Genomic DNA, 144,179 nt, shown 5'->3' on the forward strand with positions numbered 1-144,179 from the left:
TGGGGATTGCAATTGACCTTTCCTTAATGTAATTACTATGAACTATGGCTATAATTTCTGTTTCACAAGGAACATCACTGCTCTTCCACCACTTTGCTATGCTATTTCTAGCCGCTAATAGAATGTAGAGTTACTGTAAGATCTGTAATTGGCAAATCCTCCAATTCCAATCCTAGCAGCACCATCCCTGGGCCCCAGGGGGACTTTCTTTGGGTTATTGTGTGAATAAGATTATGAATTTGAGTCCAAAAGGGTTTTAGTCAGGGGCAGCACCACCATACTTATGTGCAATAAGTTACCAATATCTCCTTGGCACCTCCAACATATTGGCGATGTGTTGGGGAAGATTTTCGAGAGCCTGTAGGGAGTAAGATACCAGCAGTATAACCGTTTTCTGTAAGACTCCAAATGTGTAATGCACACAGTGTGAACATCAGCCATTGTTTCACATGGCCGTTTTTTTGGTGTGTCAAACAATAAGCGATGTCTCAGATGTTCACCCGGCAGATACTGCAGTTTCATCCGAGTGAACATTACTTCATTTTAATTGGATTGCGGGCACATTTGGGTGTGCCCGCACTCCAGTTGGCCATAGATCACAATGTAAAGCCGTGGGAGCCGTGCTTTACATTATGTGCACAGATTATTTTGTAAGGCCGCTGTTCACTGGATAGCGGACACACAAAATGGAAATGTCAGTTTGTCTCTGCTGCCGGTGTTCTATACACTACAATGTAATCGTACACTATCATTAAACAGCGGCTGTTATTGCAACTTGCAATAATGGCCGTTGTTTATTGTAAAAACACAGTGTGTGAACGTGGCCTAAGACTTATACACCTAGCTACTATGGGAAACACAGTTTTGTTTAGTAAACTGTTTCTGTAACTCCAGTTCCCATTTTGCTATTGATGGTATACTTGGATGATTCTCCTGCAGTGCTTTTTATGCACACAAATCAAGTGGCCAGGATTAGGCTGTTCTCAACACCAAGGATACATCTGTGGCAGAAAGCTAAGGATATGAAAAAAAATCATTTGAGCATGCCCTAGTAATGTTTTTTTTTTTTTTTTTTTTTTATATTTTACACCTTAATAATCTTAAAGGACAAGTGCCATGAAAAACTTTTTCCCAGTAATTGAAGCACATTACAAAGTTATATAACTCTGTAATATGCTTCAATCACCTATCTGCCTCCCTTCCCTGTCTTTTCCCCCCTCCACCCCCCACCAGGAAGTGTCCTGACTCACACAGACCTGATTACTGTCGTCACCGTCACCAGGCAGCTCCTTCTTGTGAGGATGAGTCATCAGCAGGAGGGCTGGGCTAGGTCCTGTTACACCAGCCTCCCCCTCCCCTCCTTGTCAGGTGACTCTGCTTCCTCAGCTTATCTTCTCTAGTGACATGACTCCTTCACTGAGTCCAGGGCAGCAGGAGAGAGGGTATGAGGGGAGGGGGGAGCTGCCTATGTGCCGGAGTCAGTCTGAGGGAAGATAAGCAAGTGAGATGTGACAAGTGATGGCTTGCAGTTGTTCAGCCAATGGGAGCTGAGCAAGCCTGTCACCTGACAAGGCAGGGGAGGGGAGGGGGGAGGCTAGTGTAACAGGAGAAGGAGCTGAGAGAAGAGCTTGGTGACGGTGACGACAGTAATCAGGTCTGTGTGAGTTAGGACACTTCCTGGTGGGGGGGTGGAGGGGGGAAAAGACAGGGAAGGGAGGCAGATAGGTGATTGAAGCATATTACAGAGTTATATAACTTTGTAATGTGCTTCAATTACTGGGAAAAAGTTTTTCATGGCACTTGTCCTTTAAGGGTACTTATTTAAAAGAAAAACCTGCAGGTTCATAGTCCATTCCTAAAGCAAGCAATGTGACAGACTATGCTTACAATTTAAGGCTTTGGCTTCCAGCAGTACCCCAGAGGTCACTTTTGTGACAGAGGTAACAGCAGAAAGCAATGTGTCAGACTGAAAATAATACACCACTTCCTGCAGGACATACAGCAGCTGATAAGTACTGACAGACTTGAGATTTTTAAAAAGAAGTAATTTACAAATCAGTATAACTTCCTAACACCAGGTGTTAATTTGTATAAAACAGAGCAACGTTATAACCATCTACGAGCTCCTTTTCTTCACAATATGGCTTTTGACTGTAAACCTGCTTCTGCTGTATATTGGTCCAGGACACAAGATGCCAAGACAACAATTTTATGATGAAAACCCAGATTGTTGTTCGGAAATAAAAAAAATAAAAATAAAAAACACATCAAGAAAATACTAATATATTTTTTTTTCTTTTATTGTGGAACCAAGTTTGTTTCCTTTACATCAAATATTCTCAGTGGAAGTGGGGTATTGCACACAAATATCATAAAAGCACTACATATTACTTCACTGTAAACTAATGTTCTACATTAGATATGAATCGGTAGAATAGAGGTGATGCGGGATTATAAGACAATACCATACACAGCTGCAGACTGACACAAACACCATTCAGAACGAGAGAGGAGTGAGGACCTTCCCAGCCAGCCACAAGACTGATCCTGTTCAAGAGTTGGAAGTTAGACCGCGGCATGCATATGTGTTAGCGTTAGCATAGTTCATTGCTGCCAATTATTCCTCCTTATTACAGCCCAGTCTTGAGGGAATGTTACTTGCGGCTCCTTAGCATCCGAAGCCTGAAGCTATAGTAGTGCAGAGAAGCTTGTGTAAATCCTTTATAGTCACTTGTTCGGGACTTCTCCAAAACTATGAACAAAGCCTGTCAGACATTTTATATTTTACTGAGAAATTAAAGTGTATACCGTATATAAGTTTGTTCTTAGGATTTTGTTCAATTGCTATAGGAAAAAAAAATTGTATAATGTAAGTCCTTAACGGGTGTACAAATAGTCCTATTCATCTTAGTGTATAGTATAGCTTCATCTGATGGTTATTGATAGTAAAGGGTAGTGTCACTGGCCTAGAACCAACTAAATGGTATGTTTATTGTAAAGTAAAATGATATATCTTATATCCAGAAATTCTAGTTGTTTACCGGCACTGAACCTGTCAAGCGCACAGCGAGACGCACTCTAGACCTTAAGCTGTATGTGCTGATGTGGGCAGCTCAAAATCAGACCTACATAGAAGATTGTCCCTGGGGTCGTTTTTATGCAGCATATTTTAGTGTCCATATTACGACTACATCACCCAGTCATCTGGACCGAGCATAGATCAGCATTAAAATATATGGTGGTCTAGGTATGGTACAGCTGACCAGTAGGAAGTCTGTGTGGTGTGGTCGTAATATGGCTGTGAAACCAACCTTATGGCACAATGGCTACAATCTCACTGCAGATGTGTCCCTGAAAGCCAGGAATATTTCTGGGTCCTCCTGCTAATCTATTCATAGTCCGGGGTTGTAATCCGGCAAGACCAGTAATCATATTCTCCCGATTTCGTTGTTCTGCTCCACAGCATATTGACACATACATCGTGGTCTATAACCATATTTTGTAGATACATCCCCCAAGGAGAAAGCCATATTCCCATTCTCTGGTTTATTCAATATTCTGTCCTGTCTTTCATCATCTCAATAATCGGTGGCGAATTCCATCCTTTAGATGAGAACCCGGAATGGCTCCCACCATAATCATCTATTTACCTCTGAGTAAAATCTGCACCATTTACATTCACTATTCTGTAACCCCTTCATAATACAATTACAAAGAATAAATTCTACTCTTATCATCTGGAATGTGATCTATACATAGTATACGTTATTGTCCTGCAATCACTCGGTTTTCCTACAAAACATAAAATACATTTGGTGGCATCAGAAAGAAAAGTCTATTTCTGTTCATAATTCTAATAGCGGTTTGTAGTTAGTACAGAGAATATTTACACTGACACCAGATTTAAGGATGCTAAGGATATTTTATGTGGCACAATAAAAGTCTACATAACATAATCGACCAGGAAAGGCAGAAGACAAATCCTTCCTGTGAATCATTTTATAAAGTGAATACATTGCCCCTTTAAATCAGCATGCTCAGGAAATAAGAATTCAGTATACACTGAGTAGAGAGGTGGTCACATGTCACGAGTTTCCATAGTGTGTAATGATATAGTGCTTGAATAGCTTCCCTGAAAATTTTATTGTGGCTCCGCTCTTGTTTGATTTGGCAGGCTTAGAATTCGGACTGAAAACAAATGTTTTAACAGGGTTTGCAGTTACCCGTCCTTCTTAGAGAAGACTTGGCAAAGCATCTTGGGACATAAAAGGTTGGATTATTTAATGCAACTTTTAACTTTCTGAAACATGGAAACACCTTAGACCATCTCACTATGTCATGTATGTAGTACTTGGGTAAAGAAACTCTTAAAGGGTTTGTATGTAATTACAATATATAGATGCTTTCTTCTAAAAACAGCCCCATTCTTGTCAATGGGGCCTCCCATCACTTTTATGGTGGCTGACCCACAAGTCATCAGGTTAGTACCTATTTGATTTTCCCTGTTCAACCGGCCTTGGTAGATCTGTGCATGTATTCAAACAGGGTCTATCAATCATGGCTGGTGATACAGGCAGAAGCCTCCAGGCAGCATGAATGGTTTCCCTTTAAGTAAATAGGTCTGAGCTACAATATATACAACCCTTCAACAATAGTGGCTCTGTTACTCAAAAGAAAGAGCCATCATTTTCTAATCTCATACAACCCCTTTAAGATCTGATGGTTCATACTGATAAGTGACTGTGCCAATAGAGATGCAGCTTGCTTAATATGGCATCCTGGTGGAAGAAATCATGAACCCATAGTATGAGCCTTGGTGAGGTCAATCTCCGTTCCACCAGAAGACCCTCACATGCAAGTTGCAGGTCCTTGCTTGAATGAGCCTTACATACAAGTCGATGAAATGGGTAGGCGAAAATCGATATGGACGTTGTGGGACAGGAAAGCGGATATTTACAATGACTTTTGTGTTTACCCCTCTAGAACCCTGTCTAACATAGAAACACATGGGCAGTGTAAACACACGGAAATGTACAGGGCAGCGTTACCTATGTTACATTCCAGTGCATTTATCCCTAATGAAACATACTGTCCACTATATAAAAAAAAGTTCATTCCTAATGACCAGAATCTGTTAAAAAACAGAGCAAAATATGATCATACATAAATAGCAAAGCAATAAATATCATTGCTTATAAAAAAAAATCCTAATTCACAGCATTAACTGGACTGAACATGTCCAAAAACAGTACCGTACATCAACAGTGCAAATAAAATAGTGTCACATCATAAAATAAATAGATGAAAAATTATAAGACAAACATACACATCAATTCAGTGGCATCACAAATCTCACAAGCCGAGGGTAGAACAGTGCATTAAAATGAATTAAAGCATTGCGTTATCTAATAAAAAATTTATAATCTGATCCCTTTACTCATAAAGCTTCCGTCATCGAGCTTGGCATATACATAAGGGATGCACCCATCATCCATGCACTGTAGAATCAACCATATAGCGCTTTGTGTGTCAATCTACATGGACAAGAAGCATATACACATCAGTGGTTACAAGCTGTAACCATCAAGCTGTTGCAAAACTACATCCCCCATAACCTGACAGCCTATAGAGGAGAGTTCTAATTTTGCAACAACACAGACTCTAGAAACTAAGCTAAGCATGAGACGTATTCTCGTGTCTTCCTTAGCGGACAAGATGTCTGCCTCCACTGTGATAACATGACAGGTACAGTTATACAAAGGGTCTGCTTGTTTTTCCAGGGACAGCAACACTTTACAGCTAGGGCTACAAAACAATTCTGGCCATGACAAAGGTTGAGTTTCCAAGAATCGCTGTGTTGCACTGCATGGATCAAGTAAATGGGTTTAAACTGTGACCCAAACGTGGCAGTGACTGTGACCAAACCGTAGCAAGAAATCCATCCTAGAGGGATTTCTTGCAACTGTCAGGTCGAGGTTATTGCCACTTTTGGGTCACAACATGGCCCCATTTACTAACCCCAGCTCTGACGGAGCACGAGCCACGCGGTGCAACACAGCGATCTTTGTGCAACCCCTGTTGTGGCCAAAATGGCTGTGTAGCCCTAGCCTTCACCATGGGCTCTGCCTGGTTACGCAGTTTAGCCATATTTAAGAGAACTGCAATCTATGGCACATATGGTTAAAAGTGGAACTGTATCTGAAAATAATTTTATTTATTAGTTTTTTTTAAAAAAAGAGATCTTTTGTTGTCTTAATTTTGTAGATAAAAATAATTCAGCGTCAATGATACTTGGAATAATTCTATGCAATTACTTTGCCATCAACTGATATTCAATACTGGGAATAATTTTTTTTACTAGTTATAATTATAAGAAATTATTAGGAATCGCTCTTAAACAAATAAATTTTCCTTTCCTTACTCCCCTAAAAAGGAACACTGATCATCACACAGCCTGCGAAACCAAAAGCTAAAATGAAGATAGGGTTTTTTTTTTTACATACAATAAAAAAGGGTCTGTACATCTTTCAGAAAACTTCTGTAAAAACAACAAACAAGTAACAGAGGAGGAGGTCGAGTTAACAAGGATCGAAAAAAAAAAAAAGAACACTCAGTCTTCAACCTGCCTGGCAAAGCAATCATCAGACACTCGTTGTTTATTAATGCGGTAGAATAGTTGTCATCCGGGTGTGTTCCGTCAGTTCAGCTCTTGCCGTCCTACAAGCATGCACACACTTCTGAATTTACGACCTTGCATACTTTTGTACACTTGCTGACTGAAGTTAAAAAATAAGTGCATTAAGTATCTTTGTACATTCAAGTCACTTCCTAAGGCAAATTATCTACCAAATGTACTCCCGAGTGCTTTGGTATTTTGCTTCTGTGTACCGACTGTGATTAACAATGTGCGAAATTGTAAGATTTGGTAAGATGAATTTAGCGGGAGTATGCCTCAGACACAATGCTTATTTGTTTTTTTTACCCTGTACAGGTTATGTTAATCATGGCATGACTATAGCAGGTGTACTATTAAATATAAAACACAATCTATATTAGGCCATGATTTTTTTCAAACTATTTTTACCAATTTCAGGATAAGGAAGGAGGGAACAAAATTCAGACCCTGTTACTGTAGAACAACAAATACTGATAGTAACCGACTGTCCACTTGGCTCCAGTTTGCAGATCCCATGTTGTGCACCTGCAAATGAATATTGTATAACAAAAAGTGATGTAAAAATTAGCCTGTTACTACTGACAGAGAGATGCCACAATCGTGAGCCGTCACACAGGTCCTTCTTCTCCTGGTCTCTCATTGTCTTTCAGTCTTTAAGAAAGTTCCCATCCTGGACTAAGGTGAATAAATGTGTACAAGAGCATGTCCTATAAACCTGTATAATAAACCTGGACAGCAGAGCTTGCAGTGACGTGAACTTTATAGTTTGCCATGGAGATAATATATTGCTAATATCTGTGCCGCTATGACACAGAATAGCAGTGGGCAATATACAGTTCTGAAGTTAGTTCTGTAGGTGACATTTCTGGTAATCACTGTGTAGGGTGACGGAGCGGGCAGTGATCTCCTCACAGTTCAATTTTGCATGCTGGGAAGGATTCATCTTGCATAACAACTGTGCTGCTACTCGCTAGTACCATAATGTTGAGGTCCTGCTGTTTTTCATGTGTCTCCTGGTACCATTCTCGCATCACTTCAGAATCGTGGGTTGGAATAAGTGTGACCTGCAATCACAAGAAATGTGTCAAATGTTAATACTGTAAAGCACAGTGTAAAATGATTAAGGGCCTGTTCACACTACAGGCGCCTCTGCTCTCCGCACCTCTCCACTCAAAGAATTGACATGACAATTCTTAAAGCGGAGAGGCACGGAGAGTGGAGGGGCGCGAGCCTTCCCATTTAAACAGATAGCAGGCAGGATTCGGCGCTGAGTCTGCTTGTGGGGGTTTTGCACGGAATTTCGGCACTGATTCTGTAGTGTGAATGGGCCCTTAATGTTTAAATTGGTATTACAGAACCTGAGATATCTGTCATTTAAAGGGGCTTATAAGGACTTTCCCACTTCACCCCCAAGGTCATATGTAGAGATGTATTAAAGAATAAAAGTGTTCTCTAAATGATGATTATTATGAAAAGTTTTCCCTGCCTGGTAAGCGCTCACATTGATTTTCCACCATACCTCTTTTTTGGACAGTAAGTGTACAGTAAGGCGTGGAAAGGCCAAAATGCCAAAATATGTAATGACATTGGATAAAAACCAATCTGCACATTTACAATGCTTCCAATAAAATTTTCTAGTACTTTGGTTCTTCATTACTTATTGATCTTGGCGACCACCCCTCAATAGCACCTCTACCTGCTTATTCCTGACATGTACACCATCGCCTCCCCATTGTATGTGGCATAAAGGTAGCCTGTGGGATTGCTATGGGCCCATTAAAGAGAGGGTGACCAGTTAATGCTTAGACCTATCCAATTTGCTATTAGATAGGTGGGTTTTGGCCCAAGGATCATCAAAAACATGTGGAGAACAGAAGAAATACCATTACTAGGGTAGCAAATTCCATCAAAATAAAAAATTCTACTATTTTGATCCCACCAACTGAACTCTTCTTCTACTATAGACTATTATTGGTGGATTGGAGGTTGGTCACCTATGTCAGGCATTTACTGTAGAAATATATATGTAGAATGTAGGTGGAATACTGCCTAATACCCTGTTAGTAATACTGATTTCAGAATTGTAAAATTCTGCGGAATTTGTTGCCGCTATATAATTAAAAAATATTATTATTATTTACCCCTCAGAAAAATAAATATATAATAATATCACCATGCCAGGTTATACATTATACATCTACCAGTGTTTGACTGTATGTGTTCCCTAAAGCTGCCAATAAACCTCAATTCCTCCTTCTGAGCAGTAATTTCTAGCATAATCACATGTCCCGTCAGGAGCTGAACGATATCCAGTCAATTAGGTGCATATAACAGAACTGTCTCGGGCTGTGTTCACACATTGTGGTGGTAATATCACACTTTTATTGCAGCAGTTTCTGAACTTGCAAAAACAAGTAAGAATGTGATGTGGAGCATAGCCAGATGATCTAATAATATCATACCTGCATGTTGCTTCCCCACTGAGCCTTCCCTTCCAGAAGAGCGTCCAGGACGGCCCGGCTAGGTTCTCCAGCTGCGGAATCATTTCCACTCACTACATAATATGAGGATCGCACTCGTTTGAAAAATTCCACATCAACATTTTTGTTGCTGCTGTGATTGGGGATATAGACCAGGTCCAGGTACACCGGGGGTCCCGGAGGCACTGCTGCTGACTTTGTTGTCTTAGTGGCTCCACCTCCTGAAAACACAATACAGGTAAAATTAAGTATACAGCATCTTTTCATTTGACTATATGTTAAGGAGTAAAACAGCATGTGATTCAAACTGCTTTTCCAATACATTTAATAATCTTCTATAATGTAAAAAAAAAAACATTGTATAAAAAGAATTGAATTGCTGTTGCTTTTCATTAATTCTACTTTCTAATTCTATGGCTAGACTATTATAATTTAATGCACTTATTTCTTGGATGACATATAGTGCTATACCTGATAGATGCCTAAAAGCTTGGTTGCAATATCTGTAATTTATATCAAAAATAATTTTTATAAATTCCAATTGTCCTTTTACATACTCTCACATGTGAATCGAAAAGTCATTTCGCCAAGTACCTGCCGAATAGCACTATAAATATTTCAAGCAATGATTTATTGTTATTAAATCTCCTATAATGAAATGGGGTATATGGGATTAGAACAATATGCTGTTTTCGTTTAGGAACAACTCTGTACTTGTCCATGAGTTGTGTCCAGTATTGCAGCTCAAAATAGCACAAAAAGGTGTCAAACAAAAAAAAAAAGGGGGGGGAAGGGGGGGGATACCAGATTATTTGATCAGAACAGCTAACAGGCACAAATGACCAAATAGCCCACCAAAGCCTGGATTTTACCCACACTGAAACTGTTAATACATAACTTTTAGTAAATAATATTTAAAATGTTTTTGAAAAACCTCTGCTACCAAAGTCTTTCACGTGGATAGTATCTGTACAGTAGAAACCCTATTAGGGTGATTCACCAGCCGGTAAACCTAGAGACTGTGCTCACTGTATGTCTTGGTAGCTGCAGACTACCTAACATATCCCCAACTAGGACCTATTGTACCTAGAGCCTGGGGAACCCAATAAACCCAGTGACTATGCTCGCTGTCTCTCTTATTAGCCGCAGACTACCTAATCATATATTATTTTCAGCCTAGGATTTGTGGTAGAGGATTATTAAAAAGCTTGAACATCACCCAACAACTAGTTTCACTCCATATGGAACTTCATCAGGTATTTGATTACCAGTGGTTGCGAAAGTTGGATGCAGCTCTAAGGCTGCCTGGAAAACAGAGATACAGCTATTGACTGTATCTATGTATCCATGTTTTTTTTCAGGATTCCATAGGGCTGCATTAAACTTCTGCAGCCACCTGTAATTAAATGCTGCACACTTGGGTTCGGATGAACTCAAGCATGTCTGAGGTTCGCTCATGGCTAGTTGCAATAAATATACAGTCTGTGGAGCAGTATTCTTTTTGGAAAAGACAACCAAGTTTTTCTTTAAATCTGGCAGATGCAATTCAGGTTCTGAACTGCTGACACTGTCAGTTAGCTGCCAGGTCAAGGAGAAACGGGATACCTTTCATATATCTAGCTGTGCTTATTTGCACCAGAGAATAAAAGCATTTTTATTTTTGTAATGTATGTGAGTTAAAAAGGCGTTCCCAAGCCCCTGAAATGCTGCAGGCTGTAAAACCTCCTTGCTCCCTCCCCTCCTATCCCTGCTTGATGGACAGCCCTAGCACCTGTGCACAATGCAGATGCACATCACTGGAATAAGAGGAACAATCAAGCAGGGGCAGGGATTGGAAGGGGAGCGAGGAGGTGTTGCCTCTATGCACCAGAGCATAAAAGCATTTTTCTATTTTCTGGAAGCACAGCTGGATATATGAAAAGTAAGGTGTCTCCTTACTCCAGCAAATATCTAACAGTGTCAGCAGTTTGGGACAGGAATTGCAGCTGACAGATTCCCTTTAATACCAGAGCTCAACTTTCATTTCCTAACCTAACCTGGAAGAACTGGTAGACATTATTGATAATTGGTGATATTGATGAAGCCCATTGTACGCAAATAAAAAAAATGACTGACTGACCTGTGGTTCCAGTTTTAGTTGATTTTGTTGCACTTGTATTAGTTGCGTTCTTGGTTTCTTTATCTTTCTCTTCCACCTTTGCTGCTTTGGGGTCAGTAATTGAGCCACTCTTAGGACCCTTCTCTACCGAATCCTTCTTTTTTGGAGCGACACTCTTGGTACTTTTCTCCAAAGTTTCTTTGATTGGTCCAGGTTTTGGTGAAGCAGCTGAAATCTTCGATTTGCTATCACTTTTTCTTGCTGGGGAAGATGATTTGGTTTTCCCTCCCGCTTTCTTGGTTTTTCCTTTTTCTTTGATATCTTTTTTCATAGGCTTGCCTAAGCTCTGCTCAACAGGCATCGTTTCTGGATCCATCATTGAGACGTCTGGGTGTCTGGGAGATGGGCTTGGGTCCTGCATGGGAATTGGAGGAGGATCCATATGTTTGTAAGTTACTGTTTTATCGGTAGGGATAGTCTCGGATTCATCTTCAGAGTCTATGTTTGCATCTGCTGTTATAGAAGGACATTCTTCAGTCTCTGGTGGGACATCCGAATCTGTCTGGGATGGGGCTGATTCACTAACTGAGGTTGGAGGTGTTTCATCACATTGACGCCCTTTTTGTTTTCCTCCTGAAGGTGGCTGACCACCTCCATGTTGAGTTAAAGGCTTATCTTGCTCCTGAGTTTGCTCTTCACTTGCAAACCATTCTAATGGATTTGGGTTAATAAAGGAAGGAGACAGCTCTGTTTTTGGGTGTTTATACTCACATGCGGAAACCAGACATAAGTCAACTTCTTGTCGGTTATCAGCAAAATGAGACTTCTCCGAGATAGAAAACCTATCATTCATATCACGGGAATAGCTATAAGCTGCACATACGTCATTACTGTCCTCTAGACCTGCCGAATAAGCAAAAGGGTTTGTGTTATGTAAAACTGATGCTTCTTTTCCTGCCCTTGCCTGGAAGCTATATGATTCGTCAGAGGAAATTGGTAGAGATGAGGCTACTGAACCATAATCCATTGATAGATCATTTTTTGCAGATGGAGGATCGGCTGTACCAGGTGACTGTCTCAATGAAGATGGTGTTGGAGTTAATGGAGAGGCATCTGTTTCAGGAGATAGCTTTCCCTGCATAAAATATTCCTGCTCTAGTATGGGTGGTGAGTAAAGTGGCATGTCTGAATTCTGAATTACATCTTTTAAAGAATCTTCGTCTTTTAAAGGGGATCCTGTTTGTGAAGGTGTGTGTGCGGAGGAGGTGGATGGTGATGCCTCTACCTGAGAGTCAGCCGCTGCTTGTTCTTGTTTTTTGGCTGCAGTGTAATATCCATTGTCAATTGAAATCTTGTTACCAAAATAGGAGTCCTGGTGGTCAGATGGGCTATATTCTACTTCAGTCGGTCCATTTTCTGATATATGTAACATGTTAGAGGCTACTGCTGGGTGTTCTGGTGATTGTCTACTAAAGTCCATTGCAAAAGACTGCTCTGGTGATTCCTGACTAAACTCCATTGTTGACTGCTCTGGCGATCTCTGTTCTTGAAGGGAGGATGTGGATTTTCCTGTCCTAGGTGAGAAATCAGGCGGAGATATAGACATCGGACGAGGACATTCCTCCCTGGATGGTGATATTTCTGTTTCATGAAATGTGGTGGGTGTCTGAACAACAGAGACTGACAGAGAGTCATCTACTTCTGTGGAGTGGGGGGAGCCAACCTCAGCGTGAAGGGAAGGAGAAACATCATCTGTTGTTGGTTCTGGGAATGAACTGGTTGCAACAGAAGCTGTTGAAACTGATGCAACACCTTCTATGTGAGAGTACGTGTCTTCTGCAACATTTTCATCTACTGGAGTGGCAGACTTATCAGATGCAGTGCCTTCAGAAATAGACATCTTGGTGTCCTCCTTAAACAGGATGAATGGGTTAGTGCTAATCTGAGTGGGAGAAAATTCTCCTGCAGTTTTTCCTCCATCATGTATGTTTGACGCCATACTCTTAATTTCAAAATGATCAGTTTCCGCACTGAACGCTTTACTTTGAATAGCATCAGACACAGGACTAACCTGAGAGGGAGAACGTCCTTCAGCACTAGCTTGTCCTGATGATGGCCTAGCATCAGAGGTTAAAAACATTTCATAGGGTGCCTCTGATCCAATCAATGGAGGGCTACGTAATGGGGATAAAACTTTTTCAATTGGAGATTCAGAATCTGGGACTGGCTCATCCATGGGACTAATTCTAGGGCTTTCACTCTTTTCTTTGTCATCATAAAACTCAAACACAACTGGGACAGATGGCTTCTCTGTATTCTCTGTTGAAAGGCTTGTACCCTTTTCCTCTGTTGGTGACTGGTAGTAAGGCGTGTGACCAGCACTTCCAGCAACAGATTGAGAGGGAGATGCTACTTCCAAAGTTTTATCATCAGGACTTGGACACTGTTCTGTCACTTCTTGTACTTCATCATGCAGAGGTGGCAAGACATCCAATTCAGTTTTAATTTCATTAGGAGTCAGGTCGAAATTAACACTTCGTTCACTTAGTGGAGTTTTAGAAATTGGTGATGGAGGTGCCGGACTCTTACTTGGGCTGAGCTTCTCTTCAAGTTCATAATCATCCTCTATTTCTAAATTAGCAGAACTTTTTATGTCAATTTTTCCATACCCATAAGCTTCACGTAGCGCTGATTTAGAGAATTTATCTTCTTCTAGTGATGAAGGTGGTGAGATTGTTGAAGCTGAAGCACTGTATTCCTTGCCATCAGTAGCATCAGTTTTGGAAACATCAGACAAACCATTGAGTGCATCAGGTAATGGAGAAACCTTTGTTTTGTCATATTCCTGGGAACACATAATTGCTTCATATTTTGTAATGTTAACATATTCTTGGGATGGGGATTCGCTTTCCTCATTGTTTGTCTCATCGCTCATAACATCTCTTGGTGTTGACATGTCATCCATCGGAGTTGGTTCACTAGATATTTCAATCGTGGAATGAGTAAAGCCTGAAGTGGCAGTAAATTCCTCAGGCTGATCTTCTCTGTTTTCTTCGTCAGATACAGTCGCTTCACTCTCAGAACCTCCAGGTAAAGTCTCATCATGAATAGAAGCTCCTGGCTCTACAACAGGTGACTGGGGCTCAGATGTCTTGGATGGTGTAGAAGACATGATATATTTATCTTCATTGTCACTAACAACTTCAGCTTTGTTCTTTGTTGCATTAATATAGTGGCCTTCAGCTTCCAGCCGTTCGGTTTCCTGGTCATCATCTTTTGCATCATCGGTTCTATCTTCATCTGCTTCTTCTTCTGTTTGGTCATCTGCTGCCTCGGAATCAGCAATGTCTTCATGACTGTCATGCTTGCCTTTCAGATGCTGGAATGCATCTGTGTCGGCTTCTTCCTCAGTTTCATCAGTTTCAGCCAACTCAGTTGCTGGGTGTTCATCCAGTGAGGTTCTCTCCTCAATATCTTCTACTTGTTCTTCCACCTCCTCGGTCTCTGCCTTTTCTTCATAGTCACCAGCTTCCGATGATTCCTCCAGCCCTGTACCTTCATCCTCATATTTGTCATTTTCATCTGCTCTGTGTTTATCAATTATTTCTAATTCCTCTGGAGTCCGTTCACATTCGCCTTCCGCTTCTGTAGTGGTTATTCCTTCATCTGGTGAATCTGCAGGTTCTTCACTGCTTGCATTATCTTTCTTGATTCCATATGAATCAGTCTGCACGATGACTGCTTCATCCTTAGGAGACAGTGATTGTAGATAAGGCTTTACTTCTTCAATGAATTTGCCTTCTTCATCTCGGAGGTCTTCAAAGTCTTTTGTTAAATCTTCTGGAGAAGACATAAGGGATCTCTGTGAAACTAGATCTACTATATTTGCAGCAGCTTCGGCATAGGCTGGAACAGATGCTGCCGCCGCTGCAGCTACAGCAGCGGTGGCTGCAACAACTCCTGCGGCTGCCAGTGGCTTCTTGTCAGCCACCCTCTTTATTACTTTTGTCTTGTCCTTTGTCTTGTTGGCAGGTGCTGCTTCCTTCTTAGCAGGTTCCTCTTTCTTTTGCACTTTTCCTTTAGCAGCAGGCTTTTTGGCATCAGGAGTTGCTGACACTTTCTTTATTTCTTTAGAGGGTTTCTTAGTTTCTTTTTTGGCATCCTTCTCCTCTTTCTTCTCTTTATCATCTTTCTTTACTTCTTTTTTCACATCTTTTTGAGGTGTTTCTTTTTTTACATCCTTCTTGACCTCCTTTTTCTCTTCCTTCTTTAGTTCCTTCTTTACTTCTTTTTTCACTTTATCTTCTTTTACTTCCTTTTTCAGCTTGTCTTCCTTAATATCTTTCTTAGGTTTTTCTTCCTTAACTTCTTTCCTAACCTCCTTCTTAAGTTTGTCTTCCTTAACCTCTTTCTTAACTTCTTTCTTAGGTTTGTCTTCCTTTTTAACTGGAGTTTTTTCTTCTTTCTTCGGGGCTTCTTTCTTTACTTCATCAGCTTTTGCTTTTACCTCCTTTTTCACAGTTTTTTCCTTTATGACTTTAGGTTTTACATCAGCTTTTTGTTTTTCAGCATTTTCTGGTTTAATTATTGGCTCATCTTTGCTTGGAATGGCTTTTTCTGCCTTTTCTGTTGAGGATTTGGCCTCATTTCTTACAACCTTTTTAACAGATGTTTTTTCCTTGTCTACCTTTTCGGCTTGTTCAGGTTGGCCTCCTTTTGCAGCTTCAGAATGCTCTTCTTTTGATTCTTTTTTCACTGGTTTGCTGGGGGTAGTTTTTGTGGACTTAAGACTCTCTTTGCTTTCCGCTCTTTGCTTCATCTTTGCCTGTTTTACTGCAGGGCTTGCAATGTTGTCACTTAGATCTTTCTGTGTTATGACAGGTTGCTTCAAAAAGTCCAGATGTTTGAGCTTTTCAAGGCCTTCGAGTATTTGGTATTGTGTTGTATTTCCTGGAAACAAGACTCTCACTATTTTCTCAGAAGGATTTGATGGATGCCATACAATAAGAGAGGAAATTGAAGTTAAGTAATTGACAGGGACATCAACTTCTTGACCATTAGGTAGGACCAAGCCGGCTTTTTCTTTGCTGCTGCCTGACCACTGCTGCATAAAATACTGAGTTTCTTTGCTTCCCTTTACTGGATTCAAAACGTACATCTCAAGTTTTCCAACACCCATCTTTTGAAACAAGATAATGGGTTCAATGGTGTTTCCTACATTTCTGAATAAAGGCTCTGGCTTCATGGATAATTTACTTAAGTACTGTAGTGTAAAATTAGCTTCTTCTATGCTTCTCCTGACTTTAAAATTAGGTTCTGGGTTTTTCATATTGTCTGGCACATTGAGGAATACAACTCCAAGGTCTGGAGAGATAAGGTTTTTCATCCAATCACTATTGGTTGTTGATCCTTGAGACTGCTCCTCTTCGAGCTCAGATATTTTCCTTTGAAGCATACTATTGAGACCGGGAAGATTGTCATCTCCAATGTGGGTAAGCAATATTGAATCCACTCTATCTAAATGTCTAATGAGTTTCCAGAAACAAGATTTTCTCTCAGATCCACCATTAATAAGCATGTTAAAGCCATTCACTGCAAACAATGCAGAGTCACCCCTGCCGCCTGGGAAAATATAGCAACATGGCTTTGAAAGTTTCAGAAAGCCGCCAGATGTGGGTGGCTCTAAAATGTCAAAAGGTGATGGTATTTCTACAGATTCTGACAAATATTCCGTAAATTCAGAAAGTCCTTCCATTTCAGGCAACACTGAAGATGAGTTGAGTTTGATATTGATGAAGTCTTGAAGGTTGTGTCTGTCTAGATTAGAATTCTTCCAATGCCCTTCTTCAGGACAAAAGAGTGTAAGGCTTGCTTTGTTTGCAGGGTGTGTATTGCTCAAAAGTTCACCGATCTAAATATAAAGAAAGGAAACAATTATATAAGTAAAAAGAAATGATACAGTATATGTGGGACAGATGATACCAAAATGTATGCAGATAAAAGAGGAGGAATTGCCTAGAGCAACAAGATTTCCTGCTGCACTGGGAAATAACACAATCAGGCTGGATGCTAAGGGCTGCTCATCAATGTTTTATCTGCACCATTTTTCCATCATGCCATATGGATTTATTATAACTATAATTACAATATGGTAAATGAATAGAAACTTCGTTATAAAAATTGAAATATTATTCTTGCAACAAATTATTCTCGCAACAGTTTATGATGATTCTTTTCCTTTTAAACAGGGATGGGGAACCCTCGGCCCTCCAGCTATAGCAAAACTACAACTTCCATCATGTCTGTGTCTGTGCCATCAGTGGCAGCTGCAAACTGCAATCTGAAAACTGCAAACTGTAATCTATAGCTAACATCAGGGCCGGACTGGAAATAAAATTCAGCATTGAAGAGCATAGAGGCCCACTTGCTGTCTGGTTTATGCTAAACATGTTTAAGGGTAAATTCACACGGGCGGATCCGCTGCGAGCTTCCCGCAGAAAATCGCATCTAATCCGCAATGACCAAACCAAACGTTACAAACGCGCTGGAAGTTGAGTTTGCCATTGACTTACATGACAAACATTCTCGCAGTGTTTTAATCTGCGGATTTATCCCAATCGTTAAACTCACAGCAGATCCGCCCGTGTGAATTTACCCTAAAGGGGTTTTCACATTCAGTCTCTAGATCGGCGCCCTGGCTCTTTTGTTTTGAATCTCTAGACTGGCGCCTTTGTTATAAATGGAGCTGTGGGTTAGCGCAACCTGCAGCTCTATTCATTCTTTATTGAGCCGCCAGAAAGAGTCGAGTGCTGTGCTTGGCCCTCTCCGGAGGCTCCATAGAGAATCAATGGGGCTGAGAGTCATGAGCCGGTGGCTGAAGAAGTTGAATGCTGTACGATATGCTGTACATTTTGACATAGATTTGTTGGGTCCATGGTGTTTTTTCAAAATGCAGCATGCTTTAGGTATGGTATATTGTGGGAGTTAATTTACTATTTATAAGTCTATGGCGAAGCATTTTCCATATGTTAGTAGCACATGCATGCTGCATTAAAAAAATAGTTTTAAAGGGGGGACTGATGAGCTGTGTACAGATAGTTCATCACTCTCTGCTTGGTACAGTAGGCCATGTTTTTCAGAACTCCCTAGGGTTGCATCCAACTTCTTCAGCTACTAGTATTGAAATGCTGAGCAATCTCTTTTAAGTGTGCTTCGAGCTGCGTTCCTCTCTAGTCGCTACCTCTACACAGGAACAAACTGCGTCCAGCCCTATTCACTGTGTAGTGCGGTTGGAGCTGATCAGCTGATGTGTGAGTATCCTGTGGACAGCCCATCAGTAGTTTAATACCACGTCTAGTAAGGCCATTAGGAGCATTGGGGGCTGAGCTATTGCCCAGAGCACTGTTTTGCCCGGCCCACCCTTCTAATACCTATCAGTTGAGCAGACAGGATCGATGTTTTGGGGGCAATAGCCCCGCCGCCCGTTGCTCCAAACGACCTTACTAGACTTAGTATTAAACAATAAACTGCATAGAAACAATGCAGAGGATCAAGGTAACAGACTTACCTTCATCCTCAGTGCCCTGTGTGCTGATAGTTTTTTCCTGGCAAAAAAAGACTAATGTGCTGTCCACAGTTTCTGATGGGTAGGACGCTCACACATCAGCTGTTCTGCCCCATCTACACTACACAGTAAATGGGTCTGGAAGCAGTTGTCCCTGTGTAGAGGCAGCGACTAGAGATGAGCATGCTCGATTGTGATCACTCTGCATTTGGTTACCGGTGGCTGATGAAGTTGGATGCAGCCCTAGGGGATACAGTCTATGGCCTAACCTACCGATCAGAGACTAATGATCTATCCTGTGGACGGCTCATCAGTCCATAGGCTTATACATAGTAATCACCCACAATATACCTACAGCATTTTTAAAAAACACCATGAACCCAACAAATCTATTACAAAATGATGTGACAGCCTATCACTGGGAAATATATATGCCTTTACAGAGGGCCAAAATACACAGCCCTTCCAATCCAGATGTTACTATGCTACTGTTAATTTTTTTTTTATTTGGCTGGTTAATGAAAAGAGGGGGAACCCCGCACAGTAAATATATAAATATAGGCATATATAAATATATCTATCTATCTATCTATCTATATATATATATATATATAAAATGATAACTGACAGTAAATTGCATTTTTAATCTCTTCATTATAACCTGTGATTGTACATGGTTCATTCTCTTGATGGATAGTGGGAAGGAGAAATTACTCCTGGCAATCTCATTATTACTGATATTTGATGGTAATGAATAATAAATGTCATTTTTCATTCAATAAAGATGGATAGACTCTGCAATGCAGTGCAGCAAAGAGCATACAGAGTCAGAAGATTGCCGTCTACATCTCTCGATGACTCATACCTCCTGATCTGTGAAAATCTCTATGAAATTTTGGAATGAGAAGGATCCAGACTGCAGAATAAGTTCCCCTGTATTTTCGAAGCATTGTCCAGTCAGTACTAAAAGTTTGTGTCTTGCAGCATCTGTGATCATCAAGCGTACCTAATGATTAAAGACAAAGTCAGTGACAGTATGTTCAAGATACCAAACCCTTCCTGAATTGGTAAAAAAATTTAGATAACATTGGAGCCCAGCAGAACTCATCATCATTGCAGAACGTGCCAAAAGTGCACAAACCCTAACAATAAGCATTCTAATCACCCTGCCTGAAGAAGGTGGGTGCAGCCCGAGGGCTGCCTGGAAACATGAATAAAGTCAAAGGCTGTAGCTATGTTTTCCAGGCAGTCATCAAGCTGCATCCAGCTTCTCCAGGCAGTGGGATTTGAATGCCAATCACTCAGGTTGTAATATATTTTTTTGTTGCTTCCCCCTTTTTAAAAAAAAAAAAAAAAAAATCAAAATATTTAGATACTGTCAATTTATGACTGACATGTTTAAAGGGGTAGTGTGGCGGTAAAAAATTATTCACAGAATAACACACATTACAAAGTTATACAACTTTGTAATGTATGTTATGTCTGTGAACGGCCCCCTTCCCCGTGTCCCACCACCCCCACCTGTGTACCCGGAAGTGTAGTGCATTATACATTACCTGATCGGTGTCGCGCCCGTCTGCCATCTTGTGCCAAACGTCATCTTCGGCCGGCTGGCCCGAACACCTCCGATCTTCCCTAGTGCCGGCCGCCCTCTGCCGCGTCATCAGCTGCTCAGCCGCGATTGGCTGAGCATAACTGTGCTCGGCCAATCGCGGCTCAGTGGCTGCGGACGCGTGTCGACAAGGATCAGGTATGTATAATGCACTACACTTCCGGGTACACGGGTGGGGGTGGTGGGACACGGGGAAGGGGGCCATTCACAGACATAACATACATTACAAAGTTGTATAACTTTGTAATGTGTGTTATTCTGTGAATAATTTTTCACCGCCGCACTACCCCTTTAACTAAGGAATTATTTATATTCCATTTATGGCTTTTATTATAAACCCCATCTAATGCATTTTATTAATACATGAGCATCCAAGCAGTCTGACCACCATATAAAAACACAATATTAAACCTTCAAATTATTCATAGCAGGACATCATCAATGTCAACACAAATAACAGGTATTAAATATTATGAAGACCATAGAACATCAAGTTACATGGTGCTGAATGTTTGGACAATGTGCAATACTGTACACCACAAGTGGTAATCTGCTGGTCCTGTATATAATCTCACAGAAGAAGCGGCACCACCGTTAGTCTAATGACATTAAAAAATAACTTTTATTATAAACCATCTAAAAGAGGGATTCGCCTCACAAAAAATACATCTATGTTCATAAGTGTTGAATAAACATAAAAAGTGCTGTACATATAAAGCAGGGTGGCAGTTTATTGATTGTAAATGCTGATATATAGGGGGGAGACACAGGTAAGGTGAGCCCTGCCTTCCTAGATACAGTCTTTCCCTACCTTTTGGGGGTGCCCACCTCCTTAACAGGGTGGCCCCAACCACGATGGCAGTCCCTGCTCTATTAAAGTGCCCAGGAAAACATAATAAACGGACAGACAAAAAACTGTGTATTGTGATATGTGATCAACAACACAAATATATACATATGTACAAAGACGTGTAAATTTTGGTAATCCTTTCCCGTCCATCTCTTTACACTTCATTATTCTAAGTTTTCGTGCATGCGCCAGTATTATGACGCGTCGGGCACGTGACTGGTGTGTTCACGTGACGACGCCGATAGCAACTGGTCATGCGCAGACGAGATTTGCACACGCTACCAGCGGCCATGTTGGCAACGGGTCGCACCACTTTCTAACCGCCAGGTAAATCATGGGGCCGCTTTAATCATGTAATCATGTATGTAATCATGCACTAATATATGAAGGTATATATAGGAACACTGGACTCTGATCCTTACTCCTGACGAAGTCACCGGAGGGTGACGATACGCGTGGAGTCTTCTGTCAGGGGTGATTATTCCATGACCGTTTGAGCTACCTTAGGCGTCAGTGGGGTCTATCTTGTTCCATTTGGGCGATAGGCCTTCTTGCTACTATTGTTTATGCCATTTATTATTGCTTTGCACTTAATATATGTTTTCAGGTAGTATTGTAGTATTTAATATCATGGTTCTTTCCTGTAATCTTTCCATCTATATATGTGCAGGCTTTTTACCATTCAATATTTGTCTATATGTTTGGTAGCTCCGGTCATGGTTGCATTATTCTGTGCATCCAATCCCCTGTAGGGTTTAGACCCGCTATTTATATTGTATGTGGGTCAACCTTGATCATTTTTGTGTTCCTTATGGGAACGTTTTAGATGTTTTTAATTAAGTGTTTGGTGTTTTTGCTTAAATAAAATTTGATATTTTTTCATACTTTATACCTGTGGTGTGCGCTTGTATAGTGTGTCCAGCTTTCTTCTTCCTTGGTCTATTACTGATTTATTCTGGACATATAGTGGCACCCCCCATAGAATTATATCCAGGTAGAGCCTCCATATTTGTTTGTTAGGTCATATGAGCTTACAGTTACTAAATAGGAGGTAACAGAATACTAAATAAAGAGGTAACAGAAGCAAAAGTAATGTTAAAAATCAAAGTAAAAAAATTAGCTGTATAGATGCAATGCAAATGTCTCCATATGTTTAAATTTAAGATACTGTAAACTAATATTAAGTAACTTTAATAGTCTCAAGCTATATTGTACTCACATTTTGTATTATACACTGGTTTAATAGCTTTAAGCAGAGTGCAGCTCTGAAGGTCAAGGGTTGCGCAGAAGGCATAATACAATATACAATGGATTTAGCAGATACCATACTTACTTCTGTGCTGACGGCTTCATCTGACGGGTTGATTAAGACAACTGTTTCTAAAACATCACTCCGATGGTGAAGGATTTTTTGACCTGCAGAAAATAAATGAAGAAAAAAAAACAACAGATGTTAACCAACATATTAATAGCCAAGGTCAGGAACAAATTCTATGCCTTACCATATGATATACCTATTAAGCTCCTACACATAGCACCCAAGGCACACAGGGCATCATATTTTACCTGTGGCTTGCATGTAAAAACTGAAGGCACATTGCTTACTTTTTACTCTATGGGTGCAATATCCAGACATATGTAATATGGCTGTGTGCATGAGGCCTAAAGCTTGCCGGAGAAATACCACATTTGTTTATACATATACAGTGGTAAATTGTGATTTCAAGTATTAAAAATGATAATGATAATGATAATGATAATAATAATAATAATAATAATGATATCATCATAAGATTACTCCTGGTGGCTCTCAGGCTCCCTTGACCTGTTCTGTATGTCTATTTATAGGATGCTTCTTCTATCACTATTGAACTAGGATTTATGGAAGTAGGAAAGTCCTTCCACTGAAAAGTTAGAGTTCTACACTTCACCTGATCCTATTTTGGCCTCTGCCATGTGCTGTCAGTAGATTCTGTAGTGTGCTGTGTGTTGCAAGACAGGTTGCAACTTTATCTTATACAGTATAAGGCTATGTTCACACTACCCAAGTTCCACAGAAATTCTGCGGTACTTACGTAGTGCTGCAGGCTGAGGGAATCCCGGCAGGAGTGCATACACATGGTATTCACTGCGGCTGGGATCCCTAGCGGCGCCACGAGAAACTGACATGTCAGCTTTCTGCGGCCGCTATTCACTAAATAGTGCCCGCAGAAAACCCTGTCAGTTGACACTATTGTGTGCATTGTGGAGTTCTGATGCAGGCGCGCACGAATGCGCCCGCATCAAAACTCAGCGGCGCTAAAGATCACCCGGCCGGTACTGCAGTACCAGCCGGGATGATCTTTTCTGAGACCAGCTGTTCTGTTACCCGGGCCGGTCACGGAACGGCTGGTCTCATACCAAATGTAAACATAGCCTAATACACTATAGTATAAAGCAGGGGTGTCCAACCTGCCGTCCCCACCAGCTGTTGACTCCCCAACTGCTCTGTCAGAGGCATCTGAGAAACATGAGGCATACACAAGATCCTTAACTATATATTAGAAAAATAAACTTTTTTCCTAGACTGCTTTTCTAACCTATAAGAATGTTTTGGCGTGTGGCAGGGAACTGAAGTATCTGTAGAAAACACACACAAGCATAGTAAGAGCATAAAAACCCCATGCAGACAATGTACTAGTTAGGATTTGAATTTATAAATGGACACATTGGAATTATGTTCCCAATAAAGATAGCCACCAGTAGTGGATTATAATAGGTCCCTTTCGGGCGATAGCCCGGGGCCCTGAGCTCCTGGGGGGCCCACAGCCACCCAAAAAGACTTATACTTTTAGTAGTGTATTGTCTCCTGGCTACAGTTCTGCCATGATTTGCAAAAAATCTCAGCTTTTTTACCACAATTTTGCACAGATCAAGGCATCATGATATTATCTATCCTGTTCTATGAACATCACGCTACTGCCGCCATTGTTATGGTGGGGTGGGGTGGGGGGAGCACAGGCTTGGTGAACAGCCCAGGGCCTATAATAAAGTTAATCTGCCCCTGATAGCCACTAATAATGAGCATAATCATTATTAGTGGCCATCTATATTACGAGACAGTCGCTTTTCCCTGCTATGCTCCCACAGAGCAGGAATCCCCGCTCTGTGTTCCCCGCAGCAGAAAGAGAGAGGCGGGAGCGGGTGACTGTTTAAACCGTGCTCCTGCTTCTCTCAGCTGAGGGGAACTCCCTTAGGACGGGCGTTCTGCATCTGACCCATGGAGTTTAAAAAACAAAGAAATTTCCATTGTCCCGTATGGGAACACACGGCTTGGTTTTCAAACCACTCGTTTCTGGAACAACCTTCCAGAACTGATTATGTTTGAGAACAGAGGTATTACTAAAGGAGTTGGCAAGGACTAGAAAAACTTTCTGTCCATGGGCTAAATCTAGCATTGCATCATCAGTCAAGTGATGAGACTGAGCTGTAAAAACAGACACAGCCTGTGGAAAAGAGAGGCGCTGTTTCTGGATATAGATGGTCTTTTCTAGGTAGTAAAAATATCACTAGAAATTGAAGTTTCCAAAGAAATGGGAAGAATCGAGCTCCAATGATGCAGCCTGGGAATGAAGTAGGACTGATCCTGGGGATTTATCTGTCCATCTACAGTCAGTTTACAGCTCAGACTTTTCAGAAAGAGCTGGCAAAAGTTTAATGAACTATGAAAGTAGATGACAGTAAGAGCGGGGAAATAAATCAATGTATTCTTTCAAGTTCTACTAGGGCTGAGGCTTGTAGCTTTATTTAACTGCTCCGTTATTGTTATTAACCATTCCTAGTATTAAGGTCAAATTCTTACTATGGGTGAATTTATAGCGTTACATCTTCTCCCCTTCAATTCTTTGTCTCAGGGACATTTTGTATTTTTATGTTAATATAAAAAAGGGAAAAAGAGCAATATTCACATCAGACTAACACAGTCATTGGGTGAAATATAGGTAATCTTTAATCACTTTCATGCTGCATAAATCAGGCACTGTTTCCTTATAATAGTGGAGTATGATTCACGCTTAAATTCGATAATGTTTCAGAGGAATCATAGTTGGCAAACCATGTGGGAATGGGGCATTGAGTCACTGAGGTGGTCCCTGGTGGCTTCTTCCCGCCCCATTGTCAAATAAGAAAAAAATCTATCAACTAGCAGGCCATCTTTATAATAAGGGGGACAGTCCTTGTTTCATGGTTCTAAATCACTATTCTAGTTGGGAGAAAACACTTGAACACTGGCAGAAAACTGATTGTGAATCTACAGAATCCAGGGACAATGGCCTTAGGTAGGCCATTTGGTAGTAAAGCCTGCCATACTTGTTAATCTCACCATACACACAAGACTTTGGCCGCAACATGGCCTCTTAAAGTCCTATGGGATCGCTCATACAAATGATCACAATCTAATATTCATGGGACAACTCATTGGAGGCCAGCCGGTCAGCTCCATGCATATGTTGGTAAGTTGAACATCATGTTTATGGGAGAGCTGAAGACTATAGCAGGTTAAAGTTATTTGATGTGTCTGGTCAGCGATAAAACACAATATCAGAGTTACAAGGCTAATTTTTCCCCTGTAGCCTCAAGGCATTTGAATACTTATATGTATTACAGGAGGCACATAGCTTTAATTTTACATTACCATCACCCACTGTCACTAAGATAGAATATCATACCCGGACTGTCTCTATTTAGACTATAACTTTTCCTGTTTCAACACTACTTCTGACATACAGTTATTACATCTTGTGAGTAGGCCCATTGACTTCAATGGGGTGAGCTATGCACAGAAAATGGAGCAAACATAGTCACAGATGTGAAGCCCATTGTTATCTAATGGGCCACTGATAACATATTTCTATTTTATTCATATTTACTGTATATTTTATTTTACATTTTGCTAATGTACAGCCTTATGGAAAAAGTGGGGCCTTACATGAAGAACTAAGAGGGAGCATTTATCAAACATAATGTAAAGTGAAACTGGCTCAGTTGCCCCTAGCAACCAATCAGATTCCACCTTTCATTCCTAACAGACTTTTTGGAAAATTAAAGGTGAAATCTGATTGGTTGCTAGGGGCAACTGAGCCAGTTTCAGCTTACACCATGTTTGATACCATGGTTGATCTCCCCCCATGTTTAACCCTTTCAGGACCAAGGCAAATTTTATGAATATGACCTGTGTCACTTTATTCATCAATAACTTGGGAATGCTTTTACTAATCCTTCTGATTCCAAGATTGTTTTTTGTTACATATTCTACTTTATGTGAGTGGTAAATTTGAGTTGATAGCTTTAGAATTTTTTTGTGAATAACTCCAAAATGTTGTTAAAAATGTAAAAAAAAAGCGCATTCTCTACATTTGAAAGTCTCTGCCAATAAGGAAAATAGTAATACTACACTCACCGGGCACTTTATTAGGTACACCTGTCCAACTGCACGTTACCACTTAATTTCTAATCAGCCAATCACATGGCGGCAACTCAGTGCATTTAGGCATGTAGACATGGTCAAGACAATCTCCTGCAGTTCAAACCGAGCATCAGTATGGGGAAGAAAGGTGATTTGAGAGCCTTTGAACGTGGCATGGTTATTGGTGCCAGAAGGGCTGGTCTGAGTATTTCAGAAACTGCTGATCTACTGGGATTTTCACGCACAACCATCTCTAGGGTTTACAGAGAATGGTCCGAAAAAGAAAAAACATCCAGTGAGCGGCAGTTCTGTGGGCGGAAATGCCTTGTTGATGCCAGAGGTCAGAGGAGAATGGGCAGACTGGTTTGAGCTGATAGAAAGGCAACAGTGACTCAAATAGCCAACCGTTACAACCAAGGTAGGCAGAAGAGCATCTCTGAACACACAGTACGTCGAACTTTGAGGCAGATGGGCTACAGCAGCAGAAGACCACACCGGGTGCCACTCCTTTCAGCTAAGAACAGGAAACTGAGGCTACAATTTGCACAAGCTCATCGAAATTGGACAGTAGAAGATTGGAAAAACGTTGCCTGGTCTGATGACTCTCGATTTCTGCTTGAACATGACAATGAGTTCACTGTACTCAAATGGCCTCCACAGTCACCAGATCTCAATCCAATAGAGCATCTTTGGGATGTGGTGGAACGGGAGATTCACATCATGGATGTGCAGCCGACAAATCTGCGGCAACTGTGTGATGCCATCATGTCAATATGGACCAAAATCTCTGAGGAATGCTTCCAGCACCTTGTTGTATCTATGCCACGAAGAATTGAGGCAGTTCTGAAGGCAAAAGGGGGTCCAACCCATTACTAGCATGGTGTACCTAATAAAGTGGCCGGTGAGTGTACATTCATTATTTATTAATTCATATCTATAACATGTCTACTTTATTTTAAAAGCATTTGGTGAACATGCTTTTACTTATTTGGGATGTTAGAGGCCGTAAATGTTTAGTAGCAATTTTCAAAATGTTCGTGAAAATTTCAAACTCAGAAATTCTTTAGGCACCAGTTCAGTTTTGGAGTATATTTTAGAGGCCTGTATACTAAAACCCCCCACAATTCAACCCATTTTGAAATCTTCACTCTTTCAAGTATTTAAATTTACATTCATTCAGTTATTTAACCCTTTCTGCATTTCACAGGAATAACTGCAAAGTAAGAGTGAAAAGTTAACATTTGCATTTTCTTTCCAGAGATTCCAATGTAATCCTATGTGTTTTTTACAAAACCAATTACCGTTACTGATCCACCAAAGCCAGCAATTGCTGATGCTGGACCCCCTTTGGGGGTCCAGTGGCAGTTACACTAAACTGTCAGCTATCAGCTGAAAGTTTAGTTGCAGCTTCCGGTCACTGTTTGTCTAAATAGTGAGCATCTGAAGCAGGTTAGTAAATTTACTGACTTTTGCTTGAAAGGGTTAATAAATCTCCCTCTACATGTTCATGCTTCCATTGCTGCCCTGTTCTATAATCTGAGCTCACCTAGCTGTACACCCAGCAGACCTTGCATGCACCATGTCCACATCTATTTACTTGAGCAACGCTTGGCTGAACACACAGCACATGAACAATAGAGTGCACTGTATAATTACATTTCCTGCAACTACTGTATTGACTCTGTGCTTTTTAATGTGATTACCACTATACTTTCTTCTTCCTCCCTTGAGACCGGAGTCCATTCAGCTCAGTCTGCCTTCCTCTTTACAATGGTCTAAGTAATATATTGATTTCTTGTGTAACATGCATTAAGTAAAACTAATAACATACAGTCTGTGTAAAGCAGATGGGGTGAATGAATCAGGGCCAGGTTCAATTACACTATGATGTAGAAGACCTGCTGGAGGTGGTAGACAGTGGAGCACTTTAGGATCTGGTTCTCTGGGCAGGATCACTGTAGCTTATAGGAGAACAAACTCACAAACACTGAATTTATAGATACCGCATCTCTTATACAGACTATAAAGTTTATTTGTATACCTTTTATGACACGACAGCTTTAATATTCTTTTTTCTCTACGGCTCTATTACAGTACAGTAAAAATTCATGGGAAAGCTTTTATTGAAATCCTATCCCATTAAAGAACATAGGCTCCATTAAAACTGTCAGCATGAACATACACCATAGAAAGTGTACAGTACCCTGGAGCTTCCGCCAGTCAGCAAGATTATTTATTTTTATGCCTATTGATGTTTCCCGGCATTTCATCACGGTCCCTAGAAATGTATAGAACCTTTAATTAATTCTCAAGGCCAGAGCTGAATGATTTATCCTTTAAAATATATTGATGAGAGAGCCAATAACGTCTATGTACATTATTCATGTCTATGGGGTCAATGTAGGATAATAAAAAATATGAATGGACACAGGGAACAGAAACAGTAATAATGTTTTAAAGCATGTGTGGGGTAACTTTGGCCCTCCAGTTGTTGCAAAACTACAAATACTATCATACATTGACTGCCAAAGTTTTGGCTTTGGCTCTTCAGGCATGATGGGAATTGACATTTTACAACAGCTGAAGGGCCAGAGGTTCTCCACCCTTGCTTTAAAGGGTATTAAAAAAAGGACATGTCACAGAAAGAATGAGCATGGAGCAAAGCCCAGTACCCATTTAAAGGGGTACTCTGGCAAAAAACATATATATTTTAAATCATCTGGTGTCAGAGAGTTATACAGATTTGGAAATGAATTCTATTGAAAAAGATCTAGTCTTCCAGAACTTATCAGCTGCTGTATGTCCTGCAGGAAGTGGGGTATTCTTTCCAGTGTGATTTGAAATAATAAGTACCCCTTTAAGACTTCAATAATGATAAATAATATTCCACATCAAGTTGCTTCCAAGATTCCCAGTTTGCCCAAAAGTTATGTTTTTGTAGAATTTCAGCTGAATTTATCTGGACTGTTTCCAGGCCATGTCATAAATATATACCTTCCCTTAAAAAAAGACTTCGACTCTGCAGCAAGATTACCTAGTAGGGTAATGTGACTAGTAGAGTTATGTGACATCATATCTTGTTTTCACCTTTTTAGATAATAATGCTGGCTTGCATTTAGCCTTTCTATGTATAAATCTCATTCACAAAATATCTTACAGATCTGTTACAAACACTGATTCCCGCTTCATTTGTTTTTCACTGTTTTGTCGAGCATTTTCTATAGTCAATGCATATTGGTTTGAGTTTCCTATGCTGACACTTTGACACCTTCCATTTTGTTTATACTTGCAACAAATTTTACGCCAGCTGCCACTCAGTGATATGTTTCCATCTTAAAGGGGTTTTAATTGTTTTTACTTACTAATTCTTTAGTTGATGCCATGTTTTCTTTAAAGGTTGTGTGGTAGGATACCCTTTCACAATCCTGGCAGGTTCATAGCCTGCTCCTAAAATGAGTGCTGTACAGAAGTGCCAGAAGCACCATAGACTTGAAATGTAATAGACTTACAATGCAAGGCTATGATGCCTCCACCAGTTCTATATACAAAATGTGAGGTACCCTTTAAGTAAGCTACGTAAGGTAAAGTCTTTAAGTTCCATCCTTCCAGCTTCAGACTAATTTGTATTTTAGGCTTGTACCGCTATTTGTTTTAGAAAAGCAAATAATGAGGTGACAATTTTTGTCTCTACTGGACATGGAAACGCCAGTATTAAGATCATTTTCTTTTCTCTGTTTGAGGTTAAAGCCACAATGTTAAGCTATTAGTCATTTAATATAGTGGGTAGTGTGAGATCTACTGCTAAGGTCACTAACGCCCAAGGTTACCCTTGGTTCCCTTATACCCAAAGGGATAGTGGAAGATGAAATGAAAAACTGTGTGTAAAAGGTCAAAGTTCAAAAGATAGAGAATAATATATATAATGTTAAGAGCATACAAAAGAATAATACATTCATTGATCAACCCCTAAAAATAAGTTATAAGATGTGCATCATGGAAATAAAAAATGAACAAAAAAAATAAAATGATAAAATAATAATTAAAAAAAGGAATAATATTAAAATGTTATAGACAAAATAGAGATATAAAGATGATATTGTATTTAAATAATTAAAGGGGTACTCCAGTGGGGGGGGCACTTTTTCGCTGGGACCGGGGAGGAGGTAGCTGAGGGAAAAGACGTCCACTCACCTCCCCGGTTCCAGCGGCGGGTCCTGCATCACGACGCTCCGGTGCCCGCTTCCCGACCGCTTCCAGGTGTCTGACGCGGGCCCAAAACGTAATATCTCAGGTCCGCTCAGCCACTCAGTGACAGAGGCAGGATCTGAGCGGACTTGAAATGGATCCTGCCTCCTTCACTGAGTGGCTGAGCGGACCTGAGACGTCACGTCTCGGGCCCGCGTCAGACACCTGGAAGCGGCCAGGCACCGGAGCGCCGCGATGCGGGACCTGCCGCTGGAACCGGGGAGGTGAGTGGACGTCTTTTCCCTCAGCCACCTCCTCCCAGGTCCCAGCAAAAAAGTGCCCCCCCCCGCTGGAGTACCCCTTTAATGTTGTACGAACATAGTGACAAAGCCCATAGTGGCATATGGCTAATTTTGTATATAAATGGCTGTCTATATTGGGAAAGACAATTAATGATCACTGCTGATATGCTTTTTCTATCAGATTGTATAGTCAGTGTTGGGGTCTCAGGACTTGCTGGTGTTCTTTGAGGTAATGGTAAAACTATTATTCTCAAGCTGCTAAAGAAGGGGCTAAGGGAAGCCCTGAAACACATCCAGCTACTCTATTTCACTACCGCTAATAAGCCCAAGGCATCTAAGACATTGCATAGATACCCATACCCTACAATCAGCACTGATACAGTTAATAGACAGGAAACCCAGGCCTGCTAAATCTAGCATGGAGATTCAAACTTGGCGCCAAAACCCCATAAGGTTAAGTGTCCATCTATCTCCACCGCGCATGTGCCTGCCAGAAAAGAACTAATCTGTCTTTAAGCAAAGTGACCTACTATGACTATTTCAAAGAACACTATATATATATATATATATATATATATATATATAGTAAACAGCACAAAACTCATCAATAAACATAGCCTTGCCTAAACTTCCATTTCTTTCCCAATACTGTCTCCACATTTAGATACCGGATGCAGTGGTTTAATGGTGTCAGCTCTTGGCCAGCCTTGTATTAGTCTGCTCTTCATCTACCTGCATTAAGTGCTATATCAGCACAGTCCATCAGTCAGGATGACAGGTGTAAGAACACTTACAGTAATGTTATAAAGTGCAGGAAGGGTCAAGGACACAATAACCTGCACCTACAACCCATCTAATGAATGGAAGTAAGGCCAAATCAATGAATGATGACTTCACTAACCGTCTGATGAATGTATCATAGGTTAGAATTCAGTAAAGCTGGCCATACCTATCACACAGTGGCTGCATATTATGGAATTACAGAATAGAGAATAAATCTCTCTTTTTTTAATACTTGAAATGCGCTGATGGTGAGCTCCCTTCTAGCCATCAGCTGTCAGATCTGTATATTGTCACTTGTCAGCAAGTGTGTGGAGTGACAAGCCTCAACATAACCCCAGACCAAAAACAGCTGATAAAAATATAACTAATGCCATCAAGGTGGAAAACACACATTCACACAAAGCCCGGGGGTTGCTGCCTTACATCTATATATTAGAGAGGTAGCTGACGATGAGCGGGCACATGCTTGGTTGTTTGGTCATTTATACAATGCACCAAAATTAGTAAATCCACCTAAGCGACGACGTAGGGTGCATTTACATCACAACTGGGGAACGTGTACATTGGCAACCTGTCAAAATAGGATGCCGATGTACACAAGCAGAGACACGGGTAGACATTAATGGCCGGAAAGTAGACAGCTAATAACTATGTTTGAGTTGTTTTTTTCACATACAAGTGTTTGGGGGTCAGACCCTAATGGGCTGCAAAGTGTGCCTTATGGTCCAAGCCCAAATGTAGTCACTAGCGGACTGCTGGGTTGCTGGTATATACATGCCATGGAGGACACAATCATGATGTGAACCCGACCTTATTTACAATGGTTCAGTTTTTCCATTGATTAGAGTAGGACCAGCCAGGTTCTGTGTCTTTAGGAGTTTTAGGTGTTATTCCATATATTTACAGCATCTATGTAGCACACATGGATGGCTATATATATCCAGGCCTTGTACAGAGCCTATAATGGGTGTAATTATATGTTATTATGAAGATTAGCATATCTTACAGCGTCTAAAAAAAGAAAAGTAATAAGAAGAGCTCATTTTTTGTAATTACTGCTTACTGATAGCACGTCACTGTATGATAAAAGGGAAAATGGGACAAAGTATAACACTTATACATTGTATATTGTGTAAGGCTATGTTCTCACAATGTAAAAATAAGGGCAAATAACGTCCGTTGTTGCAAAACGTCCTGATCATTAATAACGGCTATTGTTTTGGCCTTATTTTTACATTGTAGGAACATAAAAGGGATAACACAACTAACCATTGCATCGGTTGGTTCCACTAGAGTTCAGTTATATAAGCAGTTCTTGTAGGATGCATATCTATAATTTAGTCGCATAATATTATATAACAGCATTGTGCCCCGAGCAGGAATCGATCATTGCAGTATGTCGGCAGAGACTGCAGCCAATTATTACTTGTCCTGGCGGCACCGAAATGGTTAAGGAGAAACAACCCATAGGGCATAAGAAAGCTGTTCTAAATGCACAATGCCTGGAAGTCACTAGCTGAGTGCTAATAGTTTCCATCAGATTGTAATCCACAAGGATAAAATGTAAATCATCCTCCATAATTTGGATTTAGTGGGATCTAATTAAGCCGTACCCTTGAGTTAAACTGTCTTCAGGAATGTGTGTGGCAAGGAACAAAGGACGGGAAGAAAAGACACAATAACGCTGGTGATAGAGCGAGAGCTACGTATTATGTCAGGAAGATAGTGGTTTATACCCTAATGGTTGTTATTGTAAGCTCCACGCTGGACAGAGAATAGATAATGATAAGTTGATAAGGATCTGGCTATAAAGAACAACTTTACTTCATACTGAATTCTAAAGCCCCTATTACATGGGGCGATATCCGGGAGCAAGCGAGTGCCGACTTGTCGGGTCAGTGTTCGCTTGCTCCTCGTTCCCTGCTCGCTGTCGACACTATTATATGCACAGACAGCGAGCGGATAAGTGCAGAGGGGATCTTTAGATTGTACTGGGAGCCCATAGAAGATAGCAGCGGTCTGTACATGGATTGTGTAAGACCCCCATGGAACACCTATTGTCATATGCCTGATGTATGGCAATATGATTCCTGTGCTGTTTTGCGTGTAATAAAGAATGCCAGTGATAGCCAGCAATACTTGGTGCAAATGTAAAAATGTACTCCCTTGGTACAGTAGCTGACTGGCAGGAAATATATGCAGGGAAATTTTGGCAAGAAAGTTAACTCCTTTAGCCTTGTTTAGTTTAGGTCAGAGTAACAATCCATATAAGCCTCATTAAGAGAATCTTTACCGGTGGGTGACTTTAAAAGAGTTGACATACTCACAAATGATGGACTGCAGTGTCCAATGGAAGGAAGCAGGTCTAGTGGAGATGTGACTGGTCAGCCACAAAGCTCTGGTTTCAGCTGGAGGCTTATCCTAAGTATCAGATGAGCAAAGGGTCTCATGTGAAAGCTTTTCCACTTTTAATTGGAATTCACTTCTTCTCACAGGCAGACAGGAAAAGTAACTGGATATTCCTAAAGTGTGGACCATAGGGTTCCTCAGGAGATGTAGAGCCTTTGAAGAAGGAAATTCTCCTAATGTTCCATAGAAAGGTAGATAACACTGGTTCTCCGTAGTATGAGGAAGTTGCAGGAAGACTCTGGTCTACCGTGATATAGTGGATGCCAGTGTCGCTAGTCTACTCCCTTATAGAGTAGCAACAAGGAAGGCTGTAAACCTAACTAAAGTGGAAAGACCTTCTAAGTCCCATATTCTCACTCCATCTGCACAGTACGAGATGCTGGATAGCTCTGACCAAAATGGTCCGAACCAGAAGTCTACCCTCTACTAAAATGGAGGCTGGCCTAGGGAGACTCCACCCGCAGTTTCTAGTAAAATCTGCCATTAAGATTAATGGACTAATTGAAGCCCATGGGACCTGTCTCCCAAGCACTTTACAGCTTTGCCATTAGATGGTGGCAAAGTATAGAAAGTCATTGCATGATGTATAAAGATGTAAAAAGGTTTAGGAAGCATTAGGCATAGGCAACTTATAGTTCACAGATTATATGACATTGTAACATCTGACAATACACTTAAGTGGATTTTGTATTGGGATCCTGTGTTATTGTTGCCGATTGATATGGTGGAACCCTGACAGATCCCATTAAGATTCAAGGGGATCTCTTAAGACGGGCTGAGATCTATCTAAAATCGGATCCATCTAATCAGTCATGACTCCTTTAAGAATAGAACCAATGACAGTGCATGACTAATACTTTATATACTCCTTTCCTCCAATGTCTGGTTCCTATTGTGACTGTAAGATTTGAATATATTTCCAGCCTCCTATGCATGACATTACAAACTTCTGCAAGTGATAACACTTAATGCTTAATATAAAAATAGATGTACACTTTGATCAGTGACAGTCATTACTGAGGGAGACGCTCTGCCCCAGCACTTAGTGTACAGCTAAAGAAACATCAATAATGAAGGGGAATTTACTTTTTTAAAAGGTTATAAATAATTAACAAGTCTCCATAATTCACAGAGCAAATCTGTTGTGAGAACGCACATAAAGGAATGTATTCCCAGATGTGAGGGGGCACAGTATGCAATTACACTATTAAAAGATAGCCTAATGGATTTGCTGCATGCTCCATGTATTGTACTGTACGTTCTAGCACCAGTAACTATAGAGAAGCACAATAACTTGCATTGTTGTTCTTACTGCTAATTTCAGTATTTACAGGAAGCATCAATTTTTACAGCCAAACCAAAAACTGCCTAGTAGCGATGTGCAGAATTGGATGTACTTCTGCTACTGCCATGGCAGACCGGATAATAGTGGCAACAGAATTAAAGGCACACTACTAGAAAAATGACATTTCTATTGCAGGGCCTGAGAGGGCAGTACACGACTCCAGAATGTCTCTTCTGACCCTAAATGGTCATTGTCATTTCAACATATTTTGTACAAATCAATGGTACATGTGATTTAATACAATTTGTTATATATTTTGTCAAGATAAAAGTGCTTCTCCTTTAATCAGACTCCTTTCCTGCTCCCATCTTAATTCACTCTGAAACAGCTGTAGTCTATCTTGAGAGAGAAGATTGACTATCACTACCCTAATCAGGTTACATGCTGCCTACAGAAGACTATGTAGAAGGAACGGGAGAGAAAAAAATGGGGGAATGGCTGAGGTGAGGCAGAGAATAAGGGCCCTATTACACAGGACGATTATCATGCGAAGAATCGTTATATCATTCAAATTTAAACGATTATTGTTCTGTGTAATTGCAGACAACGTTCGAAAAATCGTTCGTATGTCATTGATCGTTTATTTAGATCTGTAAAATTATCATTAATCTTTTGCTGTAATTCCATGTTCGTTCGCTCAAGTTCCGCATTTTTTCACAAATCGTTCAGTGTAATTGTACATTGTTCATTGTTTTGCTGAGATCAGAAGGAATAAACAATCACAGTAATGTTCGCAATAACGATCGTAATAATGATCGTATCTAATGACCATCTTTCTGTGTAATATGGTGAACGATTTCAGGTTAACGATAAACAATCTTGTTTGCGATCATTTATCGTTAGTCGTTAATCATTAAAAATCGCTCTGTGTAATAGGACCCTAATAGAGACTGCAGAGAGACCACATAAGGTCAGGTATAAGATCTCAGCTTACACTGCTCAGCACTGCTCTAAAGTGCTCTTCATGCTGCTGCTTCTTTTATGCTGCAAAAATAAACAGGAGCAGAATGTTCTCTTCTGTGTGTGCAGTGTATTAGAGACATCATAGCTGCTAATCTACACCCAGTAACTCGGGAACAACTTTAAATTATAGAAGGAGAATGCAGAGGGGAAAACCGATAAAAAAATTTAATGTACAAGTTATATAATGAAAATAACTCAACTCCCCATGTACACACATAGGACACTTTATCCTGAAAAGTTTCCTAGAAGGACAGCTATTGGACCAGATGCAGAAGACAGTCTTTGCCCAAGATTTCACTATTAGGCTATGTTCCCACAACATAAAAATGATGCCTCTCTTTCCAAAAACTCAACCCACTGAAAAAGACATTTAACTTTCATTTTACTTTGTGCGACCTTTAATACTTACACTACTTACTACTTAAGCCACTTTTTTATGGGTCAGATTGTAGTTGGTTTTGAAACAATTTTGGGGTACATATATTTTTTACATGAGTTTTTTATAGATATTGGAAAAAAAATTCCATGATCACTTTATTTTCTTCATATCACGTTATACACAAGTATTTTGAATTAAGTTTTATATTTGTTCCATGTTGTTATATCTACTTTCGTTACCTATCTATCTATCTATCTATCTATCTAGTTATAGGAGCCCATTATTTCCATGGGATATCTGCTGTCCACAAGAGTTGGGCTAGTAGCTATATGGTCCTTCTTTATTATCTCTACACGCCTCTGTAGAGTATATAACATGCAGTTCTTGTGTAGCAGCCAACCCTTTCCAATACTGGAACGTAATCAACGCATTTAGCTCCTTCACATGAAATCAGAAATGTGTTTTAGCTGAATAAGGACTTGGCTTAAAGCCTAAATAAATAATTAGTACATTCCAAAAATTTGCTAAAACAATTTTCCTAGCTTCCTATTTCAGTAACAGTGCAACCAAAGAATAATGTAAATATATTAGTAAAACTAGGAGTATAATTTCATGCCCTGGCGCGTTATAATAAACAAGAGCAAAGAGAATCAAGTCTTAATCCTACCCTAAAATTATACTTTTACATAGTATTAGAGGAGCATGAAACGAACAAAGATCGCAATGTCAACAGTCACTGACATAGTAAACATCCCATTAGATACTGTAAATCTGGAGGGTAGCAGCTGTGGAGGTCTAGAAGATACTAGCTCTTATTTATGTTGTTCTATAAACATAGTATGATACAGCTGCTTAGCATTTTGCCTGCTAACAGTCCATTTACACAGAGAGATTGTAAAAAAGCAACATAGTTGTTGTTACGGTTGTTGTTTACTATTGTTTAAATTAAAGGGGTATTCCCCCCAAAATTATTTTTGCATTAATACGCTGCCCACCCGTAGCTTTCCATCTTTCCAATATAAAGTTATTATGGATTCTGCACAGTTTTGCTGTTATCTAGATGCATCCACCCCCACGGATAGCATAGAATCATCAGATCTCAGTCCACTCCGACACGCTCCCTGCTCCTGGCCCGCACCCTCTGAGACGGCATCACGTGTCCTCCTTCTCTTTAATGGGGTGGGCTAGCGCTTCTAACCCAGTCCACTGAAGTGAGGGAGGACACTGACAGCTGCTGTTCAGTGTCTTCCGTCTCCCTCCCCCCAGGTCAACTTTGTGCCCCCCGACCTCTGAGCTCACCTGCGGCCCCGACAAGCAGTCCCGGTGATCGAGCCCCCCCTGAACTCAGCGGCACCCAGCAGCCAGCAAACACCCCCCGATCCCCCCCACCCCCACTCACAAACAGCGGCAGCGGCGGCACCCGCTCACCCCCCAGCAATCCCCCCCCCCCCGGGACAACACTTGCGGCTCACCCTCCCAGCAGCGGCACCCGCCCCCCCCCCCCCCGCCGGCCTCAGCAGCAGCAGCAGCGGCGATACCCGCTCCCCTGCGCCCCCCCCCCCCGGACTCACCAGCGGGAGCAGCGCTGGCTGACATCCCCCCCCCCCTTGGCGTCAGCGGTGGCCATAGCACCCAGTGTACTCCATACAGTCTGGCCACACCAGAAAAACAACAAAGCGCTAACTTACCTGTTTACTGGTCCCAGCAGCTCCTCTTCCGGCACAGTGCACACTCCCATCATCCTCCGGCGCGGGCAGCGGGGTACAGTCACTGACTGTGCTGGATGTGTCCTGCAGCCTCTTTAGTTCATGATAGAGGCTGCAGGTCACTTCCGTCACAGTCAGTGTCTGTATACCCCGCTACCTGCCCCGGAGGATGACAGGAGTGCGCGCTGTGCCGGGAGAGGAGCGGCTGGGACCGGCGGACAGGTGAGTTAGCGCTTTGTTGTTTTTCTGGTGGGGCCACAGTGGCGGGCTGGGCAGGGGGGCTCACCTGTCCGTCGGTCCCAGCAGCTTCTCTCCCAGCAGAACGCGCACTCCCATCATCCTCCAGCAGGGTACAGAGACGCAGCCTGCGCCGGATGCGTCCTGTGGCGTCTATCATGTATTGTAGAGGCTGCAAGGACACATGGCGCAGGCTGCGTCTCTGTACCCCGCTGCCCGCTCCGGAGGATGATGGGAGTGCGTGTTCTGCCGGGAGAGGAGCTGCTGGGACCGGCGGACAGGTGAGTTGCTGGTTTGTTGTTTTTCAAGTCGGGCCACACTATATGGGGGCATTGGCTACTATGTGGGGCACTATATGGGGGCATTGGCTACTATGTGGGCACTATATAGGGGATTGGCTACTATGTGGGGCATATATGGGGGCATTGGCTACTATGTGGGGCACTATATGGGGGCATTGGCTACTATGTGGGGCACTATATGAGGGCATTGGCTACTATGTGGGGCACTATATGGGGGCATTGGCTACTATGTAGGGCACTATATGGGGGGATTGGATACTATGTGGCTATGGGCGTGGCTATGGAGGGTCGCCATGGGGACTGCGGCACGCACGTCCCTCTTCGCAAAAGTTGGGAGGTATGACGGCGGCGACATCCGCTCACCCTCCCAGGGCGACACCTGCTCCCCTCGAGGACTCACAAACGCGGCTGCGGCAGCACTCCCCCCCCCCCCCCCGGGAATCACCAGCAGAGGTAGTCCCCTGCCCCCCGGTACACTCCAGCAGCAGACTGACAGCACTGCAGCACTCGCTCCCCCCCCCCCCCCCCGGACTGACCAGCAGTGCCTGCGGCACCCGAATACCAGCCCCCCGGGAATCACCAGCAGTGGCGGCAGTCCCCTGCCCTTCATACTCGTCAGCAGCAGCATTCAACCACACTGTACCAATCTCCGTCTGTGCCATCTGCTTCCAGATATGAAGCTTTCTATTTGTTACTGTCACTCAATCGGCTCTGCTATATCACTCAATCGGCTCTGCTATATCACTCAATCGGCTCTGCTATATCACTCATTCGGCTCTGCTATATCACTCATCCGGCTCTGCTATATCATTCATTAGGCTCTGCTATATCGCTCAATCGGCTCTGCTATATCGCTCATTCGGCTCTGCTATATCACTCATCCGGCTCTGCTATATCATTCAATCGGCTCTGCTATATCATTCAATTGGCTCTGCTATGTCGCTCACTCAACTCTGCAATGCAACTCACTCAACTCTGCAATATCTTGCATTGCATTATGGGAGATGTATTATGTATGTAGTGTGTATTGGATATAGTTCAGCTTTTTAAAAAACTTGTAACTATGGATCGGACGCAGCTAGAAAGACGGGAGACGGCTCAAAATTCTCAGGGGGACTTGGTGAGTAAGACAAGCTAGGATTGGGAGCATTTCATTTTTTTAGCTCTTGGAGGGAATACCCGTTTAAGGATAGGGAACCTGCAGCTCTCCGGCTGTTGCAAAACTACGATTCCCATCATGTCTGGACAGCTAAAGCTTTGGCTGTCCAGGCATGATGGGAATGGTAGTTGTGCAACAGCTGGAGGATAGAAGGTTCCTCATCCCTGCTTTGAGAGAATATAAGTGACAGCTCCCACCCCCCAAATTTCCCATAATATAACAATTAGCATTGTTCTGTTCCTAGAAATATATACATGGACAACTAGGTGGATGTTCCTGCACACTGTCCTAACTGTGCTAACAGAATTGGACAATGGTGGGATACACCCTTTTGGCAAAGGGAAATGGTAACTCCCAGTTTTCAATGTATTCATACATTTCTAGGAGAAACAACAGAGTAGCATACAGCACAGTATTGTGAATAAAACAGAATCCAGCCTTGTTATTTCTTGGGGAATATATTTTCACATTAACAGTAAAGAGGTCCTCCTAAAAACACTTTGTTTTTTATGTTTTAGTTCTTAATCAAAAATTGGAAATCCAGAAAGTGATGGCGTACAGTCCCCTTCCCTGGAATACCAGGGAATTTGCAGGGAAGCTAAATGCAAAGCCTTATGTGTTTCTTATAGTTTTTCAGAGCTGAATGAGATGGCTCTGCTGATTCTGAACCAGTCTACACAGCAAACCTGAAGTGTCAGAATAAAAAAAAACTGGAAATGTCTGTATAATAAAAACCTGATTTATACAATACCATTTTTTAAATCTTACTTCCATTTAAAACTTATATAGGAACAAGCAATTTAGCAAACTGAACCTCTATCTCTTTGCTTATTTAAAGAAAGTGATTATCCTTCAGTGTGAACCTTACCGAATCGGCCTAAACATATTGACAAGTGCTATCTGATAAAAAGTCTTCTCATTTCCAATGTACATAATAATAAGGTCATTGTGCATTAGCATACTGCATGACTCTAATACTAGATGGTTTTATATGCAATGCATTATTCCCATCTAACAAAAGGCTTGTTGGATTAGTCCCATCCAACAATCCAATGAACAATGGATGACCTAATTACCATCAGACCTGATGATTCCGCACTAAATCTCACATATAATAAAAATCATTTGCAAGTCCTTGAAATGCCATCACCTTCCTAATCTTACAGCTGCCTTTTCTTGCCACCAAAGTTACAAGCAGAGGGCTACCAATGACATTTATATTCCATTCAACAGTCTACAGTAATGGCAAGTTTGCAAATTCACTTTTTTAATTGCAAGGAATACATCTGAAAAAGACGTCTCCATGTTTCCTTGATAGATGTCCTCTATTTATGTTTGTGGCTGTCTATTCAACAATTAAAAAAAAAAACTGAAAAGGTCCGAACACCTAAAAGGGGCAATTAGAGATCCTTGACAAGCCTTGCTCTTGGGGAATGGTCAGGGGCTGTAGGTAATAAATCTATGCCACAGCCCCAAGATCCAGGCCAGTGGACCATAATTTAATACAGAACATACCAGCTGTTTAGCCATCTGTAATGTCATTTTGCAAGAATCTGCACATTCTCCTGAAATTGCAGATAAGCAAGAAGGCTGTGTTCACATTAGTTATGGGCTGCGCTCTGTTGTGTCACCTTCTAGCAGCAAGAATAGAGTAATCTGCAATAATATAGGATTTGTATTCATTGTATTCAGTTGGCCCTGCCATACGTCTGGTAAGAATATAAGCCAAGAAGCTACTATGATTGGAGCCTGAAAGTGTCCCTACCCCTTAGATAGCTTGTGCGGCATATACACCTGCACTCATGGATTTTCATGAATTTCAGCTTCTCTCTATGAGAACAAAGAATCGGCCTTGAAATCTAGCATTCCCCATCCTCGTTGTCCCTGACACCTGCCACTTGGTGACAATAAGGACTTTCCCATACACATTAGTTGCAAGACTATTGTAAGAACACTGTGTGAATTATCCCTTACATTGCAGAAAAACACTTGAATTCACATCTATGTATCTAATGTCAAGAGCAGACACTCACCTCTAACTTCTGGAGAGAATCGCGCTGAGTGGCGAGATACAAACAGCTTAAGTTCTTGATCTAAGTTGCATTCAATGAGGTCTGTGTCCCATGATCGGATACCTGTAAAATAAATTACAAGACAATTTTAATAATTTTCAATAACATATTGTTAAGAAATATTTGCTTTATTAAAAGTATCCTTCATGTACAAAGGAAAAAAAACTGCATTAAGCAGCTTAGGCTCTGTTCACACGGAGAAAAATTGGCAGAATTCTGCAAAATCCTGCCAGCCTCTGTGTCATATTGACAGTCTATGGGAGGCTCGCATGCCTCCTCCCTCCGCGCTGAAGAATGGACATGTACATTCATCAGCGTGGAGAGAGGAGGCGCGCCAGCCTCCCATAGACTGTCAATATGACACGGAGGCTGACGGGATTATTCCGCCGCAGAATTCCACCAATTTTGCTCCGTGTGAACGGAGCCTTATTGTGATCAGTGCAAGTGCAGGCCCTCTATCTATTATAGGATGTATGTACAGATAAAGCAGAGCCAATGCAGTACAACAGATCTTGTCATTCAGCACTCAGTACAATGCAATTCATTGAATGCACTGGGATGTGCATCTAGCCTCAGGCTGGGTTCACACTATGTATATTTGAGGCTGTATTTGTGAGGCTGTATAGCAACCAAAACCAGGAGTGGATTGAAAACACAGAAAGGCTCTGTTCACATAATGTTGTAATTGAGTGGATGGCCATCATTTAATGGCAAATATTTGCTGTTATTTTAAAACAACGGCTGTGGTATTGAAATAATGGCCGTTATTTACTGTTATATGGCGGCCATCCACTCAATTTCAACATTGTGTGAACAGATCCTTTCTGTGTTTTCAATCCACTCCTGGTTTTGGTTGCTATGAGGACCTGACATGAGGACCAAATACTGCCTGAAATATACATAGTGTGAACCCAGCCTGAGATGGTGAGGCACAAGGGTGGGGCTATTTGACAGCATTTATGAAGCCCATCAGACATATATATGCCTTTCACTTTTTCTCATTGTTCATTCTGTTTTCAGTACCCCATAATCACAAAGTGAAAACAGAATGTTTTAAATTTTGCTCATTTATTGAAAAACTAAAATATTGCGTTGATATACTGTAAGTATTCAGACCCCCTTACTCAGTACTTGTTAAGGGTGCGTTCACACCTACAGGATCTGCAGCTGATTTTCTGCAGCAGATTTCAGTTAAATAACTGAACACAGCATCAAATCTGATGCTGTGTTGTTATTTAACTGAAATCTGCTGCAGAAAATCAGCTGCAGATCCTGTAGGTGTGAACGCACCATAAAGAAGAGTTCCAGGCTGGGGAAGCACTCTGCATAAAATTCCACCCAGTCCGGAATTCTCCTTTAGGGTGCGTTCACACCTACCGCATCCGCAGCTTATTTTTCTGCAGGTCTGGTAGTGCAGATTTCAACCTGCGAGAAATCCGCATATGTGTGCGTTTTGCGTTTTTTCTGCAGCAAGTTTATCGCAACTGAAATATCAGTTTAAAATGTCTCTCATTCTAAACGGACATTTCAGTTGCGATAAACTTGCTGCAGAAAAACCGCAAAACGCACACATATGCGGATTTCCCGCAGGTTGAAATCTGCACTACCAGACCTGCGGATTTCCGCGGAAAAATAAGCTGCGGATGCGGTAGGTGTGAACGCACCCTTAAAGATCCTTTGGCAGTGTTAACAGCCTCTGGTCTTCTTGGGTATGAAGCCATAAGGTTTACACATCTGGATTTGGGTCATTTCTGCCATTCTTCTTTGTACATCCTCACAGGATCTGTCAGGTTGGATGGGGACCGTTGGTGGATGCTGTTTTCATGTTTCTCCAGAGATGATAGTCATATAGTTATCCCTAACTTCCTCCTGTTTTGTTTTAGCTGTGTGCTTAGGGTCATAGCCTTGTTGTAAGGTGAACCGCCAGCCTAATCTGAGATCCAAAGCACTCGGGATCAGGTTTTCATTAAAGGGGTTATCTAGCGAAAGTCTTTTTTTTTTTTCAAATCAACTTGTGTAAGAAAGATTTGTACAGTAATTTACTACTATTTAAAAATTTCAAGTCTTCCCATACTTTCCAAACTTATCAAGATTTTCGCCAGGGTACAGCGTTTAAGAAAATCTCTGTACTTTGCTCGATTCAGCTTTCCCACAACCCTGACCAGTCCATTTGTCCCAGCTGCTGAAAAACACCCTCATAGCATGATGCTGCCCCCACCATGCTTCACTGTAGGAAGGTATTGGGCAGGTGATGAGCAGTCCCTGGTTTTGTTCAGACATGAATTTAGGATTGAGTCTAAAAACTTTAATCTTGCTTTAATCACAGAATCATGTTTTCCAGTCTAAATATTAGGTCAGTGTGTAATTTCTTTGACTTCTTTTTGATTAATTTGCACAAATTTCGAAAATTCAGTTTTCACATTTCACATTCACACGGCATATAAGGGAAAACTTGATTTTTTTAAAATTTTAGCACAAGGATGCAACATTACAAAAGTGAAAAAGGAGAAGGGGCTGAAGACTTTCATTGTATGTATGTATGTATATATTTATGGCATTATATGTGATCCCCGCTACATACAGTATACTAGAATCTATGTACTGCCAGTTATTAGAGACTCTACAGATTACATTTTGACCTCTAATAAATTGAAATTTATTGCAATTTTTTCTTACATATATTCAGTTCTGCATAACAATGAGCTATTATTATCATCCACATTCAGTCTACACAGCCATTACTTTTGTTTAGTCAGTAGCTGAAACCCCCATGGGACTGCCTTCAATGCAGTATTGTGTTACTAAGAAACCTGCATATTTCCCTGTGGGCTATATTCTGCTTCCAACACCGATATCTGCCAGTAATCATGTATCCACTCTAGTAGGAATCCAAAATCTCCTTATATGTAAGAACAATCATGTCTATGTTTAACAATGAGAAGTCTGAAACTAAAAACAAACGTATATACCAGTAATTCCAATTCCCACTCATCCCCAGATTTGTCTTCTTGGGTAGCCACAGGAATCATACTCTGATGTACCCTTTCCTCCCGGAAATTTTATATATATATATATATATATATATGTATAGGGGTAATTGTCTGACTAGCATTTGTCTGAATGCTTAGGCTAGGTTCACACTGCGTTTTCAGCATCCGTTTAACGCATCCGTTTTTTGAAAAAAACGCATGAAAAACGGATTGCAAAAAACGGATTCATTTGTGTGCATCCGTTTTTCCATTGACTTCCATTATAAAAAAAAACGGATCCGTTTTTTTTGGCGGACCAAAACGGACCAAAAAACGTTGCTGACCCTATTTTTCTGGACGTTAAAAAAAATGAAAACGCAGTGTGAACCTAGCCTAACTCTCTACATTTGACTACCGATGGCTGAAAAAGTTGGATGTATCTCTAAGGAGTCCTGGAAAACATGGATGCAGTTTAAAACTTGCTCTAGTAGGAAATTTAATTTTTAATGAAGACTACTTAGAAATGTGCTTTATTTTGCATACAGCAAATAATAAAAGAATAATCTGTACAAAGGTGTCAATATCCTTTATCTAATAAAGTCCCCAGTCCTTACCAAATTGAGAAAATGGCCCATGGGGTTGTTTTGGACCATCAACTGGTTTCTGTTTGAATGAAATATTCATTCTTCTTCATCTACGTGTATAATTCAAATAGATGAGGAAACCAAAATAATCCAGAACCTATAGTTTTTAATTGTCATTTTGCTACAGCCAGAACCACCAGCCCGGGAACACTGCCCTAGAAGGTTTCATACAGTACAATGTAATACATTTGAAGGAAGTCTATTGGCTGGCAACATGTGAGCACATTCTGGAACATTACCATTAAGCTTCTTTTCAGTGCTCAAACTGTCATTTATCATGAATCTCTCTCTTTCAGACATGATAGAGATCAATACAAATACAGGCAAGATTTAATATGTATTATATTGATAACCTAACCCTGTCTTGTAGTATCAGAGAATGTCAAGGATTCCTGTTATGTCCAAATTTACATTCTTCCCCTATTATATGGTTACACAGGCCTCAATGTCAACTGAGACATTGTCATGTGCAGCTTAGTATTACATTACAGTTCAGCATTAGGATATTCTAGAAGCTTCTATATACATATGACATCAGTTAGTATTTATAGTTTGGATGATTCTTCTTGAAAGAACTCACAGACCCAACTATGTAAGCAGGCCTCAGAGTTCAGAAAGATTACCTGTAAATTTAAGGGGTTGTCTTACGAAGACCACTAGATCAGTATTGCACTTAGGACCCCCGCTATAAGACATGGTAGAGAGGTGCAGCCAGTGGTGGATTACAGTGTGGGCAGTTTGGGTGACCGCCCAGGGCCTGAGGCTCCTGGGGCGGGTGTGATGCTGCAGGATGAGGGGGGTTATGCTTGATGTTGAGGGGAGTAATGTTGGTGGATAAGTTGGGGTGATGCTGGATGAGGAGGGAAGTGATGCTGGTGTAGTGTCCCAGTACAGGTGTGCAACTATTCACCTGTCAAAAGGTATCTCTGTCAGGTGTCACACTTTGGGATGATGGGTGCCATTTTGCGCTGTCACCTCTTGGTGTCTCACTCTCCACTATTCTTACTGCACAGCTGAAGGTCTAAAGGGTTAACTCTGTGTTATCCAAACACTGGCTTGGGTGCCTCACTCTTCTCTACCTACTGTATCTCACACTCACACCACTCTCTTTTTTTGGCACTTTTCCCCACCAATTGGAGGTTAGTCCCAGTCACCCCTATATAGGATAGTTAGTTCCTGGTGGGAAGGTCTCCTGGTCTTCTGTTAGTTGGAATTGGAGAGAGACAGAAGATAGTTTCTTGGAGTTGTGTGAGAGAAAGCTATGCAGTGAGGTGAGGTAACTGTTCCCTGAGAAAACCTTGTCTATGACTGGGATAACCTATTCTGCAGTTATGCAGGACAATCCATATATCAAGGATTTGTCTGCAGTTAAGCAAAGTGTCTAAGCTGACAAACCCCCCTGATTCCTGCTTAACCTACTCAGGGAACCATGAGGGGTTAGCTACACCCACTTGTTCAATCCTGGGACTCATACTACCAGACCTAACACTCTGTGGGCTCTTCTGGCATAGAACGGTCTTCGTCTTCTCAGTCCTAACCGTGACTACAAGCTTCTATAACTAAGTCACACACAGTACAAGTTGCCCTGGCAGATTTCTGTACTTATTAGGCAAGGCCCCAAGACAGTCTTTAACCTAACACTATTTAAGTAACACCTACTACCTACACCACAAGCACCTAAGTCAAGTCCTCTAGGTTGCCCATCGGGAGAAAGAACATTCTTCTACCTATTTTTTTGATTATCTGTTGAGCACGTTCACCCTTAAAGTCTACCACTGTATTCCTCTGAAGAGTTTTCAAGTAAAGTATTATTCTGGTTAAGTGCTGGACTCTCATTTTTCGTTCGCACCTGCACTCACACAACCTGGTTCTATCTTTTTAAAGCAAAGTGCTAGTATCCACCCAGGTTGGGCATACCACTCCTGGCCACCATGACAAGTGTCTAGTTGGTACCTTTATACCTACCCCACTGCTAACAACACCTAGCAACCCCGGATTACAACACTGGAGAATGAGGGGTGATGCTGGAGGATGAGGGGAGTGATACTGAAGGATGAGGGAGGTGATGCTGGAGGATGAGGGGGATGCTGGAGGATGAGGGGGCAATGCTGGAGGATTAGGGGAGTGATACTGAAGGATGAGGGGGATGCTGGAGGATAAGGGGGATGCTGGAGGATAAGAGGGATGCTGGAGGATGAGGGGTGTAATGCTGGAGGATTAGGGGAGTGATGCTTAAGGATGAGAGGTAATGCTTGAGAATAAGGGAGGTGATTGTGAAGAATGAGGCAGGTGATGCTAAAGGATGAGGGGAGTTATGCTGAAGGATGAAGGCGATGCTGGAGTATAAGGGGGATTCTGGGGAATGATGGAAGTGATGCTGAAGAATGAGGGAGGTGATGCTGGAGGATGAGGGAGGTGATGCTGGAGGACGAGGAAAGAGACGCAGCAGGATGAGAAAAGAGATGCAGCAGGATGAGGGGAGTGATGCTGGAAGATGAGGGGAGTGATGCTTGAGGATGAGAGGTAATGCTGGAGAATGAGGTTTGTGAGATGCTGGGGAATGATGGGAGTGATGCTGAAGAATGAGGGAGGCGATGCTGCAGGATGAGGAAAGAGATGCAGGAGAATGTTGGAGAATGAGGGGAGTGATGCTGGAGGGTTGGTGGGTAATGCTGATGGATGAGGGGAATCATGCTGGAGGAGGAAGGGGTGATGCTGGAGGATAGGGGAATGCTGGAAAATGAGGGGAGTAATGCTGGAGCATAAGGGGAGTGATGCTTGAGGATGAGAGGTAATGCTGGAGGATGGGAGGAGTGATGCTGGAGGATAAGGGGAGTGATGCTTGAGGATGAGAGATAATGCTGGAGGATGGGAGGAGTGATGCTGGAGGATTGGTGGGTAATGCTGATGGATGAGGGGAATCATGCTGGAGGAGAAAGGGGGTGACGCTGGAGGATAAGGGGGATGCTAGAAAATGAGGGGAGTAATGCTGGAGGATAAGGGGAGTGATGCTTGAGCTTGAGAGGTAATGCTGGAGGATGAGGGGAGTGATGCTGGAAGATGAAGGCTGTGATGCTGAAGAATAAGGGAGGTGATGCTGAAGGATGAGGGCAGTTATTCTGGAGGATGAAGGGAATGATCCTGGAGGGTGAGGGGAGTTATGCTGAAGGGCTGATGCTGGAGGATGAGGGGAGTGATGCTGGAGAATGAAGGGCTGATGCTGGAGAATGAAGGGCTGATGCTGGAGAATGAGGGGAGTGATGCTGGAGGATGAAGGGCTGATGCTGGAGGATGAGGGGAGTGATGCTGGAGGATGAAGGGCTGATGCTGGAGAATGAGGGGAGTGATGCTGGAGGATGAAGGGCTGATGCTGGAGGATGAGGGGAGTGATGCTGGAGGATGAAGGGCTGATGCTGGAGGATGAGGGGAGTGATGCTGGAGGAATGAAGGGCTGATGCTGGAGAATGAAGGGCTGATGCTGGAGAATGAAGGGCTGATGCTGGAGGATGAGGGGAGTGATGCTGGAGGAATGAAGGGCTGATGCTGGAGAATGAAGGGCTGATGCTGGAGAATGAAGGGCTGATGCTGGAGGATGAGGGGAGTGATGCTGGAGAATGAAGGGCTGATGCTGGAGAATGAAGGGCTGATGCTGGAGAATGAGGGGAGTGATGCTGGAGGATGAAGGGCTGATGCTGGAGGATGAGGGGAGTGATGCTGGAGGAATGATGCTGGAGGATGAATGGAGTAATGTTCTACAATTTGAGGGTGATGCAGGTGGAAGAGGAGGTAATGCTGGAGGATGTAGCTTGTTCATGTATAACATGGGGCTGCTTCATTACAATAAAATGGATGTATCTAAATAACTCCTAGTAGTGTAACAGTTTGGCACTAGAATTACAAACTGACATCAGAATATGATAGTGGGAGGGACGCTGAGTTCTGTGGTATATAGGTTTATATGATTTGGAGCCAAAATTTCTCCTTAAAAAGCAGTATAAATCATGACAAGACTCCTAAGAGAAATAGTAAGAGTCCTGATTACCCCACACCCACAAAGTAATTGACAGTTGTCCCTGTATCAATGTATTTACACAGATGGTTGTCAATGACTTGAGAGAAATGAAGCATTTTCTAGATCCCATTCATCGCATAAAGGAGTTATCCAGGATTAGAAAAGTAAAGCTACTTTCTTGCAAAAACAGCACCACCCCTGTCCTCAAGTTGTATGTGGTATTACAATTTAACTCAATGGAACTGAGCTGCAGAACCCCAACTGATGACAAGAGTGGTGCTGTTTCTGGAAGTTTGTCGACATCTTTTTGAAAACAATATCATATGTATTAGGATATATCATTTTATAAAGCTGATTTTTAACTTAGGTAATAAAAGATTAATCAGAGATGAGATTTAAATACAAGAAATTACAAGCAATTTTTGAATTCTCCATTAAATGAAGCTTAGTCTGATATCCTTTCATCACTCGTTTCTCTATCGGCCACTACCAAGCCTGCAATCTCTCATTTGTGATATCTCTGAATGGCTGCTAGGAATTAAACTAAATTAAAATAGGAATCAAACAGGACTGTGGAGTGCTAGATGGAGACACGAGGCACTGCATGTAATGAGGCCAGGCTGCACTTAGAAGTATAAGGGCACATTTTACTGTGAATATGGTCTACGGAACAGAGAAGTAGACCCAAGATACAGACCAACAAAAATACATGTTTTCACCTGTATTCTGACCTGGGTTTTGTTACTGGAATGCACAAAATCAATGGACATTTATGAAGACCAGCCTACAAGTACACTAGTCTTAAATAAAGCCCCGCCCCTCATTTCCCAGCCATATTTACTAAGAGCTGCATGTGTCTTAGTAAACCTGACCGGCCCAGCTTCCAGCAGGTGTAGATTTGTACCATGATTTACATGATAAATCAGGCGCAAGAGGAGGCCACTCCTCCTCCTCCCTGCCTTGCCGTAACCCCGCTGCCTGGTCATCAGGCGAGCGGGGGATAGGGCAGGCGTACACCAAGGAGAAAGAGTAAATCTGCGCCTTCTCCCTGGCATACGCCAGGGGCACAACAATAGTAAATGGCCCCCATTATTTAAAAGCTGAAACTTGGTGGGTTCAGCCTCCTATTTGCAACTAAGCTCCATTCACTTCAATGGAACTGAGCAGCAAAACCTTGCCCAAGCTGGAGACAAGAGTGGGGCTGTCTCTGGAAGAAAGTGGCCATGTTTTTGTAGTGCTGGATAACCCCTTTATCCGTGTCCCTAGTTGTGCCCTGAAAGAAAGCAAAAAGGATCAGGCAAGTTCAATGTCAACATGCCTGATCTTTTATATCCTGAGGAGATAGGACACTGCCTGATAGATATTGTAACAGCTTATTTTCTTCTCTTTATTGAAAAAACATGGACGCTCAGCCAAGCGTCCAGTCTACAATTATCTCGTATGGACAACCTTAGGTGTTTTGTCGCTAGATGTTTAAATCAATAATGTATGATCAATTATTAGAAGAATTACTATTATTCCAATGAGGGAAAACCAGCTGCAATTCATAAGTCAAATAAGCCAGTGAATTGCTTGACTACATAGGGCTTCAGAAAGACTGCAAGTGATACAACCAACAGTGATTTGTGAGCTATTTAAAGATACTGCCATCTACTTTTCTTAGATACTCTTCCTGGTTATTCAGTAATACAACCTTTACTTCATTAATATTTTCTAAATGAGCATATTTTCTTCTCAGGATTCTAGCAAAGCTGAGTACACGGTGTCCATATTGGTTTTATTTTTTATGTTTTGTTTATTCAAAATTTATTTATTTACAAAACATATCCGAAAAATAGCCGAGGTCAGTCTGAATGGAAACCATGCAACAATTACAACAAGTATAAGGGTGCCTTCACACCTACCGTATCGCAGCAGATTTAACTGAATGAATGAACACAGCATTAAATACGCACTGTCAAATCTGCTGCGGATCCGCAGCAGATTTGTGAGTGCGGATTTGATGCTGTGTTCATTCATTTAGTTAAATCTGCTGCGGATCTGCTGCGGATCCGCAGCGGATTTTCTGCTGTGATACGGTAGGTGTGAAGGCACCCTAAGGGTGCCTTCACACCTACAGGATCTTCAGCAGATCTGCAGCAGATTTGATGCTGTGTTCAGTTATTTAAATGAAATCTGCTGCAGAAAATCAGCTGCAGATCCTGTAGGTGTGAACGCACCATAAGGGTATAAACCCACACACCGTATATGCAGCAGATATGCAACAAATACGCAGCAGATTTGTTGGTACAGATTTGATGCTGTGTTCAGTTATTTAGATCTAATCTGCTGCGATTTTGCTGCGATTTTGCTGCGAGTTTGCTGCATATCGCAGCAGTAAATACGCTGCATATACGGTGTGTGGGTTTATACCCTAAAGGTGAATTGTTAAGGGTTGAATGGACAGTTAATATTTTTTAGGGTATGTTCACACAACATTTTTGAGGCAGAAATACGGCCATATTTTGATCATTACAGCCGTAAATAGTGGCCATGCTCTTAATTTATGGCCTTCATTATCTAAATACAGCCGTACTTTCCTCTAAAAAAAAAACTTGCCTAAAAGACCTAGTTTTTCTTATAGGAAGAAATATACAAATACAAAGTAAACTGCAAAGGTTCTAATCCATTCTGATAAACTATATAACAATGACATTTATGGAATGCAACCTGATTATCACATTAACTGCAAACTCCTGTCTCATGACAGTTTTTATTTATGGCCCACCTGCCACTTACAATGTATAAGCCCCCGAAATAATCAATTTAAGGAAATTGTCGCCCTGGGCCTGAGGCACTTTTCATTACTGCTACTGTATTATATTCAGAATTGGGTGACAGCTTTTTCTTGAAAAGACAGTAATTTATTACATTTACATATATTTTACATATACTATGGTTTAAAGTAATCAAGTCTAATACAAATGTATGAAAGATAAAAGTAGATATTACAGAATGACTGTGTCCACAGCAATGGAGGAGAGAGGCCTGAGAATGCCAGTCATGCCCTTCATAGGACTCAGGAGTTAAATATAGCAGCACTTGCTGCCTGATTGTTTCCCCAGAGTTGCAAAGCTGTGCACTTCTGAAGAATAGTGCATCCTCCTAACCAGTGCATAGATCCATAACTAGGTCACCTCCCATTTATACTGGCTAGATATGGCTTTAAAGGGATGAAATATGCATGGGCAACTACAAGCTTTCAAGATGGGTGGTAAAAAAAACCCAACATATAGAAGAGAATAGAAACCTTTTGGGATTCATACAAAAAGATGAAAGAAAGAATAAAATGATAGAGAATTATGTTGGTAGGTTTTACAGCGAACTTGCATTTTTCAGTCACCCTGGCTATAGAGATGCAAATATAAGAAACCCACATGTGTAATATGGCCTCCGTATATTGCTTGCCATTTTTCAATTTTAAACTCTGTACAATACATAAGATATCCAATATTACCTTTGGAAACAGTCAACAAACTGCTGTTGGCTGATCCAGAGTTTTTATTTTGCAACTCTATGTAGTCATTTTCATACTGGCCTGTTCTGTTAAGTGTGCCCCATTTCTCTCCAACTGCTCTAATGCATCGGGCCGCTTAATGCACACTATGCCCCAGATTATCAATCCCCTGTGGTCAATGATAAAGCATTGTCATTAATGCAATCGTGACTATGACTTTGGAGAATTGGGTGCAACCAGTTGAATGGGCATAAATGGATCAATTTTTGGCATGTATGTGGGCTTTTGTTTTAATAAAAATTATATTTTTAGAATACTGTACATTGGAGTGAAAGCTATTTATATTGCTCTTTTGCTTTTTCTTTGAGGTCTGTGCTTCAATAGGAGAGATAACTATAGACTCATTAGGAAACATTGAAATGTTGATTGTGTATTAGAGTTTGGACATTTTTCCCTATAAGCTTCTCTAAGGTTATGTTACAGGAGTAATTTTGCATAATACGGAAGTATTTTCGCCTCAAAAAGACGGACATCCAAAAAGTTTGCCGTAAAATGGCCGAAAAAAGATATTGCATGAACATGGCCCAAAAGATGGAAAACCACATATACCAAATAAATAAAATAGAAAAAAAAAAAAAAAAAAAGAAAACATTACTTATCACGCCTCAAACGGATGATAGAAGTAAGAAAACAACATTTTAGATACAGAGCGTAAAGCTTCCACCTGCCTAATATGTTTTCCCTTCTGCTGCTAAAGCAGGTCCATCTGCACATGGACATGGACAAACACCTTGTACTCTTCAACATTCGTCAAACCATTTCTGAATCATTTTTGCAGTTTCAGCAGGGCATTATTCTGCTGAAGGAAGCCACTGACATTACAGCATACAAAGTGCCATTAGGGACATACTTGTTATGCATCAGTTTTTAGGTAGGTGGTATGTGTCACATCACATGAACATCACATGTTTAGACACAAGGTGTCATGAATGTTTAGACACAAGGTTTCTAGCAAAATATTGCCCAAAGCATCATAGTGCCCTGGTTTGGGTAACTCTTCCCTAGAAAAATAATGGCCATCTACAAATGTGATTCATCTTATCAGGTCACCTTCTGGTATTAGACAAAGGTCAGCAGGGGCACTCTGACCGACTATCTATGCAGCCCCATATGCGATACGCACTGTGTAATCTGATACTGTTATTTCAAACCCAGTATTCATTTTTACAATATTTTTGATACATAACTCTTATGTGGGATCTTCTCTTTTTCACTCCCTTATGCACATCAAGGTATCATGGACCCTGTTGCTGGTTTACCATTTGTCCTTCCTTAGATCACTTTTGCTAGGTGCTGACCACTGCATACTGCATAGAAACACCTCACAAGAGATGCACCAAACCAGTTCTCTTCAGCTTATTGAGATCTAAAAAAATAATGCAGACATTTTATTCGATTTTCATACATCCCAACTACAGTATGATGAGAATAATGGGAACAAATGCTAAATAAAAGAGGATTCAGGCTTTATGCAAAAGTGTAGGCCTATCCACAGGTGTCGTCCATCAATATAAGATAGGGAAGGTGGCAGATTTTCATTATTCCCAATCACTGATTGTTTAGAAAGCATGAAAATATACTTTTAGTAGTGGAAGTGCCTGGTATTAACCCTCAATCCCTTGAATAGGACTAAAGGCCCTATTCTACCAACAGATCTGACGACAGATTATCTGCCAAAGATTTGAAGCCAAACCCAGGAACAGACTATAATCAGAGAACTGGTCATAAAGGAAAGACTGAGATTTCTCCTCTTTTCAAATCCACTCCTGGGTTTGGCTTCAAATCTTTGGCAGATAATCTGTCGTCAGATCTGTTGGTGGAATAGGACCTTAAGTGGCAGTGAACTGTAATACCAGGCACAGGCACTTCCAAAGCCCTGGAGGTTTGGTCAATAAACAATTAAGGGCAGTGCCCCATCTCTTTAGTCAGCTGATTGTTGGGGTACAGAGGTCAGACCACCAATGATGTTATATTGCCTATTCTAAGGACAGGCCATCATTTTTTGTGGATCCAAAGAATGTATTTAACTGTAAGTGTATTCCTCGAACTAATGTCTATTTCTCTTAAATTATACCATCACATAGAGGCATCACATAGATAAGGAAAGAGAAGCTTAGTAGGGTGATATTCGATCCTGAAGTGCATCCCATGATTTATTATAACACTGAAGCAATGACTAAACTCTTAAATATATCTACAAGACGACACAATGTGACTCAGCAAGAAAAGTCCTAAATCCTATTGAACTGATCTCATAGATCTGTAATTCACATGGGTGCATAGTGTCATTAAGTAGCCTAAAGCCCTCATAGAATTATAGCTGATCTGTTAGTAAAATTGAAAGTAAATCAGATTGTTTTCTATATTTCTGTAGCACATTCATCATTGAGGCTATGATACTATAATCTGGTCTCCTGATATCCTTATACAAATCACCTCTAAGTAACTTGTGTCTTCTTTATTCTGCACATTTCTACTGCAGTTTAAGGCTGGGTTCACACTATGTATATTTGAGGCTGTATTTGTGAGGCTGTATAGCAACCAAAACCAGGAGTGGATTGAAAACACAGAAAGGCTATGTTCACATAATGTTGTAATTGAGTGGATGGCCGTCATTTAATGGCAAATTTTTGCTGTTATTTTAAAACAACGGCTGTTATATTGAAATGATGGCAGTTATTTACCGTTATATGACGGCCATCCACTCAATTTCAACATTGTGTGAACAGAGCCTTTCTGTGTTTTCAATCCACTCCTGGTTTTGGTTGCTATGAGGACCTGACTTGAGGACCAAATACTGCCTGAAGTATACAGTGTGTGAACCCAGCCTTAAAGAACATTTAAAAGAAATCTCCACTTTCCTACTTGTTATCTATTGAGGTGAGGCTAGGGAAGAGCAGTCAACTGACGGCTTACTAAGTGCTAATCACAAGTTTCTCTGTTATAGGAACAGAAGTCAGTGCTGGATGCGTCACATGATGGACACCAAGGATGCTTAATGTACCCCACTGACTTAATGGGGGTCGTCAGAGCTCTATTATTTTGCGGGGAAAAAAATATGCAAAACTCTACTTTTTAGACATACCTGATGGAAGCTTTGACAGATGGTTCTAAGGGAGCTTCCAATGCAGATGTGAACAGACCCTAATACATCAAGAATAAATCTCATTGCAAAACAATAAGCAGCTTATGGCCGCCTGTTTCTGCCCAATGGGAAACTTGGGTATCATTTTTCCATACCGGGAACTGATGACATATCTACCAGGGAAACATATAGCATGTACTACCATGTAATATCCCTATCTGTGATATGTACCATAGGTAGCTTTTCAGATGACTGAGTGATTTACAGTGGGGACCTCTGAATTCCACAAACTGTTTTGTAATACAGTCCTTACTGGGCAAACCCTTTAAAGCAACTCTGTACCCACAATCTGCCCCCCCCCCCCCCTCCCCGCCAACAGCTTGTACCTTTGGATAGCTGCTTTTAATCCAAGATCTGTCCTGGGGTCCGTTTGGCAGGTGATGCAGTTATTGTCCTAAAAAGCAACTTTTAAATTTGCAGCCCTGTGTCAAATTGGCATGGCTTAGAGTACCCAGGCCCTAGGATTGCACTCCCTTTCCATCCCTCCTCCCCACCCTCTTCACCATTAGGAATGCCCCTGGGCAGCATTTCGCCTATTCATCACCTGTCTGAACACTGCACATGGGCCTTAATGATCCAACACTTGTGCAGTGTTCACACAGGTGATGAATAGAAGAAATCCTGCCTGGGACATTCCTTTGGGTGAAGAGGGCGGGGAGGAGGGGTGGAGGGGCGGTGCAGGCCTAGGGCATAGACACTCTTGACCAAGCCAATTTGACACAGGGCTGCAAGTTTAAAAGTAGTTTTTTAGAACAACAACTGCATCCCCTGACGAACGGACCCCAGGACAGATCTTGGATTAAAAGAAGCTATCCAAAGCTACAATTGGTTTGGGGTTGGGGTGGGGGGGCGGGCAGATTGTGGGTACAGAGTCACTTTAAGACGTCCAACATTTTATGATTTGCTTCTTTTAGTGTCTTTAGTGTCTTGCTATTGCCTTGCCCATGTAAGAATTCTGTAGATCAGGAATTCTATTCTTGAACTAATTAAAAGTATAGTTACTCAACAAATGGGGGGGGGGGGGGCTGCAGGAAAGGCAATTAATTTGGTCAGGAACACAGGAGAAAATTTTTCTGAGGACCAATGTTTCCACATGTACAGTAAATGTAAATGACAATTGTTTTTTGTCATCGTTTTTAATATCATTACAGACAACATTATTCAAACCATAAGCAAAGGACCCTAGTGACAAGTGAATGGCTCCAAAGTCAGCTCTGAATGGGGATTCCCATGACAGTCCCTATCCCTATTAGGGCTCACAGTCGACAAACTCCAGGCACATAATGTCCTTGGTGGCATTTGAATACAGGACTCCAGTGCTGCAAAGCATCGGCACTAAGCACTGAGCCACCATGCTGCCCAAAAAGTAAGACAAACTGTGGAAAACCTACTAATGGGACAAGTGGAAACAAATTACCCCTTTCGAGAACAAGTCCCCTCAGAGGAGATCTTTGTGTGAATAATGTCTAAGCTGTGTGATGTACTAGGCCCATTCCTCAACGCAGTTACTTTGAGATTTTGCTGAACTTGTTGCACAAAAGATATATACAGTTACATACCAGCAGATGCCTATGGTTATTATTAATGCTTTTTTGCACCATGAAAAAAATATGAAACCAGTTTCTGCTATACTTCATTGGTTCCTTCTGCCTTTTAAATTTTCCAAATTGTTATTATTCATGACATTGGCTACAAAGGTTTCAGCAATTGCAAAAAGACTTTAAGCCAGGAGACCCACAAGCCTCCTCACCACACTTCCCTTAAAGGGGTACTCCAGCGGGGGGGCACTTTTTTGCTGGGACCGGGGAGAAGGTGGCTGAGGGAAAAGATGTCCACTCACCTCCCCGGTTCCAGCGGTGGGTCCCGCATCGCGGCGCTCAGGTGCCCGGTTCCCGGCTGCTTCCGGATGTCTGACGCGGGCCCGAGACGTGACGTCTCGGGTCCGCTCAGCCGCTCAGTGACAGAGGCGGGATCTGAGCGGACTTAAACGGATCCCGCCTCCTTCACTGAGTGGCTGAGCAGACCTGAGACGTCATGTCTCAGGCCCGCGTCAGACACCCGGAAGCGGCCGAGCACCGGAGCGCCGCGATACGGGACCCGCCGCTGGAACCAGCAAAAAAGCGTCCCCCATCGCTGGAGTACCCCTTTAATGATTAGGCAGAGCACTCCTGAACTGATCTACTTGATCACAGATTTAACTGTTCAGCCCTTCAGTTACAGCTGCACAAACCTCTCTATCGCCTCCCTGCAATCATTGCTATTATCAGTGCATGGGGAAAAATGGGAAGCTGAATACATCTTTAACAATAGTGGAGTCCAAATAGATGAGTAACTACTGGACCCCAAGTATGAAGCATTGACCCTTCCACTGGCCTTCACAACAATAACCAAGTACACTGACATTGTATCCCTAATGGTTTAGGTCAGTGGGGTTAGTAATTAACTAACTGCCTTAATCCTCCATGGATGCAGATAATTCCCTTCACGTTAACAGACCTGCATGTTGTTTAATAATGCTCATTGGATTGCTATTATTATTGCCCATTAATATTGATATGATGCTGTCCTGTATTGTCCATCTCAGAAAGTACAGTGCCTGGTCTCTGTCCAACTCACTAGCTACAAAGGCTTAGAGGGAACATTGCCAGCGATGCAGCTGAAAGTTACAGACAGGCTGCGGCTGGCGGTCATGAAGAGAGGCTGCACCAGGGCCTATGAGCCTTTAGCTACGCCCCGGACTGTGGAGGTGGATTCCAACAGCAAGTGGAAAAACATTTTTATTATCCTATTTGCTGAACATCACTGTGCTAAGTCATATATGTACTAAGGTGGAAACCTAGTGAGTCCAAGTGAGCAAAGCTGGTCCTACTCTACCTCTATTATAAGTATGGCTCCAGAATCCCATCAACATAGAGTTTGTCTTAGTCTTCCCTCTGGACTACAGGGACCAAGGAACCTGCCATATGGGTAGGAAACAATAGTAAATTAAATTTTGGAATATATATAAGTATATATATATGGTGGTACAAAAGTAGATGGACAGTATGTGTAATAGGGTTATACACATAATCCTATAACACATACTGTCCACCTACATTTTGACCACCCTGTATATGTGTATATATATGGATCACCTATTATCAATACAATATACATATTTTATTACAAGCAAAACGACTTGGGAAATGACGGTCATTGTCTATAACAATGATGGTCATAATATTAGTCAAAGCTCTGCTTAGTCACTCCAGATGACAGATTAGGTCATTTATTCGTGCAGTCTTCTTCCTGCATTCTCATCACTTATTATAGATCTACTTTCTCACATCGTGTTCTCAAAAGTCATTGAACATTTTTTTAAAAAAATCAAAGCAATGGCTACATTACACTAACACATCCACTACGCATCCCATGACGTATGTCTAAGTAAGTCGCAGATGATGTTTCTGCTGGCCCCATTCAGTGTGGATGATGTGGCCTACTATGCTATCATCACTGTATAGAGAAGTAGTTCTAAAGGCCATGTATGTATACATGATACCAGTAATATAAGTTATGATTAAACTATATCAACTAGTGACAATATCGACCAATGGGGTCCCTGCTTTTATTAATGCCAGAAAAAATCCCAAAAGATTCTGAAGTATGGGATTATGGGTAATACAGTTCACTCTAGTTTCCATTGCTCACTCCCTCTTCCATTGTGTCTACATAAAAGCTTTGCTGGCCAATTGCCACACTGAGGGTACAACAAAGGTGTGGCCTGATGACTGAACTCAATGTTCCCTAACATCATACCCAGACTAAAATAAAGATGTACTTACTGTGATATCATAATACATAACTAGAACAATAAAGTCGAATTATCCCACCTATGTGAACATGAGTATATCGGACCTCTACTTAGCTCGTGCATTACAGAGGGGTCACATTTTATGTCATTTATTTCATTGCTTTGTGACTTCTACGTATTCTTTATACAATTCTAATCATTTCAATCATTCACATATATTCACTGTGTGTATATTATTTTGTGTTTTTTTTTTAAATTACAGATTTAGTTTATTTTGAAGGGATTGGTGAGGATGATGACGGTGTGACAGGTGAATGAGGCAGCAGTCTTCCTCCTTTGGAAGCAGTGAGTACACAGCAGATGTTCTCCACTATGCTGCCTGCACAAACCCTCTTTGTCCACTGTGTGCTGCCGTATGCTGCCGTAGGGACCGCAGTGCGGACTGCACCACGCCCACCACCCGGCATCTCTCTGCGTTCTGCAAGTGTCATTACTCCAGCCATAGAGCTCTGCTGCAAGGACAACAGACTGCTGTGCTATTGATTGATAGGAAAATCAATCAGAAATCGATTAGGAAATAGCAGGCCCTAACATCCAGTGGCATTGGTACCTGCTTGGGCTAAATGGATTAATGTGCTTTTAGACTCACTGATAAAAGAGCATATGCTATGTATGGATAGCATAATCTTATATCAGCAATAACCATTAACCCTATATATGCTCACATTATATATATGCATCTTCATAAGCCATATGCTAAATCAGTCGTCAAGAATAGTCCATCCGCCATTCTATATCATTATGACTGCAGTAGAACATTGTGACCTCTAATAAGCCAATGTGACGTCCCGATAAGCCATTAGCATGCACAGATAGCAGCGCTCCAGCTGCTTGCAATGGGTGGGGTACAACATGTGTCCTTGCTGTCTTAGAATTCCCCATGTGGCTTCAAGATTCAGTACAAGCAGTGCAGAGAGCTCTGGGATCTGGATGCATCCACCCACCACAATGTCTTCAATGTCTCACCAGTTCTTATTGTGCAGTCAGGCAGAAAGTTTCCTTTTCTAGAAATAAATGCAGCATCATCCTGTCTGTATCACATCACATCCAGCAACAATGCCTGCCGAAATGACTCAGTGTATAACAATAGAACACAACGTTACCCTACAGTACATACTACGATACATAGAGACTATATACAGATATACACTACTTAGGATGGAAATTCCTTCCAGACCCCTGTGCTTGCTCCCAATGAGACAGCAGAGGGAGGGGCTGCTTTCTTGCCAACTGTTAGATCTGCAGCCCACCACATTTTCTCTATAGAAGAATAGGGAGTGGCTGCATCCCATTGTCTTTGTTCCCTTATAAGATCAATATTTCTATATTCCTCCAACAATACAACAACATAAGATCTACAACATCAATATGCCAGGGGCAGGGGGATCTGCAGCAGGTGCATTATTTCCAGGCAGGGGTCAGTAAGTAGCTTGTACTGTGCCACCTGTGGTGTGGGTGGCATTGCCCAGGGAGTGCTTACCTCTCTCTATATTGCTGATGGCACACCTCAAGTGGTCCTCTGTCACTATTTCTCCAATCACCACCAGCAGGTAAAATTTATTGTCTAGGAATCTGTGAGACAGGCTAGGGGAGGTAGATGAAGGGTTCAGGATGCTGATTGATGGGTCAATGTCCGCTCCTGGCTCCACCAGTGTTGCCATCCTTGCCCAGTGCACCCCACTTGTGCCTGCCTCTCCCTGTGTGTGTGTGATCTTCCTCCCCTTCTCTGTTAGGTACAGCAGCTGAGAGCAGACAGGGAGTGAGCCTGGGAGGGGAGGCTGGCTGCCTTTTATATGGAGAGTCTGGGCTGGGACCCTGGGAGGAGAATCACATTAGCTGGCAGTCTATTTTCCAGCATCCACTCTGATGTCATCTGCAGCAAATCATAGCCTCCGGAAGGGGAAGAGGTGCTGAGACAATGCACACAGCAGGGCACAGGGATGATGGGCAAGTGCAACAACTTACAACCTACTGCACTTCAGCCTTGACATTGCTTTGACTTGTAATGAAGCTTTCACAGCATACACCAAAAATCATCATTAGTATATTGCCATACATTGTTACATCATTGTGATACACAGTCCGCTTTAATCCTTTTTAACATATTATCAAACTTATGGCGATTAATTGTCATTAATATCATGAAAATAAAATGATTATATATCACACCTGATACATTATCAGGAAAGGAGCTCTAGGATATATGGCCAGCTTAAAGGGGTTATGCAGATTTTATTAAAGAATTTTTTAGAAAGAAAAGAAACGTAGTACATACAACCATACCATTGTGCGACCATAAGCAAACAAAATCAACCACTGCATACAAGTGGGGATACACACAATAGCGAGAACATGGGTAAGCAGATTTTATAAACAAAGCTGCCTTGCTTCTAAAACAGCACCACACCTGTCCTCAGGTTGTCTGTGGTATTACAACTGACAGCAAAACATCTGAGATTTTCGCCAGAAAAGGACTACGAAGTCATCATGTCTGCCTTTCTTTATTGTTATCTTAAGATAGATACATGTTTATGCCAGACAGTTTACATGCACTTACTGTAGATTTACCAACCACATCTGCTGGAAGTGTGTTTTAAACATTTATCCACAGCATTGGCTTCTAGAAATACCTGGAAATAAGGTTTAAGAGAACTGATTGTGTTATCATTTATTGTTGCAGTAAATAGAAATGGCTTAAGCCCCCTTCATGCGTCTCTAAAATTTACCTGGATTTCTTATCAGGAAATCTGGGCAAATTTCCAGACCCATAAGGTTCTATGGGATATGGATGCCTTTTAGGATTTTTTCAAGATAGGACCCTATGGGGTCATCCAGAATTCCAGACAATGCTGGATATACATACAGAATTCCAGATGCATTGTTTGTTAGCCTGGGCCAGCGCCACCACTTGTGCATGTTCTGCTGGGTGCTGACACTGGCCCATTAACTGTACACGCCCCTTATCATAAGTGCATACAGTTAAATGTGGTGCTGTGATTGACCGGGCCAGGAGCCATTGGCTTCCGACCCTGTCTTTCACTTTTGTGACCGGAGGCAACATTATACCTTTAGCCACAAAAGGGTGCTACCTCCCACCTTGCACTGCGGCACCGAAGTGAGGTCACTCATAAGCACACACGCAGCACCATAAGACCGTAGGAGAAGCCAGCCTGGAACTCTGCTGCAGCAGGTGAGTATGGTTTTTTATTTACTAATCCCTTTTTACAACCAGGAAACATTGATGGTTTCCTAAAGCCTCCTGAAAGGTTTCAGGATCAGTGTTTTCTGACTGAATTTAAAATGGCTGAGGACTTGTGAAGGGGGCCTAAGGCTACTTAACCCCTAGACGACTAAGGACGTACCAGTACGCCCTAGAAGTCTGTGCCCAGACAACCCTGGGCATACGGGTACATCCTGACCTATGAAGTGCGCTCCAGAGCAGAGCGCGCTTCATAGGATGTGGGGGCCGGCTGCAGTGAGCAGCCCGGCCCTCACAGTTAATGATAGGCTGCAGCAATGGCGCTGCAGCGTGTCATTAACCCCTTAAACGCCACAGCATTTAAGTGTAAGTGCCCTGCCCTATAATGTAATAAATGAATGTAAAAGTCCCCCCAAAGGGACTTAAAACGTGCAAATAAAAAAATAAAAATCATTATTACACTACCCCAAAGCCCCTCCCCTAATAAAAGCTCAAATCACCCCCCTTTCCCATTATATAGATAAAACATATACAAAAAAATAAACATATTATATACCGTAGCGTGCGTAATTGTCCAATCTATTAAAATATAACAAGCGTCATCACTATCGGCGAGCGGCGTAGACGAAAAGAGGGAAAAAAGTGCGCGGATTACGGATTTTTTGTTACATTATATATAGAAAAAATTTATAGAGAGTGATCAAAACGTCCAATAATCACAAATATAGTATTAATAAAAATTATAGAGCATGGCGCAAAAAATGACACCCCAAACAGCCCTGTAGGTGAATTTTAATAATAATTAATTGCAAAAAAAAAGGATTTCATAAAAAAATATATATAACATTAGCAAATCTGTGTAAACCAGCATATGGTTGTGTTCGGGCTGACCTATAGAATAATGCTAGCATGTTGCTTTTACCATATAGTGCATTATGTAGACACAGGAACGCCCAAAAGTTACCATATTGCATTCTTTTTTACGATTTCACCAATTTATATCTTCATAAATAATATTTTTGGGATTCCATCATACATGTTATGGTAGAATGAAAGACACCATTACAAAGTACAACTACTCCTGTAAAAAACAAGCACTTACATGGCCCTATAAATAGAAAACTGAAAGTGCTTAGAAGGGGAGGAGGAAAAAATGAAAACGCAAAAATGAAAATTTGCGCGGTCAACTGGGTAATTTTGGCTGGATTCTCAAAGCGTTAAAGGGAATTTTTTTTTATTTATTGATAAGAGACAGATGAGATAGGAAAGAGAGGAGATGAGCTGTGACCATTGCATATTGTGCATACTGGTGTCACTGTAATTCTCCCTGCAATGATAGGGAGGAGACTGCTCAAAACTTCTTTCTCTATAAAATAGGAAGTTTCATCTTTTTCTTTACTTAGTGGCCTGAAGATTTTAGGATTATTTTAAAATATAGATATGGAAAAATTCTAAAATAAAAAACCCCACCAAAAAGTAAAAAAAAAAAATAGACTCTCTCTCTCTCTCTCTATTGGTACCAAGCTATATTGGACTGTGTGTCCTTTGAACATAGATGACCTTCTTCCCCTTAGGATCCAGTCTTTGTGACGACATTGGCCAGCACTTAATTTGCTATGGGGTCATTAAACGTTTTTCCAAACGCTGAACATTCAGCAGTCACATACAAAATAAATGGAGCACAGGCCAAGGTGGCCTTGCAGGCACGGTGAATGCTCCATTTACTGTGGGGACAATTGCATCGCCATTCTTGGTATTGGTGGGAGTCTATGTAGTTGTACCACCAGCAATCAGCTTGTTATCCTGTATCCTTAAGAAAATACCCTTTTAATGCAAAAAAAAAAATGGTTGCAATGGTAAATGTGACATTTAGCTGGGGATAGACCAAAACTTTTGGTAGTGCTATTCCTATCTCAACTAGAGTAGGGCACTTCAACTTAACTACTGTATATTGGCAGGTCTAGGTTACCAATCACCAAGACCACTGCTTTTAGAGCAGAGTGGTGGTCGGTAACCTTAACAATGAGCTGTCAACAAAAGGATGAAAAAGAGCATCCTATCAGGAGAAGGAGCTAAGTTTGTTAAATGAATGTATGTGCAAAAAAAGTTACCAAGATGTGACTTACAAGGTTAAAAGGTTTATCCAAGTTTAGAAAAATTGCAGCTACTTTTTCTGCAAAACAGCCCATACTCCTCACATTGTGTGTGATATTACAATTCAGCTCCATTCTCCAATGGCACTGAGCTGCAGAACGCACATCAAAACTGAGGACAAAGGTGGTGCTGTTTCTGGAAGACAGGGGCCATGTTTTTCAACTCCTGATGAGAATACCCCTTAAATGAATAAGTGACAGCTGCAGTCCATAGGATTACACACTACTCAATGGCTCAGATTTATCAATCTGCCTGGAACCTAAAAAGTTTTTTCCCACCGTAACCAATCACCACTTCTGGGTCCTTGGGCCGTGATGTTGCAGTTGTCCAGTCAATCAGCGACTGAGGGTGTGGATTAATATTTTAAAACAACTTATCCCTGGGCATATGTTTAAATACGTCCCTTGCCCAGAGCACCTTTGTAACTCTTTTCCTGGTTTTATGCTTCAGACCTCCACCATTTTTGCACCTGTCCACTAGAGCTCTATACAGCATTGGTATTGGCACCCTCTACATTTAAATAGTATTGAAACACACCCTGACTCATCTGTGTGAAATCACAAATGAGAATCACCTGTTAAATTGTTGGTGCCCATATGACACCAATTAGCTAATAAATATTGACTTTAGTGTAACTGGGCCATATGTTGGGCCCTGTTCCTTTGTCACAATGGTGAAGACAAAGGAGCTGCCTGAGGACATTACAACTGCTATTATTAGCAAACACAAGACTTTCAGAGAGTATAAGGCCATCTCCGAAGACCTTGGTATCCCAGTTTCAACAGTGTTGTATGCAATGTTATTAAGAAGTTTGACAAGCATGGAACCATCAAGAACATCCTGGATGTAGGGAAAAGAGGAAAATTGACAAGAGATGCCTTGGAAGGTTGGTGAGAAAGGTGAAAAACACTACATTAAACATCCAAAGACCTGAAGGCCAATTAGGAACAGTCTGGGGTCATGGTTTCATCAAATACCATATGCCGCACACTAAACCAAGCAGAGCTTTATAGGAGAAGGCCAAAGAAGAAACTATTGCTGAAGAAAAGCCATTAAAAAGAATGACTGATCTTTGCTAGAGTATCTTGACAAACCACAATCCTTCTGGGAAAATGTTCTGTGGACAGATGAGACAAAAAAAAAAACAGCTGTTTGGCAATGCAAATCAGCAGTTTCTTTACAGACAGCACAATGAAGCTTATAAGGAAAATAACACCCAACAGTCAAGCATGGTGGAGGATCCAAAATGCTGTGGGGTTGCATTGCTGCATCTGGTACTGAAAATTGGCTGTTTTAAAATGGCCAGCAAAGTGTCCTGACCTCTATCCCATTGAAAATGTATGGGGTAAGCTGAAATCTGCCATTGGGAAAAAGAATCCTGCAAACATTCAAGAGCTTGAACAAACTGCAAAGGAAGAGTGGGAGAAAATTCCAGATGAGAAGTGCAGGAATCTTATAGATGGCTACAAGAAATGTGTGGAGGCTGCCATTAATGCCGAAGGGTGTGCGGCCAAGTATTAACTAGGGGTGCCTATATTCTGTTTGTTCTTTAAAATGACAACATGGAAGATGAAAAGCAATATTTTATTGTTGTATTACAATGGATGACTAATTATAACTTTACTAATTTTCCATTTATTTGTAAAGATTTTGTACAGTCTATGAAAAAACTAAAGGGGTGTCAATAATGGTGAGCAGCACTGTACCAGCAACTCAGAGCAAAGAATAGGAACAGGGAACCTCAGGTTGGGTGCTGACAGATCTCTCAGCGCTGAAGTAGTCACGGCTGGCGGGAAACATCCCAAACAGCCCAGCTCTCAGGGCATGATTCTCACTGAGGGAGCTGGCAACATCACCGAGGGGCACCCCTAAGTGCAGACGCTCTTGACTACTTTGGTGCTGAGGCCTGTCCTGGTGCTTAGATAAGTATAATTTACATATGGCGCAGGATATTCACAAAATTTATTTGTGGGGGATACATATAATACTGATGGCTTATATGTTTGGAAACAGTTCTACAGGCAATATTAGGGTAAAAAATTGTTTCAGATACATAAGGCAGCAAAGTAGATAAATAAAGATAAAATACACACTAAACAAAGTATAAGAGTCACTGATGCATATAAGCTTTCAGTCTGTAGACTAAAATACAGGAATATTAAAGCGACTCTGTACCCACAATCTGCCCCCCCCCCCCCCCCCCAAACCACTTGTACCTTCGGATAGCTGCTTTTAATCCAAGATCTGTCCTGAGGTCCGTTCAGCAGGTGATGCAATTATTGTCCTAAAAAATACTTTTAAACTTGAAGCCCCGTGCCAAACGGGAGTATCTGTGCCCTAACTTTGCACCACCCCTCCGTCCCTCCTCCCCACCCTCCTCATCATTAGGAATGCCACTGAAACACTTTCTCCATGCTGAACATTGCACAGGTGCTTAACGATTCAGCCCATGTGCCGGGCTGACACAGGTGGGGAATAGCAGGCAATCTGCCTAGAGCATTCCTAATGATGAAGATGGTGGGGAGGACAGAGAGGTTGTGCAAAGTTAGGGCACAGATACTCCCGTTTGGCACGGGCTTCAAGTTTAAAAGTATTTTTTTAGGACAATAACTGCATCACCTGCCAAACAGACCCCAGGACAGATCGTGGATTAAAAGCAGCTATCCGAAGGTATAAGTGGTTTGGGGGGGGGGGGGTCAGATTGTGGGTACAGAGTCACTTTAACCATTCAGCCCATACATCACATGATCAGAATTTGCCTGGGCACTCTTATCCACAGTTTTGCATATATCCATAGGAAACCTCTCCTGCTCTGGGCAGTTCCTGTCAGGAACAGAGGTGGCAGCAGAGAACACTGTGTCAGACTAAAAAACAATACACCACTTACTGCAGGACATACAGCAGCCAATAAGTACTTGAAGGCTTGAGATTTTTTAGGAGAAGTAATTTACAAATTTTTACAAGCATCTGACACCAAATTAGCCCTTTAATAAGAAAACATTAGAAAATGAATGTGTGTGTGCGCATACATTATAACCTCTATTAGAAATTATCTTGCATTTTCAACATTTTGGGGGAGATTTATCAAAGGATGTAAAATTTAGACTGGCGCAAGCTACCCACAGCAACCAATCACAGCTCAGCTTTCCTTTCAGCACTACCTTAAGCTGAGCTGTGATTGGTTGCTGTGGGTAGTTTGCACCAGTCTAAATTTTACACCCTTTGATAAATCTCCCCCTTTATGTTAACCCTTTGAGGACCAATCCCAAAATGACCCAGTGAGTGGACTGCGGCAATCTTCATTTTTGTGCTTTCATTTTTTCCTCCCCTTCTAACAACTTTAGAACTTAAATTTTTCTATCTACAGGGCCATGTAAGGCCTTGTTTTTTCAGGAATAGTTGTACTTTGTAATTGCGTCTTTCATTCTACCATTACGTGTAAGATGGAACCCCAAAAATATTATTCATGAAAATAAAAATTGGTGAAATTGGAAAAAAGAATGCAATATGGTTACTTTTAGGGGGGATCCTGTGTCTATGTAATGCACTATACCGTAAAATCAACATGATACCATTATCATGACCATCTATAGGTCAGTCTGAACACAACGCAATAATATGTTTATGTATTTATTTTATATGTTTTATTTATCAAATGGGAAAGGGGTGATTTTAACTTTTATTGGGGGAGGGGCTTTGGGGTATTGTAAACATTTTTTTTTTTTTACACATTTTAAGTTCCCTTGGGGTACTTTTGCATGCAATCATTAGATTGCAGACACTGTACAATGCTATGCCATAGGCATAGCATTGATCAGTGTAATAGTCGCTCTGCTGAACATAGCCTATGAACATAGCCTATAATACTATAGCTCCTTGGTCCTTTATTTCCTTACCTGTTCTCCCTTTCTTCCTAAAAGAGAGAGGGTTCTGCACAGACCTTGAACACTTTCCTGCTGCAAATAGTAATTCACGTTCCTTGCGTACACATAAATCAGAAGCTAAATTTATCAGATATCTTTGTGTGAGTGCTACATTTTTTTGGTTGTACCAGAGCTGAGATCATGTTATTTCAATTGCATATATCTTAATTTGGGGATTTGGCTCTTCTGCTTGGGTACCTTAAATTAAGCAGCAGAATAAAACACATTCTATTCTGCTTCAGATGAAAGTTAAACTACCCCTTCTGCTTTTTTTTTCTATAGCACAAAATCAGGGAAGAAAGAATATTAGGAACAGAGAAAGCTTACCTGTGCTTCTATTTTAAGACACTACTGTAATGATAGAGGGGGGCAGCAGAGCAATGGGCATGGCATGGATGCCACCTGTCGTTGGATAACCATGAGAACAGACCAGGCTTTGAAACTTGGCATATCAGGATGATTAGGGTCCAGATGGCAGTCCTGCGAACCACACAATTCTGTCAAACTAGATGCAAATGAGGGATCACTGAAAGTGCAATGGAAAACCTCTAGCACTGTTTACAGTATGCGACTGAATGTTTAGCAAAATACTGTCAAGTGAGGCTGGTTTTACAGCACTGGGCAAGGATATAATAATATATACAAATATTTATACAACATCATATTATATATATATATATAAATATTTATAATATACATGGCATGACAGTGCAAATAGGACGTGCATCATAGAATTACAAAGGGGAAAGGGTTAATTAAAATAGATTTCACTTGTTTATTAAAGACAATCTTTTTCCAAACTAAAATTGACGTTATTCAATGATCTAATTAGTTCCCAGCAGCCGACAATAAAAATCCACCCAAATAAAGACAAAGCCAGCTGAAGAGAGAAAGCCAGAGCCATTGTTAAGGGTGCGGGTAATCACTGGAATAAGATAAGGATGCCAGCTGCCAGCCGGTGGCCAATGCTGATAAAATGCATTTGGTAGAAGTCGATTATTTGTATGACTTTCTGCTGGTAGATAGGCACGGAGCAATATCCCATACAATTGGCAATGATTGATGTACAGTAGGTTTACTGTGAATTAACTGCTTCCACTTACTATAAACCTCTGCTCTCATGGCAGCAATCAATGCCGTAACTATTGCCCTAGGTGTAATAAGCAATATTTCTCCTGCTTGAACAAAAGTAGATAGTAGAAGTATATATTATCACAGGTGGCTTGGTGTCTCTGTATTGTAATGTAGTTATTATTGGGATCCCATCATTCCTCCAGCCAAATAATTGAATATAATCAGTAAAAGACGAATCTACAAATTCTCCAAGAAGACAGTAAAAAGTAGTCTCCCCTAGAGCACCAATATCACGTAATTGTAAAAGAAGACTTTCATGTAGTATAATACTGCGCTTCAGAAGGACATAATGGACCAAACACAATCAATATGACATCTTAAAAGCAAAGGCATCTTGTTCTATAAATAAGGTCCAACATAGTCTTGCATATATATACACTAAGGTTAGGTTGTCATGTGTGTATTCCTTATATGTGTAATTACAGATCAGTACTATTGATGGGGCTGTCTTCTGGGGAGGAACATGAAGCACATAAACTATGGTTGCTATAGAGAAACAATTTAATGCATGCAAATGATAAACACTGTCTATAGATTTTCCATGAAATAGCTAAAAGTAGTGCACACTGCATTCAAACATGCAAATTTTATATGGTCAGATTAAAGGGAACCTGTCACCCCCCGTGCCGGGGTGACAGGCTCCCGACCCCCCGTTAGAGCCCCATATACTTACCTAATCCCGCCGGGTCCCGCTTCTGGATTCGGTCGGGTCCCGGAGATCTCAGCCGCTGCAGCCCGGCGCGCGCGCTGAGAGATGAGTCCAACGCTCATAGAGAATGACGGAGCGCTGGACTCTCCTGTCATTCTCTATGGGTGTTGGACTCATCTCTCAGCGCGCGCGCCGGGCTGCAGCGGCTGAGATCTCAGTCACCCGACCGAATCCAGAAGCGGGACCCGGCGGGATGAGGTAAGTATAGGGGTCTCTAACGGGGGGTCGGGAGCCTGTCACCCCGGTACGGGGGGTGACGGGTTCCCTTTAAAGCAGGGATGGGGAACCTTCGGCCCTCCAGCTGTTGCAAAACTACAATTCCCATCATGCCTGGACAGCCAAAGCTTTAGCCTGGACAGCCAAAGCAACAGCCGGAGGGCTGAAGGTTCCCCATCCATGGATTAAAGGAACATAGAATAATATTGTAACATGGACGCAATACAGATGAAAAGTTGAGAAAAACTGAGTGCATTAAGTGGGCGCTGTCATTTCCAACCACTTCATTTTCTAACCAATTTCTAACATTATTTCATTAACCAAAAATTACTCTTTATACCAGAAAAGCAGCACCAAAGTCTTGGCCACTAGGTTTCTCACTTCCCTGCAATCTGCTGCCCACTGTCTGTTGTCAGGGGAAATCTGAACAGCTAAATAAGGACAGAGCACAGTGTGACCTGCTTACATAGCACATTGCAAACCCAGTGCATCAGTAACCCCTTCTCCCCTATATTCCATCTATGGTAGTGTGCTGAATAAATCATCAACACAGTACAGCCTGTTCAATCTAGTGCATTTTCACCAGCACTATGTCATGGCATAGCAGAGAAGAATACATGCTTTGACTGGCCAGACAAGTAAGGTAAAGGAAGTCCATGTATGTGTCTTACTTACAAACAGTCCAACTGTGGTCTGGCTCCCTGAAATGTAGAGAATAGAGATGAGCGAACGTGCTCGTTCGAGCTTGGTACTCGATCAAGTATTAGGGTACTCAATGGTACTCGTTACTCGGACAAACATCTCGCGATACTCGAGGAAATCTCATCCGTTTCCTGTAAGTTTGCGCGCTTTTTCGCAGCCAATAAACATGCAGGAGACTCTTTGGTACATCCTGCGATGACGTGGGACCCATACATGTCGATAGAAGTGATTGGTTGGCCAGATCAGATGACCCTGCCATATAAAACTCGGCGCCGGCAGTGCTTGCTTCAGACGCATGCTGTGAGAGATCAGGGACAGAGCTGCTCCTTCTCAGGGAGAGTCAGGGCCGTCTTAACAGCATTATGGGCCCCTGGGCAGAGGTGTGAATTGCCCCCCCCCCCCAATCGCCGCCATCAAATCCCCCACATCTTTGTATATAGTGCCCCCCATAGTAGCCAATCTCCCCATATAGTGCCCCCCATAGTAGCCAATCCCCCCATATAGTGCCCCCATAGTAGCCAGTGCCCACATAGTAGCCAGTGCCCCCCATAGTAGCCAGTGCTCCCCATAGTCGCCAGTGCTCCCCATAGTAGCCAGTACCCCCATAGTAGCCAGTGCCCCATAGTAGCCAGTGCCCCCATAGTAGCCAGTGCCCCCCATAGTAGCCAGTGCCCCATAGTAGCCAGTGCCCCCATAGTAGCCAGTGCCCCCCATAGTAGCCAGTGCCCCCATAGTAGCCAGTGCCCCCCATAGTAGCCAGTGCCCCCATAGTAGCCAGTGCCCCCCATAGTAGCCAGTGCCCCATAGTAGCCAGTGCCCCCCATAGTAGCCAGTGCCCCCCATAGTAGCCAGTGCCCCCCATAGTAGCCAGTGCCCCCCATAGTAGCCAGTGCTCCCCATAGTCACCAGTGCTCCCCATAGTAGCCAGTACCCCCATAGTAGCCAGTGCCCCCCATAGTAGCCAGTGCCCCATAGTAGCCAGTGCCCCCATAGTAGCCAGTGCCCCCCATAGTAGCCAGTGCCCCCCATAGTAGCCAGTGCCCCCCATAGTAGCCAGTGCCCCCATAGTAGCCAGTGCCTCCCATAGTAGCCAGTGCCCCCCATAGTAGCCAGTGCCCCCCAAAACAACAAACTAGTTACTCACCTGTCCGGCGGCCCCAGCAGCTCCTCTCCCGGCAGAGCGTGCACTCCTGTCATCCTCCGGGCACATGCGGCGGGGTACAGAGAGACTGCCGGAAGTGTCCGGCTGCACGACACATCCAGGACACAGGCAGCGTCTCTGTACCCCGCTGCCTGTACCGGAGGATGACGGGAGTGCGCGCTGCCGGGAGACATCAGCTGCTGGGGCCGGCGGACGGGTGAGTTCCGGGACCGCCCGCCCCTTCTATCGCCGCTCAGCTGAGTCAATCAGAAGCCCAGGAAAGTGCTGCTCATTGCACTTTCCTGGGCTTCTGATCGGCTCAGCTGAGCGGCGATAGAAGGGGCGGGCTGAGCGGCGATAGAAGGGGCGGGCTGAGCGGGCTGGGCAGGCGGAGGGGGCAATACAGGGGGCGGGCGGGACGGCTTCCTTGCGGTGCTCAGCACTGCTTGGGAGCCGTATTCGCTTTATAGGATGCACTTAGTGCGTCTTATAAAGAGAAAAATACAGGTCACAGAGGGCAGGGGCCCCCTAGGACGCAAGGGCCCCCGGGCAGCCGCCTACTCTGCCCAATGGGTAAGACGGCCCTGAGGAGAGTGTCAGTGTAGGATTTAGCGTTCCAGTAGGCAGGGAATACTAGCAATACAAACAAACAGCCCTTTTCAGAGCTTAAAAGCTTTTATTAATACTATTACTACAGACTGCTGGCTGGGAGTTGCAGTGCTGCTACCGCGATTTAACCAGCACACTGTGGTGACCGGCTGCTGGCAGAAAGGGGGCATTACGTGTTGCATTCACACACCCCTAAGAAGTGCTCAGTGTGCTCCTTTTTGATTTTGGGGCTGGTGGTCCTGGTGTACTGCACTGTATAGCTGGGATTTGTAGTGCATCTCGCATAGAACTTACTTCACTACTCATATTGTATTGGGGTGACAAAACGTGTGTACAGTTGGTGCCCATACCAGATAACACCACCTAAACTATTGTGTATTGCACTGTATAGCTGGGAGTTGTAGTGCATCCCGCATAGAACTTACTTCACTGCTCATTGTATTGGGGTGACAAAGTGTGTACAGTTGTTGCCCATACCAGATAGCACCGTCAAGCCCCCCCCCCCTAAACTAGTGTGTATTGCACTGTATAGCTGGAAGTTGTAGTGCATAGAACTTACTTCACTGCTCATTGTATTGGGGTGACAGAGAGTGTGTACAGTTGTTGCCCATACCAGATTGCATCATCAAGCCCCCCCCTAAACTAGTGTGTACTGCACTGTATAGCTGGGAGTTTTAGTGCATCCAGCATAGAACTTACTTCACTGTTCATTGTATTGGGGTGACAAAGTGTGTACAGTTGTTGCCCATACCAGATAGCACCATCAAGCCCCCCCTAAACTAGTGTGTACTGCACTGTATAGCTGGGATATGTAGTGCATCCTGCATAGAACTTACTTCACTGCTCATTGTATTAGGGTGACAAAATGTGTAAAGTTGTTGCCCATACCAGATAGCACCGTCAAGCCCCCCCTAAACTAATGTGTACTGCACTGTATAGCTGGGAGTTGTAGTGCATCCTGCATAGAACTTACTTCACTGCTCATTGTATTGGGGTCACAAAGTGTGTACAGTTGTTGCCCTTACCAGATAGCACCATCAAGCCCCCCCTTAAACTAGTGTGTACTGCACTGTATAGCTGGAATATGTAGTGCATACTGCATAGAACTTACTTCACTGCTTATTGTATTGGGGTGACAAAATGTGTACAGTTGTTGCCCATACCAGATAGCACCATCAAGCCCCCCCCTAAACTAGTGGGCACTACACTGTATTGCTTCTGTATTACTTCTAATGGTTCTCTGTGTCCTCACTACCATGCTCTGACGTCACTACGTCTGCGCCAATCGCGCTCCCGCCAACCAGTCAGCTGTTTTATTTTTAATTTTTTGTCTAGCCGTGGCCGGGGCCTCACTACTCCTGGTCGAGAGGCATCAAGTGTACTCTTGATGGTGAGTGGTGAGTGAGAGCAGGCCTTGCCAGTTACCCATGTCCACTACATATCCCAGCCCCTGGACTCACTCCAATTTTTGGGTGGGCTCACTTGATTCCTCACTCACTTGTAATGGCTCTCTGGGTGCAGTGTCTGGCCTAATTTTTGGGAGGCTCACTAGCTTTCTCACTCACTTATAATGGTTCTCTGTGTGTTCAAGGCCCTGCACTGTCTGACCTAGTTTTTCGGGAGCCTCACTAGCTTCCTCACTCACTTGTAATGGCTCTCTGTGTGCTGAATGCCATGCTGTGTCTGGCCTAGTTTTGGGGAGCCTCAATAGCTTTCTCACTCACTTGTAATGGCTCTCTATGTGTTCAAGGCCCTGCAGTGTCTAGCCTAGTTTTGGGGAACCTCACTAGGTGTGCCTGCCCTTGCCTCCTTCTTGCTGGCCCTTAACTGGCATCCATGTTGACTACTGCTGGGCCTTTACTGGCATCCATAATGACTACTGCTGGGCCTTTACTGGCATCCATACTGGAAGGCTGACTGGCTACCGCTTCTACCTTGTTCACGCTGGGGTGGTTCATGATAAGCTACCTCTGTTTTAATGGTTCCCTGTGTTCTCAATGCCATGCTGTGTCAGGCTGAGTTTTTGGGTGGTCCCTATGCCTACCTCTGTTTTAACCAGGCTGTTGCACAGAATTAGGCATAATAGTGCCATTAGGCAGCCTCAGAGGCATGCATACATGCTGCCCCTGCTGTTACCTGTCCATTTTCTTTGTGTTTCCATCAATTTCTGAGGTTGACAGGTTTTCACACGACCTTCCCTCTACCGAACTTAGGTCCCCTCAAAAAATGCTCGAGTCTCCCATTGACTTCAATGGGGTTCGTTACTCGAAACGAGCACTCGAGTATCGGGAAATACTCGGCTCGAGTAACGAGCACCCGAGCATTTTAGTACTCGCTCATCACTAGAAGATAATAAGAAATAGCTGTGCACCATGGAAGGGACTCTCAGCAGCTTAATAACAGCAGTGAGAGCAAAAAAACCCACCTCTTGCCATCCTGAATGTAAAAAAAAACATAGTTTAAAAAAAAAAATCTTTTGAATCTAAAGATATGATTTAAAGGCATTTTTATTTGATAGTATTTTAGTCAGTGTAAAATGCTGCCTTCATTGTGTGAAGGTGGCCCTAACCAGCCCTCCAGACCACTAGCAAATTCCCAGTGATCTGCAACATCACAGAGAAAACTGAGCCCTGACTATTGGCGAGATTCCACCTGGGTGGTCTCCCTAGCTTTTCCCTGCACAGCTTGACTTGATTGACAGCTGCATACAAATTGTTTCTTGCATGCTATACTTCATTGGCGACATATGCCAGTGTATACCTATACAATGGGGGAGATTTATCAACAGGGGATTTTTCTAGGTGTGGTCTATTTTTGCTTTGGCAAGAATAGAGTGGTCTATTTAAAGTGCAATTTACTATCAGGGATAAGCCTGGTCTATTTTCTGTGGTGCTGTTTTGTTTGTCTCAGAATTGTCTCTAAATAGTCTCATTGGCCCTGGTTTGCCTCCTAGGTATTGAGCATTTTCTTCTTTCTTTCTTTTTCAGATATGTAGGTATTCAGAGGATTATGTCGAATTTGTTTGGACTACGTCGATGACCAGCGGACTTAAATCGGTCAACGAGGGGTGTGGGGGTGTTTTTTTTAAAAATAAATTTATTTTTTAGGTGTGTTGTGTTTTCTTTTATTAATTTACAGGCTTAGTAGTGGAAGCTGTCTGATAGATGGAATCCATTACTAAGTCGTGACTTAGTGTTAGCCAGTATAAATTGACTAACACTAACCCCCCCATTATTACCCCAGTACCCAAGGCCACCAGGGGTACTGGGAAGAGCCGGGTGCCAGTAGTCCCGGAGCGTCTAAATTGGTGCTCCTGGACTGGGCGGCAGCAGGCTAGTATTATTAGGCTGGGGAGGACCAAAATAAATGGCTCTTCCGACCCTGGTACTGCTAGGCTGCTGCTACTTGTTTTTTTAGCTGGCTGGTTATGGTTATGGTCCCATTAAAAAAAAAAGGCATAGGATCCTCCTCCTTTTCATAACCAGCCAGGTTAAAAACCAAACAGCAGCAGCCTAGTAGTGCCAGGGTGGGAAGGGCCATTTATTTTGGCCCTCCCAAGCCTAATAATACCAGCCTGCTACCGCCCAGTCCAGGAACGCCAATTTTTGACGGCACCCGCCTCGTCCCAGTACCCCTGGAGGCATTGGGTACTGGAGCAATAATGGTGGGGTTAGTGTTAGCCATTTTATACCAGGCTAACACTAAGTCCTGACTTAGTAATGGATTCCGTCAGACAGCTTCCACTACTAAGCCTGTAAAGTAATGAAAGAATACATAACACACCTAGAATTTTTTTTTATTCAAATAAAAACAACCCAACACCCCTCATTGGCCATTTTATTGTACATTATAGTCCGCTGGTCACCGGCGTAGACCAAACGAATCTGACATAATCCTCTGCATACCGGTATCTGAAAAACAAAATGAAAAAACACAAGAAAACAAACAGCAAGTAAGGGATTAAGTCCCTGGGAGCCAGATTGTAACTTCCATGCCCATGCTGGAGGTCACCCAGATTTTCCAGCATCCTTTAAGGTTAACCCTTTCAAGATCCTGGGAAAGCTGTATGACCTTCAGCATGGGCATGGGAGTTACAGTCTGGCTCCCAGAGACTTAACCCCCTGGGAACCAGACTGTTCTGGCACTGCGCCAGCAAGGAAGGGGGTTAAGTGCCCCCTTCCTTGCTGAGGCAGATGCAGTGAGCTCTTCATGGGGGGGAGGGGGTGATGGTAGGGGCTGGGAGTTACCTGCTGCTTTGTTCACAGTGGCTAGCAGTCCCGGTATGTCCTGGTAAGCCCCACACCCCCACAACACTAAGCTCCGCCCCCTGTACCAACTGTGGCCGATACAGGGGGCGGGGCTTACCGGGACTGCTACCAACTGTGGACAAAGCAGCCATCACCCCCCCCCCCATGGAGAGCTTACTGCATCTGCCCCAGCAAGGAAGGGGGCACTTAACCCCCTTCCTGCTGGTGCAGGTGAAGTGCCAGAACAGTATGTAACTTCTGTGCAGGGATTTTAACAGGCTGCGTTCTGCTTCTGGGTGGGAAATCCTGTAGGGCAGGGAATCCTGGCTTAATGAGGAGATTCCCTGCTCCTGTACTGTAAGGAGAGGGTTAGTAGTGATGCACCCGACCCATGGAGCATACTGGCTCCACATTAGGTGGTAAAATACACCACCTCTAGTGTGGAGTCAGTCTGCAACCCATGTGAGACTATTTTACATAGTCGCACATGATAAATCATGCCTGCTTTCAGCGTAAGTCGGGGAAAAGTGGCAACATTTTCAGCAGCTATGCAGCTTTCTACTACAAAAGTGGCATAAATTGTTTAAAAAATCTCCCCCAATATGTTTACCTGCTAAAGTACAGTGTGAGTACTGCCTAACTCCTAAAGACAGACATTAAAAAGAGTAAAAATCTATTATGTATCATCTGTATTTTAACAGCATTGACTCTGGAGATTTCTGCTCAAATAGGATAATAATGCTATGAAATGGTTTCAGTTTTCTTTTATACCACTCTCATAGCTTGCTGTAGACAATAACACTTTTACCTTTGTATCACTTTCCATAAGCATTGATTAATTGAGTCCTGGATTTAAACCTGGATTAAACCCTTTAAAGCGCTGGAAAATAAAATGGTTATTTTTTTTATTTTTTTTTTACTGTGCCCTCCCACTATCTGACTTGTACATTTATGGTAAATATAGACTAAGATGTCCGCCATGGCTGTGTTACACGACCATGGCAGACCTTAGAGATGAGCAAAGCGCTCATCTAAACAAAGCAAAGCGCTTCATTTGATCAGTGCTCCACTCATCAAGCTGAATGCCTTTCAGCGCTGCTCCGCTGGTTTCTTTAAGCCAAAGCCAGGAACAGACTATAAACAGGGAACAGGTCATAAAGGAAAGACTGAGGTTTCTCCCCTTTTCAAATCCATTCCTGGCTGATCTGTCAGGTAAATCTGTGGAAACAGAGCATTACTTGAGTTAAAGTGTACCCACAATGTGCCCCCCCCCCCCCCCCCCAACTGCCTGTACCTTCCGATAACTGCTTTTAATCCAAGATCTGTCCTGGGGTTTTTTTTTGTCCTAAAAAACAACTATTAAACTTGCAGCCCTGTGTCATATTGGCATGGCCTAAAGTGTTTATGCCCTAGGCTTGCACCACCTCTCCGTCCCTCCCCCCTTTTCCTCTTCACCATTAGGAATGCCCTCAGGCAGCATTTCTCCTAATCATCACCTGTCTGAACACTGCACATGTGCCGGATAGTTAAAGGAGAAGTCCGGCCAAAATATTTTTTTTTTATATGTTATTTCTTATGGAAAGTTATACAATTTTCTAATGTACATTAATTATGGGAAATGCTCATATACTGCTATTTCCCTTAATTTAGTGTATCAGGAAGTGTTAGAATTCTCTCAGAACCAGTGACGTCGCGACGAAGGGTGTAATTCCTAGTGTCCTTGCTCCCCAAAGTATCCCATAAATGTATTCAATGAATACATTTGCTGGGCACCTAGCAGGGAGGGAGAAAGGTGCTATCTACCTCCCCCCTCCCTCCCTACTCGGTGCTGGGCACATATACAAAGTACTACTCCCCCATTATCTGCAGATAATGGGGGAGTAGTACCTGTGCTATCCCTATTACCGCCCCCGCTGCCGCCGCTCACACAGGGGCTGCTTTTCATGCCCCCCGCCGCTCCCCCTCCTCCTCCCGACTTCAAACTTACTATCACGCCGCTGATTCCCCGCCACCCGCGCCGCTCCTCACTACCCGGCCGGACGCTGACTCCCTCCCGCCCGCCCGTTCGCACGCCCCGTTCCTCACACTATCTGGCCGTCACTCTCTGCTCTTGCATGCCGGCCGCGTCAGCCCGCCCCCACCCCGGTCAGGAGCACGGCGCTTCCTGGTGTCCCCGGCCGGGGTGGGGGCAGGCTGACGCGGCCGGCATGCAAGAGCAGAGAGCAGCGGCCAGATAGTGTGAGGAACGGGGCGTGCGAACGGGCGGGCAGTGAGGATCGGCGCGAGCGGTGGGGAATCAGCGGCGCAATAGTAAGTTTGAAGCCGGGAGGAGGAGGGGGAGCGGCGGGGGGCATGAAAAGCAGCCCCTGTGTGAGCGGCGGTGGCGGCGGAGCGGGCGGTGATAGGGATAGCACAGGTACTACTCCCCCATTATCTGCAGATAATGGGGGAGTAGTACTTTGTATATGTGCCCAGCACCGAGCAGGGAGGGAGGGGGGAGGTAGATAGAACCTCTCTCCCTCCCTGCTCGGTGCCCAGCAAATGTATTCATTGAATACATTTATGGGATACTTTGGGAAGCAAGGACACTTGCTCCCCAAAGTATTCCATAAATGTATTCATGAAGTCACAAAAGTACAGTGTATAACATTACATTACATACACTGTTATTCCTATGGAGTGTCCAGCAGGGGCGCACTATATATAGAAGTCAATGGTACTCATTGACTTCTATATAGAGAGCGCCCCCTGCTGGACACTCCATAGGAATTACACCCTTCGTCGTGACGTCACTGGTTCTGAGAGAATTCTAACACTTCCTGATACACTAAATTAAGAGAAATAGCAGTATATGAGCATTTCCTATAATTAATGTACATTAGAAAATTGTATAACTTTCCATAAGTAATAACATATAAAAAAAATAATTTTGGCCGGACTTCTCCTTTAAGGCACCTGTGCAGTGTTTAGAGGAGTGATGAATAGGTGAAATCCTGTCTGGGGCGTTGTAATGATGAGGAGGGCGGGGAGGAGGGATGGGGAGGCGGTGCAAACCTAGGGCATAAACACTTTAGGCCATGCCAATTTGACACAGGGCTGCAAGTTTAAAAGTAGATTTTTAGGACAATAAGTGCATCACCTGCAGAAAGGACTGCAGCACAGATCTTGGATTAAAAGCAGCTAGATTGTGGGTACAGAGTCACTTTAAGTCAGGTACTTGAGTTTGGCTATATAGGCAATACCTTGTGTTTCTTTATGCCTTTTATAAAGCCCCTCACTAAGAACTTCAGTGTATATTTGTTTATGTGCCTTTCCATTCATTTCAGCTAAATCATCTTTATGTTTAAGGCCCCGTTCCCACTGAGCAAAGCTAGCGGAATTCCTAAAATATTTGCTTGTAGCTATATACTGAACGGAGCCTAAGAAAAAAAACAACCTATGTAGCAATGTGGAATCCCCATCTACCCATCATCAGTAACAGTACGGATCCTTGTACAAGAACTGAGTTGAGGTACAATAAATCACCCAGATGACGCCTTATAGTGGAGATTCTGTGGTTGAGCTCAGAGACTGGCATACATACTAGCATCAAGAATATGTGCCATGTCTTTTCCTATCTGATGATGATTAGTCATTTCCATAGATGAGTCACATACTGTACTTTATGAAGCATCCTCCTCCTCCTCACATCCAGAATAACACTGTTGATGAAACTACTGGCATCTTTTTATGTTGTTGTAAAGCAAATAACACAAAGCTACAGAACCCATCAATCTTGTATATTTTCTTTGCAGACTGTCTAAATATTTGCTTGTAGCTATATACTGAAGCTGGATGCGGTTTACAATTTGGTTCCCAAATGCTGACTGCTGTGATTTGGCAATAGAGAGTTATAATAGGCCTAGGTCATATCTATGTATTCCATCCATAGAGGAGACTTCTCTGCATAACTGATCTGGAAATGAAAGCGATATAGTAGAATGCATTAAATATCAATGTAGTTGTATTTGTGCCATATGTGAAGTAGAACTATATGACTAGAATCATACACAGCACACATCATATAAATCGTTGCAGCAATTGATGCTTTACTTCTCCAAACTCTACCTACTGCCTGGATGTTCCCAAAAAACAAAATGTGTGGTGAAAGCTGCATGTTAAAGGGCTTCACTTCTTCTTTCCTTTCTTGTGATGATAGTGAGGAGACTGTTGTTCTCTACAGAACAGGAAGTATTAGCTTATTATGGGGTTTAGGATTATGTGTTAATATAAAAAGGGACTAGTAAAAAATTATGCTGGACATGAAAAAATATTTAAACCATAGGTAAATTTATTTCTCTTTAGTACATATGGATTGTGCTTTACTGAAAAATAATCATCATGTTATTTGCTGACGCATACAGAAAGACAACAAAGTAGCTGTCTTTAGTGTCTGGCTTATATTTCTTAAATCTTATACAGACTGACATTCTTTTTAACTCAAAACATTCTTTCTTTTGGAAAACATCTCCCCAATATTAGGTAAAGTACTTAAAGTGGTTGTTCAGCAATACCTAGACATGGCTGCTTTCTCAAAAAAACATTGCTGCTAAAGATGAGGGAAGCCTTTATTTATCTCTGTATGAAGTGGAACGACTGGATTTTAAATCTCACTATCTGCCCGCTCCATGGAGAAGGAGGAGTCAGCCTGAACACCTCCTGGTAAACATGGATAAAGCCTATGGCCATGTTCACACAACGTAAGTAAAGTATTAATCACGGCTGTTGTTGCCAATTTGCAACATGGCTGTTGATGAATACTTTACTTACATTGTGCTGCAGCTAGAGGGAATCCTGCTGGAGTGTATACACACAGTATACACTTCGGCCGGAATCGTTAGCGGCCTCACAAAAAACTGACATGTCAGTTCTCTGCGGTCATTGAATAGAGGCCGCAGAGAACCTGTCAGATGCCAGAATGGAGAGTGCGGCTGCAGCCACACGCTCCATTGTGTGCAGCAGGGAATTCGAATGCAGGTGCACCTGATGCGCCCACAGCCGAATTCAACTGAAGTGAAGATCATTCGGCCAGTACTGCAGGACTGGCCGGGATGATCTTTTCAGACACCGGACGTTCTGTGACATGGCTGGGTCACAGAACGGCCAGTGTCTTACGCCATGTGAACATGGCCTATGGCTGTATTTATGTTTTCCGGGTGGTCCTCAGGCTGTCTCCTCCTTCTCTATGGAATAGGCAAACAATGGGATTCAAAAGCTGATCATTTAGCTTTGTACGAAGCTAAATAATGGGCGCTGTGCTCATCTTTAATTGCCACAATTTGTTGTATGTGGTTTTGCAGCTCCGTCCCATTTGCGTTGAGTTGAAATTCATCATATAACCTATGAACAGGAGTAGTCCTGTCTTTGGAAGACACCAGACATGTTTTTCTGATCCAATATAGTCCATTTAAGAGAAAGAGTAAGAACTGACATCTGCATTTAGCACAAGAGAAGCATCTTCCAGGCAAATGTAAGATGTTTCATTCCCCACTTAGCCAATCATTGATATGTCATCCGAAGGAGCAAAAACAGGTGTGCAGCAGAGGAGTGGGGAAGGTAAGTATGTCAACTTAGTATTTTGTATTGCACAGGAAGGCATAGGGTTAAGTCTTACATTTGCCTGGAAAACCATTTTAATACCTGTTCTTTATGTTTGTTAGTCAGCTACATCAGCCAAGTATTTTTGTCTCCAGCGAATATAGGTAAATGATTGATTAACTTTTAATTCTTGTGGTCTTTTCTAAATGTCTGATAAGCAAAGAGCCATTGTGCCCCATCATGAATTCAGCCTCGTTCCATCGGACTCCCTGTGGCTGGCTGGCGGCCTAATAACATCACTTCTGGCTGTAATGGCTTTATTAGAAATGTACTAATCAGTAATGTGAAAAGGAACAACAAAGAAATACATTTTCTCTGTTCTTCCTTTGATTTTAAAATTTAGGTCATGTAAAAACTGTTTTCCTAAACAAGAACATTTTAAGTTTTAGGCCATGTTCACGCATTAAAAAACAATGGATGTTATTTTGCATACAAATATGTTGTGTGAACATAGTCTAAATGTGAGGCAAACTATTAGTAACCTAACATGATACATCATGTTTTGTTCATTTATTATTATATGTCCATATGGTCCCCTGTGGTTGCTGTTCAGGCTTTATTTACCCTCTGGTGGTATTGCAAGGAATTGCCCAGGACCATTTTTAACTGGGGCATCAGCACTCGATTACTTAGCCTAATACACGGCTTGACTATTGTGCAGCCCTTACCTTTAAGTGTCAAATAATAAATGTTATACATACCGGACCAAACTCCAAGCTTTGCCTGGTTCCACAGCTGCCACTAGAACTGCAGAGCCCGTCTCTGAAGTGTCAGGCCACTCAACCAATCACTGGCTGCAGTGTTGTCCTGTCTCGGCCAATGATTGGCTGTGTGGCCTGTCACTTCAGAGACTGGTTCAGGCGTTCCAGTGGTGGCTGTGGGCAGCGGGCAGAAGGTAGGAGAATATTGGGAGCGTGGACAGGTATGTATAATGTTCATTTTTTTTTTTTTGTATACAGCCATCAGCCGTCAGCTGAGCATCGCTATTAAACATAGCAATGAGACATCGGTGGTCAGTGATGATTTTTCAACATGTTGAAAGACAAGGATCATCCAATGATTGTTTTCATCAGCCGACCATTGTCTTTATTACACAGATCGATAATCTGCTGAATCAGCCTGATTGTACAGGTTATTGCCAGGGCTGTATTAACAGCTGCTGCTGCCTAGGCACTAAACCGAAAGGCACCCCAACCTTAGCCTTAGGCGTATGCATGTTTTCCAGGATTCATCCAACTTTGTCAGGCCCCGATTCTCAAATGCTGAGCGATTCGTTTTGAGCTTGTTCGAGACTCGCTCATCTCTAGTATAGAGCAACCTTCCTTCTAAGTTCCTTCAAAAGTAGGATAATATACTAAGAACTAAAGAGGTTACTAGACCATCAGAAACAATTCACTGTTCATATTTAACATAGCCCAATCCACTAAAAAATCCCAATCCACTAGAAAAAGTTGTTGACTTGCTATCTTTAATAAGCCGTGAAGGCAGTCATACTGCATAGAGATTCCCGACTTCCTGATGATGGGGAAATGGTAGAAGAGATTGCCCTGACCCAATTCATAGAAGAATTAATCACCCAAACGCCAGTAGATATTAATACTTACAACTCATGGTTCAATGGCTATCCTTTTTAGACTATGTCCACATTTTGCAAATTAATTGAATCTCTCCTACCATGGACAGGTCGCCAGGCAGAGGAGCTTTCTCCCCTTTCTTCTTGGTTATTGTGGTGTTCATTCAACATAATATATTAACTGTATACTGACATGGTCATGCACCTAGCAATGTAGGCTGGGCCACCCTGTAAATTCCCCCCTTCCTATTTCCATCCTTCCTTCCCCATGGTCCAATGTCTATTCCAAACAAAGGCTCATTTTGGGTCCAGCTTTTGTTAGATAGTTTTTCATATGTCACTATCACATTACTCACAGTAGGGTACCAGTCACAGATCAGTATCGGTGTAGAATACCACTGGAAAAAATAAGAATCAGTTACTGTTCCTCTGACATTCATTTCCGTATTAATATTGATTTTTTTTGTTCTGGCTTTGACTCAGGCTTTGACTCAGGCAGCCATAAACATCACTGTATCAGTAGGACACACTTTAACTATCTGAGTCCAGATTGCAGCTGAAAGAAATCAGCCAAAAACATGGACATTCCCCAACATAACAGTATCAGTAATGGTAATTTATTGCATATTACACCCACTTTTATCTATTTTTGCATGTTTGTGAGAGCATTAGCAAGAGAAGGTAGACACTAGAGATGAGCAAATATCAAGCATGTTTGAGTTCGTCCAAACCCGAGCGTTCAGCATTTGATTAGCGGAGGCTGCTGAAGTTACATTAAGCCCTAAGGCTATCCATGTTTTCCAGACAACCTTAGGGCTTTATCCAACTTCAGCAGCCACCACTAATCAAATGCTGAACACTCGGGTTTGGACGAACTTAAACATGCTCGATATTCGCTCATCTCTAGTGGACACCAGTACTGATGAAGTCAAACAAGACTCACCATTAAATAACCGAGAGTGCCCCAAAAAATAACAATTTCAGTAATTTGGTCCAGGACCACTGAAACACATTGGTTGACCCAGTGAATAAACGTCATAATGGCCTCCACTTTTAATACCCTTTAGGATCTCATGGAGGTGCCAGCTTGTACTTTATGTTATAAGCCATGTTATTAGTGTACCCCCAACAATACTAAAAAAGCTATATACTGTATTATTGTGTGTTTCCGAACTCCAAATCCCCTGCTACTTTTTACACGACCGTATTATTGCATGATACTATTCTGTCTGGCTAAAACTGCTACTAGGGAAACATTACTGAAGATAGGAGTATATTGTTTCTAAGTTCTCCATAGTGGAAGCCAACACGTGTGCACTCCGGAGATTTACATGCTATGCTGAAAAAGCTGACGGGCAATGGCGGAAAACCGCATATGCAGCCTGTGCAGCTTCCGAATTCTAGTCTAGGGTAAGCTATAGGTGCTCAAGGGCATACCTGCTATAGAGATAGACCGTGCAGCCAACTTATCTGACTGGTCGCAGGAGTTGTGGTCCATAGACTATAATAGATTCTGACTTCTGCAATTTGTTTGATTGGGTGGCTAGCCAAGATGTAAAGCACAGTGCCACATGCTTCGCCTAAATGTAACTCACCATCACAGAGCTACATAGAACTGAGACCCAGGGCAATGTAAACTTTAGACATGTCTGGGCAACATGTTAAAAAATTTATATAAATGACAGTACCGCCTTAAGGTAAAACTGAAATTACAATTCTTTGAGCAGAGAGTGGAGGCACACGAGACATCACATTGAGACAGCAAGGCAGACGGGATTTCGCGCAGAGTCTGCAGCATGAGTTCTGCTTGAAATTTCCACCAGTTTTGCTTAATGTGAATGGGCCCTTAGACTGGATGCGCTGATGGCTTTCTAAATTCAAACATTCTAGTCAAAGTTTATACATGAATCTCTGAATATAGTAATCTTCATCATCTAAGCACGGTACCTTTTGCAGTCTCGTTTGTGCAATACAAACGTAGGTCAAAGTGCACATTTATGGAACAGGCTGTCTCATATGGAATGTAAAATTTGTAACAGGGCTTCTCATCTACCATGTGCCATATAACGCTGGTTTCACACAAGGCAGCTTTTTGGAGAACTGCCACTGTAGTTTTTGTGCCAAAGCTAGAAGTGAATACAAATGGGATGGAAAATATAAAGGGAGGACTTCTACTCTTTCCTGTTGAATCCGCTTCCGGTTTTGGCAAAAAAACTGCAGTGACAGTTTTAAAAAAAAACTGCCATGTGTGAAACCAGCATTATACTGGTATCTTTTTAAAGAGGAACTATAAGCAGGTGAGGAGCACTGGGGCAGCCGTTAGGAGCACTGACCGTCCTCATAGCTCTGATCCAGCTGGCCCGCTCCATTGATTATCATTAGAAAGGGGCCGGCCAAGGGTGGATAAGCACCATTGGGGCTGGCAGTGCTCCTAACAATGTGTGCCTAGTGCTCCTTACGGTCTCACCGGACTGTGGAGCACCCAACTAACTATACCGGAATGGACATACCTTCTTCCTTGACCTCTCCTGGGTAATAGGGACATATCAGAAGGTCAGATTCGTCTAACCAGCTGATAGTTCCCCTTTAAATAGCAGAGGGATCTTTTGGCCCTTTCAGGCACCGGAGCCAATGTGACCCTGTGACCCTGGTATTCTGCTAATCCTAGGCCGCAATAGCCTTTTTTCTTTATGTATTGGACAATAGTCAGGTATGGGTGAAAAAATAATAAATTAGCAAAATCAGTGTGCGCTGCAACCTAAACATCAGCTTTAACCTTGAAAGAGCAACTGAAGCATAAAACACTATACAGCAATAGATAATGAGTTCCTGTCTAAGTGTATGCAGGACTCTTCCATCTGATCTGAAAATAGCACTGCAGAATGTTAAACCATTAAGTAGAGAACATGGTGTTTCTTGCATGGGCCATATATAGAAGCGCATTAAATCACACATGCAGTTGCTGTTGCAGTTTCTTTAAGTTAGAGCCAAAAGCATATTTAAAAGGAATCTGTAATATAAAGGAATAGCTTTTACTTCTTCCTGTTGGATCCATTGCCAAGTTTGGTTCAACACCCCCCCCCCCCCCCCCCTCCAAAAAAAAAAATCAAAACCCTCAAACTGCACCAAAAACTGCATGGGTGATTCCCAAAGGACAAGCACAAGAAAATCTCAAAGGGTTATCTAACTGTAAGAACAAAAATGACAGCAGAAAATTCCTGTTACATCCCACTGCTGATCTAGCTACAATGCTCTGTATGCAGACATTTTTTCTTGTAAAACATCCCTTTATCCCCTTATGACCATTGATGTTTATTTTAATCACAGCCAACAAGGCCTTGGTGCACCTTGCCTAAAATTATCATCATGCAGTTGTTAGTTATATGCTTCATAGAAGGCGAGTAATAACTGCTATCAATGATCGATATAAGCGATCTTGCCGATGTTGGTCACTTAAATTCTTAAATGCTGCAATAAACAGTGATTGTGGCATTTAAAAAGTAAATAGACAGGGGCATCGCCTCTCCAGTGCCTGATCAACACCTCAGCAACATATCAGTGGGGTGGTGATCAGTTACCATAGCAGCGGCAGGCATTTTGAAGGCCTCCATATCTGCCATGATAAGATCTGTTGATACAGTCTTCCTCAGGCACACTGTACCAGCAGAGCACTGATGTAATTGATCAAGCATTGAGCAGTAGAAACAAATGATTGCTTGTAAAAGTCCCTTTTGAGCACTTAAAAGGTTTGAAAATATAAATAAGCCTTCCCCTTTACAAAAATGTAAATCACCTTCCTTCCCAATTTTCAAATAAGAATATATTGTATTTATAGAATTTTTAAGCTACCTTAATATATTGTTATTTATCCCATAAGCTGAACGGCATAAATATTAACCCTTTGACCCAAAACGACCCAGTGGACAGCGCAAATTTTGATCTTAGTGTTTTCGTTTTTCCCTCCACCCCTTCTAAGAGCTCTAGCACTTTCAGTTTTCTATCTATGTAATGGCTTATTTTTTACAGGAATAGTTGTACTTTGTAATGGCGTCTTTCATTTTACCATAACATGTATGACGGAATTCCAAAATTATTATTTATGAAGCTATAAATAGGTGAAATCGTAAAAAAGAATGCAATATGGTAACGTTTGGGGGGTTCTTGTGTCTACGTAATGCACTATATGGTAAGTGACATGATACCATTATTCTATAGGTCAGTCCGAACACAAACAAATGCAGGTTTACACAGATTCTCTAATGTTATATATATTTTTTTAATGAAATACTTTTATTTTGGCAATTAATTATTAATAAAATGGGCCTATTGTGACGCTTATAACGGTTTTATTTTTTCACCTACGGGGCTGTATGGGGTGTCATTTTTTCCGCCATGATCTCTAGTTTTTATTAATACCATATGTGTGAAGATCGGACGTTTTGATCACTTTTTATTATTATTTTTTTTTAATATAATGTAACATCAAATTGCACTTTTTTTCCCCCTTTTCGTGTACGCCGTTCGCAATGACGCTCGTTATATTTTAATAAATCGTACAATTACAAACACTACAGTATATTATGTTTTTTTATTTATTTATTTTTATATGTTTTATTTATATAATGGGAAAGGGGGGTGATTTAAACTTTTATTGGGGGAGGGGTTTTGGGGTAGTGTATTAGTGATTTTAACTTTTTTTTTTTTTACACATTTGAAGTCCCTTTGGGGGACTTTTACATTCATTAGTTTGATTTCTTTACTGATCAATGCTATGCCATAGGCATAGCATTGATCAGTGTGATAGGCGATCTGCTCATTGACGCAGCTGCGTTTAAGGAGTTAATGACACGCTGCAGCGTGATCTCTGCAGCCTGTCATTAACGGTGAGGTGCCGCTGCTCACTGCAGCCGGCCCCCACCAGCTATAAAGCGCGCTCCGCTCCAGAGCGGACAGTTACGTCCAGGGTCGTCTGGTGACAGACTTCCATGGCGTAATTGTACATCCAGGGTCGTCTAGGGATAAAAAAAAATTCAGATCTTTGGTCACATCCATTATCAGAGGAAAAGAATTTTAAAAACTCCAATCTTAACCAACATGGTACTAATAAAAATTTCACGTCACGGCACAAAAAAACCAAGCCCTTATACAGCCCCTTAAAATAAAAAAGGTATAGGTCTAAGAATAGATCACTTTTAGGCATGTTTATTTTCTAAAAAGCTTTTTAAAAGTGGTAAAATAAAACAACATCTATACAAATTAAGTGTTTTTGTATTCGGATTGCCCATAGAATAAAGATGCAGTGCACATTCATTTTAGTGTAAAATGAACTGCATTTAAGTGAAAGCTCCCAAAAAGTGCACAATTTATTTTTGGTTTTGTTTTCACCCAACAAATAACATTTTTTCAGTTCTGCCACTAAACAGTACAATTTGTCTTGACAAAAAAATAAACCCTAAGGGTACAAACCCACACACCGTATACGCAGCAAATACGCAACAAATACGCAACAAATACGCAGCAGTTTGATGGTGAAGATTTAATGCTGAGTTCAGTTATTTAGATCTAATCTGCTGCGTTTTTGTTGCGTATTTGTTGCGTTTTTGCTGCGTATTCGCTGCGTATCGCAGCAGTAAATACGCTGTGTATACGGTGTGTGGGTTTATACCCTTAAAAGAGCTGTTGAGGCGGGGAGAAAAAAACAAAAAAAGCAAGAGTCATTAAGGGGTTAATTCTAGATGATTCATAATATATATTTTGTATATTGTATTTGAAAAATGTAATCTGCTTTCTGGTTGCTATGGGAAACAAAAACTATTTTTCTTTTCGACAGCTTCACCTCTGAACCGTGGATGTCAAATAAATCAAAGTGAATTGAATTTCTATACCAGACTCATGTTGCTCTGTTTGATATAGATGTAAATACAGATAATGTCATCTGCCAGCAAACACAGCTATAGAAAACAAAGAGGAGTCTAATAGAGAGAAGGACAGAATAAAGGAGGAAGAGGAGGGTCAAAAAGAAGAACAGTAAAAGAGTCTACTCTGCAGCACAAAAATAATAATAGAACTAATGGTAAATTTACACAGAGTGATAATTTTCCTAGTCAAACTATTAACGATTTCAAAGTAACGATGTGTTTTTTTTATAACGATCAGTGTTTTAACGGAACGATATATCTTTTGAAAAAATCGTTATTGCCATCATTTTAAGATCGCTTAAGCCTATCTCACACATAGGGTGAATCGGTGAAAAACTGTTTGGACGAAGCGATCTGCGAATTCTCAGCGAACGACCAACGACGATTTGAGAACATGTTGAAAGATTACGATGAACGATTTCTCACTCGTCGCTTGATTGTTCGCTGTGTTTACACAAGCCAATCATCGCTCAAATGCGATCGTTATTGCGAAAATTCGAACGATAATCGTTTCGTGTAAACACAGCATAATAGATGTAAATACCTCCATAGCACAGATTTAAAAATCGTGGCCCTCCAGCTGTTGCGCAACTACAATTACTATCATGCTGATGGGAATTGTAGTTTTGCAACAGCTGGCGGGCCGCAGGTTTGACACTCCCATCCGATAGAGTAACACTTTTTATATGCCCTTTATGCTATTAACCTCTTGATGATATCTGGTTTGCATACAATAGCATGCAACAAATGGTAATAATGTGGATGGATGGGAGAGCTGGAGAAGAGGATACTGGATCACAGCAGCAGTAAGTATGTACTGTTGTGTGATCTGGAAACTGACAGCATGGATATATGTATATCCATGCTGTCAGTTTCCATGGCTGCATGAACAATACATGCATCATTTGTGCAGTCTGGCTGTTTAATTTCTTGTGCCATGTAAAGGCACTGCAAACAATCTCTCTGATTGGCGCTCATTTTCGGCAGCCCGTGGCCAAGAAATCTGCTTATGTTAAAGGACGACAGTGACACTGTAAGTCTTGTTAGCACAAACCCCTCTTCACTGGCATATTTATTTATTTATTAAAGGTTATTTGGAAGCAAATAAGGCCCAGCCCTATACTGTAACCTGTGTCACAGTATACCTGACTGTCAGGACTGGCAGGCGTAGACAAGACAAAAGACAGTGGGCCCTAGATCTGAACCCACCCACTGTCACCTGCCTACTTGCCTCAGACGACCCTAAACGGTCGCGGACAACCACGGAGTCGGTCCCTACACTGCGTAGGTGGATACACAAAACGTAGACAGACAAACAAAACACAATGGAGGATAGTCAACTAGCAGGGTCAAAACCAAACAGACAACGCAGTACAAAATCAGAAGGAGAGCGGATAGTCAAAAGTCAAGCAAGAGGTCAGAACACGGGCAGAGCAAAAGCAAGGGGATTAGGACAGGGAACGCTGGGAAAGGAGCAGGGGAGCTGGGACTAGTAACAACTAATAACCAGCAGGGAACTGAGGATCTGACTGCTTTATATCCAGGAAAAAAGACCAGGTCCAGCAGCTGATTGGAGCAGCCCAGATCCCAGCATCAAGCTCAGCTGAACAAACCTAGCAGTGCAGTAACCCCTACACTGCCAGAAGTCTGACAGGCCAGGCAGGTGTGGCTGAGAAGTGAAACACAATTCAGACACAAAACCAGTGCAACAGCAGACATAAACTCAGCGCTTCCTTGGCCGCCCGACATGGACTGAGGAGCGCAAAGTCACATTCCTAACAGTACCCCCCCTCTTATGAGGGGCCTCAGGACCCTCACCCAAAGGACCCGGCCTGGAAGGGTTACGCATGTGGTATTGTCTAACCAGACGAGGTGCATGCATGTCTTTGCTCGCCACCCAAGTCCGTTCTTCCGGACCAAATCCCTTCCAGTGTACAAGATATTGTAGAGAACTCTGGACCCAACGAGAATCCAGAATTCTCTCCACCTCGTATTCCAGTTCACCTTGGACGACCAAGGGAGCAGGGGAAGTAGACGGCAACACAGGGTTAACATATTTCTTTAACAGTGATTTATGAAAGACATCATGTATTTTCCAACTCTTAGGTAATTGTAACTGATAAGACACAGGGTTAATGATTTTCATAATTACATAAGGACCAATGTATTTTGGAGAAAGTTTACCAGACGGGGCTTTTAACCTTAAGTTTCTAGTAGAGAGCCATACCTTATCCCCCACCATATATTCTGGGCCAGATATACGTTTTTTATCAGATTGTTTTTTAAAACTTTCTTGGGCTTTAACCAGGTTCTGAAGAGCCTGGGCCCAAACTGTGCACAGTTTATTGTAGATTTTTTCAGCAGAAGGGTTAACAGATTCGGCAGCATGTACTGAAGAACATCTAGGATTAAACCCAAAATTACAAAAGAATGGCGACATCTTGAGGGATTGACTTTCTCGGTTATTAAGTGCAAACTCAGCTAGAGGCAAGTACTCTTTCCACTTGTCTTGTGACCCTGCAACAAAACATCTTAAAAATTGTTCCAGTGATTGGTTGACCCTCTCGGTTTGACCATTGGATTGCGGATGAAAGGCGGAGGAAAAAGACAAAGTTATACCTAAGCGACCACAGAATTCCTTCCAGAATTTCGATACGAATTGTACGCCCCTATCGGATACAATATTTTCAGGGACCCCATGCAGACGCAAGATATGGTTAATAAACAGGGAAGCTAGGGTACGAGCGTTAGGGAGTTTACTAAGAGGAATGAGGTGACACATCTTGGAAAATCTGTCAATGACGACCCAAATCACCGTTTTCCCCCTGGAAGGGGGCAAATCGGTGATGAAATCCATAGAGACATGAGTCCAAGGTCTCGCAGGCAGTGGTAAGGGTTGAAGCAGACCCTCGGGGAGTCTGCGAGGTACCTTGGACCTGGCACAGGTCTCACAGGCTTCTACAAACAACTTAGTATCACGAGCCCACGAGGGCCACCAATAATGTCGTGATAACAGATACTGAGTGCCAGCTATGCCCGGATGACCTGCCAACACTGAGCAATGTGTCTCCTCCAGTACTCTTAAACGAAGGTTAGGAGGAACAAAGAGCTTATTCTCAGGGGTGTTCTTAGGGGCCAGGGACTGAGACTCTACCACTTGGGCAGCAAGATCGGGCTGTAGAATGGCTACCACAACCCCGGGAGCTAAAATAGTCTCTGATTCCCCACTAGGGACATTGCTGGTCTCAAAGCTACGGGACAAGGCGTCAGCTCTTACGTTTTTGGAACCAGGTCTGAAAGTTATTTCAAAATCAAAACGTGTGAAGAAGAGAGCCCATCTAGCCTGGCGAGGAGTAAGACGCTTAGCCTTGTCTAGATACACCAGATTTTTGTGATCAGTTAGGACCTTGATTTTGTGCTTAGCCCCCTCTAGAAAATGTCTCCATTCATCAAATGCCCATTTTATGGCAAGGAGCTCCCGGTTGCCTATGTCGTAGTTGCATTCAGTTTTGGAGAATTTCCTAGAGAAGTAAGCAATAGGTCTGAGATTGGTGAGTGTCTCTGGACCCTGTGAAAGAACAGCTCCCACCCCCACCTCCGAGGCATCCACTTCAATCACAAAAGGTTTTTCGAAGTCAGGTTGAGTCAAGACCGGAGCCACCGAAAAACATCCTTTAAGCTTGTCAAATGCCTGAACGGCTTCAGGAGTCCAGTGTACCAAATCAGCCCCTTTCCTAGTTAGATCAGTTAGGGGTTTAGCAATTACAGAAAAACCCTTGATAAATTTTCTATAATAGTTAGCGAACCCCAAGAATCTCTGTAATGCTTTAAGACAATTAGGGCGCTCCCATTTTTCAATAGCTGACACTTTTAGAGGGTCCATACAAAAAGAATTGGGTGTGATTCTGTACCCCAAAAATGAAACCTCCTGAACGCCGAACAGGCACTTTGACAATTTTGCAAATAAATGATTTTGTCTTAAAAGTTCCATAACCTTACGGACATGACAAATGTGTGAGGACCAGTCAGGAGAGAAAATCAATATGTCATCCAAATACACCACTACAAATCGTCCTAGGTATTCACGAAATACATCATTTACCAAGTGTTGAAAGACCGCAGGCGCATTGCATAATCCGAAGGGCATAACAAGGTACTCGAAGTGCCCCTCGGGAGTATTAAAAGCGGTCTTCCACTCATCACCCTCTCTTATCCTGATCAGATTGTAGGCCCCTCGCAGGTCAATTTTGGAGAACCACTTAGCCCCAACAATCTGATTAAACAAATCAGGAATAAGAGGAAGAGGGTGCTGGTTTTTCACTGTAATTTTATTTAGCTCGCGATAGTCAATACAGGGGCGCAGGCCCCCATCTTTTTTCCCCACAAAGAAAAATCCCGCACCCATAGGAGAAGAAGAAGGGCGAATGTGGCCTTTACGTAAACTATCTTTGATGTATTCACGCATTGCCTCTCTCTCAGGCCTAGACAAATTAAAAATTCTTCCCCTCGGATACCTGGACCCTGGAACCAAATCAACAGCACAATCATATGGGCGATGTGGCGGTAAGACATCTACTGCTTTTTCATCAAACACATCTGCAAAATCTGACAAAAACTCAGGGATCTCTCCTTCAACCGGAGAACAATCTGCAACATTCAGCGCAACACAATGCGAAGCACAGTTAGATCCCCATTTGACCAATTCCCTGGTGGACCAATCAAATGTTGGGTTGTGTTGTGCCAACCAAGGTAACCCCAGAATAATGTCTGAAGACAAATTATCCATAACTAAAAATTCCAATGACTCGAAGTGAATAGAACCCACCCTTACATCAAGAGAGGGAGTTATATATTTCACCTTACCCTGAGCCAATGGGGTAAAATCCGCTCCAGTAATACTCAGCGGGCACTTAAGCTGAAGCGGACATACCCCCAGAGAGGACCAGAACCCAGAATTAATAAAATTAGCAGATGCCCCAGAATCCACATGGGCAAACCCAGAAATACATTTTTCACCTAAAAATAGTGAAATGGGCACCATTAATTTATTTTTCATATCGAGCGGTACCTGTGCGCCTGAATGACCCCCTCGACAATCATTCAGGCGCTGGAGTTTTCCGGCGGTGATCCAGGTCTGGATGTACATTCCTGTACACGATGTCCGGCCTTGCCACAGTATAGGCACAGATTGTGCTGTAGTCGATAGGCCCGTCGCGTCTTAGCATCTGTCGCTCCAATTTGCATCGGTTCTTCTTGAGATAGTGACAGGGGAGAAGAAGACTTAGAGAAGGAAGCAACAGATGATGGGGCTTTGAACGAGTCAGAGGTTCCCTTTTCCCTGCGTCTGTCCCGCATACGTCTATCAACCCTTATAGCTAAGGTCATGGTTTCCTCCAAGGTCTCTGGAGGGGGGTAGGCCACTAGCAAGTCCTTCAACTGGTCCGCAAGACCCAGCCGAAACTGATACCGCAAGGCAGAATCATTCCAGGTGGACGGGATACACCACTGCCGGAACTCTGCGCAGTAGTCTTCTACTGGTCTCTTACCCTGACGTAAGGAGGTCAGTTGGCGTTCGGCCACCGCAGTCCGGTCAGGGTCATCATACAACAGCCCTAGGGCTGAAAAAAAATAATCAACTGAAGTCAACTCAATAGCATTGGGAGGTAAGGAGAATGCCCATTCCTGTGGTGGGCCTTGCAGAAGGGACATGATAATTCCCACTTTTTGGCTCTCATCCCCAGAAGAGCGAGGACGGAGCCGAAAAAATAGTCTACACCCCTCTCTGAAGGATCGGAAATCCTTCCTATCTCCCTTGAATTTTTCAGGGAGCTGAACAGGTGGTTCTGGAGGTGTGGGGGTTGTCATGGTCACCTGACGGGGTGTAGCCTCTTGTTCTTGAACCCGCTCAGCAAGTCCCTGAACCAAAGTGTTCAGGTTTTGCATCTGTTCCATCAGCGCTTTCATTGGATCCATGGGAAAAAAAAATAAAAAATCCCAAATGGTATGGCTGGTTATTCTGTCAGGACTGGCAGGCGTAGACAAGACAAAAGACAGTGGGCCCTAGATCTGAACCCACCCACTGTCACCTGCCTACTTGCCTCAGACGACCCTAAACGGTCGCGGACAACCACGGAGTCGGTCCCTACACTGCGTAGGTGGATACACAAAACGTAGACAGACAAACAAAACACAATGGAGGATAGTCAACTAGCAGGGTCAAAACCAAACAGACAACGCAGTACAAAATCAGAAGGAGAGCGGATAGTCAAAAGTCAAGCAAGAGGTCAGAACACGGGCAGAGCAAAAGCAAGGGGATTAGGACAGGGAACGCTGGGAAAGGAGCAGGGGAGCTGGGACTAGTAACAACTAATAACCAGCAGGGAACTGAGGATCTGACTGCTTTATATCCAGGAAAAAAGACCAGGTCCAGCAGCTGATTGGAGCAGCCCAGATCCCAGCATCAAGCTCAGCTGAACAAACCTAGCAGTGCAGTAACCCCTACACTGCCAGAAGTCTGACAGGCCAGGCAGGTGTGGCTGAGAAGTGAAACACAATTCAGACACAAAACCAGTGCAACAGCAGACATAAACTCAGCGCTTCCTTGGCCGCCCGACATGGACTGAGGAGCGCAAAGTCACATTCCTAACACTGACGATTCAGGAGATCTGGCTTGTATATGAGGACGTTTACCACAATGATTATATATAGATCTACAAGACTGGGTGTCTGTATTTGCAGGGCTGATGCTGTTTGCTTTTTAAAACTCATACATAAGTACCATCAGTGAATTCTCTCTCTTAGCCCTTTTATTCTCTACAGACGCTTATAGTGAACATTGCCTATGTTGTGAATATTATTTTTCAAATATTAACATCCCAACCATTATCTGTCACACAGATATGAATATTACCATTATTAGCTCAGGTTCTGATATGACTGTTGCTTTATAGGGCTCATTGCTATTTATACATGTAAGTAAGTGAGATTTATACATCCCAATGCTGTGTTGAAGATGGAATATGCCGTACTGTTGAGTCATTGTCTGACCTCTTGTCTTATAGCACTAAGCAATTTGGCTCCTAGACAGGAGAATTTATGACCCCGGCATGCTTTGCAGCTCCACTAGAGACACTTGCAGTAATTTCTACCTTCATTTTGCTGCAATCTGTTTTTAGAACAATAAATATAGCATGACAGTGTAAGCGACGTTTAGGGTGCTGCATTACCCTCCAGTTCCAACAAATGTTCAAATTACAGATCAATATGGATTTAAATTATTAGTGTGATTTAGAAATATATGCGTTCAGAAATGTGTCTATTGGTTATGAAGATTTTCTTTTTTTTCTTTTTTTTTTCAAGCATTACCTTATAATAACTTTAATGGGACAGTGGTATGGCTTTTTTTATTCTTTGCATAGTCTCCCAATGATAACTAATTTCTATATGTCAAGTTAGAGCATATGGACATCATACAGATAAATTCCCTTTGGACAGAGGAATTATGATAGGAAGCTTAATTTTTCATAATTCTGGGAGGCTTCAGGTGGCGCTAAACTGACCACAGGCCTTATAGCCTTCCCTATTCTTCAGCAATGGCTCACAGATAGGCCTCATAGCCTGCCTTATTGTTCAGCAGTGGGTGTCAGAGAAGCCTCACAGTCTACTGTATTGTTAAGCAGTGGGCCACCCTCTACTGCAGCCTGCGCCTCTATAGCATAGCACACAGGGTTGAACCGGTCACTTAGTTATGGTGTTGTGGTCAGAATGGCTGGACTTCTGTGATCACAGGAATCTACATCACAGTGTAAGTGTCACAGCCGCGGCGGCGTCCCGCGTTCCGGGCCGCCGCCGCGACCGCTTCCTGCCCCATGCAGCAGCCGGTGTCCATAGTCGGGGACCCGGCGCTGCTATCACCTCGGCCCCGGGGGGCGCCTCACCTCTCCACGCTCCTGTCTCCCGCTGTGCCGGCCGGCGCGCGCGTCCCCGCCTCCTAGGGCGCGCGCGCGCCGGCTGTCTCAGATTTAAAGGGGCAGTGCGCTCCTAATTGGTAGTTGCACCTAATCACTCCCCTATAAATCCCAGCATGCCCTGTCCCCTGGGTTGGAGCCTCTACATGCTTCCCATAGCGTTTGGCCCAGCTCCCTGTTGTTCCTGTGTCCTGTCCGTTACCTGGTCCCAAGTCCCTGTTCCTGAGTCCTGTCCGTTACCTGGTCCCAAGTCCCTGTTCCTGGTTCCTGTTCCCCTGTCACTCCACCTGTTCCCGTGTCCAGCCTATCACGTGCTCTCTCATCTGCAGACTATTGCCTGTGCCATCTCCTGCCACGCCTCGCCTGCCGACACCAGCAACCAAGCCAGGGGTAGCGACCTGGGGGTCGCCTGCCGCAGCAAGTCCATCCCGCCTTGCGGCGGGCTCTGGTGAAAACCAGCGGCCCCTTAGACTCCGCTCCCTGGTGAGGTTTGTGCCATCGCTGGTGCCGGTCCAGTGGATCCACTACTCCGGGCGTTACAGTAAGTCTACACTGGAGGATAAACTTACTGTTGTTAGAACAAATACCCTAATACATAGATGGTTTAAGGGTGTTATGAACAGCAGGAATCTTCTTGGTATTTCCCCTACTCACATCAGTTGTTAACTTCATAACCTGCTCCAGAGCAAAGGATCAGGCAATATTGATTGCTCAGGATGCTTTGGGTCGAGTTTCCTTTTAGCATTTGAAAGATACATGGCCTATGTGCTCTGAAGAGTATATCATATATTTAAAGAATGCCCTATTGTTTCTGATTTTGTGAGTTTGTGTAATCCTGATATTTGTATATGGAAGCTATAGGGTCTGATTTGGTTTGTTTCCTTCTAAATCTCTGTGTTTTGTTCAAGTCTATGTTTCTCATGGTCCTAGTGCCTCCTTGTTGTTTCTTTAGGGATAGTTTATAGTCCAGTACAATTGCAAGGCTATGGGCAGTAAGGTTAAAGTGAATGTACCAGCAGTACATTGCTTATGTGTTTTTAACATGAATAGACCGGTGGCGACCTTTTTGAACCGCAGCCTGGTTCCAGCTCACTGCACCACCACTTACTGAGCATCGGCCCAGCCTTAAGCACTGCAGACGGGCCAGCCTACCCCTAAGTAAGAGGAAACCCCTGCCCCTCTATGAGGCGGCTCCATTGATTCTAATGGAGCCACATCATAGGTGAGGCTGACACCTTACCTGCAACTACAGCCTGTTGCCCAGCTCTAACAAGCAGAAAAAGTGGGAAAAATGCAACTAGGCAAAAAGCATAGGACTGCACACAGATCAGTGAACTCACAAACACATCTTTACAAAGGAGCATCAAAAATAAATGGTGTCTTACTAACCCCTTTCAAAATTGTATGTCCCAGTATAAAGCCAACTATATTCTGTGCTACAGAATGTTTGAATTACAAAAATACTGGATAATAAATTAATTTATTACTAAATTCATATTCATTTCACAAATTCTATTTCAACCCCTAATCCCCAAATAGAAATGTTGATTTGCATTGAAAAGTAAATTGTATTCATTCATATGTTATTAAGAAGAATATAATCAGGATGAGTATTACAGAGATCTATATGAATTACAGTGGTTAGACTAATGCCGGCCACATACTGTGAGATCACAGCCTGTATTGGGCTATTAGCTTAATATAACACAACATACACTATTATCTGATGAGAATGGATTGAAGCAGTCTTGAGTATAAGAGTAAATATTCTCAGGATGATTGCAGACTCCAGGGTAATTTTTAATGAAGAGAATATGGGTTAAGTCAGCATCAATGCTGCAATGCTGAATAAGTGAATTATGGCCATCCATAATGATCATAAAGGATGGAAGCATCATCACCAATTGTATGCAATGACATGTGAATTTACTATGGATTTTATTTATAGTGTTTGTATGGTTGTGGGCCCCTATCTTAGCGAATACAGGAAGTACTAAGCCTTGCGTTATATTAAGATTCTACCCCTTCATTGTGATCAAGCTTGGCTGTGTCCGTATGAAGGGCAGAGCAATCTGCAGATGTCCGGTGTATGGAAATAGATATATGGTAGAGAGGCGCTGTGCCCAGAAAAATACAAAAAAAAAGACAAATTTGGTCAGCTCTCCTATATCGTGGTAAATACTTGGATCAAAGTATTTTAGGAGTGATACCTTTATTGGCCAACAAAAAATTGTTAAAGCTGCGAGCAAAAGATCCCTTTGTCAGGGAATGAATGACTTACAGAAACAGCACGACATTTTAGGGATGTTGCAAACAAGAAAGGAGAGACATCTGTGAATTGGGGTGAGGGGGGTGAGGGGTGAGGGGGTATATACATCACATAGATAAGCCAGGGCAATAAAGAGGACTTGTTGTAAATTAAAGCTTATTTAGAAGTCCAAGATTCTTGGTCAGTTCAGTCTTATCTGTGGAGTGTGTCCATGTAGTGGGCCATAAATTTAAGTGCTTAAGACATGAAAATAGTTAAAAGTAGCCCCCCCCCCCCCCCCAACGGCTAAAAAAAAATCCCATAAAAATACTGAGCCTCTTGGTTACCATTTGCAAACAGTGTAAACCACATCACCAGCTGCCCCAAGCAGGAGGCCACCTTATCATTGGTGGGGTGGTTTACACTGTTACACTGTAGCCTCAGTATTTTTGTGGGAATTTTTTTAGCAGTCGGGGGGCTGTTGTGGGGGCTGCTTTTAAAGGGGTTGTCCGGCAATAAAAAATTATTCACAGAATAACACACATTACAAAGTTATACAACTTTGTAATGTATGTTATGTCTGTGAATGGCCCCCTTCCCCGTGTCCCACCACCCCCACCCGTGTACCCGGAAGTGTGGTGCGCTATACATTACCTGTCACGTGCCGACCACGGTCTCCGATCCTCAGCAGTGACGTCTTCTTCGGGAGGCCGGCGGATCTTCCCGAGTGCCGGCCGCCCTCTGCAGTGTCATCCGAAGCTCAGCCGCGATTGGCTGAGCATAACTGTGCTCAGCCAATCGCGGCTGAGCGGCTGATGACGCGGCCACGTCATCAGCTGCTCAGCCGCGATTGGCTGAGCACAGTTATGCTCAGCCAATCGCGGCTGAGCTTCGGATGACGCTGCAGAGGGCGGCCGGCACTCGGGAAGATCCGCCGGCCTCCCGAAGAAGACGTCACTGCTGAGGATCGGAGACCGTGGACGACACGAGATGCGGTGAGTATAATGCACCACACTTCTGGGTCTAGCGTGGGTGGGGGGAAACACGGGGAAGGGGGCCATTCACAGACATAACATACATTACAAAGTTGTATAACTTTGTAATGTGTGTTATTCTGTGAATAATTTTTTATCGCCGGACAACCCCTTTAACTATTTTCATGCCTGTAATGGGTCTACATCTTGCCATTGCGGTGAGCTGTTGCATTTCTCTGTGTTTTTGTGTGTGTTGCAATTTCAGCCATAGCAACATGCTCCTGTCTTTTTTTTCTGTGTTCCAGATGGGGGGAGTGGCTGCCTCTACTTGGTCGAGCACTCCACCCATCCTACCTAGGTGGTTTAATTCCTTTTGCAGGTATAAGATGGATCTTGCATGCCCAGAGCATAGGCGTATTGTACACCATGGAGAGGCCATAGTACAGTGTAGGGTCTGCCCCGAGCATGAGGCCACCTTATCGTGGTGGGGTGGTTTACACTGTTTGCAAATGGTAACCAAGAGCCTGATTATTTTTGTGGGAATTTTTTTTAGCAGTTGGGGGGCTGCTTTTAACTATTTTTATGTCTGTAGTGCGTCTGTATCTTGCTATTGTGGTGAGCTGTTGCATTTTTCTGTACTTTTGTGTTCCCAGAAAAACACACCTGTCACCTGTCGGGCCCGCCCTTGTATCCTACTGGTATAACTGGACCTCCTTCTCTGCCTCTCAGATCTTGCTGCTGTCTGATGTTTTTTTTTAATCATTTTTATTTGGAAGAGGAGTAGTCTTTTATAGCAAGTATATCCCAAACTCTATATTTTAACTGGAAAAGTTGGGGCTTGTCTTAAACACCCAGTTTATCTGGTACTTTAGCTGCATTCACACATACCGCATTTGCAGCGAAATCTGCTGCGATATGCTGTATGGCTTTGCATTTTCGGATTTTCAATCTGCTGCGAGAACGTAGCCATATCCTCCTTAACTAATCATCTACCGGGCCTTTTAAGCTTTTAAGTAAGATAAAACATTACCTGCCTGCACTCCTGTCTGCTTCTTGTCTCCGGAGCCCCTGAAGTCCCACTCATCCAATTAGTCTGTTGTGGCGGGAAAGCGCACTGACTGACTGATCGTGACGTAAGGAACCAGGAGCCAAGAAGCAGACAGGAGCGCAGGCAGGTAATGTATCATCTTGTTTAAAGCCCCGGCAGATGATTAGTTAAGGAGGACGTGGCTACGTTCTTGCAGCAGATTAAAAATCCAAGAATGCAGAGCCATAGGGCATAACTGGACAGCATATCGCATCGGATTTCGCTGCACAACTCACAGTGTAAAATCCACTGCGAATGCGGTATGTATGAACGCAGCAAGATAATAAATGGAAAACACGGTTTACCATGGACTAGTCATAGTGCTGATCTACATGGGTTTTAATACTCCTGAGACCCTTGATGGTCAGATCCTGTCAGTATTACTTCTTTGGTGGGTCCTGTCAGAGGGAGGCTGGAAAAGTGTGCCATACTGGGCTGCCTTGTCTTTGTATATTATGAACCAGACGCTGATGTTGTATTATAAGGTCCCTGAAAACCCCTGTAAATATAAATTCTAAAATTACCAGGAATACAATGCTAGAATCTAGAATCTGGACCAGTTCTTAAGGACATAAAGGAAGCCATGCATTGCAGACTAAAACGCAGTCCATCTGGGCTGCTATCGTACAAATAATGATTACTCATGGTTACCCACAAGAAAATCATCCTGAATGACCATGAACTGGTGACTTGAGATTCCTCTCTCTGGGTAGAAGCTTTTAAATCTAGGAATCGTTCCAATTGGATGACGAGTAAATGGCTATAAAATAAAATGCTACATCAGCTTCACATGAGAAATAAGCACTTAAATACAGACAGAAAACCTCTCCCGTCTCAGTCCACAAACAATCTTTCTGCCTTCCGTCCTGTGCATTATTATTAGCTTCTAATCTACAAGGCCAAAGAAAATGACTGAGCACTTCTGCTCTGCAGGGAAGACATAGGGGCTGAAGGCAAATTACCCTGTGTATGCATTGTAAAGAGTATGGGAATCTTCTTGTCTCTATACAGAAGATAAATAAAGCTGGGTGGAATGATGGACACAGCAGGAAAACATGGACTTTATAGATAACAGATGTCTGTGTATATAGAAGATGAGTGTAGTAGCAGTTGTACAAGAAGAGTTGGGAGAGATAAATGACAAGACAAGTGTCTTCCCAGGGTCCAATATGAAAAAGAGGTACTTCATAGTAGGTAACCACAGTAGATGATTCACAGTTGGCAGATTGATCCGAGTTGAAGATATAGATATATAGATGGACAGAACAACTCCTTAACTTCATACTGAAGTTAGAGCAGGGCTGGTGCATGGCATAAGAACGGCGCAGAGCGCAGGAACCAGGTGGGGGTTAAAAAAAAAAAAAAAAAAAAAAGACTATGCCACCGGGATCCCCTGCTGATCGGCTAATGTAAGATTAAAAAAGCAATGTACCTGATGGTGCATTCGCTTTAAGGATATGGTCGCACTGGCACACCTTGAGGAGAGACTGTAGGAACTTGGAGAGGACTAGGGCTCCTGGGATACCAATTGTCATCACTGGAGTTTTGTGCCATGTGACCCAGAGTCTCACTCCCTCTACACTATTCTACACTTGACTACATGTCAGTTCAACTGCAACTCAACAAACTTCTCCTATTACAGTTTTGATATCCTCCTCGGCATGTCTGGAGGGGATTAGATTAAGCAGGGACCTTCCAGCTTCTAGGGATTTCCAACCCTGTGTGGGTGTCTGATTAGAGTATGTGTCTTGCTCTGACCATGTTACAGAACAGCCAATAGGTGGCAGCAGAATGCACAGTATATATATTATAGATATATAAAGAAAAGACTGCCAAATGCAAGTGAGAATTCCTTCAGACAATATACAGACTGCTCTAAGCATTGATTCAATTGGGAAACTTGTTTATGTTTTAAGCCGTTAAAAACCATGATAAACGCGATTCAGACACTGTTTCTACATGTAGAGAAATGCATGTGGCCGAAACCACACTCCAATTTCTTCCCCAGAAGTCATGTGCTGTTACCAGGATTATCAGCCATACGCCTATTGCTTACCGCATGAGGGTCTGGCATCTGCTGCATGTGGTGACATACAGTAAATGTGGGAACGCGGCCGAAGACTGATCAGATATCAATATGATGTTCAGAAACTAGAAAAACATGATGCTAATTGGTGAGTGAAGATCAGGCATCTTCAGGCGTTGTTCCTAGGGCAGCAGCAGCTGTTAGTACGGCCCTGGACAAGAGCAAGTCTTGGGAGGTCAGGGCACCTGTCATTGGGCTAAGAACTAATTTTAATAGGCTCTGAGGCAAGGTGACAGATTGTATAAGGTCAACACAAGAAGCCCTCAGCCTATCAACACCACCCCCTAGAAGATTCACCAATCTGATGCCTGAGGCAAGAGACTTATCTTGCCTCATGGCAGATATAGCTTTGACTGACATATTTTCAGAGGTGCAATAGTGAAAACACCAGGACTGGTTGAATAGCATAAGTAAATTACTGGAAGCAGATGAAATGCTATGGTAAGTTGCCAGAAACAAATTACAATAAAATTTCAGAAAAGGCTTTTAGATAAAACTTATGTGATCAGCTAAAAATTAAATAATAATCAAAAGTCATAAACTAGGAAAAAGTCTGAAAAACTATATTATAGTGACAATAATTAAGTTCAAAGTGTAATCTAATAGGTAACTGTGAGTTAGTAGAAGGGGGTCCACTATTCTGAATTCTCCATGGAGAGTGGTTACAAATAGAATTTTTCCCTCTCCTGTCCTGCTAACAACCTATTGATCTGAATGGGCACTGTGGGCACTGTGGAATGATTACTATATTTTTTGCTGGCACAGTAGGATTTCCCCACATATTAAAACCAATCATTTACAGACCCAGCCTTGGGAAACTTATGAGCCCTTCTAAAAAATCAGGATTGTCTAAAGCAGAAACCCCCTTTCAAGAAGCTTAAGAATCATCTGGTTTCCTGTTTATGTGCTTGTACGTACAGTATCTGCATAAAAATTAGTTAGTACGAGCAGATCTATCTGCTGTACCCAATATTTAAAGACTTTTTCTAGACTAGCCCACCATTGCCCTGCAAATTCTTCGTTTTAATAGCACCCTGAGGGGACTTGCACACATGCTGTTTTGGGAGGTGTAAGAAACTTGTGCAGATGCTGGTTTTGAAAAATTCATGTTTTTGGTGCATTTGTAAATCAGTGCTGCTTTTTAATCAGTTAAGTTCTTAAAAATTGTGATGTTCTGTGTCTTAATTATCTGTTGTAAAGTCAAAGTTATACTTGGTTCACCCCAGCAGGTCTATAGACAATCAATGGAGCAACAGAGCAAGGCACGGCTCTGGGTGTATCTGTAACCCCCTACTGCATGAGGAGCTGTGTCTGTATGATCAGCATCATGTATCAGCTATAAGGGCAGTGCATTTCACAGTGGTTAGACAGTGACAGCAGTTGTAGTAAGCTCTCATGGTCACCCCTGTCATAGCATCATTATACAGTGATAGGTAAATATATATATATATATATATATATAATGTTTTCCTTCTTTAAAAACTAACTCATACAGATATACAGTATGATCATCTGACACATTTCACCCCTTTCCCATGTAGGTTCTTACTCATGGATACAAACAGATCCTGGAAATAGGGACCAAATATACTTTTCATGCCTCTGGTAGGTGCAAGCTTAAAGGGAATGTGTCACCTAGATTTTCTTTTATTTATTTGAGTCAAATACTAAAATTTGTTTTTGTATTCTAATCTGTTTCTATTTTCTGACTATATATATTTTTTTTAATTTCACTTTTGTACATTGTTATGGGGGCTGCCATCTTTCCTGAGATGTTTTTAACAGCATTAAAGCTGTGACCTTTGAAGAGGTCATTCCACAGGGAGCTACTATTGTCTCCTCTATCTACTGGTGTCACATGTCGCTGAAATGTTGTACAGATCACTTTACAGCAGCTATCACTACAGACACAACAGGAAGTTTCAGCTTAGTTTTAGCCCCAGTGGTGAGAATGAAGGCTGAAAGATATCAGGATTCTTTTATAAAATAGGTAGAAAAATGGAAAATAAGAAAAAACATCACCAAAAAGTCTTTAAAAATATGTTTAACATAAAAATAATACTAAATACTAAATACTCAAGGAGATCACTGGAAAAAAAAATCACTGAAAATTTTTTTCACTGATCTTCTTGAGTTCAGTGATTACTGTGTTTTGTTGGTTGATTTTTCATTGCCCCAACTAGCCAGAATCCTACTCCACACTGACGAGGAGCATATACCCCGAAACGGCTGTCTGTGGATGGATGCCTGCCTTTGCAAGCCCTTGTCATGTCGCAATACTCACACCTTGAGTTAGACTTTGACACAAAAGGGGCCACCCTGTTGTTTCCCTATGTATGTTCCAATACTTGCAACCGAGTGGGACTTAAAGGGGAACTCCAGGTAGAGGTTAAAAAAATGAAACTTCTGCAGAAGCATATAGCATTACCTGTCTATCCCAGTTTTGAAACTACTAAAAATCCATTTGTTTGGGGGAAGGGGGGTTGTTCTGTATTGTGTTTCTGTCCTTCCTGGTTGAGCAGTTCCCAGAATGCAATGCTTTCCCTCAGCTGATCATCACATTCCCCCACCCATCACAATCAGTAAAATTAGTGCTTCTGGCCATTCAGAGATGGTGGATCAATCAGGGGATTCAGCCAAGCCTCCTGTGAGATCACGCCCTGCCCCCTGTCTGCATCATCAGCCTGATCTCAGCAAACACACACAATGTGAGACAGAGGCATGGAAGATTTGTCTCCTAAGAGGAGATAGCAGAAGGAGCAGGAGACAATGTGGATTGGCACAGAGGCCATTTTTTTTTCACTTCCTGGATCTCTATCAGCTACCAGTGTGGCAGAACCACACAGATATGGTAATACATTGTATAGACACATCTATATAACTTTTAATGTACTTTTAATAGAAAACAAGTTTTTCTTATCTGGAGTTCCCCGTTAAGGGGCTACCTATCAGGTGTGGTGCTCCTTCCATCATGGAGGCACCCCGTGGCAACAGGATAGGGATATCTGGATATTCCCGTTGTAGGGATCTTCCCGGGGGATGGTGTGTTAGGACACAGTTCAGGCAGCAAACTTGGACTTAAAAACAGCTTTGGTGTTTATTTGTAGCATAAACGGTCCAGCAACGTAAATACAGCAACACCGTGCAGTGAGAATAAACAAAACAAAAAGTCCTGCCCGTCTGGGCTCTTACTAATACAACAGGTTACCTCTCTGTCACTTCACTTGGCAGGTAATATTGCAGGGTGTGCATAAGCCCCAGCTCCCAGCGAACACACCATACAGGCTGTTCACTCCTGTCTGAGAGACTCCCCTGCACACTGAGCTCACCTTTTGCCTTCTCAGGCTGATTGGGATCAGAGCTCACCTGATCCCAAAACCCATACTGGATCGAGGGGGAGGGAATGGCAGATCCCACTACCAACCTATCCACCATTCCAGTAAATCCAGGCCCGGTAAAAATAAATAATAACTCAGCAGCATAGCACTGCTGAGCAACAGATCCCTCCTGGACTTACCACCTCACACTACGCATCAGCCTAGGTGAGATGTACACCCCCTCGAACACATCTCCAGTGACATGTCCACATATCCCCCCCCTCTTCTTCAGACCGGAGGGCTGAGCGTTTTGTCCCCACAGGCAGTGTACCCTTGATAGGGCGTCAGCATTCGCCTGTAATTTCCCTGGCCGGTGTTCTACAGTGAAATTGAAGTTTTGTAGGGACAGAAACCATCTAGTCACCCTTGCGTTTTTTTCTTTGTTAAGCTTCATCCATGTTAGGGGGGCATGGTCTGTCACTAACTTGAATCTCCTGCCTAGCAAGTAGTACTTCAGGGATTCGAGGGCCCACTTCACTGCCAGACATTCTCGCTCAACTATGGCATAGTTTTTCTCGGCCGGGGATAGCTTCCTACTTAAGTACATCACCGGGTGCTCCTCGCCATTCACGACCTGCGAGAGGACGGCACCTAACCCTGTGTTAGAGGCATCTGTCTGTACTAGAAACTCTCTCCTAAAGTCAGGGGTAACTAGCACAGGTTGTTGGCACAGGGCAGACTTAAGGCTTTGAAAAGCCTTCTCGGCCTCTGGAGTCCATGTCACCATTGCGGACTTCGCACCCTTTGTCAGGTCAGTTAGTGGGGCTGCAACTGAAGCAAAATTCGGCACAAACCTTCGGTAATAGCCCGTAATACCCAGGAAAGCTCTGACCTGTTTCTTTGTGAGGGGTTGAGGCCAATTCTGTATTGCCTCAATTTTATTTAGTTGTGGTTTCACTAACCCCCTCCCAATAATGTAGCCCAAGTATTTGGCCTCCTCTAAGGCTAGTGCACACTTCTCTGCATTGATGGTTAACCCCGCATCACTTATGGCATCTAACACCGCCTGGACCTTACAGAGGTGACTTTCCCAATCCGGGCTAAAAATGACCACATCATCGAGGTAGGCAGCGGAGTAATCACAATGTGGTCGCAGAATCAAGTCCATCAACCTCTGAAAAGTGGCAGGGGCTCCATGTAACCCGAATGGCATTACTACGTATTGGAAGAGCCCATCAGGGGTGGAGAATGCAGTCTTCTCTCTAGCCTTAGGAGTGAGTGGGATCTGCCAGTAGCCCTTAGTGAGATCGAGGGTAGTTATGTACCTGGCATTACCCATCCTTTCTATCAACTCATCTACCCTGGGCATGGGGTAGGCATCGAACTTGGAGATCTCATTTAACTTTCTAAAATCATTACAGAACCTCCAAGTTCCATTGGGCTTTGGGATTAACACAATCGGGCTGGACCACTCGCTCTGGGACACCTCAATGACTCCTTGGTCAAGCATACGTTTTACCTCGGATGATACCGCCTCCCTCCGTGCTTCTGGTATCCTATAGGGCTTAAGGTTTACTCTGCTTCTAGGCTCAGTTTCAATATGATGACTAATGAGATGCGTACGCCCTGGGAGGTCAGAAAACTTGTCTTTATTTCTCTGCAGGAACTCCTTAGCTTCCTGCTTCTGGGACACTGATAGAGTATCACCAATCCTGACCGGAGGGATTGGTGGTGACAGATGACCAACAGGATTTGTCGCCACCAAGGATTCCCTGTCTTTCCAGGGCTTGATCAAGTTTATGTGATAAACTTGAAAAGGCTTCCTTCTACCTGGTTGGTGTACCTTGTAGTTGACCTCACTGATCTTCTCTACAATTTCATAGGGACCCTGCCACTTTGCTAAGAATTTGCTTTCTACCGTGGGAACAAGTATGAGTACCCGGTCACCTGGGCTAAATGTCCTGATTCTTGCAGAACGATTGTAAATTCTGCTTTGGCCCTCTTGCGCCCTCTGGAGGTGTTCCCTTACTAGGGGCATTACAGTGGCTATACGGTCCTGCATTTGTGCTACATGCTCTATAACACTCTTGTATGGGGTGGACTCACTTTCCCATGTCTCTTTCGCTATATCCAACAAACCCCTAGGGTGACGACCATAGACTAATTCGAAGGGAGAGAACCCTGTGGACGCTTGGGGTACTTCCCTAATAGAAAACATCAGGTAAGGTAGTAAGTGATCCCAATCCCGACCATCTTTTTCCACTACTTTCTTTAACATATGTTTCAGGGTTTTATTAAACCTCTCCACTAACCCGTCTGTCTGTGGGTGATATACAGAGGTTCGTAGGTGTGAGATTTTAAACAGTTTGCATAGCTCTTTCATTACCTTTGACACAAATGGGGTACCTTGGTCGGTCAAGATTTCCTTGGGGATCCCCACCCTGGAAAACATATAAAACAATTCCCGTGCAATTGTTTTAGAGGCAGTGTTTCTTAGGGGTACAGCCTCAGGATAGCGGGTCGCGTAGTCCAACACAACTAGAATGTACTGGTGTCCCCTAGCCGACTTTACAATGGGGCCCACCAAGTCCATTGCGATCCGGTCAAAAGGTACCTCTATGATGGGGAGTGGGACCAAAGGACTGCGAAAATGCGACACTGGAGCGCTAAGCTGACATGTGGGGCACGACTCACAGTATTTTTTTATGTCAGCATAAATCGCAGGCCAATAAAACCTCTGGAGGACTCTCTCCTGTGTTTTATCTGTCCCCAAGTGGCCCCCAAGGACATGATTATGGGCCATGTCGAGTACCTGACGCCGGTACGACTTAGGCACCAGAAGCTGTTCCACCACCTCATCATTAATCCTAGTGACTCTATAGTAGAGATCATTAGTCATAGAAAAATGTGGAAATTTTTTCTCAGCTTCTGGCTCCTGAGGTACCCCATTCATAACAGTGACCTGCTCTCTAGCATTTTTGAGAGTGGGGTCCTGTAATTGTGCAGTACCAAAATTATCCCTAGACACCTCTAAGTCTGGAACATTCTGCGCAGTGGGAGGAGCCTCTTCCTCACCAGCCAGGACCTGCAAAGGAAAAGCATCATTTTCATCCTGTACATTTTTATCATTTACCGTGGGTAATGCAATAGACTTAGGGGTCTCCTCACTCCTTTCAGGGGATTGTTGTTTTCCCCATAGAGCCCAGAACAAAGGAAAATCACGCCCCAATATCACATTATGCATAAGGTTTTTAACCACACCCACTTCATATTGTACAGCGCCTAGTTCAGTCCCGACATTAGCCAGTACTATAGGGTAAACCTTTGTATCACCATGTATGCACACGACGCTCATATGTCTTTTTGGCACAAAGTCCCCAGTCACCAGGCTGGCATGCACCAGGGTGACAAGGCTTCCTGAGTCCAACAACGCCTTAACAGGGAAGTCATTTACAGTAATGTTGCAGACTTGTGGTTCAGTCTCTAGTCCAGGAACTGCAACACATGACGGCTCCGCAAATAGCGACTGACGCCGGCTAGCGTCACACTCCATGGGCTCAGTGGTAAGAGGGCAATGGGCAGACATATGTCCCGTCTCATGGCATCTCCAGCACTGGATAGGGCCTGGTCTCCTTGGCAGGGAGTCCTTTTTAGGGCCACTTAGCCACCGGGGACCACCACCAGTCTTTTGCCCCTGAGACACCTCCTGAGCGCTCTTCCCTCTATCAGCACCCCTCCACACTCCCCCAATAGATGGAAGTCTCTTACCAGCTGAAGGCACAGGTCTGGCACTCCGGGGAGGTGACGGTGCTGCAGGAACATCACAGAGGTAGTCCTCGGTCGCCTGGAACCTCTCCACAAGGCTGACGAGTTCGTCGGCACTCCTAGGGTCGCCTTGTCCCACCCAGCGTTGTAGATCAGCAGGAAGGGCATGGAGGTAGCGATCCATCACGACCTTCTCTAGGATCTGGGCAGGAGTAGAGGTGTCTGGCTCCAACCACTTTCTTGCCAAATGGATCAGGTCGTACATCTGGGACCTCGCTGACTTGTCCAGACTGTAGCTCCAGTTGCGGACCCTCCGGGCACGGACAGCAGCAGTAACTCCTAGTCGGGCGAGTACCTCTGCTTTTAGCCGAGGATAGTCCTTGACCTCTTGCTCACTGAGGTCATAATAGGCCTTTTGAGGTTCGCCTGTTAAATAAGGCGCAATCACTTCTGCCCACTCAGTGGAGGGTAGCTTTTCTCGCTCAGCCACACGCTCAAAGACAGTTAAATAGGCCTCAACATCGTCATCAGCAGTCATCTTTTGCAGCGCACGCTGCACGGCTCTTCTCACAGACAAAGTCTCTGGCGCGGCTGCTGCGACCAGCTGGGGATTAGCACCTGCAGACGCCTCTTGCTTTGCTATCAGGTGCTCAATAAGTCTCTGTTGTTGGGCCATCGCTTGTTCGTGGCGCATATTAGCATCTGTCAGAGCCTGTTCGTGGCGCAGGTTAGCGTCTGTTAGAGCCTGTTGTTGCAGCCTATTAGCCTGCTGGTGTGCAGCCAATGCCTGTTCATGGCGCAGGTTAGCGGCCTCCTGATCCTGTTTAGCGGCTGCCTGAGCCTGTTGTTGTTGCAGACTCACTTGCATTAACTGCTTCATCATCTCCTCCATGTTGCTTGTCTGTTTTTGGAGTGAAGCCGCAGCCTTCACCCAGGACATAAGCAGCTGTAGCCAAGTTGATGCACACCGTTGCCCCTAGCAACCGTTTTGCCCGCTCCGCAGCACCAATTGTAGGGATCTTCCCGGGGGATGGTGTGTTAGGACACAGTTCAGGCAGCAAACTTGGACTTAAAAACAGCTTTGGTGTTTATTTGTAGCATAAACGGTCCAGCAACGTAAATACAGCAACACCGTGCAGTGAGAATAAACAAAACAAAAAGTCCTGCCCGTCTGGGCTCTTACTAATACAACAGGTTACCTCTCTGTCACTTCACTTGGCAGGTAATATTGCAGGGTGTGCATAAGCCCCAGCTCCCAGCGAACACACCATACAGGCTGTTCACTCCTGTCTGAGAGACTCCCCTGCACACTGAGCTCACCTTTTGCCTTCTCAGGCTGATTGGGATCAGAGCTCACCTGATCCCAAAACCCATACTGGATCGAGGGGGAGGGAATGGCAGATCCCACTACCAACCTATCCACCATTCCAGTAAATCCAGGCCCGGTAAAAATAAATAATAACTCAGCAGCATAGCACTGCTGAGCAACAGATCCCTCCTGGACTTACCACCTCACACTACGCATCAGCCTAGGTGAGATGTACACCCCCTCGAACACATCTCCAGTGACATGTCCACACCGTGTTTTGAGACTCGGGAGACTCGTAACCGAGGCTCCACAAACTCTTGTTTTGCATAATGTGCATTGGTGCAGTTAAGTGCAGATCGCTATCCAGTAAATCAAAGTATAAGATTTCATTAGGGACAAAGGATCAATGTGTGCTCCATCCATCAGACAGAACAGGGAGTTACCGAGTAAATCTGCCTATACTAAGATTAGTGCGAAGGATTGGCTGGCTGAGAATGCAATTTAATGGCAGAGACTCATAATGCACAAGTCTACCCTAAAGAGTGTGTGGTGTCCCACTATTAAGTGCCTTAGGCACCTGTTGTAAAGTTCTCACTCCAGGTTAAGTGGTGATGAAGCAGTTTATAGTTTCACCACAAGGTGTCAATGTTCTTTCTAAGTCTTGTTATTTCATGCACAGCTGAAGCTAGGAATGAGTTACTGTTATTGTTATACCATGTGCTTTTAGAAAACTATAGGAGGTGCTCTTTACTTCTAGCCAATCTCTGTTCTTCTTTCTTACGTACCAATTCATCCCCACCACTCACAGGGTAGATTACTTAGCCCCTGTAGGAAGTTGTTACTTGATGGAGGAAGTGTAGTGGTAGTCTTGTCCAGATTCTTGTGGGAGAAGGACACACAGAGTAAATGTCCCTGCTGTAGCCAAGCCAGGGCCTGGCTTATGCCAGGACCTTTGTCCGGGATCGAAGTGTAGTTTAGTCTAAGACATGAGTGTACTATGCAGTGCTAAACACTAGAAAGGGAGAAGAGTCTAGGAACATCCAGACCCACACCTTGAACCAGTCTAAAAAGTGCAGGGCAGTATCTTGAGAACCAGAGGAACTAGCCTGGATAGGACAAAGCTACCAAGGAAGGTCTACGTATTATATTTCGCAGTGCAGGTAACTGGGACACCCAGTTATCTGGGAAGCTTCACCCAGATAACCATGACTGGGGCTTGTATCACCCTATTAGGACAGGTCACTCAACACTGTAGGGCACAAGGTAGTCAGATACAATCTAAGCACGGGTACAAGTAAACGAGTCACTACAGTATATTTCTTCCAAGTTCTGGCAGAGTACATCGCTACATTGGGTTGGGACTCCATCAACAAACGCTTCTCCTCTACTCTCAACTTAAGATACTGCACAGTAAAGCTGTTCTATTTTTCACTTTTTTCATCACTGGGACTCTGTCATCCTTTGTACGCATTGACACCCATACACACTAGCCGCACACCTTGGGTTATTTTTCCCCTTTCTGTGGGTGGCGGTACCGATAGTCCGGATGGGTCGATTGCCACTCAGGACTACCGTGACAAGAGCCAACCATTTGGGGATTACAGCCACAAAACGAAGCAGGTACCAACATCACATCTGTGTGCGGGACAAGCACTGGCGTCACAACACTAACACCTTTGGCTGAGCTGGCACAACCACCTGTCATAACATCACTCAGTGGATCACCACAAGTGCCTATAACATGCCACACTCTTTGTATACTATAATCTATCTGAGAAGGGCCCAAAACACACCAGAGACTCTTAGGTGCCACATCTACACTGAAGAGTGCCAATAATATTCCACATTTATTACATACCACAATCTAACCTAAGAAGTACCAATAACTTATGTACAAAAATACATTATAGAGTGCTAAAACAAAAACATGCCTCAAGGACTCATTATACACCATATTCCTGGCCATGTCAGATGAAACATATGCAGGAATCCCACCTACATGTGTCACCTTTAGTAAATAATAAACTCACACAGCTGTACCTTATACAGCAAAGCTACATTACCCCTGTTTGACTTCATTGTATGGGTGGGGTTCCGGACCCTTTCTGTCCTAAATGTCTGGAAGAACCAATTGACTTTGGGAACATGATATAGGCCTCTCCTCCGTATAAATGCTTTTGGAATGAGGAGGTGCAGACTTTAATAGAAATGTGTCCAATGCCAGTACTCATGGACCTTATTGTATGCCTATTTGGCTCCTTAAAGGGGTACTCCGGCCTTTTACTTTTTATTCTTAATTAACACACATTACAAAGTTATATAACTTTGTAATGTATGTTAATAAGCTAACTGGAAGTGAAAGAAAACATAAATACCTAATAGTTGTCGACCATGTCCGACTCCTCTTCTCCCGGGTACTATCCTGTGTCGATGTCATCAGAGTGGTGGGCATGCCTGGTCTTCTTCCTCCTCTTTGGCGTCTTCCTGCAGAACTGAATGGGAGAGAAAAAGGCTACAGATGCAGCCTTTTCATTGGCTGGAGCGCATCGCATGGCTTCTAGCTTGCTCAGCACTGATTGGCTGAGGAGGGGTTTAAAATTCCCGGCTCATCTCTTCAGCCAATCAATGCGCTGAAGAGGGGAGCCGGGGATTTTAAGACCTACTACGCGGAGCAGGTAACGTATGCTCGTGGCCGGGGCGATCGGAGCGGCGGGAATCGGAGTGGCGGCGGGGGGGGAGGTGGCGATCGGAGCGGCGGGGGTGGTGATCGGGGCGGCGCAGGGGGCAAAACGGTCGCAAAACGATTTTTCCGTACAATATATCGTACAGTCTAAACGCTGATCCTTATAAAAAAAAGTCGTTACTTCGAAATCGTTAATCGTGCCAATAATCGCCTTGTGTAAACTTAGCATAAGTCTCTGATCCTAGATAAAAAGCAGCAAGTTTCTTTCTTCCCTGCTGACTATTAGAGTTCACTCGCCTGCTCAGCTCCCTGTTTAGTTACTCTGATCTCTGTATTCTGACCTTCTGCATCTGACCTAGACTATTCTCCTGTTTACTGTTTTTGTACTTTGCCGCTCGACTGTTGCTGACCTGGTTTGTCTGACACCTCTTATTGTGTTTTGTTTGTCTGTCCGTGCTCTGTGTGTCGCACCTATTCAGTGTAGGGACCGACTCTGTGGTTGTCCGGGCCGTTTAGGGCCGTCTGTGGCAATTAGGCAGGGTCAGTGGGTGGCGTCAGCTCAGGGCTCACTGTCCGTGTCTTGTCAGACTGCCTTTGCCATACTGACCATAACAGAAACCCTATTTTTTGCACAAAAAGCCATTGCACTTAGATCAGGGGTGGGGAACCTTTTCCATGTCGAGGGCCGGTCGGGCATTAATAAAATCATTCGAGGGCCGCATACCGTGCGCGGCAGTTAGTAGCGTGGGTTTGCAGCACATGGGGCAAGGCAAAGTATTGTTCCCCCAGTGCCCCTGCTATTGTAGTTAACCCCCAGTGATGCCCCTTGTAGTCTAGTTAACCCCCAAATCATGTCCCTGGTGGCCTAGTTAACCCCCCCAGTGATGCCTCTGGTAGCCTAGTTATCACTCCCATCAGGCATGTCCCTTGTAGCCTAGTTATCACTCCCATCAGTCTTGTCCCTGGTAGCCTAGTTATCACCCCCATCAGGCATGTCTCTGGTAGCCTAGTTATCCCCCCCATCAGGCATGTCCCTGGTGGCCTAGTTATCCCCCCCATCAGGCATGTCCCTGGTGGCCTAGTTATCCCCCCCATCAGGCATGTCCCTGGTGGCCTAGTTATCCCCCCCATCAGGCATGTCCCTGGTAGCCTAGTTATCACCCCCATCAGGCATGTCTCTGGTAGCCTAGTTATCCCCCCATCAGGCATGTTCCTGGTGGCCTAGTTATCCCCCCCATCAGGCATGTCTCTGGTGGCCTAGTTATCCCCCCCATCAGGCATGTCCCTGGTGGCCTAGTTATCCCCCCCATCAGGCATGTCCCTGGTGGCCTAGTTATCCCCCCCATCAGGCATGTCCCTGGTGGCCTAGTTATCCCCCCCATCAGGCATGTCCCTGGTGGCCTAGTTATCCCCCCCATCAGGCATGTCCCTGGTGGCCTAGTTATCCCCCCCATCAGGCATGTCCCTGGTGGCCTAGTTATCCCCCCCATCAGGCATGTCCCTGGTGGCCTAGTTATCCCCCCCATCAGGCATGTCCCTGGTGGCCTAGTTATCCCCCCCATCAGGCATGTCCCTGGTGGCCTAGTTATCCCCCCCATCAGGCATGTCCCTGGTGGCCTAGTTATCCCCCCATCAGGCATGTCCCTGGTGGCCTAGTTATCCCCCCCATCAGGCATGTCCCTGGTAGCCTAGTTATCCCCCCCATCAGGCATGTCCCTGGTAGCCTAGTTATCACCCCCATCAGTCTTGTCCCTGGCAGCCTAGTTATCACCCCCAACAGTCTTGTCCCTGGCAGCCTAGTTAACCCCCAAATAAAAAAAAAATAAACATCCCTCTCACCTTACCTCCGCTCCCACGCTGTCCAGGTCCTCTTCTGTCCCAGGTCCTCTGTGCCGATCTTCTCCTGCAGGCGGCGCGCGATGAAATGACGTCATCGCACGCGGCCCGCAGGAGACTGAAGACACGCGCCGCTCTGCTGTGGAAGAAGCCGGCACAGACAGCATCCTCCTGTGTCCGGCAGCTGTCACAGACACCGGAGGATGCTGTGTATGCCGGCTTCTTCCTCCTCCAGAGCTGCGCGCATCACAGGGGAGCTGCGGGCCGCATCGGGAGGTCTCAGGGGCCGGATGCGGCCCGCGGGCCGGAGGTTCCCCACCCCTGACTTAGATGGATAGACAGGCGGCCTCCCAACAAATCTATGTATATATACACAGACAATGTCCCTCTAAATCTGGGATTTCTTCTGCCACTTCCCCTGACAACAATCTCTGAATTGGTGATACCTAGCTCTGGATAATCTCTGCATGATGGAGAAGCACCTCACTTCATATATACTGTTTGCTGACCTACTTTCCCAGTTCTATGATTTTGTTCAGGTCTATATAATGTTATGTTAATGCTGTTACAATTATCACATACACTTTTGATATGTACAACACTTTGCTTGACAAATATTGTTTGTGCCGAAATTTAAAAAAAATTATATGGCTTAGTCTACACCGAGGAGTGCCCATAATGTACCAGATACCCACTATACACCACAGTCTAAACCGAGGAGTGCCCATAATGTACCAGATACCCACTATACACCACAGTCTACACCGAGGAGTGCCCATAATGTACCAGATACCCACTATACACCACAGTCTACACCGAGGAGGGACCATAATGTACCAAATACCCACTATACACCACAGTCTCCACCGAGGTGTGCCCATAATGTACCAGATATCCACTATACACCACAGTCTACACTGAGGAGTGCCCATAATGTACCAGATACCCACTATACACCACAGTCTAAACCGAGGAGTGCCCATAATGTACTAGATACCCACTATACACCACAGTCTCCACCGAGGAGTGCCCATAATGTGCCAGATACCCACTATACACCACAGTCTCCACCGAGGAGTGCCCATAATGTGCCAGATACCCACTATACACCACAGTCTACACTGAGGAGTGCCCATTATATGCCTGTGTAAATCCTAGGATGGAAGGTTCAGCTTCGGGGAATATCCTAATTGTTTCCTGGGATATGAAACAAGACAAATACTGTAAATAATGATGGGAGCAGAACCTGTAGTAATGTGATAAGAGAATAATACATTGTAAAGAACATACAAGAAACAGTGGGGATGAAATGCAGCTTAGAAGGATTAGTTTGTCCCTTCAATTAGATGTTAATAAAATTACAGTGAAAAAATGAGGTGGACCTCTCAAAGAAGTGGGGCAGTGTGCAGGTTTATATCAAGGGAGGTCTTCTAAAGAAGTGGTTTTCTGGATTGGATTACCTGTAACTATTCATCAAAAATATTCTCAATTTAAAGTGGTATTGCTGAGAATTTTTTTTTTATTTCTTTTTTTTACTTTGTGATATAACTTTATTAAGCCCTTCTCGCATCAGGTTGTAACTGTACGTCCTGATGCGGGAGCGCTATAAGCCTGGGAATAGAGCGATTTTAAGGGACATTTATTTGTTAACAATGGTTTGAATTTTTTAAAAGCCATCACATAATATAAAAGTTATACATGTTACATATCGTTGTAATCGTAACGACTTGAGGAACATATATAACAAGACAGTTTTACCCCAGGGCGAATGGCGTAAAAACAAAACCCTCCAAATAAAAAAAATGCATTTTTTTTTCAATTTCATCACACATTTAATTTTTTTATGATTTCGCAGCATATTTTATGAAAAAATTGCAAAGCACAATTAGTGGCGCAAAAAATAAGGGCTCATGTGGGTCTGTAGGTAAAAAAAATGCAAGCACTATGGCCTTTTAAACACGAGGGGGAAAAATTAAAATTAAATTAAATTAAAATTTGCCCGGTCCTGAAGGAGTTAAAGAAGATATCATTTTTTTTTTAAGTTTAACGTTTTCATTTACCCTCTGCTGCCACCAGTGGCTGTGTTGGGAACTGCAGGACTTCAGAATCTTCAGCTTATGACAAACATGTGGATACCTGGGTAGATTTCATGTAGATTTCTATATAGAATAAGTGGATTATATGCATCCTGGATGTGCATTTGGCATAGTGATTTGGTCACTAACTTTCCCACCGGGCTAACTAACTGGGGCAACTAACAGCAACTGAGTCAGGTGTCTAAATGGAAAGGTTGGAAATTTTGCCTGGAGACATGTCAGAATATTTATGGGAGAATTAAGTAATTAGAAGTTTACCTCACTCAGCTTATGCACAACCAAAACAAGACCTTGATAGCTGAAGTAAAAGCAAAGGGTCAACACGTCCAGTAAAAACTTTGGGGGAGTAAAACATGGTGTAAAGTGAAACTGGCTCAGTTGCCCCTAGCAACCAATCAGATTCCACCTTTTATTTTCCAAAGAGTCTGTGATGAATGAAAGGTGGAATCTGATTGGTTGCTAGGGGCAACTGAGCCAGCTTCACTTTACACCATGTTTGATAAATTTCCCCCTTTGTCTTTATGTTCAATCCATTTAAAAATAGTATAAGGAAGATACAAAAAGTAGCATTTATGCGACCCATGTGTGAATATACTTAGGTTGTGGGGCCTATCACCTGATAAAATAACTTTAAAAAGGGTGTACAGTTTAAGGCCATGTTCACACAACATATGTTTGCATAAATCACGGCCGTTGTTGCAATTTGCAACAACGGCCGTGATTAATACAAAACATATATGGTATTTGAATGAATGGAATCCCGGCCAAAGTGTATACACATAGTATACACTCTGGCCAGGATTCCATCCGTCTGCCCGAAAAACTGACATGTCAGTTTTCTGTGGCCGCTAGTCATTGAATAGCAGCCGTACAAGACATGTCACAAGACGAGATAAGACATGTCAGAAGACATGTCACATGCAGTGTAGAAATGGGATGTGGGCGCACATGGATTTACCCTCATCTGAATTTTACCAGAAGTGCAGTACCAGCCGGGATGATCTTCAGTAACACCGGCTGTTCTGTGACCCGGCCGAGTCACAGAACGGCCAGTGTTATACGTAGTGTGAACCCGGCCCAAGGCTGCGTTCACATGTACTTCATTCGCAGCAGATTTCACAATGTGAGTTCTGCAGCAAAATCCACAGTGATATGCAGTACAATTATGCCCTACGGGCTCTGCATTCTCGCTGTGGATAATCAACTGCTGGACCTTTAAAGAAGCTTATACCTCCCTGCTCTCCAGCTTGCTTCTCTGGCTAGCGGGTCACTGACGGAGAGCCAGAGAAACAAGCCAGAGAGCAGGGAGGTAATGTATAAGCTTCTTTAAAAGGGAACCAATCAGCCTAATTGGGCTGATTTGGTTCCCTGCATCACCGTATAAGGGCCAGTTCACACGGAGCAAAAGCGGCGGAATCCCCTCCTGCTTCAGTGTGACAGAGCCGTGCGAGCCCTCCCATAAAGTAACAGTGGCACACTGAAGCAGGTGGGATTCCGTCACCTTTGCTCCGTGTGAACTGGCCTTTATACAGTGATGCAGAGAGCCAAATCAGGACAGTGCACTGACAGTGCGCCGGCAGTGATCAGCTAGCCAGAGAGAGGTGACTAGAAACGGGCAGGGAGCTACCTGCCCACATCTTCCTGCCGTGTGTCCTGGGAATAAAAATTCATTTTCTCCCGTATAAAGCGCTGCACCGCAGTACGTGCCGCAAGCTGCACAGCGGCTTTGTACAGTGATGCACAGAGCCAAATCAGCCGAATTGGGCTGATTAGTTCCCTTTAAAGGTCCGGCAGCTGATTAGTTTATAAGACAGAGGGGCTACATTTTCGCAGTGGAGAATGCAGAGGGCATAGGGCCTAACTGTACCGCATATTGCTGCAGATCTTGCTGTGGAACTCCACTGTGAATGCGGTAAAATGTGAACGCAGCCTAAGGCTGGGTTCACACTACGTATATTTCAGTCAGTATATGTATATTTCAGTCAGTATTGCAACCAAAACCAGGAGTGGATTAAAAACACAGAAAGGATCTGTTCACACAATGTTGAAATTGAGTGGATGGCCGCCATTTAATGGCAAATATTTGCTGTTATTTTAGAACAACGTCTGTTATATTGAAATAATGGCCGTTATTTACTGTTATATGGCGGCCATCCACTCAATTTCAACAGCCTAAGGCTAGGTTTACACTACGTATATGTCCGGCCGCATATTTTTCGCGGCCGGACATATACGTATAAAACTCCAGCCAGGACTTTACGCAAGTTGCGGCCGGATACGTACGGACCGCGAACTTACGCCCGTAGCGTACTTACGCTTCCCGAGCGCTCTTCGTAGCGATCTAACAGCGGTCTTTTACTTGGAAATCTTCACCTAGCCCCGGACACCCCACAGAACCTTTTGGATTGGAACAAAAAGCTGGCAAAATGAAGAAATCACCACTACGTACGGGACCACTTGTTACGCTACGGGCGTAAGTTACGGCATTTCCGTCCGGAAATAATGGTTTGGTTCATTTTTTACGGCGCCGCATACGATCCGGGCGTAAGTTCGTACGTAATGTGAACTGTGCGCCCGTAGATCGTATACTTTCCATTGTACGCAAACTACGTAAGTTTCCGGCCGCTTATTCACGGAACGCGCTACGGCCGGAAACTTACGTAGTGTGAACGTAGCCGAAGGGTACAAACCCACTTGCAGGATCTGCAGCGAGTCTCCTTGCTGCGTTTTTGCAGCGAGACTCGCTGCAAATCCCAGCCCTATACTTTCATTAGCAGAGAAACTCGCAGCAGGGATGTACATCCCTGCTGCGATTTTGTCTGCAGCCCTCCCCATTAACCCCCTAGCCGCCGGACATTATACATTACCGGGTCCCCGTTCCTGCTTGCTTCGGGGCTCCCGGTGTCTTCACGGCCCGCCCGGCCAATCAGTGCGCTGCGGCGGGGCAGTGCACTGATTGGCCGGGCGGAACGTGCCGGGAGCTGCCGAAGCAAGCAGGAGCGGGGACCTGGTAATGTATATCCTGCCCGCCCCCCCTGCAGCCCCGATCGCCCCTGGCCGCATGATCGCCCCCCGCACCCCCCGGCCGCACGATCGCCCCCCGCACCCCCCCGGTCGCACGATCGCCCCCCGCAGCCCCCAGCCGGGGCGATCGGGGCTGCGGGGGGCGATCATACGGCCGGGGGGTGCGGGGGGCGATCATGCGGCCGGGGGTGATCGGGGCTGCAGGGGGGCGGACAGGATATACATTACCAGGTCCCTGCTCCTGCTTGCTTCGGCGGCTCCCAGCACGTTCTGCCCGGCCAATCAGTGCGCTGCCCCGCCGCAGCACACTGATTGGCCGGGCGAGCCGTGAAGACACTGGGAGCCCCGAAGCAAGCAGGAACGGGGACCCGGTAATGTATAATGTCCGGCGGTTAGGGGGTTAATGGGGAGGGCTGCAGACAAAATCGCAGCAGGGATGTACATCCCTGCTGCGAGTTTCTCTGCTAATGAAAGTATAGGGCTGGGATCTGCAGCGAGTCTAGCTGCAAAAACGCAGCAAGGAGACTCGCTGCAGATCCGGCAAGTGGGTTTGTACCCAAAAGGGGTATTTTTATATATACTTACCTCCTGTGCTTCTGCCGCCATCGCAGTTGTCCCAGTGTACAGCGCCTGTTACCAATTATCAGCAGCTGAGGCTTGACACCGCAAACTGTGAGTGTGGTAAGTATAGACTTTTTATATTATCATTAATATTATTATATATTATTACAACATTGGTTTCTAATAAAAATGAATAGTTATAATGTTCTTCAACAAACCTGGCCAATTTACCTCCTGTCCAAATGTTTGCCCTTGTGTAAAACTCTTACACCCCTATGAAGGACACAACTAGTCATGAATAGAGATGAGCGAACCGGGTTCGGGTTCGAGTCGATCCGAACACGAACGTTCGGCATTTGATTAGCTGGGGCTGCAGAACTTGAATAAAGCTCTAAGGTTTTCTGGAAAACATGGATACAGCCAATGACTATATCCATGTTTTCCACATAGCCTTAGGGCTTTATCCAAGTTCAGCAGCCACCGCTAATCAAATGCCGAAAGTTCGGGTTCGGATCGACTCGAGCATGCTCGAGGTTTGCTCATCTCTAGTCATGAACTTACCGAATGCTTGGATTAGTCTGAATGCGAATGCTCAGCGTTTGACTCCCAGTGTCTGGAGAAGTTGGATGCAGCCCCAGAAAGTCCAGGAAGACATGCATACAGCCATAGGCCGTAGGCGGTATCCATGTTTTGCTGGCAGTCCTAGGGCTACATCCAACTTCTCCAGCCACCCATACCTAAGCAAATAAAGAGAATCTTTCAGAGTTCATCATGCTGGTCCACCGGTCCAGAGGTTGGGTAACCATGAGGTAATTCATGGTACACTTACGTTGTGTCCTACTTTACAGAACCAACACTAAACGGCAGACAGTCAGCATCCCCAACACATAGTTTTTATATTACTTGAACAGTTGTGATGAATAAAAAGTGATTAGGACATAACATTAACATTCAATGGCCATCAAGGTCTCCTGTAACATTATTATGGAAGACATTTTAGATACATTATAAAAGCCATTGACTTTGTCCCATGAGTATTATAGTAATATGGCTAATTCTCCCAGCTGGGTTATTCATTAGAACCTGGTACGCCACTCCTCCTTCATTAGGACCAGTCATATACTGTACATGCTGCATTGTCTTCACCAGACTATAGCATTCAATTATTCAGCCTGCTCATTTATTACAGAGAATTGCAGGACGGAGCCACAAGGAATACTGATTCACCATGTGCACTTCCTAGCTCTTAGGTCTATCACCCTCCAGCCCCCTAAATTTTATTTATGCATCAATACATTGATTGGATGAGTCATAAAGCTTTCACTTGCATATGATTAGCTGAAGGGGAATCAATCAGACTGGGCTGGTTTTATGGGACTATATGGCCGTCATTTCAGGAGTGAAATATTCAGCAGCTGCTGGTGCACATGGACGTCTATGGATTGTATACCAGTAATGCAGCATGTCTGAAAGCACAGGGTAGCCCTAGAGGAAACCACAACAATAAACTATTTATATAGGCTACCCAGATGTTTCCATAATCATTTCTATAGGTTACAAGGAGTGTGGGAATATTTCATTGAAATGAACCCCCTACGATTGTAGTATTTATAACAACGCTGTCATGGAATGATATTAACAAAGTAATTAGGAACATTATGTTGTCACTTGTATCATGAAGACAACCCTGTCTATAGGACATATTAACGGAAAAGGAAGGATTTCTCTGTAAACTCTGTGTAAATGGCTCCCCTTTTGTTTTGGGGGGGGGGGGGCTAAAGCCTTCCTAGTATTACTTGGAGAGCTATTTGTCTGACTGCCTTGTTATACTACATGTACCTTCTCCAGGAAAAGCAATTGTTTTCTGGGGTGCTGGATCCTAATCACTCTGGGTCGGCATTCAAGGAGGAACTGCCTCTAATGAGACCACCCCTTTACTTGGTATAGAGGTTATTCCAGGAACTACAGCCCTCCAACTGCTAAAAGTTCCCTTAAAAATAATGAGGCTCCTGATTACCATTTACAAATAGTTTGAACCATCCCACCATGCTAAGATGACCTCAGGCAGTTATACAATGTACTATAGCCTCTCCCTGGCACATAATAAGCCTATGCTCTTGGCATGCAGGATCCAACTAATGGTACTTTTACACGGAACGATTTATCGTTCGAATTTGCACGATAACAATCGAATTTGAACGATAATCGTAGGTGTAAACACAGCGAACGATCAAACGACGAGCGAGAAATCGTTCATTTTGATCTTTCAACAGGTTCTCAAATTATCGTTGGTCGTTCGCAATAAATTCGCAGATCGTTCAGTGTAAACAGTCTTTCAACGATTTCACCTATGTGTGAGATAGGCTTAAACGATTGCATAGCGATTTTTCCGTACGATGTATCGTTCAGTCTAAACGCTGATCGTTATAAAAAAAACATTGTTCATTCAAAATCGTTAATCGTGCGATCAGGCGAATTATCGCTCCGTGTAAAAGTACCATTATACTGGCAAAACTAATTACACACCTGGGTAGGTTAGGGGGAGTGCACGACCAAGTAGAGGAAGCCACTCCCCCCATCTGGAACACAGAAAAAAAAAAATACAAATCTGGCCAGCTCTCCTAGAACACCATTCACACTAGGCAGGAGCATGTTGCTATGGCTGAAATTGCAGACACACAAAAAATGCAACAGCTTACCACAAATGGCAAGATACACCCCAATTTCATGTCTGTATTGGGTCTGTGTCTTGCCATTATCGGTGAGCTGTTGCATTTTTTGTCTGCCTAATGTGAATGGTGTTGTAGGAGAGCTGATCAAATTAGTCTTTTTGCCTATATTTCAGGCGTGATGGCAGTTGGATAGAGTTGGGACACCACCTGAGCCTGCACTGTAATAGTAAGGTGTGGTACAGAACCTACCTGATCCCAACACCATACTATTATGGCGCTGTATTGTAAAGTCTGTAGAATGATTTGCTGCATGTAAACATTTTTATCAGAATTATCATTAAAACCACGGTATCTGCTGGAGGATTCATTCTGTTTAATATTAATAATCTTGATGTGTAAATATTTATAACACATTAATAAAATATTACAAATATAAACTGAGTGTGAACAAGGCCTTGAGTGTTTGTATTACCCCTTGTATTCATATCATGCTGGATGCATCTTATTGTAAATTTTATTACTTGCAGATCCGTTCCTCTCATCCCATGTTTCTGAATATTAGTTCTCATATTTTCTTTCATTATTCTGACAAACAAGTGGTAATACCCAGATAGCATTTCATAGTCTTCCCCATTAACTGTAGTTAATTATAACTTCTTGTCCCGAAAGAGCAAACTCATTGTAAATACAATTCTGTGTAATTTGTATTGCATTTCATTTGCATAACTAATGCACTTTATTTAACAACATCACAGTCATGTTTGATATGCAGTCGTACATTGACATGATTACCATATGCTAAAACAGTGTTAGCAATGGAAATGGCACAACCTTGACATTTGTAGGTCACACATACGACTGATTTTATATATCAACGTAGCAGTTTTATTACAAATTGACTGCAGTCTTAAATAATTTAATAATGTACCTGTATATCATATCAGAGATTTACTTTTACCATACAAGGATATACATATGACTCCCTGTAGCATGACAAAGGAACTTAAGCATACACAATGAACTAAAAAAAATTTAAAATACAGTATGCACCCTCTAGTGGTGGTTTCAAGCAACCAGGTTGTCATCTTTTCAATGTATGACTATGCAAGGCATTTGTAGCTTTGTAAGATATATTCAGAATCAATGATATGAGGTAGTGCTGTATGTCTGTTACAGCTAACACCAAGCTGTTTCAGCAGTTTTATCTCCTAGATACCGCAGTGAATAGCAACTACAATACGTAAGTGTCACAAACTGGGGTGGTAACCTCTGTTTTAATGCCCCTCCTTCCTGTAAAGCAATCAGTTAAGATGATACATATGATAACTTATACCATGACATTTTTGGATGTGCACCCATTGTATTAGTATAGATTGAATGCAGTCTACTAGTGATTGCTTTTGGTCTGTTTTTCTTCAGGACAACATAGTAGACTATAATCAGTCCATTACATTAAAGGAGAAGTCTGGCGAAAATTTTTATTAAGTATTGTATTGCCCCCCAAAAGTTATACACATCCCCAATATACACTTATTATGGAAAATGCTTTTAAAGTGCTTTTTTCCCTGCACTTACTACTGCATCAAGGCTTCACTTCCTGGATAAAATGGTGATGTCACGACCCGACTCCCAGAGCTGTGCAGGCTGTGGCTGCTGGAGAGGATGATGGCAGGGGGATGCTCAAGTGTTCCTCCAGTGCCGTGTCCCTCAGTGTCCCCCTGCCATCATCCTCTCCAGCAGCCACAGCCCGCACAGCTCTGGGAGTCGGGTCGTGACATCACCATTTTATCCAGGAAGGGAAGCCTTGATGCAGTAGTAAGTGCAGGGAAAAAAGCTCTTAATGTGCAGTTCCTGTAATATGTATAAGTGTATAGTGGTGATTTGTATAACTTTTGGGGGGCAATACAATATATTAATAAAAATTTTCTTAGGACTTCTCCTTTAAATGTATCATATTGACTAGAGGCAGATACTGGTAAAAAAAATGTTGCAGTTTCTATTTTCTTATTGTGTTTCTTTTATATTTATGTTTAGTTTATTATTTTGGTGGTGGTTATCTTGCCCAAGCTGTTTAGCAGCATTTATTGATATGCATTACATCAATTCTCATGGGCATAGATGAATGAATGAACAAAAATCTCCTGACCTATTTTTTTGTATGAGATAATTTTCCAGGCATGCTCTGTGGCCTCTGTTACCTGTGAAGAGGTCATTCTACAGGGGAGGAGAGGCTGATCTCCTAGTGTTTCCTCTATCTACTGGTGTCACCCTTCAGTGTAATGCTATACAGATCATATTCCAGCAGACTCCTCTATATCACATGCAGAACAGGAAATCTCATCTCTGTTATAGGGTTAGTGGTCAGAATGAAAACTGTAAGATTTCAGCCTTATTTTAGACAATAGATTGTAAAATGGCAGATTTCAAAAATATCACCAAAAATTATTTAGAAAAATATGTTAACATCAAAACTTGATTTAAACAGTGATATTCTGATGAAACTTTCCCATTAAAGTCTTTGGGCACATCACAGGTACACTGGTCCATACACATTTGCTGATATCCCAATGTACACATTTGCTGATATCCCAATGTATAGTGACAATGAGCTCTGAAAAAGTGATGTAAATGGGGCCTTAAAATAACTGATGCATAAATCTAGTTATGGAAAGAAGGAAAAGGGCTGTACACGTCAACTGATATATCTGACCACAGAGAAACCCAGGAGCGTAAACAGACAGTAGAGGACTACTGTGCAAGAACAGTATGTGGACCCCTTGCTGTCTTATAAAGAATACTCCATTATGTCCCTCTAGCAATCCACCAGTAATTGGGAGTTAAATCGTAATCGCTCATATGCAATATAATAGACAGTAGGAAGCTGCTGGCAGTTTTTAAGGTGACAAAGTTGCCTATTCTCCCCTGGATTGGCCTCATGTTCCATTACAGCATGTGCTTAGGTTATCATATGGCGCTGGTAATATAGTAGAAGAATATTTTGCATTTAATGTGCAGAAAAGAGAAGGTAACAAAATAAATATAAAGTAAAATCTATACATTTTATATGTGGAGAAAGTAAAATCTCTGATATAAATAGAAAATGAACCAACATTTCTAAACTACTCTTTTTAATCATAATTCACAACAGAACGAACGTCTATCAAACTCAGGAGTCAAACAAAATGTTAACAATGTCTTGAAATTGCTCAATTAGATCATGTGGTTGGTCTGAAATATGTATTGTAAGTGCCAGGATATCCACAGGATTAATCTTAGTCTGTTCTGTGGGAGAAGAAAATCTGCAGAGAGTAATTGAAAAAATATCCGTCCTTGTGTAATTTATTATGAGCAATAACAAATAAAATGTCTGTGAAAACGAAAATGGGATCATTTATGGGAACATTCGCCATGGTATTATGTGTCCTGTGCAGATCCCTGGGAAACTTATTGGCCTTATGCAAACACAACCCCATGAAAAATACCATACTGGCCCTCGGCCCCTTTCCATCTCTCTCAAATGATGATCCTTAGTTTAATGGGTAGGTAGGCTTTGTGGGGGAGATTTATCAAAGGGTGTAAAATTTAGACTGGTGCAAACTGCCTACAGCAACCAATCACAGCTCCTCTTTCCTTTCACCAGAGCTTGAAGCTGAGCTGTGATTGGTTGCTGTGGGCAGTTTGCACCAGTTTAAATTTTACACCCTTTGATAAATCTCCCCCTATATATTTAAAGAACTTTGATCGGAGTAATTTATTACTTTTGTCTTCTTCATCCAGACAACCATATCACCCACCACCACCGCCACATTAGGTAGCCAGGTCCTCTCCCAGTAGCTAGTTTCCTCCAATGGGTATTCAGCCCTCCCCCAGTAGACAGCCAGGTGCCCCCCTCCCCCCATTCCCACTCAGTAGCTAGTTTCCTCCAGTAGGTAGACAGTCCCACACAGTAGTAAAGTGCTTCTAAGTATATAGCAACATGCCCCACCCCCCTCCATAGCTAGTTTCCTCCAGTAGTTGGCCAGGCCACCCATTTAGGTAGCCAGGTGCTCCCCAGTAACCCCAGTAGTAATTGTACTTGCCTGCTATAGAAGCATGCATCACTACCATCAAAGAGCACGGTTGCTTATTCACTGAGATCCCATGGTCATGACTCCAACCACAGCCCTTACTGCATGACGTTAAAATTGAAAATCAATAATGCAGACCAAACGCCTGTAGAGATGTTCTCAATGGTATTGCTATTATTGGAAATCCAGCCAAAAATATTGATTTCATGGGACTAGACTACATTGGTGGAGACTATGAGCTTTCACGACCATTGTTTTTCCAAATTAAAATTATGTGAAGCAATATATCACCTGAACCCTATTGGCTCCAGTAACATTTTTTTCTTACGTTAAGATACTGTAACTGAGGAAATAATAAGGTTTAGAACAACTTAGCCCAGCACTTATATAGCTTTATGGTCAGTGTGTTTTGTCTTTCTTAGGTCAGCAATACACATCAGTTAAGTGTAGCTATTCTTCAGACTGCAAACATGTATGATCGGGTAGACCATGGGGATACTAAGGATAATGTGTCCTTACTCTAGGGAGTCCATTTGGCTATGCAACGTTCCCTGGGAAATAAAGTATGCAAGGTAACTTTCCTCCAGAAGGAAAACAGACAGCTCTCTAGTGCCACCTATTGGAGTCAGAAACATAGAAGATTGTGGGCAAAAGCGATCATCCCATCCCTCTAGTCTGCCCTTATATTATTTCTGTATTTTCTTAGGATAGAAACATGTTTCTATGAACAAAACTGCTTACATTCACTTACTGTGCAATTGACAACTGGATGGAAGTTTGTTCCAAGCATCTACTACTCTTTCAGTAAAATTAATTTTTCTAACATTGCTTCTGATCAATCTGACATTGTGACCCCTTGTTCTCATGTTTAGTTTGATGATAATAACACTCCGCTCTTTAACCTTATTTAAGCCTTTAACATAGTTATATAGTCACTGTTATCCAAAAAACATCCCTACATGTGATAACCACCCAAATGTTAGATCCAGTATCAGGTCACCAGCATTTTATAGGCCCCAGTTTCATACCCCCACTATATGATAAGACTCCAGTATATTACACACCCCACTATAAGGCCTCCAACATATTTCAGATCACAGTATCAGGCCGCCAGCAAATTACACACCTCAGTATCAGGCACCCAGCATATTAGAAAAACACCATAATCAGGCATCTAGCATATTATAGACCCCAGTATATTACACACCCCACTATAAGGCCCCCAACATACTACAGATCACAGTATCAGGCCCCCAGCAAATTACACACCACAGTATCAGGCACCCAGCATATTCGAAAAACACCATTATCAGGCATCTAGCATATTATAGACCCCAGTATCAGACCCCCAGTATATTACACACCCCTCTATAAGGCCTCCAACATACTACAGATCACAGTATCAGGCCCCCAGCAAATTACACACCACAGTATCAGGTACCCAGCATATTAGAAAAACACCATTATCAGGCATCTAGCATATTATAGTCCCCAGTATCAGGACCACAGTATATTACAGACTCCAGTATCAGACTCCCAGCACATGATAGACCCCAGTATCAGGCCTCTAGCATATTATAAACATCAGTATCAGGGACCCAGCATATTACAGACACCATTATCAGACATTCAGCTTATTACAGACTCCAGTATCAGTCCGTCTGCATATTAAACACCCCAGTATCAAATCTCTAGCATTTGAAAGACTTCAGTATTGGGTCCCCTGTATATTACAGACTCCAGTATTAAACCCCAGCATATTACGCACCCCAGTATCAGGCACCCAGCATATTATAGATACCATTATCTGGCATCCAGCATTTTCCAGACCCCAGTAACGGGCCCACAGCATATTAAAGGCTCCTTTGTCAGGCCCCCAGCATATGATAGACCCGAGTATCAGGCACCCAGAATATTATAGTCCCCAGTATCAGATCCCAGCATAGTATAGACACCAGTACCAGACCCCAGCGTATTACACACCCCAGTATCAGATCCCAGGATAGTATAGACATGATTATCAAATCACAGCATATTAAACGCCATATTATAGACCCCAGTATCAGGTCTCAGGTCTTTCTTGAAATGTTTTATGCTTAAGGTATCTTGATGTAATGTCCCTGTAAGTCACTAGTCAATCCCTTAAAGGACAGTAAAGTAACATAACTATGGACTATCAGCCAAAGTAGGGTACTCTTGTTTTTCCATGCAAGCAAACAATGTAATAAGAGGATAAGTCCCTATCTTTAAAGAGAACCAATCACCTTCCTGGGGAAGTTAGACCCGGTCCCAGTGTCTTAGTTACCTGGGATCCAGGACTGAGCATTAAACATGGATTATTTTTTAAATTACAGCTCTGCCAGAGACTGCTGGGCACAGTGTCGGAAAGCTGTGCCCGGCAGCTATAAGGCACTGGGGCCAGGTCACAATTTAATCTGATTCTTGTTACTCTTGACAGCAGACACTTGTGCATCCCCTGTATTGTTGGTGCATCCACCAAAACCAATGGGATCTGAGGACTTGTTGACTCCAATCTGGCCATAGATATTAGTCCTTTGTCCTAGATGTTAGGTCAACCATGTCGGGGGGCTGGACGCAAACCCCATGTCAATCATCAGTATTCCCAAGGGCTACTACAGTTTGCTGTGCAATGAGGTACTCTGTGCGTGTTGGTATTCTATGGGTATCTTAGAATCTTGCTATGTCATGACCAGGCCATTTTAGATTACTTAGAATGTGATATTTTGTTACAGCTTTTCTAAAAAAAATAGGAAGGTATATGAGGTGCAGATGGTAACAATCTTCAAAGTGTCTTCTGCAATGGATGTTGCAGGCTGTCTGGTGGTGAATTGATGTGCATGTCATGATAATGCCCACTGAGTAGATCATCCATTATTCATGACTCTTATGCTTCTATTCGTCTTTCCACTGACTCTTTGCAAGTGATTGTTATCCAGCAGCTCCGACTCACCACAGTTCCATGTAATCTGTCAGTCACCTGTCACCTCACACAGCGGGGGTTATTTGTGCCTGTTAGTCAAGTGACTTTGGTTTTTGTCCGTCCACATAGTCCCTTGGCTAATACATCACCCTATTCACAATGATGACTTGAAAATGATGTGTCATAAATTATCATTCAGACAGGATTATATGTAGCATTAAAATTAAGGAGGCATTCCTGGACTTGTCAGAAAACCATTCTTGGCTGGATTTTTACTTAAAGGGGATATCCAGCGCTACAAAAACATGGCCACTTTTCCCCCTACTGTTGTCTCCAGTTCAGGTGCAGTTTGCAATTAAGCTCCATTTACTTCAATGGAACTGAGTTTCAAAACCCCACCCAATCTGGAGACAACAGTAGGGGGAAAGTGGCCACGTTTTTGTAGCGCTGGATAACCCCTTTAAAAGGCTATGGACATATGAAAAAACCTTGTTCTAATCTAAACTCCTAGCCTACTGTGGCCCATTAATAGTAAATTCTGCAAGACTGACTTATTCTGACTTAGTCTCCAGTCCCTCTTTCTCGTTTTCCACATGATCATCTAAGCTGTTTATAACCGAATTGGGAAGTCTATGCAGAATGTGTCCATCAAATTTACCAAGTTTCAAGGGGACACTGATGCGCACAGGATTTATGTAGAGGCATTACGACTCTAAATCCATGGAGCCATGGCACTGCAGGGACATTTGTAAGCCAGGCACTGAAAATGCTAATACATGTTCCCCTATGCATATATACACATATATTGACAAAACATAGGCAGGGGTAGGCAATGAACCAGGGCGCCATCTAGTGGTCTAATCCAGGGGGTGCAGTTTGCATTACAGAAAACATAATTGTTTCTCAGACTATGAGCCAGGGACGTTTTTAACACTGTGCGAGACAAGTGACACCCTTTCCCTCTGCCCTAGTTGTCAGAATATACATACAACATAACTCCCCGAAATTCATTATACAGTGTATCCCTTAACATTCATTATATTAAATACAATGATTCCCTGAAATTCTGTATAATATACACTGTGTCCCTTAAAACTAATAATATATATATCACCACATGTAAAATGATGCCCTCAATACAGTCATCCCAGTCTGACATTGATCGATAACTCCACCCACTCCACCTCCCTATATTAATAACAAATTTAAATTTATGATCACCTTGTATTAAATGTGTTTAAAAAGTGTATATACATGTTTTTTAATGGATATACAGTATATATTTGTGTGTGTTTGAGTGTTTTTTTTGGGGGGGGGGGCATTTGCTTTCTCAATGAAAGGTTTTTTACTCATCCCAAATGAAAAGTCCACAAAGAATAGGCCTAGTAGTTTTAGAACAATTTCATTCATACAGTTCTCGACAGTGGCGGTCTTTGGCACCAAGCACACCAAGCGATCGCTTGGGGCCCCCACGCCCCGCTCCTGTGCTCAAGACCACTGGACAGGGCTGCTGCCATTTGAACTGTAACTATGAGCAGCATATACTACTGGGGACAACACACAGCGGTCTATTGTTTTAGAATGCGTGTCGAGGGGGGGGCCCCAGACATAACTTCGCTTGGGGCCCCAGAAATGCCAAGACCGCCCCTGGTTCTCGACATTAGAGGCTAATAGAATGACAGTGAGGGGAGAGAGTCTGATTATTCCATTACTTTGTGCACTTTCTGCAATATTGTTCCTGTTACTATTGGAGGATACCATTTATGGAAATATCTTGTTAGCTGAGTGTAATGTGTTCTTTTCATGAATAAACATGGCCATATTCATATCTGCTCTGTTAATGGCAAACACTGCAGCATCTACTGACAACTACTTAAGTGTTGGGAAAGACACATTGGCTTGTCGTGCTAGTTGCAGCTGAACAAAATTATATTCTGACAGCAGTGAATGCAATGTTTAGATGCGATATATACTATACTATATTGGTTTTGTTCATTGCTGAATTGTCCTTTGTTTGCAGCAAATCTGAGATTATATATATATATATATATATATATATATATATATATATATATATATATACACACACACACACACACACACCATCGGAGCTGAGATACAGTTATATTTGCCACTCTCACTGCCACTCCTCAATAGCCAGTCAGTAAAGAACTCACCATTCATCCTACATTAGTACAATACAGCCATGGGGTTGTAAGGGAATGGCAGAAACCACAATACTTTTTGGGTCTCTTATTAGTGGACTCTATGTATTGTAACAGTTTGGGGTGTGAGCTCATGTAAAGAGACACTCTAAACGCAGGTTTCTTGTCACCCAGACGTGTCAGCAGCTTTATTTCCAAGCATAGAGGCTCCACAAACAAAATACAGCTTTCTTCAGCAGAAATAAGTCTTTCAAATGGCATAAATGAAAATCCACAGAAATAATACAGTCCTGTACAATATCCTGGAGTACAGTCACAGCAGATACAGGGTTATCTCTCACCCATCTGTAACTCAGCAGTCTCTCCTGGTATACAGCGCAAGTATTAGCAGCAGCAGAGCAGGGTCCACACCATGCTGCTTTCAAGTCCAACTCCCATCAGACTAGCTAGGGTTTTAATCCACCTGCACCTGTGTGGAGATCAGCCACCAGGTTAACCTCTTAGTAGCCAGTGAGGAATATACCTACCTTGCCAGATTAACCCATTCAACCTGCTACAGTATATATACCGATATCCCCTCGGGGAGGGGCTATCAGTATACTGGGGGTGCTAGGCTCACCTCCAGTGCATAGAGCACTGTGCACAGATGGTGGGAATCGGGCGGTGATTTGAAAACTGGACCACACTAAAGTGATCTTCACTGACCAGTTGATGTAAAAAAATATATTTTAATGTAGTGAAGTGGTACATTTCCTATGAAGCACGTTCTTTATTAGTAGGCTATGGAAGTCACCAGTTCTTAAAGCGACTCTGTACCCACAATCTGACCCCCCAAACCCCTTCTACCTTTGGATAGCTGCTTTTAATCGTAGATCTGTCCTGGGGTCCGTTCGGCAGGTGATGCAGTTATTGTCCTTAAAAAAAAAACTTTTAGGGTACAAACACAAACACTGTATACGCAGTGTATTTACTGCTGCGATACGCAGCAAATACTCAAAAGATATGCAGCAGATACGCAGCAGATTAGATCTAAATAACTGAACACTGCATCAAATCTGCTGCAGATCTCGTTTGTATTTGCTGCGCATACGGTGTGTGTGTTTGTACCCTTAGGGTACAAATACACACGGCATATACGCTGCGTATTTACTGCTGCGATACGCAGCAGATACGCAGCAGATTAGATCTAAATAACTGAACACAGTATCAAATCTGCTGCGTATCTACTGCGTATCTGCTGTGTGTGTTTGTACCCTTAAACTTGAAGCCCCATGCCAAACGGGAGTATCTGTGCCCTAACTTTGCACCACCCCTCATTCCCTCCTCCCCACCCTCCTCATCATTAGGAATGCTCCGGGCAGATTGCCTCCTATTCCCCACCTGTTTAGCCCGGCACATGGGCTGGATCGTTAAAGGGGTAGTGCGGCGGTAAACAATTATTCACAGAATTACACACATTACAAAGTTATACAACTTTGTAATGTATGTTATGTCTGTGAATCGCCCCCTTCACCGTGTCCCCGGAAGTGTGGTGCATTATACATACCTGATCCTTGTTGCGCCCGTCCGCAGTCTTGTGCCAGGACGTCAACTTCGGCCGAACAGCTCCGACCGTCCCTAGTGCCGGCCGCCCTCTGCAGCGTCACCAGATGCTCAGCCGCGATTGGCTGAGCACAGTTATGCTCAGCCAATCGCGGCTGAGCAGCTGATGATGCTGCAGAGGGCGACCGGCACTAGGGACAGTAGGAGCTGTTGGCCGGCCGAAGATGACGTCATTGACAGAAGATCGGAGACGGGGGTTGGCACGTGACAGGTATGTATAATGCACCACACTTCCGGGTACACGGGCGGGGGTGGTGGGACACGGAGAAGGGGGCGATTCACAGACATTACATACATTACAAAGTTGTATAACTTTGGAATGTGTGTTATTCTGTGAATAATTTCTTAGCGTCGCACTACCCCTTTAAGGACATGTGCAATGTTCAGCATGGAGAAAATGTTCCAGTTGCATTCCTAAAGATGAAGGGTGGGGAGGAGGGACGGAAGGGTGGTGCAAAGTTAGGGCACAGATACTCCTGTTTGGCACGAGCTTCAAATTTAAAAGTATTTTTTTATGACAATAACTGCATCATCTGCCAAAGGGACCCAGGACAGATCTTGGATTAAAAGCAACTATCCAAAGGTACAAGTGGTTTGGGGGGGTCAGATTGTGGTTACAGAGTCTCTTTAAGACTAAGGACTGGAGTCTCTGAATGGGTTAAACTATATACAAATCCAAGCTCACACCTCCTAAGGCAGTAGCAATTACACCAGAAGTGATGGCTGAGAGATATAGCTAACAAGGTAACCTGACCAGGGGACTCTCATTGGGGGGGGGGGGGTGCACTCAAAGTTGTAAAAGGGAAGTAGACAGAAGGAAGTTGGGAGAGGGTGAGACACTGCATGCATGACTAGGGAATATTCAAGATACGCTATGACCTTACCAAACCTTTTCCCTAATAATGACACCGACACTAGGCTTGGTGCAAAGGCCACAGCAGCTCAATTTTATTACACTTTACAACTTTTCATATAAAACTTTATTGTATAAATAACATAAAACAAATATGTATAGTAGCTTGTAAACATTCTTTAACAGTTGCAGCAAAATCCTGAGAATAACCAGTCACAGGAAGAGGACTTAAAGGCAACTCCCTGCAATGTATTATTGACCCCCCAATCTCCAATTACCCCCAGCCGTGGGCACTAGACTCAGAGGTACCATATTTTGGAGACCTAACACCCTTCCTGGGTCTTAGCCACAGGATATGTATATACTTAGAGCTGGGTAGCACCCCAGCCCCCCATGATCAATACCACAAGATCACCAATGATATTTAAACCAATGCCTCCAAATCCCCCTCCTGCTTCTGTCACTGTGACATCAACGGCAAACCTTGCGCCAAATAAAGGGCGAGCGGGCACTTCTCACTGAGCAGCTCCACGCGTGTGTGATCCCTGGTGATGTTGTGTCTGAGGATCGGCCAGTCACTTGCTAGATGGTAGTGTGTGACGCCACTCCAGTGGTGGTTGGCCAAGATACAGCCGGACCTAAAGATGTTACTTCAAGACGCCAGTGCCAGGGAGGCACAAAGATGTGCTGGCAGGCCTGCTTTTAGTTTAGGAGGCCGGCTGTACCTTTTTCCCCTGTGGACAGTGTCCTGCCAGGCTGCTACGGGGTCCCTTGGGATAGTGTAATCACGGATGACCCTCCCGGACTATCAGAACTGCCACCCACAGAAATGGGAAATGTCCCAAGGCTGGAGTGTATGCTGTGTTGGTGTGGGGTGAAGAATCGCGGAGGCTCTTTATCATAAATAAGCTTGGTTTTACTTGAAAGGTACTTGTGTGCAGCAAGACATAAATCTGTGCATTGACAAGATAAGTTACACTTGACAGTTCCCTTGATAAAGCACTTGATAAGACACTTGATAATACGATAACCAGTTCTATGACAGGAATAGAGAGAGGAGTACAGTCGTACTGACTGAGTAGCGTGTTGAAGAATAAAAAGAAGCAGAGTAGCAGAGAGGAGGATGTCGTGAGAGTCCCAACCCAAATAGTACTGTGCTCTGCCGGGATGTTTGAGGATGAGGTTGAAGAATACTTAGAAGGAGAAGAGAATACTTGTGCCTGTGTATTGACTTTTAAATCCTCACACCACCTTATGCCCACTAGATTTGGGGGACCCGTCTTAGAGGGTCCCCAGAACTTGTTACCTGAGATGAGTGGAATGTTGAGGGTTCCCTGCTGACAACCGCGCTGCGAGATAGAATTCCTAGGCTTACTGCAACTTTGCTCTATCCGGATCAGTTCCTAGCTTACTGTTGTCTGTGGATACTCTCCTGCTCTGTGATTCTACTAGTCCACGGTGTGGGTTGAGGTTGTCTCTGACTTGTCCTCTCTTGAAAGGGTTTTAACACTGCATAGTGTTGTGTAGCATCACTGAGGAGAAAACTGTTAGCTGTGTCCTGTGTGACATCCTACCCATATGGGACTCTGACTAAGACTGAACTACTCTTCCTGTCTACCACGTGACTTCCTTCCTCAGCGTATCTAAAGTGCCCTGTGAGAGGGTGAAAAGTGCAACAGAACAAGTAAAGAAAGGAGATAGGAGAGAAGAAGAACAGATTCCTGTTGGTTCGCAGATCCATGTGACATAGAAACAAACAATAACCCTTTACACACTTCAGCTGTGCAGCATCTGAATACACACATCCAATACAGTGACATCTAGTGGCGAAACTTTATCACTACTTTCATCACCACTTTAGTACAATAAGTACAGACTTTTCTGAAGGGTGTAACCAATAGTAACACCCGTGGTGGGACACCACACTTCCCCTTATAAAACTTCCGGCTGCTCCCCCCTTCCTTAGCCCTCGCCTCACTGAACTCCCACCACTCACATTAACCCCTTACTGCTCCTCCTCATCTCCCTGTCATGTGCACCCTCCTCTATACTGCAGATCGCTCCTGGTGCTTGCTGTAATACTATAGACCATGCAACAAGCTTAGAAGAAAGTAGTGTGTTTCAGTCAGACGAGAGGAATCATCAAAGATAGATGTTCCACCATTCTGCATAACACGGAAGATTGACACCCCTCCCGCCCAATCTAACAGTCCCGGCCAGACAGTTCATATGTCTGTAGGTTGGCAGCCTATGGAGGAGCATGTGAACATAACATCACTCAACTTCTTCCATAACTCTGTCCACAGGAAACAAGTGCAGGCCCAGTGGGGGAGCCTGGGTGATTTATGGTCACATGCTCCTCCATAAGGCGCCCTTATATGTCAGGTCAGGAAAGCAAGACGGGGAATCAAGGGGACGGAGCCTCCTCTCTATGCAGAATGGAGCAACACCGTAATAGACAGACACTCAATTCATCATAAATAACTTTACTACATGTTTAATAAAATTCTCAAAGTCCCTGTTATTTCAAACTTTCTGAAACCCCAACCGATCATAAATGGGGTTTGCTGATTTAACCCCCAGACGACATTGGACGTACCGGTACGCCTTGGGTGCCTGTCCCCAGACAACCCTGGACGTACCGGTACATCCTTTGTTATGATGCTTCATAGCAGGTGGGTGCCGGCTGTAATCAGCGTGTCATTAACCCTTTTAAACAACCCCCCTTTAAACAACCCTGGAAGCCCCTGTCACTTACCAATCGGAATCCCGATTATTTTACCAGACCACCGGAGGTCTCTTACCTTCCTCCGTGCGGTCTGATCGGCGCTCTGCTCATTGAGTCTGCCACAGGCAGGCTCAATCCGCAGAGCGCCTATAACACTGATCAATGGTATGCCTATGGCATAGCATTGTACAGTGTATGCAATATGATTGCAGGTAAAAGTCCCCCTTTCCCATTATATAAATAAAACATATAAAAATAAATAAACATATTATATACCCTAGCATGCGTAATTGTCCAATCTATTAAAATATAACAATTTTCATAGTGAACGGCGAATTGCTCAAATGAAAAGAGGGGGGGGGGGAAGCCAGGATTACCGATTAGAGATGAGCGAACCTCAAGCATGCTCGAGTCAATCCGAACCCGATCATTCGGCATTTGATTAGCGGGGACTGCTGAAGTTGGATAAAGCCCTAAGGGCCCTATTCCACCGGACGACTATCGTTCGCATAATCGTTAATGATTAACGATCTCAAATGACCGCTATTGCGAAAGACCTGAAAACGTTCACTCATTTCCATGGAACGATAATCGTTACTTATCGTATTTGCGATAGTTTTTTCTTCGCTATTGCGTTTGTATCTACTGCGAACGACCAAACAATGTCTTATTCAATGCGAACAATTTGCGAATGAGCAACGGTAAAAATAGGTCCAGGTCTTATAAAGCGATCAACGATTTCTCGTTCGGTTGTTGATCGTTAACTGCATTTCAACCGAACGATTATCATTTAGATTCTAACGATTTAACGATAATCTAAACGATAATCGTCCAGTGGAATAGGGCCCTAAGGCTATTTGGAAAACATGGATATAGTCATTGGCTGTATCCATGTTTTCCAGACAACATTAGAACTTTATCCAACCTCAGCAGCCCCAGCTAATCAAATGCCGAGCATTCGGGTTCGGATGGACTCGAGCATGCTCGAGGTTCGCTCACCTCTATTACCGATTTTTTGTTACATAGTACATAAAAAGAATTTAATAAAAAGTGATCAAAACATCCCAGCTACACAAATATGGTATTAATAAAAACTAGAGATCATGACGCAAAAAATGACGCCCCATACAGCCCCGTAGGTGAAAAACTAAAACCGTTATAAGCGTCATGATAGGACCATTTTATTAATAATTAATTGCAAAAAAAAATATATATAACATTAGAGAATCTGTGTAACCTGCATATGGTTGTGTTTGGACTGACCTATAGAATAATGGTACAATGTCACTTTTACCGTATAGTACATTACGTAGACACAGGAACCCCCCAAATGTTACCATATTGCATTCTTTTTTACGATTACACCAATTTATAGCTTCATAAATAATATTTTTGGGGATTCATCATACATGTTATGGTAGAATGAAAGACACCATTACAAAGTACATGTAATGCTGGAAGTTGTGGATCCGCTGTGCCACAACTAGCGATGACGTAAGCCGCACCAGGGAGCGGAGTCTAAGGCAGGAATATACAAACAGGATACATAGGCAGGATACATAAGAGCTGGGCCACACACTAATAGGAAGCATCTAGACCAGTGCTTCTCAATTCCAGTCCTCAGGCCTCACCAACAAGTCATGTTTTGAGGATTTCCCATACAAAGAGCAGCTGTGATAATACCTGATGCACTGACTATAATTATATCACCTGTTAAATACTGAGGAAATCCTCAAAACATGACCTGTTGGTGAGGCCTGACGACTGGAATTGAGAAGCACTGATGTAGAGGCTCCAACACATGTGGTAGGGCAGGGCTGCAATTTATAGGAAAGCTGCAGAGCAGCAGCCAATTAAAGGCACACTGACCCTTTAAGTTAAACCAGAGCCGGCGCGCGTGCTCCCTAGGAGACAGGGACGCACCAGTCGAGCTGACAGGGAGCTGGAGAAGGAACCCCCGACACAGAGCAGGAGATGGGGCAGCAGCGGCAGAACCTGCGCGGCAGGGGACGAGACTGTGGCCGTGACCAGTAGTGGCAGCGCGACCACGGTGAGAGGTATGTGCCGCAGCCGCGGATGTGACAGTACAACTACTCCTGTAAAAAACAAGGCCTCATATGTCCCTGTGTATAGAAAAATGATAGTGCTAGAGCTCTTAGCAGGGGAGAAAGAAAAAACAAAAATGCAAAAATGAAAATTTGCGCGGACCACTGGGTCATTTTGGGCTTGGTCCTTAACCCCTTGCCGCAAAATGACGTTCCTGGAACGTCATGTAAAGCAGGTAGTTCCCGC

General features: G+C 43.1%; 1 protein-coding gene across 2 annotated transcripts; it reads right to left on the minus strand.

The window, feature by feature from the left end:
• Positions 1 to 2,314: 2,314 nt before the first annotated feature.
• MAP1B (microtubule associated protein 1B) lies at positions 2,315 to 117,057 on the minus strand. 2 transcript variants are annotated; one of them, XM_069962825.1, is made up of 7 exons: positions 117,035 to 117,057; positions 42,527 to 42,628; positions 22,614 to 22,696; positions 19,684 to 19,824; positions 11,276 to 17,165; positions 9,139 to 9,377; positions 2,315 to 7,740 (listed from the first exon to the last, which is right to left on the minus strand). In XM_069962825.1, exons 4-7 carry the CDS (start codon positions 19,813 to 19,815, stop codon positions 7,585 to 7,587), a joined length of 6,417 nt encoding a protein of 2,138 aa, XP_069818926.1. In that variant the 5' UTR covers positions 19,816 to 19,824; positions 22,614 to 22,696; positions 42,527 to 42,628; positions 117,035 to 117,057; the 3' UTR covers positions 2,315 to 7,584. The 2 variants fall into 2 exon arrangements, with proteins under 2 accessions (XP_069818926.1, XP_069818925.1); XM_069962824.1 differs by lacking the exon at positions 117,035 to 117,057 and adding an exon at positions 62,225 to 62,488.
• Positions 117,058 to 144,179: the final 27,122 nt, after the last annotated feature.

The sequence above is a fragment of the Dendropsophus ebraccatus genome, chromosome 3 (assembly GCF_027789765.1).
Source record: "Dendropsophus ebraccatus isolate aDenEbr1 chromosome 3, aDenEbr1.pat, whole genome shotgun sequence".
NCBI lineage: Eukaryota > Metazoa > Chordata > Amphibia > Anura > Hylidae > Dendropsophus > Dendropsophus ebraccatus.

Bases quoted from the DNA above. Each gene is read 5' to 3' on its own strand.
- MAP1B (XM_069962824.1), bottom strand. From the start codon at position 62,405: ATGGCAACACTGGTGGAGCCAGGAGCGGACATTGACCCATCAATCAGC. The intron at 42,629-62,224 runs GTAAGCACTCCC...TTTATTTTACAG, and splicing joins CATCAGCAATATAGAGAGAG to GTATCCGATCATGGGACACA. The intron at 7,741-9,138 runs GTATGATATTAT...TTGTGATTGCAG, and splicing joins AGTGGGGAAGCAACATGCAG to GTCACACTTATTCCAACCCA.